The 140,299-nt window shown below is 41.2% G+C and overlaps 11 protein-coding genes and 1 pseudogene across 19 annotated transcripts in view; 10 read left to right on the top strand and 2 right to left on the bottom strand.

Moving 5' to 3' along the window:
- The window catches only part of LOC146570799 (protein phosphatase PTC7 homolog), a 9,125-nt gene extending 2,857 nt beyond the window's left edge, over positions 1-6,268 (top strand). The window contains exons 3-6 of the mRNA XM_085279472.1: positions 933-1,131; positions 2,247-2,370; positions 2,460-2,589; positions 3,758-6,268. Coding sequence (XP_085135598.1) covers positions 933-1,131; positions 2,247-2,370; positions 2,460-2,589; positions 3,758-3,816 — 512 coding nt within the window. The 3' untranslated portion in view covers positions 3,817-6,268. The remainder of the gene's footprint in view (positions 1-932; positions 1,132-2,246; positions 2,371-2,459; positions 2,590-3,757) is intronic.
- A 1,767-nt stretch (positions 6,269-8,035) lies between these two features.
- LOC146570798 (TBC1 domain family member 10A-like) lies at positions 8,036-23,079 on the top strand. Its single transcript, XM_085279470.1, has 9 exons — positions 8,036-8,612; positions 14,639-14,738; positions 14,835-14,942; positions 16,186-16,292; positions 16,394-16,508; positions 16,708-16,773; positions 17,850-18,039; positions 20,073-20,227; positions 20,405-23,079. Exons 1-9 carry the CDS (start codon positions 8,431-8,433, stop codon positions 20,807-20,809), a joined length of 1,428 nt encoding a protein of 475 aa, XP_085135596.1. The 5' UTR covers positions 8,036-8,430; the 3' UTR covers positions 20,810-23,079.
- Positions 23,080-37,264: 14,185 nt separating this feature from the next.
- Positions 37,265-40,377, top strand: LOC146570797 (apelin receptor B-like). 2 transcript variants are annotated; one of them, XM_085279468.1, is made up of 3 exons: positions 37,265-37,298; positions 37,525-37,601; positions 38,387-40,377. In XM_085279468.1, the coding sequence occupies exon 3, from the start codon at positions 38,412-38,414 to the stop codon at positions 39,474-39,476; it is 1,065 nt and encodes a 354-aa protein (XP_085135594.1). In that variant the 5' UTR covers positions 37,265-37,298; positions 37,525-37,601; positions 38,387-38,411; the 3' UTR covers positions 39,477-40,377. The 2 variants fall into 2 exon arrangements, with proteins under 2 accessions (XP_085135594.1, XP_085135595.1); XM_085279469.1 differs by lacking the exon at positions 37,265-37,298 and having other exon boundaries at positions 37,511-37,601.
- A 10,667-nt stretch (positions 40,378-51,044) lies between these two features.
- On the top strand, positions 51,045-53,510 carry nfkbil1 (nuclear factor of kappa light polypeptide gene enhancer in B-cells inhibitor-like 1). Its single transcript, XM_085281230.1, has 4 exons — positions 51,045-51,377; positions 51,473-51,585; positions 52,266-52,377; positions 52,457-53,510. Exons 1-4 carry the CDS (start codon positions 51,104-51,106, stop codon positions 53,044-53,046), a joined length of 1,089 nt encoding a protein of 362 aa, XP_085137356.1. The 5' UTR covers positions 51,045-51,103; the 3' UTR covers positions 53,047-53,510.
- Positions 53,511-54,995: 1,485 nt separating this feature from the next.
- On the top strand, positions 54,996-68,245 carry atp6v0a2a (ATPase H+ transporting V0 subunit a2a). The gene is made up of 20 exons (XM_085279467.1): positions 54,996-55,941; positions 56,235-56,313; positions 56,509-56,606; positions 58,747-58,884; positions 59,237-59,334; positions 59,455-59,581; positions 59,716-59,798; positions 59,883-59,976; positions 60,047-60,259; positions 60,722-60,872; positions 60,986-61,125; positions 61,211-61,368; positions 61,461-61,551; positions 61,636-61,754; positions 63,393-63,603; positions 63,699-63,818; positions 63,902-64,024; positions 64,281-64,398; positions 64,538-64,709; positions 67,190-68,245. The coding sequence occupies exons 1-20, from the start codon at positions 55,831-55,833 to the stop codon at positions 67,290-67,292; spliced, it is 2,547 nt and encodes an 848-aa protein (XP_085135593.1). The 5' UTR covers positions 54,996-55,830; the 3' UTR covers positions 67,293-68,245.
- Positions 68,246-69,937: 1,692 nt separating this feature from the next.
- On the top strand, positions 69,938-83,962 carry osbp2a (oxysterol binding protein 2a). Its single transcript, XM_085279466.1, has 14 exons — positions 69,938-70,368; positions 71,308-71,513; positions 75,564-75,814; positions 75,951-76,119; positions 76,849-76,969; positions 77,060-77,126; positions 77,209-77,346; positions 77,446-77,691; positions 77,825-77,945; positions 78,076-78,179; positions 78,742-78,837; positions 80,411-80,595; positions 80,706-80,923; positions 81,259-83,962. The coding sequence occupies exons 1-14, from the start codon at positions 70,208-70,210 to the stop codon at positions 81,396-81,398; spliced, it is 2,223 nt and encodes a 740-aa protein (XP_085135592.1). The 5' UTR covers positions 69,938-70,207; the 3' UTR covers positions 81,399-83,962.
- Positions 83,963-85,546: 1,584 nt separating this feature from the next.
- On the top strand, positions 85,547-92,875 carry slc35e4 (solute carrier family 35 member E4). 4 transcript variants are annotated; one of them, XM_085279463.1, is made up of 3 exons: positions 85,547-85,684; positions 86,591-87,207; positions 89,981-92,875. In XM_085279463.1, the coding sequence occupies exons 2-3, from the start codon at positions 86,610-86,612 to the stop codon at positions 90,517-90,519; spliced, it is 1,137 nt and encodes a 378-aa protein (XP_085135589.1). In that variant the 5' UTR covers positions 85,547-85,684; positions 86,591-86,609; the 3' UTR covers positions 90,520-92,875. The 4 variants fall into 4 exon arrangements, with proteins under 4 accessions (XP_085135589.1, XP_085135590.1, XP_085135591.1 ...); XM_085279464.1 differs by lacking the exon at positions 85,547-85,684 and adding an exon at positions 86,422-86,485; XM_085279465.1 differs by lacking the exon at positions 85,547-85,684 and adding an exon at positions 86,431-86,481.
- A 3,798-nt stretch (positions 92,876-96,673) lies between these two features.
- On the top strand, positions 96,674-103,375 carry smtna (smoothelin a). Of its 2 annotated transcripts, none has more exons than XM_085279460.1 (8): positions 96,674-96,881; positions 97,410-97,508; positions 98,967-99,042; positions 99,158-99,286; positions 99,377-99,434; positions 99,617-99,722; positions 99,849-100,000; positions 100,128-103,375. In XM_085279460.1, exons 2-8 carry the CDS (start codon positions 97,425-97,427, stop codon positions 100,273-100,275), a joined length of 753 nt encoding a protein of 250 aa, XP_085135586.1. In that variant the 5' UTR covers positions 96,674-96,881; positions 97,410-97,424; the 3' UTR covers positions 100,276-103,375. The 2 variants fall into 2 exon arrangements, with proteins under 2 accessions (XP_085135586.1, XP_085135585.1); XM_085279459.1 differs by having other exon boundaries at positions 96,678-96,881; positions 97,406-97,508.
- On the top strand, positions 103,282-119,291 carry inpp5ja (inositol polyphosphate-5-phosphatase Ja). 3 transcript variants are annotated; one of them, XM_085279458.1, is made up of 13 exons: positions 103,282-103,419; positions 105,342-106,016; positions 112,787-112,894; positions 113,064-113,172; positions 113,279-113,395; positions 113,819-113,994; positions 114,333-114,444; positions 114,636-114,745; positions 115,727-115,937; positions 116,049-116,186; positions 116,258-116,323; positions 116,399-116,503; positions 118,075-119,291. In XM_085279458.1, the coding sequence occupies exons 1-13, from the start codon at positions 103,412-103,414 to the stop codon at positions 118,558-118,560; spliced, it is 2,421 nt and encodes an 806-aa protein (XP_085135584.1). In that variant the 5' UTR covers positions 103,282-103,411; the 3' UTR covers positions 118,561-119,291. The 3 variants fall into 3 exon arrangements, with proteins under 3 accessions (XP_085135584.1, XP_085135582.1, XP_085135583.1); XM_085279456.1 differs by having other exon boundaries at positions 116,258-116,503; XM_085279457.1 differs by having other exon boundaries at positions 103,329-103,467; positions 116,258-116,503.
- A 758-nt stretch (positions 119,292-120,049) lies between these two features.
- LOC146570790 (serine protease FAM111A-like) lies at positions 120,050-121,483 on the bottom strand (annotated as a pseudogene).
- Positions 121,484-127,188: 5,705 nt separating this feature from the next.
- On the top strand, positions 127,189-136,428 carry mat2aa (methionine adenosyltransferase 2Aa). Of its 2 annotated transcripts, none has more exons than XM_085279453.1 (9): positions 127,189-127,522; positions 129,237-129,314; positions 129,656-129,778; positions 130,154-130,266; positions 130,388-130,531; positions 131,813-132,031; positions 132,142-132,324; positions 132,983-133,116; positions 133,688-136,428. In XM_085279453.1, the coding sequence occupies exons 1-9, from the start codon at positions 127,423-127,425 to the stop codon at positions 133,788-133,790; spliced, it is 1,197 nt and encodes a 398-aa protein (XP_085135579.1). In that variant the 5' UTR covers positions 127,189-127,422; the 3' UTR covers positions 133,791-136,428. The 2 variants fall into 2 exon arrangements, with proteins under 2 accessions (XP_085135579.1, XP_085135580.1); XM_085279454.1 differs by lacking the exon at positions 127,189-127,522 and adding an exon at positions 128,736-128,960.
- A 187-nt stretch (positions 136,429-136,615) lies between these two features.
- The window catches only part of sftpba (surfactant protein Ba), a 5,995-nt gene continuing 2,311 nt past the window's right edge, over positions 136,616-140,299 (bottom strand). Inside the window, exons 4-10 of the mRNA XM_085279455.1 lie at positions 138,312-138,434; positions 138,109-138,219; positions 137,934-138,014; positions 137,602-137,785; positions 137,198-137,256; positions 137,045-137,110; positions 136,616-136,962 (exon numbers count right to left, since the gene is read on the bottom strand). Of these exons, the coding sequence (XP_085135581.1) occupies positions 137,054-137,110; positions 137,198-137,256; positions 137,602-137,785; positions 137,934-138,014; positions 138,109-138,219; positions 138,312-138,434 (615 nt within the window). The 3' untranslated portion in view covers positions 136,616-136,962; positions 137,045-137,053. The remainder of the gene's footprint in view (positions 136,963-137,044; positions 137,111-137,197; positions 137,257-137,601; positions 137,786-137,933; positions 138,015-138,108; positions 138,220-138,311; positions 138,435-140,299) is intronic.

Raw genomic sequence — 140,299 nt, 5'->3', positions numbered from 1 at the left:
TGAGTACATAGAGATGATCCACCTGGTTACAAACACAGCAAGTGGTGGAGCGAGCTCAGCCGTGCTGAGAGAAATAAATAACATAGCTGCAGTATGAGTCACACTGTGAGTATTGGCCCTGCTCACCGAGCACAGAACACAAGCTCTGTCCTGAGTTATACTATCTGTTTAATATGGAATCTCTTCTTCTACCTTGGCAATTACTAATATACAGCCTTAAAGTGTGTAATCAGTTCATCAAGAGGGAACCAAATTTTGCTTCAACGATTGTGTTAGTTGGCGAGGTATATATATTATGTGACTTTTGTTTGACACAAACCTTTGTCCCACCGAGTGATTTAAAACCAGAGAGGTAACTATCTTTGATCGGGCAGTGATTTCTTATGCTAACACTTGGCAGTTGAAATTCAGTGATCTTGTGACTCCCCACAATTTACCCTATTACGCAGGCCAAACACTTTGCCCCCTGCCAGAGCTTCAAAAGGTCATGAGTCTGTCTGTAACTGATACTACAGGAGGGTCAGTGAGATTTTAAAAGTAGGTTAACACCAAGCACGTGATCAAGGTTTCATATCTTGGCTCAGTGTCCCTGGCCAAGAGTTAGTGCAGACGCAGGTTAGCTGTCGTTAAATTTAGTTGGCATACTTTTATTTTGGAAAGTCATGGCAAGGTCAGCTCTTGACCTTCTCTGCTCAAGGTTACCTGAATTGTTGCTAGTAGCTGTCACTGGGAATGCAATCTTTTTGGTTGTTTTTTTTTTTCGTCTGTATTATATTTCTTCCACTCTCCATGGATATATTAGATTCACAATGAGGACACTCACAAAGACTACTTTGTACTGGTTGGGCAACATAACTCTTTTCTTTTGCCCTGATCAAATTATCTGTTTGTATACATAACCTTAGTGTTGTTTTACTCCGCTTTATTTTCAGGAAGCAGCACGGCCTGCATCGTAGTTCTGGATCGGCAGAGTCACAGGCTACATACGTGTAACCTTGGCGACTCTGGCTTTTTAGTGGTACGTGGTGGAGAGGTGGTTCATCGCTCGGACGAGCAACAGCACTATTTCAATACACCCTTCCAGCTGTCCATCGCTCCTCCGGGAGCCGAGGGAGTTGTGCTCAGTGACAGGTCAGTTGCTCAGTGTTAGATATATCTTTGTAAATAAATAAAACTCTATATTAGATAGATGCTGGGCTGGTAGTTGTACAGCACTGTACATGTCCTGCTTACAGCAGGCTCGGATAAAATGGTAAAGGCATATCATTCCATTCTGAGCATCCCTACTTGCAGTCATTGGGTTTGCGTGCCACTTTGTAATGCAAAGCAGGATTTAAAATAGAAGTGCAGGTCATGATCTCTGTCATTTTGACTGCCAAGCTAATTTGTGGACAGCTTAATTAGCCCAACTTATCAAAAACATGACTCATCTCTCATGTGGGAAGCAAATATCATAGCATAAAGGCCTTTATGTTGTTGTTTGCCATGTAAACAGAACCTGCTTTTCACCTCACACACTAAAGTGTGTGCAGGCCTTCACAGGTTTGCTGGCCAAACCAATTTACATCTGTTATGACTGGCATCAACTAATAAAGCTTTTGTAACATGATCTGTTTTTATGTCTGAATTGCCAGATGATGTCAGTGATTACCTGGATTTGGCTAGAGTTGGTAGCAACAACAAAAAGTGTCCTTCTTTAGAAGTTTTCCTTAGTGCTTTCAGCTCTCTGCAGACATCAGGAATGTTACTTTCAAATTGCCCGTTCCTCCATGAACACAGGCTTTCAGTACTAGCAAGCCATGGCAATGGCAACTGATAAACAAGAGGGAAACTCTGTAATCCATTTGGAGCAGTCTAGATGTTTTGTTTGACTTTTCTCACTGGTTTGGCAGGTTTAATGGGTTAACGTTCCCATTAAAGTACATTTATAGACCTGTTTAAATGTCATCATAAATTAAGACCAAGCAGAAATATAAGGCTCCCAGGTGATAAAACCTCAGTCTGAGACTTGTGTATGGTGGTAGGAAGTGACAGGCCATGCCGGCATTCGGCACGGACGGAGAAGTAAACGGAGAAGTCAGGTTTTACGTCAGCTGTCACATTAAACGCTCACACTCCATCTTCAAAATTTAGCAGAGTGGCTTCTGACCTGCTTAATTCCACACTTAAAACTGTTGCCAGCAGCTCAGGTGCTTCGCGCTCTAGTTTCACTTCATGATCTTCCCGTGCTTCCTTGTTTCCTGTAGTCCCGAAGCGGCTGACAGCTCCTCTTTCGACGTGCAGCTTGGTGACATCATCTTAACCGCAACAGACGGTCTCTTTGACAACATGCCAGACTACATGATTCTTCAGGAGCTCAAAAAACTCAAGGTATCACTTCAACATGTCAGCTTATGCTTATATGTGTTGGAAACAAATTCAAATTTTAATGCTTTTTTTATTATTGCATCTCGTTTCAGACTACCAACTATGACAGCATCCTGCAGACTGCACAGAGCATTGCAAAGCAAGCTCATGATCTTGCCTACGACCCTAATTATATGTCCCCTTTTGCACAGTTTGCCTGTGACAATGGCCTGAATGTAAGAGGTAAGGTTACTGTTAGCTCCCTTTAAAAGCACCATACACATAACTGCAGTATAATGTTTTTACAGCACGCCCCTTTTCCTGATTAATATTAATAATAAGTTTTGGTTGTACAAATTTTGGAGATGGCACTATTATTTATCATGTTTTGAATAATTAATTAATAAACATTGAAATAAACATAATTTGTGTGTTATTAGATGCATAATGAGGAGCATACAAACATACATACTCCAAAGTACTTTTGATGTCCTTAATAAAACTGTACACTGTTAATATTAGTAGTTGGCCACAAAAGACACAAGTTAAGGATGTCTCGCTGGGGCTTTATACTTCAGCAGTAAATCTACACTGTAACTATGTCGTAACCGCAAACCCATCTGAAACTCTACATCGCAACCTGATGTGAATCTCCATAGAAACCTAACTACACACGGCACAAAACTGTTGCCGGTTCACTACAGTCGATACCTCCTGTGCATTTCCAGCTGCGTTTTTGAATTTGTCAGTGAGAGAATAACACTCATCACCTCAATCTAAGAAATAACAATCATAACATGAATTGAAATTCTCACAAATGTCAGCAAATCTTTGGAGGGAGATTGCTGAAACTATCTGAAGGGATGTATGTCATAGGCTCTACAAAGATTGCTCACAGAAGTCCAAATCAGGCCTTAAACCACTCAGACTTTTAAATGTGATTCTCCTTGTGTTGACTAAAAGTTGCTTTACACAATAAGATTTCAGCAGTTATACTTTATATTTGAAGCCACATTACATGACACGTTTGTAATAAGCTTGGTTAAAGCATTTTTTCAATCAGTTTATCTAGACCTATTGAGGCTCTGACGTCTGCAGTTCCTCCGCTGTGTCCTTGGCGTGGTCATGATAACACACATGAGACGAAACTCCTGCTGGCACAACCAGTTTTTCTTCTCTGTAGGAATCCCAAGCATTTAGTTTTTGCAAGTTTAACCTTGATGATGGCTGACCACCGCTTTACAGCTAATACGAAACAAATCACTACAATTATTGTTATATGCGGCTTTAACACTATTATGAAATAGAAAAGTCTTCTCCTATATATTCAGGAGGTCTTATAATTAAAAAGTACTTTGCATGAACTAGTTCTTACATTTCCTCACTTTATCTTTGTTTTCTTGTCCTGCAGGAGGGAAGCCAGATGACATCACGGTGCTGCTCTCTATCGTGGCTGAATACACAGACTAAAATGTGTGTGTGCGTGCGTGTGTTTGAGTGCGCGTCTGGGGCTGTTCCTTCTTCGCCGCCTGCCTGAGTCTTCCACCTGCGGCCCTCCCGAAATGCACTGCATCCTGTGGAGCTGACAGGGGAGGCCCGCCAACACCACGGCACACACTCCTTACAGCACGGCCCGTGTTAACATTTAGTTTTCTTCCGCTGGTTTTGTTTTGGTGCTTGAGCGGCTGAGGGAAGGCAGGCAGCTAGAACATTTTGTTTTTTTCTTTCATGTTGATCGTGATGCAGGAGGAGCAGAGAGAGAGAGAGATGGGCGGGAAGATGCCTTTCATTCTTCAACGTCTCATCCTGTAGCATCAAAATCTTTTTCAATGATGTGACAGCCCAGGACAGATGGACGGCCTGTAGGCTTTAAAATCTAAAATAAAAATGTGATTAAGGAGTAAGCCATGGGTTTGGATTCTTTAGAGCGTAGTAACAGATTTAGCAGGCGAAACCTGGCTATTGGTCTCTGTTGTTAATCTGTTCCATGTGGTAAATGTGTTTGAACAAAGCATGTAGACTAGACTGAGGAAGCTGCTGCTGGGATGTTGTTTGAGTATGAAATGTACGAGTTGGGATTAAGTGTCTTTTCTCAGATCAAAACTCTGTAATGAGAAACTGTAACACTTATTAAAGCTTTCACATGAAGGTTAATCAGGTTTTGTCGCTTGGCCGAGGGAACCGCATCTCCTGATGAGTTGTAAATATTTTTGTTTTTTGAGAAACTTGTTCTGGCCTTTCTGTTGTCTTTGAATTGGTTGTTAAAGCGAAGAGCTGTTTCGTTACTTTATGGAAGATCTACACATGCTCTCGTATACTTTCTTGTACAGATACTAATCTCCAGGTGATTTTCATCAATACCACACTTCCGTTTGAAAGTTGAAAGTCGCTTCCTGAGATTGATCTCTGAAGCAGTCGTGTTGCCGAAAGGCCGCTAAAACATATGACTGGTTTGTGTGGCATATTTGAGAAGCTGTTGTATGTAATGTTTATATTTGTTATAAAGCTCAAGTTAGCATCTGGGAATGCTTACAATTGCAGTGATAGGTCAGGAACAAATTCAAAGGAGAAAGATGTATTTTTTAAACCTTATTTTGTTTTAAAAGCTACAGACTGAAGCATATGCAGATGTGACAAACGTCCCGTGGATGACTAAAAGATCCAGGTATCTTAAAAAAAAGAAGAAGAAATGTGCATTGTGTGAGTCTGCTTCAAATGTTTTGTTTCTCTGTCCCTCATTTTCCTGTTTCATTTGTTTGCTGCTGCTTTTGTTAGTCACGTATGACTTGATTTGCATAAACGCTGTGACCGTGATTGCGACGAGTGCGTAAACGTGCGCTCTGGATTTCACCAAACTACACGAATCAAAGACACTGATGATACCGTTCTGCTTATGAGGGTCTAACACTTCACCTAAGTGTTGTGGATAAACTCTTTACAATTTAAAAGCATGTGCACCAAAGACACATTTTCTTTGTGTATCTCATTATGCTCTTTTTTTTTTTTCGACACAAACATCATACAGCAATACTCTAATTTTCTTGTTCTATGTGTGTGTGATGGCCAGAGGTCTGTGTGGAAATGTTCAGAATTACATTAAAGTGTATTTTCTATTCCTAAAGTTGTATCATATTCCTGGTTTTAAGTTATATGTAACTGGTTATCTGTAAGTAACTATAAAGACAGGTTTTTAAAAGAAAAACCAAAGAAGGGAAGCCATAGTTCACAATTAGGGCACTGCTCTGGAAGCACCACTGTAATGGTAACAGTCACTGTGGTGCTTATCTAACAATCACGGTAGAAGTTGTACTGTTGCTGCCATACTTGAATCCACTGATCCACCATGCATTTTATTACTAGAGAGCAGTTCATATGTGCAATTTGGCAGCAGTTTGTGCTACAATGATTGCATTTCACATCAAATTGGGCAGGTTTTTCTTCCTCATAAACATAATGGGGGTAATGATTTGCATATCTGTCCTGCTGTCATCGTTGTTTTTGTTTTTTATGTAGTTTCTATTTTAGTTACCCCCCCCCCCCCCCCAAAAAAAAATGTAATGACAGAGAGACGTAAACCTTATGCAGGAGGGGGTGTGAACTTGCAGTATGAGGGTGAGCACAGTTTCAGCCTTAACCAATAGCTTGACCTGTAATCAAGAGGCCTTTCCTGTCATTGCAAGCTTGTGTCGTCCCTGCCGTGTTGCCCGGTGTTTGATGTAAATGAAATGTGGACATGTCTTTTTCTCTTATAAAGCCGTTCTCAAAGGTGCTTCTGCAGTCTGTATGGTATGATTGTCCTGTTCCCAGCAAGCGTATGAAAGATAAACTTATGTCTACAGTGAAACAATGCAGGTCTAATTTATGTAAATATGTTTTAAAATATGTACAATATTTAAATAAAGAACCTAGTATTTATACTAAACTTGTTTAGGTGTCTTCTTTATGCATATCATGTTTGAAGTAGTAACTTAACTCAAGGGATGAACAGGATAAGTCAATTACAATAACCTACCTATGTCCCCAAGAGGGACAAAAACAGAATTTCCCAGAGGAACCCACCTGAGGGATAAATAAAGTTTCATCTAATCTAATATAACTTAACCTGAAACCCAAATACCTGATCGGCCAGTCACGTGGCAGCAAGTTAATGGAAGTAGACATGGTCAAGACGTTCATACTGAGCACCAGAATGGGAAGGAGATTTGATTTACTTTAAATGTAGCATAAATACACATAAAATACAGTTCTGCAAAAAAAAAAGATACTGCATGTCAACAAGTGTATTATGTATGAGAACACATATGAATGTATAACACATTGTGCAGGGGGGTATTTTAGTGACACACTTTGGGCTCCTTAGTACCAACTGAGCGTCATTTGAATGCCACAGCTTATCTGTTTGTGACTTATAGGTGTCCTTTGTGTGTTTTTCTAGCCAGGTATGATTTTACTGCATTGGTGGTGTGATTGATCCACTATGGTACAGCCTGGTGGATAAAAATCTGATGGTTATTAATTCCATCGATTCTGACTGACTGAAATTCAGTCCCAAACCTATAGACAGTCACCTCCCACATACACACTGACAGTGACCTGTTGCTACAGATTCAGTCCAGTTCTTGTGTAATATGGCATACCTTCCCCTTTCTCTGTTTCTCTTCTTAAGAATTGGCTTCTTGACAGTCATCCTTCCACTGAGACCATTTCCGAAGAGGCTTCAGTGAACAGCAGATGGCTCAACTAAGGGCTCAGATGCATTTCTCAGGTCCTATGTCAGGTCTTTGCTGGATTTCTTTCCTGTTTTTTAAGGATATTAATTTCATCTTTCATCTTCATCTTTTACTATTCATCTGCTGTAGATAGTTTTTAGGCCTGACGCATCTTTGTTTTTGCCCCTATTGTTTAAGAACACTTTAAGCACCATGCCATGTTTTCAACTAATATCGCTTCAGGAATCACCTTGTCGATCCCAAAATACTGTTTTATGCCTGTCACACTGTGTTATTTCTTTCATTTTTCATAAATTCATCTCTAGAAATTGGAACAAATTACATTTTCCTAATAACAAAGTAGATAAGTATACAATTTAAAAAAAATTTATATTGTCTTATCCTGTTCATCCCTTGAGTTAAATTCCTTTCTATGTGCAAACATAAAATACACACCTAACTCTTTTATTCTTGAAATATTCATAGGTTACAGTAAAGTGGTTTGACAAACAAACAAACGTTTTCACTCTGGAATTGAATCAAAAAGGAGCCGCTATCTTTGGAAGACTTTCAGAAAGCCCAGAGAACTATTGCTCAAGTCTGACTCCTTGAAAGCAAAATATGAAGAAATGAGGGATGACTCATGACTTTTGCAGAAGTGAATGATTAAAGATGTGAATGCAGGGCGTTTTTGCATGTCGGCTATTTTACTCCGTATTCTGCATCAACTAAGATTTTGCTGCTTCAGTGCAATGCAGTTATTACAATACAAGTTCTGTCTGAACTATTTGAAAGACAATGTCACCTCACTTGTAATTAAGATCAGATATAACGATTTAATGGAGCACTCTTATGCTGGTTGCAGAAAAATAACTTCCTGTGGTAATTGTCAGTGAAGTGAAATTGCTAACCGTACCTGCATGTGTGATTTCCAGCATTAGGTGGCAACAGGGAGTCACAAGATTCCATGGATGTTTTGTTTACTACGCTCTTCGGGGCAAGACAGCTTTTCTCTTCCTTGTAGCCAGCAGCTAACTCACATTCCTGCTGACAGCACAGAAACTAGGTGTGTGTCAGCTGACAGTTGTGTGATGCTAGCACAGTAACTTTGGGCGATTAGCAAACAGATACTTTGCTGCTAATTAAGCGGTCATCGAGGTGCGATTTAGAGTGTGAGTGGAGCGTTAATTATGTGGAGGAGAGGGGGATGTACATAAAAAAAAAAAAACTCAAGTGGCTGTTGTAGCGTTAGCGAGCTAGCAGCTATCTCAGTAGCAACCGTAGCTAGCAGGCGGCTCCCATGGACGGCATTAAAGTGGCAGCTTTTCTTCTGAAGACCCTGTAGGCGGCTTACGCTAAGATAAATGTTGGCTCAATGGCCAGAACGGAGCTGAGCAATGGACTTAATTTGCGAGACAACCCAGAGAAGCTGACAGAAAATGGAACGGGCTCCTCGCACGGATTAGACCCAGAGGTAAACGGCAATGTCGTCCCCGGAGAGACCCAGGTGGACAAGTACGGATTCACAGGAGGAGCCCAGCAATACGCTGGAGACTCGTAAGTGTCGTTTAACATAACTGATATTTTATTTAGCCCTCGAAATCAATGGAGTAATTCATAAAGGTTTCCTTGTCCCTTTTCTTCTTTGACTGAGATGGATAAACGCGAATAAAACTCAGTCTTCTCTGCGGCTCAGATGGCTTCTTTCCCCCACTGACGCTGTAATATTTATCAATAATGAGTTTGTTTATAGTCAAAAGAAGAAAAGTTAAGGTTGGATGGCTTCAAACTGTACACGGTAAACACATTGCTTTACAGTTTAACCCAACCCCACCTGGTTTAATGGTTCACTGCTTTTTATTGTTACTGTTGTTTGCCTCAAAGTGAACCAGAGTGCGCTGATGATCCCTTGACCTTATGACTTGTGCATCAGGGTGAAAGTTTTTTAGTAAAAAAAGTGTATTTAATTATTCGTTGCAAAAGGATATTATACCATTGTAATCTTTTGAGATGCACCGTGATAAGACTGGATTTGGTTTCAGTGCATTGTTACATGCTCTTCAGCATCAGCACAGCTGCTGTATCATCTCTATTTCACACCACGGCGTAGAAACAGCAGAAATAAAGCCCGTATGTGCAATAGTGTACACTGCCCTGAGTTTGACGTCACTGTTTTGTAATGCATCACTGTCAGGAAAAAAATGGCCGCATTGTTAAAAAGGAGGGTTACGATTCAGTGGATTGGTCAGTTTGTTTCTGATGGAACTGGCTCTCCATTCATCCAACCCATCCATCCATCCATCTTCATCCGCTTTGTCCGGGGCCGGGTCGCGGGGGCAGCAGCCTAAGCAAAGAGGCCCAGACCTCCCTCTCCCCAGCCACCTCCTCCAGCTTATCCGGGGGAATACCAAGGCGTTCCCAGGCCAGCCGAGAGATATAATCTCTCCAGCGTGTCCTGGGTCTGCCCCGGGGCCTCCTCCCGGTGGGACATGCCTGGAACACCTCACCCAGGAGGCGCCCAGGGGGCATCCTTGTCAGATGCCCGAACCACCTCAGCTGGCTCCTTTCGATGTGGAGCAGCAGCTGCTCTACTCTGAGCCCCTCCCGGATGGCCGAACTTCTCACCCTATCTCTAAGGGAGAGGCCAGCCACCCTTCGGAGGAAGCTCATTTCTGCCGCTTGTATCCGCGATCTCGTTCTTTCGGTCACTACCCACAGCTCGTGGCCATAGGTGAGGGTAGGGACGTAGATCGACCGGTAAATTGAGAGCTTCGCTTTTACACTCAGCTCCCTCTTCACCACGACGGACCGGTGCAGCATCCGCATTACTGCAGCTGCAGCCCCAATCCGTCTGTCGATCTCCAGCTCCCTTCTCCCATCACTCGCGAACAAGACCCCGAGATACTTGAACTCCTCCACTTGGGGCAGGAACTCATCCCCGACCCGGAGTGGGCACTCCACCCTTTTCCGGCTGAGAACCATGGCCTCAGATTTGGAGGTGCTGATCCTCATTCCCGCTGCTTCACACTCGGCTGCGAACCGTTCCAGTGCGAGCTGGAGGCCCTCACCCGATGAAGCCAACAGAACCACATCATCTGCAAAAATCAGAGATGAGATTCTGAGGCCACCAAAGCGAAAGCCCTCCGCCACTTGGCTGCGCCTAGAAATCCTGTCCATAAAAATTATGAACAGAACCGGAGACAAAGGGCAGCCCTGGCGGAGCCCATCACCCACCGGGAACGAGTCCGACTTATTGCCAGCAATGCGAACCAAGCTCTTGCAACGGTTGTATAGGGATCGAATGGCCCGTAGCAATGGGCCAGACACCCCATATTCCCGCAACACCTCCCACAGGACACCCCGAGGGACATGGTCGAATGCCTTCTCCAAGTCCACAAAACACATGTAGACTGGTTGGGCAAACTCCCATGCACCCTCAAGTATCCTGGAGAGGATAAAGAGCTGGTCCAGTGTTCCGCGACCAGGATGAAAACCGCATTGTTCCTCCTGTATCCGAGGTTCGACTAACGGACGAACTCTCCTTTCCAGCACCCTGGCATAGACTTTCCCAGGGAGGCTGAGGAATGTGATCCCCCTGTAGTTGGAACACACCCTCCGGTCCCCTTTCTTAAAGATGGGGACCACCACCCCGGTCTGCCAGTCCACAGGTACTGCCCCTGATCTCCACGCAACATTGCAGAGGCGTGTCAACCAGGACAGCCCTACAACGTCCAGAGCCTTCAGGAACTCGGGGCGGACCTCATCAACACCAGGGGCTCTGCCACCAAGGAGTTGTTTAACTGCCTCAGTGACCTTGCCCCCGGAAATTGGCGGGTCATTCCCCTCATCCCCAGACTCTGCTTCCTCCTCGGAAGACATGTCAGTGGGATTAAGGAGGTCCTCGAAGTATTCCTTCCACCGCCTGACAATTTTCTCAGTCGACGTCAGCAGCGCTCCACCAGCACTATACACAGTGCAGGTAGAGCACCGCTTTCCCCTCCTGAGACGTCTGACGGTTTGCCAGAATCTCTTCGAGGCAGTCCGAATGTCTTTTTCCATGGCCTCTCCGAACTCATCCCACACCCGAGTTTTTGCTTCAGCCACTGCCCGAGCCGCATTCCGCTTGGCCTGTCGATACCTGTCGGCTGCCTCCGGAGTCCCACAGGCTAACCAAGCCCGATAGGACTCCTTCTTCAGCCTAGTGGCTCCCTTCACCTCTGGTGTCCACCATTTGGTTCGGGGATTACCACCACGGCAGGCACCAACCACCTTGCGGCCGCAGCTCAATGCAGCAGCTTCGGCAATGGAGACGCTGAACATGGTCCATTCGGACTCAATGTCCCCAGTCTCCCTCGGAATGCTGTTGAAGCTCTGCCGGAGGTGTGCGTTGAAGATCTCGCGGACTGGGGCCTCTGCTCTCCATTAGGGCTGCCACAAACGATTATTTTGATAGTCGACTAGTCACCGATTATTTTTGCGATTAGTCGACTAATCAGATCATCATCCATTGGACGTAAAACTACAGCTTATTGCACCAGCAGCATCTGCTCTTATATAACTATCATTAGCTTACAGCTTTAAGTGTTTAAGGTCTGTGCTAACTAAAAATAAAGACAAGATGATAGTTTATTAAATTTTAATGAAATTTGCAGATTGTTTCGGTGAAGTTTAATAAACTCCTTGCTATCTAAAATATAACAGGACACTGGAGTATATTCTGGAGCATCTCACACTTCTGATAATCAGCTGTCTGCTTGACGTTTATTCAGCTGTGTAAAAACTATAACTTTAATCTCAGACAAACTGATTTACTCAGGAACAAATAAAATACTAAAAAAAAAGCCAAACAATAACATTTTAAGTTATCTAAGTGACTCATATATATTTAACCTGAGTAGCGAAAGACGGCGGTGGGTTTGAAAACGATTTGCGGGGAGTCCGGTGTTCTCGCGGCGCTAGTGAGCCTAGCCCCCGGCTCTCTATCGAGCTAGTGGGTAACAGATGTCTCCGAAAACGTCGGAGCGCTTTTGAAAATATGTGGTGTCCTGATAAACTGAGCAGATATTTGAGGTTTACACAGTTACATTCTCGGCTGAAAATATGTTAAACGTTTATTTTGTGACCCAGAAAGAATAATAAGAGTAACATTAAAACTAACTAGCTGCCGCCATTGTTGGAAACTGCGCTGGGCCGCGCTATGAATTCTGGGACACAGCTGCTTCTTCTTCGGGGTTTAACGGTAGCTGACATCCTTGTACATGCAATGCTGCCATCTTCTGTTTCAGTCCGTTATTACACTCTTAAATCCTACTACTTATTCCTGCGTCTTTTGTGATCTTACAAAGCTTCAAACGACGCGTCGACTATTAAATCAGTCGTCGACGATTTTGATAGTCGACGTAATCGTGACTAGTCGACAAATCGTGGCAGCCCTACTCTCCATTCATCCCAAGCTATTTGTGTTAGTCTGTATTCTGTGTTCCTACTTTTCTTGCTCAACAGCTCTCTGGCACCAAAGTGAGAGAGACCGGATTCCTTCTTTGTTGTATTTTTCTCACTGGCATTAATATTCAGTAACTTGGCACTGTCACTTCACAGGAAGACATTTCTTGGTTCAAAGTTTCCATGTTCTGTCTGCAGCTGGGTGGGTTCACTCTACTCTGGCTTCCTCCCAGAGTCAAGACATGCCTGTTAGGTTAATTGGCCATAGGTGTATCACACATTTCATCCCATTATGGCTCTGGGAAATGACCCTGAATTAGATAAGGGTCATTTCATGTGAACGGACCAAGTTCCTTCAGCCTAACCACCTTTCCATGGGGGAGCAGCGGGATCTTGGGTAATGATATCTATACTTCTTAGTAGAAGAACTCCCAGATTACTGTTGTTTTTCAATAAGTAAACTAACATATTGTGATGAAGATGGGTTTCTGTGGAGCCATTTTTAAACGGGTATACCTAGGGAGCTGCTTAAATTATGTCAATCACATTTTTTAGGCCAAATATCTGCTACTATGATTTAATGAATGTGGAATTTCAAAAATGTAGCTGAAGTTCAACATCAAATTCTTGCATTTGCTTGAAAATCTGATAGTACAGCCTGCACTAGTGTTTTAGAAACCCTGTAGACAGAACAGTTTTAAAGAGGGGGTTGAAATTTGTTACACAGATTCCCATATATGAGGTGTGCTCTATACCATCAATTTACCCAAATGACATGAATGGTATTAAAAATATTAAGGCTTGAAAATGGGGAAACAAATGTATTCTAGTGAATAATATTTGAGATATTCCAAAAGAAATGACATCAGACAGGAATTTCAATTGTGAATTGTTTGGTAATAACAAGTGGGAGTGGGAGAAAAGTTTCTTCCACTGCTAAATTTGCTCTCTATACCTTCACCATCCATCCCTGTGGAGCCAAAGGAGCCACATTTCCATCATCCACAGTTCAAAATCATTATATTTCTCTTATACTGGGACTTGGTGCAGCCCCTCAATTCAACCTCAAAAGAAGTCATGGTAGCTCCTCTCTTTTTAAGGACACACAGTTCTTTTAAGACAAGTTTCTTCTGATTGGTTGACCCTTGTAAACAGAAGGTAGGAATAGGAGGTAGCTTTTTTGTTTTTTTCCCTTTGTCACACTCACCTTTGTGTGGTCATCATACAGACCTAAGAGTAAAAAAAGGGTCTGAAAAAGTGTGTTTGGTGCAATATAAATCCTGACATTTTGGATCACAAGGATTGCTTGCACATATGCTGACCTTGTTAGCTGACATACAAATATCTACCTTTGTTACTGTACATGTTTGTGTATAATGCTGTAAGTCCCCTTTAATAAAGCCCTCCTCAAAAGCTAGCTTTCACTTCTGGGTCTGCACACCATCCTGGTTTGTCTATCTTCCTTGCTCTTAAAGCTAGTCTTGGACTTTGCCTTGAACATAGGCAAAGTTTGGCAGAAAGTTTGTTTGTTTGCTTTAATTAATTCATTTAATTTAATTTTCCTTATAAACCAAGTAATATGACTCATTTTTCAAATAAATGAAGAAAAACAGATTCAGCCAAGCAGGCTGACCTGTCAACAACAAAATGTTTAGTGTTTTTTACTGTTTTGAAGACACAATGCAGTCTGTCCTTATCTTGTTCTTTGGGGTTATTAGATAACATTGGTGTAAGTGGCATTGTTTGAGCTTGCTTTAATAACGGCACTGCAGTAAGTTGTAAAGTTAATCATATAAATAAATAGACCAGGTTTCTTTGGTTGTTTTTGTGTGTGTCAAATGTGACAGCTCAGGTCTTCAGCAGCTCTGCAGTGAGGTGAGAGATTAGTAAATGTTTTGAGTAGTAAGCTGAACAAAGGGAAAGTTCTCCCACAGCTTCCTGTTTTCCATCCACTTCTTTGCTGATTGCCAGTGTTTAACTGCTTAGCCTGAGGTTAGGTTTCCTACACGTACAAGGAAGAGATTCCTGCCCTCTATGATGACAGGATTACTGGACATGGCACAGAAGAGTGAAACCATTGTCAGTCAGGGCTGAGAATAATTTGTTTGCCTCTATCAGTTTAATTGTTTCCTCCTCCACAGTGCTGAAGAGGTCCCACCTGAGGTGTTGAGACAGCGAGAGGCAAAATGGTTGGAGATGCTCAACAGCTGGGACAAGTGGATGGCCAAAAGACACAAGAAGGTCCGCTTTATAAGCTGTAAATGACATCAGATGTATTAATTATGTCCAGTTGTTATATACAGCTTCTTCTTGAACTGTCCATGTGTTGTATAACAGGTGAAAGAGCGCTGTCAGAAGGGGATCCCTCCATCCCTGAGAGGCCGAGCTTGGCTCTACCTTTCTGGAGGCAAAGTGAAAAGGGAGCTAAACCAGGGCAAGTTCCAGGTCAGTCATAGGAAGTTGTTTAAAAAGTGGACTTTTTTTTTTTTAATTCTCAAATAAATAAAACATAATATGACAATATTAGATGACGTATTACAAAAAGACAATTACACATTAAACATAGGAAGAGACAAACAGAAATATTACAAAAAGAAGGTGATGAGATGTGTCGCACGTACCAATCATGGTAGGCAGTCTTAGCATGTGTTCAGAGTATATGCTAGGTATGATGAGAAGAACATAAGCTCTGTAACATAAGAATGGAGATGGGTTTTTCCACTTTGGATCAATTTTTCTTTAAATTCACCCTGAATTGTTTTCCTAGAGTAATTATATAGTTATCTATTTGGGGAAAAAAGTGCACTCTTTTCAGGCCTGGGACAAGATATATGATGCAAAATCATTTGTAAAATAAGTTAGGGAGTCTGTCTTCCTGTATTTGGTAAATGGCGCTTTTCTAGTCCCTAAGGACCCCAAAGCGCTTTACACAACCTGTCATCCACCCATTCACACACACACATTCACACACTGGTGATGGCAAGCTACACTGTAGCCACAGCCACCCTGGGGCGCACTGACAGAGGCGAGGCTGCCGGACACTGGCGCCACCGGGCCCTCTGACCACCACCAGTAGGCAACGGGTGAAGTGTCTTGCCCAAGGACACAACGACCGAGACTGTCCAAGCCAGGGCTCGAACCGGCAACCTTCCGATTACAAGGCGAACTCCCAACTCTTGAGCCACGATCGCCCCACGAACTTTTTGACAGAAAAAGTTTCAGCTGTACATTTTTTACCATATTTGTGACAATTTTAGATGTGAAACTGTCGTTAATGATCGACTAAATAAATCCTTAAAGCAAGAATGCAGTTAAAGGAAGAGTTTTAGTTTTAGCTCTGGCTAAAATATCTTTGGGTGGAACTGTGCAGGAAGAGTCCTGATACGTACACATCACTGACAGCATGCCAGGATATTGTCTATTGTTTCAGTTTTAACAATAGCACGCCAGTAAACATCCAAACACGGTACACACTTAAAGTTTTAGTTACAATATTTTTATCTGTGCTGTTGCACTTTGCATCGAAAAGCATTGTTAAGATCAGCAACCAAAACTACACTGCTATAGTTTAGCAAAGACTAAATTGCAAACAGATGTTGCTATTTGGAATAGAAGGCTTGTAGCTATACTTAGAATGTTTTACAAAACAACATAATGTTAAAAATGCCAACCAAATTGTGTTATTTAGAAACTGGACGAGGAGCAAGGAGATCCCAAATGGGTTGATATCATTGAGCGGGACCTTCATCGACAGTTCCCTTTCCATGAAATGTTTGCAGCGAGAGGAGGTCACGGGTATGCGTTTCCATTCCTCGCTTCCAGAATCCTTTTATGTGTCCCACTTTTCGCCTAATGAGGCCAAACGTTGTTTCTAAACCAGCTGTTTTGATGTATAGGCAGCAGGACCTGTTTCGTGTGCTGAAGGCTTACACTCTGTATCGGCCTGATGAGGGTTACTGCCAGGCTCAGGCTCCCGTCGCTGCTGTACTTCTGATGCATATGCCAGCTGAGGTGAATATTTAATACTTTTTCTAATCTAAAATACTGGATGCCATCTGTTCTAATCGAAAATGTTAATTTCTAAGTTTGTTTTTCAAATGTATATTTTTCTATCAACGGCATCATCATTTTACTTTATGTAAAAAGTACTTTTTTTATTACTTTAATTTGTGATTCCTCTAATTCTCTCTCCCTCTTTCTTTGGTCCTAGGATGCTTTCTGGGTTCTTGTTCAGATTTGTGAAAAATACCTTCCTGGATACTACAGTGCAGGGCTGGTATGTTGCTGTCAGTGTCATTGTTCCGCCTGTTATTCATCTACCTGTAATCTGTACACTCACCAGCCACTAAATATCTAATCACACGCTGTTCCTGTCACCTAAGAACAGGAAATTTCTTAGGTGGATATTTTCTTGGCATAATTTGTCTCTTAGACAAACTGGGCATGTTTAAATGCCACAGCATGTCAGAACATTGTTGCTGACCTTGTCTATGTCTGTGTACCCATGTTTGGTGGCCGCTTCCAGCAGAAGAAAGTGCCATGTCATAAAGCCCATGTCATCTTACACTGGGGTTTTTGTGTTATTTGAGTTCACTGTACTCAAATAGCTTCCACACTCAGCAGATCACAATCTAATAAGCACCCTTGGAATGTGGCTGTACCGGAGGTTCACATCATGGATGTGAAGCCGACAAACCTGTAGAAACTGTGCAGTGGTGTCATTTTAATATACACCAAAATCTCTGAAGAATGTTTCCACCACCTTTTTGATTTTGTGATGAAAAGATTTAATATGGGCTGAGACGAAAGGGGGCTAACCTGGTAATAACAAGGTGTCAGTGAAAGTTGTAACAAGTTAATACTAAATAAAGTGGTTGGTGAGTGTATATCTATGTACACAAAATGAACATGTGTTTTGTACCAACAAGTAAATAAATGAGTCATTTAAGGACTCCAAACACACCCCATAATGGGCAAAAATCATTTTGTTTTACAGTTTTGATATTTATGGATATTTTTCCCAGGAATTAAGGTGACTTTTACCCGTAGAAAAACAAATTCAGCTTCAAGATTTGAAGTCATTCAAAGTTTAGTTTGATATTTACAGCTTGTCTGTTGGCCTAATTTTCTAAAGCCAGAACTTCGCTTTTTCAGCTCGATGGTACGTGTGGCTGCTCTAGTGTTACAGCTCTTTAGGCCGTTGTCTCTGTCACTCATGCTGATATGCTAACAGCCTAATTACCTGAGGTGGTGACCAGGCTAGAAGGATAAGATAATCAGACAATCAGATTAAGCAAAGACAAAGCAGTCTGTTCTTTCTCTGCTGACTGTTTTTGCATGTTGTCTCCACAGGAGGCGATCCAGCTCGACGGGGAGATTCTGTACGCTCTGCTGCAGCAGGTTTCCTCTGTGGCCTACCGTCACTTAAAGAAGCAGAAGCTGGAGCCCACCCTGTGCATGACCGAGTGGTTCATGTGCATCTTCTCTCGCACTCTGCCGTGGGCCTCGGTGCTGCGCGTCTGGGACATGTTCCTGTGTGAAGGTGAAGTGCCCCACACTGATAGATTTTCTTCTTTTTTATAATTGCATTGCATTGACTTGCTACTCTTACAGAGATGATGGGATAGATACGATAGTGTATTCAAATGCTATTAAACAGAAGTGTTTTACTTTAAGCTCACAGATGGAAGATTTGTTTGATGTGGCTTGTGGTTGATTTTTGTTTGACTGAGTGGAGAGTTCACAGTGCAGTAGTGGAAAATGCCACACTTGAGTTTGAGGGCACACCTAAGAAGAACTTCCTGTCTTTGCATTGAGTTAGTTGGTGCAGACAAATAAGAGAAGTGTTGAGATAGACAGGATGAAGTATTAGTGGCCTGGCTGAAAGTTGTGTGCTTTTTGGTTTTTCATTTAAACGTATCCCTCCGTTGCTTAAGTTATCAGTCTCTAGACAGCAATTAAATGAATACAAAATGGTAGCATTTAACGGTCCGCCAATACCCATCATGTGACCATCATCCTCCTCTTTGATTTTACTTTAATGTCAGGAATCAGTAACAGTTTAAGGTAGATAACTGTAACAAAACCAAGTAGAAAGTACAAAACCTGAAGAGCTGGGTCTGATGGTTCCAGAGAGGGAGGCGGTTTTTCAGCCATTGAAAGGTCGGTGGTTCGATTCAGGCTTCTTCCAGTCTGCACATCAGTGCTCTTGGGCAAGATGCTGAACCCCCAAACCTTCCTTTATTTTTGTGCGTGAATCTAAGTGGGTTGATAAAACTAGAAAAGCACTATATAAATACATTTACTATTTACATGCACAGGACACTTTGCTAGGAACTCTTTTTTTAATGACTGGCTGTCTTAAATTGTTGTTGCACAAAGTCAACAGGGTGCTGATAACATGATAGCATCACAGACTCATGCACATCCATGATGGCAACCTCCCGTTCTACAACATACCTAAGGTGCTCTTGAGCTCTGGTGACTGTGTTTTGAGCACAGTGAACTCATTGTCATGTCATCTCATGATTGAGATGATTCTAGCTTTGTGACGTTGTGGTTATAAAGGGTTGGTCAGTAATAATACTCAGGTAGAGAGTGGTATTTAAATGATGGTCAGTTGGCACAAAGGGGCACTCTGCTTTGTTGTGCCAAACACAACTTGTTTTCCAAGAGGAGCACTATGGACTCTGTAGGCTCCTCTTGTTAATCTTTTTTATTTTGTTGTTTATCTTATTTATATTATTATCACCTGAAAGACAAAACAAAGGGAGGTACACAAAAATTTTTTTTTGCTGTGTGTGAGGGAGAGCAAGAGAGTGAGAATCTGCAGCAGAAGTCAAGACTAACCAGATTAAGCAACATTTTTCAAATCTTTAGATGTCTACTTGTTGTGAAGCCTTATAAATTGTAGCCTCAGTTTCCTGTTCTTAGCTGACAGGAGTGGCTCCTGCTGTGGTTTTCTGCCACTCTGCTTTAAGGTTTATTGTGTTGTGCATTCAGAGATGCTTTTCTGCATACCTTGCATACCTGACCATTTTCTGTCAACCTTTGAGATGATTGTTCAGAAAAATCGCACCCATTTGTGAAATACTCACATCAGCCCATCTGCCACATTCAAAGTCACTGAAGTCACCTTTTCTTCTGAGTTTAACTTAAAGCATGTCATCTTAGCCATGTCTACAGGCCTAATTGCATTTATGTGCCGTGTAATTGGTTGTTTATGTGTTTGTGTTAATGAACAGTTTAACAGATGTGTCTAATGAAGTGGCTGGCAAGTGTATATGCGCTGATGGAGGGTTTCTCTGGTACTAATCGGGGTAAAACGGAGATAAAGAGTGATCAGTGAGCTGTGATCAGAATATCCAAGTAACAACCCACAGACTAAAAACATGAAGCCTCCCTGTTGTTTTATTTTGAAATAATACAAATGTGTCACCGCACTGAATCATTGTGTCACCCAACCCAACTCAAAGTACTTCTCATGGTTATTATGGAGAAATGAATTACTAATATAAAATGTGAAAGTTAGTTGATCTGGCCTCATGTTGTCTTGTGTGACGTGTATGTTCTCAGGAGTGAAGATCCTCTTCAAAGTGGGCCTGGTCCTCCTCAAATGCACGTTGGGATCCCAGCAGAAACTGAAGGACTGCCAAAGTCTCTATGAGACAATGGAGCTGCTCCGAGCAATAAATCCAGAGTACATGCAAGAAAGTTTCCTGGTGCATGAGGTACACCTACACAGACCATTAAGTCTTTGCAATCCATTTTCTTATTTTGACCCTGCAAACCCTTCTGAGACTTTAACTGCTGAGATTGTGAAAACACCAATAATGGAAATGCTTTAACTAAAAGCTCAGACATTAAATCACGTGTGGCTCACACTCCTGTATTTATGTGTGTTTCAGATTATCGAGTTAACGATATCCGAGACAAAGATTGAGAAGGAGCACAATGCTCAGCTCCGGCGCTGGAAGGAGAGTCACGGAGATCTGCACTGTAAATCCCCTCCCAGGATGCACGGGGCTAAAGCCATCATGACCTCTGAGCCACACAGCAAACAACACCTGAAACAAAGACCTGCCATCACCGTGGAGTCTCCCTTGGCACCCAAGACGGATGTGAATGAAGAAAATGCAGCCACAAGAAGTAGAAAGACTAAGGATGAAGATGAGATGAAGACAGCATTCCCTTCACAGGAGCTGATTAATCCTTACGCTCCTTCCTCTGACCCCTCACCTCTCTTCGAACATATAACCCTAAAAGGGTCCAAAGAGAGTCTGAGCAGTGTAGAGCAAGACACCTACCTGTAGCAGGAGAAGATTTATCACAGTTTACAAACAGCAGTAAGTCCATACAGGCCTAACCAAGCAGTGACATGACGACACCTTTCAGTGTGTCTGGGGCAAAAATAAAACTGAGACGTTTGTGAATTTTTACATAAGTTTGTAAAACTGAACGCCAGCTAAGCAGCTAGGCTAAGCAGCTGCTGAAGTCATTTCACTCACACAGGTTGCTATGCTTTTTAACTACATCCTACAGCCACATTTGTAAAGTGGAACTCAGAGGTGTCATTTCCAGGGACCAGCAGCAGATGACGACAATGTGTGACGCCGATAAATTAGGTTTTATTCCTGCAGGCAGGCGTTTGAACTTGGGGCTATTTTGCCCATCTCCATTGGGCTTTAACAACAAAAAAAGATGAACCTCATAATCACTCATGTAAACACATAAATGTCTAGTCCTGATTCCCCCAAGTTTAATTCAAACTCTAAAAGATAAACAATGAAGAAGAAAAAAGAATTAGTGAGTGCATGATCAAATTCGCCTGCTTTCACCTCTAATGCCACCAGTATGCTTGAGCCACTACTGGAGTTCTGTGAGTGTAATCACAATGCAACGTTAAAGTACTAAATAATTAGAAATAGCCCACTGGAGAATAGTCACATGTGGCAAAAGATTTTAATGACACCCGTCGGTAATGTTGACAGGGTCACTAATGCTTATTACGCTGTGCACCTTCTTGAAAAGAGAAGAACGTATTCTTTATATATAAAGTATATGTTCTCTTATTTATCACAGAGTTGGGAAGTTCCATAAGTAGAAAACTATAAAGCTCAAATAGGTTTTGTTGCTCCATACATTTGCATACAGAATTGCTTCAGAGCAGCTCTCTTGATGGTAAAGGCTGCTGATCTCTCCCTTTTGGAGAAAAAAAGCTTGTAGCTAACTGTTAACACCTCCTGCTAGTTACCTCTTAAAAGCAGCACTCTGATTATCTCCCATCTTTTAAAACATTGAGTCTTAATTATTGAGTTTTTTGCCAGGAGCTCTTTGCTTTTTTCCCCAGACTTCCTTTTTGCCTACAGTCACTACGTTGCCATCGGATAGATTTGTATCGTTAGTCTTAGTTATTCGCACTAAATCGCAGACGCACAGTTTTTACGCGTGCACTCTGCAGAGTCTGTGGTGCTGCCTCAGTGAGTCAGTCTCTGCTGTCACTGAACACTAGAGGGCGTCCTGAGATTATCTCTCAGCCTCCGTCAGTGAGCAGCAGCCTTTGTCTTACAGGGGAAAAAGGAGAGGAAAAAACCGACGCAAGCTGTTTGACACTCAAATGAAGGACGATAGTTCAGGGACATTTTGTGCCACTAAGCCAAAGATTTGTAAAGTTTATTTTTTAAGATGTATTCGTGGAAGTAATTCAGTTGTGTCTGACAGTATTGTCAGTTTGGGAGTGCGTGGAGTTTTTATTTATGTTGTAAATGAAACAGTATAAGCTGTTTTTGTACAATTACACTTTAAAGGTTTCATCTGCTTTAAATTTGTATAATTATTACAATAAAAGAAAAGGAGCGCACTAGAGGGTTGTTCTCTGCGGCTAAAGCCGATGGAGCTGTAAACCTTTGACGGTGACGTGTAAATACTTGTATAAAACCGAGATGCTGCAAGTGAAGAAAAATTCGAAATGAACTGGAAAAACAGGCAACGTTTAACATTACCAGCAAAAGATGTGGCTTTATTTGGAGTTACCACCATACCTTTGGAGATTATTTTCAGTCGATGATTTCTATAATGGAAAATGGTTGTGGGTATGTGTTGACTTTTAAACACTCCAATGTTGTAAAGCATATGCTACGGGTTCATTTTAAAAAATTTGTTCTGAGGCACTGTTTACTTGTGATGCCCTGTGGAGCTTTTTAAAGTCACATTGGAGATTTTAAAACTTTGATTTTTGTGGGGTTTTTTGTTTTTGTTTTGTTTTTTAACCAATACTTCAACGGTTTCTGCAAAAAGCTGTCCTGAAGAGTTAATTTTGGTCCAGGGAAGGAATTTGAATAAGTTAACCGGTCGTTTTAAAGAGTAAGAACGTTTAGTTTGCTTTCCATCCACTGGAAAATGCACACTCCACTAAGTTGATAAGATGCTGCTTATTATTAATCGTTGCAACAGTTATATTTTGAAACAACAGAGCATTTATTTTGATAGGGGCATGTAGATTTCTGATATTTTGCCTCATTTGATTTAAAATGTGTATTTTTTTTCCACCAAATTCCATTTAAATCAATAAAACTTGAACATGCATTTCCTGGGTTTTTTGTTTTATGATAACTTTCTCTTACGTCTGCATTTACTGTCAAACACAAGGGGATAAAGTGCCACACAGACGGGACCAAAGTTACGAGCAGTATTTGAATGCCTCCTGTGTTATCGTTCAACGCCCTCACACCCACCCGTCCGCCCGCCCGCCCTCACCCACGCAGCAGCACACTTCCTTGGACACCTGTTTCTCCGGCTCTTTCAGCTCTTGGAGGAATTTGCATGTCAAATAGGGCGAATTCCCACACCACCATCCAAAGTGCCTCACACAGCCATTTGCCTTTGGTCTCTGAATGGAGTCTTCTGCGTGCACACAGGCCTTCTTTTTCTTCTTCTCATTCCCTCAGTAAGATTCAGCTGCAGTCCAAGAACATGACAGCCAAGAATCTCTCCTGCTACATTTTAATTTACTAAACTGGTGAGAAGCCAAAACTGCATTAAAAAGTAAAAGATGGTTGTATGGTCTCAGTTTTTCTTATTTTCTGTCATTTGATAGTACACTTCTTGAATTAGAGGAGATACTAGGATTTAATTTGGCACGCCCAGCTTCCTCATGTCACATTCTGCACAGGAAGCCTTCACAGTGGCTTCTTTTATTTATGTGAAGGATTTTGTGCGTGTTTTTGTCAAGGGGATGCCTGTCATTAGAGCATTTTTGTGTATGTCTCCGCTAGCTGTAACAATGCAGGCTGAACTGCCTATTTCCAATCCAGCGACACCCTTCACCTCAATCTAACCCCACCCTGCCCCCCAGCCGTCCACCTGTGGACCTTCTCCCTCTGCTAGTGCTCAGTGACACTGGTTAGACCTGATCGTAGACCAGAGAGGGTGTAATGGGAGACTTTGTGTTTATGGCTAATCTGCAGAGGAGGAGATGTGACCCAGACGTGATCCCATAACCACGCTCTGTAAAGTGCAGATGAGAATTTTGAGCTTTAGCAGTGTAATCGCCTGTTGCTGGGCCTCGGTTGCATGCAAGGACATCACTATACTTTGTTTAGCTTTTAAAATGTTTCACCCCTACTCCTGAGTGCTTTAAAAGTAGAGTGACCTGAACAAGTCTTTTAATAACAGTGAAATCATCTTCAGAAAATAAGTGCTCTAAATTGGAAATGCTATTTCTCCCAGTGGTGAAGCTTTTTGCAGGCTAATAGCGGTGTGTGTGCGCACACTGAGAAGAAAAGATGATCCGGGAAAGTGAAACAATCATGTATTTTGTTACACTGGAAGCAACAACAATCACCTTCTATCCACAGTGTTCTTGCACAGTTTTCTTGGCTACTGCATTTTGCACCATGCCCCTGCTAAAGGTCCCCAGTGTATATGAAGCACAATGTCCTGGTTTAAATAGTGCCCATAATTCAGACGTGTTCAATTTAATTTCTATCACAACATTTAATTTAAGTCAACCCATGAAGATACCCAACCCAATACAGAGAGCATAGATGCTGATGAGCTGGACACCAGAAATTGTTCTGATATTTTGAAACTTAATCTCGCTAACATTTGCAACTTTATAAATACAGGGCCAGCGCTTTCTTATGCACTTTTATGTTATGTGGCTCATTTTATATGTTAAAATATGTACAAAAACCAGTATAACAACATTTCTTCAAAAGGGAGCATCCCAGAGGTGGATAAGGATGAAATCCACAATATTTACTCACAGTCATTTAACCATTTTCCTTTCAGCAGATTCACATCAACAGCATGCACATACAATATGTGTATGTAAGCAGATATCTCTCATGTGATGTCTGTTTATACACTGTAGCTGTTTATGGGGGGGTGAGCAGAGTGAGGTGGATGATCTCACGATGCCATATGTGTGAAGCGTCTGGGAGATTATAGTCTGCCTTCGTGAGCTCTAAAGCTCTTGTAAAGCTTTTTGGTAACAAGGACTGAGGGTCTGAAGCTTTATCCCCACCTGCCACCCCCCATCCCTGCCCAATGGGCAAATTAGAAGGGGTGACTTTAAAAAAACAAACAAAAATGAAATGCAGCCTTAAGTAAACTGAACATTTGTGGAACGTTCTGAAAAAAACCTGCTTTACAGTGGCTAACTATGATAGAGCAATTGCTTAAATGAAATTCCTGCAACAGAGAAAGCTTGCAGGATTTAAAACACTCAGCAGAGTCTGCTGGTGTGGCCTTCAAAGCACAACTGTTACCGTCAAGTCTTGAACTTTGAGCACCAACAGGAGTTTCTGAGAGGCCTGCTGTACTTATAAGGGGATCAGTAGCTTACTGATATGTGCAGGAACCCATCTTAAATTTCACAGAAGGCGAGTGTCCCAAAGCCAGCACCAAAGTGATAACAGAAAGTCACTCTTTGGACTAACTGTAGAAACGACATCGCATCTTGGCTTAAAAAAAAGAAAAAAAGTTAAGTGTGTTACAGCTGTCAATACCCAATGAGATAAAACAGAGTGTGATGTGTTCAAGCTGTTGGAAGGATGGTTTACCAAAGTGAAAATACCAGGATGTGGGGGGAAATATGTAGTTTCTGCAAGTCGATGATTCATAAGTCAATGGACTCGTGTGCTCTTGAAGTCAGACAAATTATTATTTGTTTAATTATTCCTGATTACATTTGGGATGAGGTTATGATATCACTACACTGAAATATGTGAGATCCCTGCAACAGTTTGCAAAGTTGCGCGCGCGCACACACACACACACACACACACACACACACACACACACACACACAACTGAGTATCATCAGCATAGCAATGACAATAAACACAGCCCAGCTGGTTGATAAAAATCCCTGAAGGGAACATGTGAGGACAAGATACAACAAGAGTGTATCTCTGAGAACTGTGCATAGTGGGCATTTTAGCAGGTAGGTCATCTCATCTGGACTCTTATCCAGGCAGATACTGGTTATCTGCCGCTCGATGTTCTCTCGCCTGTCCAGCTCCATGATGACTGGCACCACCCACTCCACAAGGTCCTGGTAGAATTCCTCAGCAGGGTAGTGGTATTATTATTTATCTTCATCTCTCAGGGCAAACTCTTCTGGGGCTTTCACCTCGCCGTACGTCATCTCCTCACACACGCTTGCGTCAATCTCATTAAGAGCCTTCCACTGCTCTTGTGGGTCCATTATGATTTGCTGATATGATTTTTCTGAAGTCTGCATTTGCGTGCAAAACCAAATTATTGCTGGACAGTGCCAGACAAAACAGCTGCTCTTGTAAAACTAATCCAACCCAGTACTCCTTTAGGAAGGCTGACTTTTTATGGGAGAAACATGCATTTAGGAAATTATCCATCTTAGTTGTCTGAGACCTTGTGGACATTCCAGTTGGTAACCCCTCTGTATTTGGGGGGCTTTGATGAGAAGTTTCAAGTAGCAGAGCAGCACGTGTGGGACAGGAAGAGGAGTGGAAGGTGTCAGGGGGGCAGACAGATGCTCATTGAATGGACAGTGAACAGGAAGTGTGTGTGTTCCCTTTATCACTCTCCCTCAGGATAACAGTAGTTGGGAATGTAACTCTGATGATCTCAGCTCCATCAGCTTTTTCTGACACTCTGTGATTTGTAATAGGAAATGATAGCACACACCTGTTTGGTTTAAGCCCGGGGTTCCCCCCAGTCTCTTTTATAGAAAAGTTACAACTAAGCAAGCAATCACCGAAAGAATGATTTCCTCTCTTTGTAGCCTGTACTGCAGAGCATGAAGTGCAGGATAGCAAAGCCTTGAGGTTCTAGGACCACAGATTCTCTTCATACAAAAGATCCAAGAAGATGCAAAGAAATCGCTGCCCTTTATAGACTAAATATAATTAAAATTTATTGGGTCATGTCAAGTTTTATACATTAACAGAAAAAAAGACGTCATACAGTGAAATGATAATATTCTTTGGTTACTGCAGCTCTGTGCACCAGCATTGACAGTTAATTTGCCAATTTTCCACCAGATTTCAGTATGTTTGAAGTTGGCTAGGCTCTTGGTTACACAATAAACAGCCTCTACTCCTATCAGGTTTTCTGTTTTAGTAACCTCCATGTGACCTCTGACCTGCTGAACCTCCCACTCTGTTTCAAGTTGTTTTCGTTTCATCGCAGTCACAATCTCCTGATTAGCCTTTGTGTTTCAATTTGCACGTTTTCTTTTTGGGATGTCACTCAAACACTAGCGCCGTGCAGTACTTGTATCAATCTGATACCAAGTGAATACAAGGCCAGTATTGCCAATACCTATACTGACACTTTTAGGCAGCTTATGCAGGAGAGAGCAGTGTGCCATGATTTATGACATGAATCATCATCAACTTGCAAATTCTGGACACATTTTAATGACGACTAAATCACTGTGATGTAAACTTTCTGCAATAATCAATATCTATCCCACCACACTAGTGTCTTTCCAATACCAAGGTTGGTATCGATATCATAGATATTTGGCTCTACCCACCTACCTATATCAAACACTGTATGACAATATACAGTGGGGCAAAAAAGTATTTAGTCAGCCACCAATTGTGCAAGTTCCCCCACTTAAAATGATGACAGAGGTCAGTAATTTGCACCAGAGGCACACTTCAACTGTGAGAGACAGAATGTGAAAAAAAAATCCATGAATCCACATGGTAGGATTTGTAAAGAATTTATTCATAAATTAGGGTGGAAAATAAGTATTTGGTCACCTCAAACAAGGAAAATCTCTGGCTCTCACAGACCTGTAACATCTTCTGTAAGAAGCTTTTCTGTCCCCCACTCGTTACCTGTATGAATGGCACCTGTTTGAACTCATCATCTGTATAAAAGACACCTGTCCACAGCCTCAAACAGTCAGACTCCAAACTCTGCCATGGCCAAGACCAAAGAGCTTTCGAAGGACACCAGGAAAAGTATTGTAGACCTGCACCAGACTGGGAAGAGTGAATCTACAATAGGCAAGCAGCTTGGTGTGAAAAAATCAACTGTGGGAGCAATCATCAGAAAATGGAAGACATACAAGACCACTGATAATCTCCCTCGATCTGGGGCTCCACGCAAGATCTCATCCCGTGGGGTCAAAATGATCATGAGAACGGTGAGCAAAGATCCCAGAACCACACGGGGGGACCTGGTGAATGACCTGCAGAGAGCTGGGACCAAAGTAACAAAGGTCACCATCAGTAACACACTACAACGGCAGGGAATCAAATCCCGCAGTGCCAGACGTGTTCCGCTGCTGAAGCCAGTGCATGTCCAGGCCCGTCTGAAGTTTGCCAGAGAGCACATGGATGATACAGCAGAGGATTGGGAGAATGTCATGTGGTCAGATGAAACCAAAATAGAACTTTTTGGTATAAACTCAACTCGTCGTGTTTGGAGGAAGAAGAATACTGAGTTGCATCCCAAGAACACCATACCTACCGTGAAGCATGGGGGTGGAAACATCATGCTATGGGGCTGTTTTTCTGCCAAGGGGACAGGACGACTGATCCGTGTTAAGGACAGAATGAATGGGGCCATGTATCGTGAGATTTTGAGCCAAAACCTCCTTCCATCAGTGAGAACTTTGAAGATGAAACGAGGCTGGGTCTGCCAACATGACAATGATCCAAAACACACCGCCCGGGCAACAAAGGAGTGGCTCCGTAAGAAGCATTTGAAAGTCCTGGAGTGGCCTAGCCAGTCTCCAGACCTCAACCCCATAGAAAATCTGTGGCGGGAGTTGAAAGTCCGTGTTGCTCGGCGACAGCCCCAAAACATCACTGCTCTCGAGAAGATCTGCATGGAGGAATGGGCCAAAATACCAGCTACTGTGTGTGCAAACCTGGTAAAGACCTATAGTAACCGTTTGACCTCTGTTATTGCCAACAAAGGTTATGTTACAAAGTATTGAGTTGTATTTTTGTTATTGACCAAATACTTATTTTCCACCCTGATTTACGAATAAATTCTTTACAAATCCTACCATGTGTCATGGTCCTGGGTCGGTGACCCAGCGCTTTTAGTTATCATTTTCTAGTTTATGATGATGATGATTATTATTGTTTGAGTTCTGTGTGTTATATTCGGTCTGCCTCTGAGTCTGCGTCTGTATCTCTGTCTGTCTATGGTGTCACCCCATCTGTTTGTGAATCTGTCTGTTTAGTTCAATGTCTTGCCTGGTTCCATGTGTCTGAGTTTCCTGTTTTATTGTGAAGGTTTGTGTCATATGTGAGTGTGCTCAGTTACGTTTCCCCTGTCTCGTCAGCTGTGATTTCTCCCAGGTGTGTTCCCCTTCTGTCTCTCATCCCTTGATTACTGCCGTCTGTGTATTTAAGCCCTGTGTTTCTCTGTGTCAGTGTCGCGTCGTACCCTCAACTAGCTGTGTGTTCTGCTTCTATGTTCCTAGTGTTTGGTCTCCTGCTCCAGTTTAGTGTTTCTTTCCAGTGTTTCAGTCCTTGGTTCCGCTGTTCTGACTTTTGGTTTTCTTTTGGTGAGTTTAGTTGTACGAGGTTTTTCCCAGCAATAAAGCTGCGCCTTAAGTTTCACTTCCGTGTCTGAGTTCTGCATTTTGGGTCCACCACTCCTGCTTGCCTGCCACACAGCGATTCATGACACCATGTGAATTCATGGATTTTTTTTTTTCACATTCTGTCTCTCACAGTTGAAGTGTACCTCTGGTGCAAATTACTGACCTCTGTCATCATTTTAGGTGGGGGAACTTGCACAATCGGTGGCTGACTAAATACTTTTTTGCCCCACTGTACATTTAAGCTGATGGAAGCCTGCAGGCTGGACTGCTCAGCATGTTTATTACATTCATTGCAACTGAAGCTGTCAGAGGATGATTATACTTTATCTATTTGCATATTTAAAACATAGAGGAATGCATCATAACTTAAAAATGCCTACAGCTCTAATTCACTGTGGTTAAACCATTCCAATTTTAACATATGATTATTATAATTAGCTAAAGTCATCCAGCGCTGCTTGTAATCTATAACGGGTGCTAACATGCAACAACTACTCATTTTTTTTTGTTTTGTTTTTTGTAAATCAAAAGCCAGTGACAATGAAAATGTCGTAGCTCATGAGTGAAGTTTCAGCAGCTAATTTTGTATTATGTAGGAGATGTTCTGCTGATTTATGGTGTAAAATATCCTATAACAAGACCCATCCCATGTGAAGAGTTTTTGGCACTGTTCGTGTGGCGTGTTTATCTCTTCACCGGGGGATGTTTGTTGACTCCGCTCTGCTGCGTTGATGATGTTTTCCACTAATCTGTATTGATCTAAAGCCACTTCCTGCCATTGTTTTTTCACATCCCCACTGTCTGCTCTCTTCCTGTCCATCTAGTCCTCTTTTCCCCCGGCAAGGAAACCGGGGGCTTGAAGAGGATACACAAAGAAGGGGATGGGGGGGGGGGGGGGGGGGGGTAGTGCCGTAGGCGAGTGTTTAAGCATTACTGATGTTTTAGGGCCATTAATCTGTTTACAGGCACGTGAGGGGGACAAAAAGAACAATAATAAGAAAAAATTCCAAGGGCTGTGATTCAAAAAATTAAGATGAAGCTGTGTTAATTATATGAAGGTCAAACCTTGGGATATGTTAGTTGTGGCGTGCATGTGTCTGTGTGTGAGGGACAGAGTCTGCTCTGACCCTGATAACGTAGCCACTGGTGAGCAGAAGCACTTGCCAGCATTTGATAACACCAACAGAAACATCAGCCGGATCCTTACATCAACAAAGACATGCAGAAGTGTAAAAAATATTGAGGTTAGTGAGTTAGGCCTGCCTTCAGAATAACTCAGAGATACAGAGAATCAAAGTTCCTATCAGAAGTGTATATCATTCGATTTATTATAGTGGATCTTGTTTTACTGGGTTTCCTGGGTTACAGCTGGGTTTGTGACCCTAAACTGGATAAGCAGTTATAATATTTTTAAATGACTGCATGAATAGATGGATCTTATTTTCAGACACAAAGCAGTATTCTGGCTCAGCTTCAGTGCAGTATACTTGTTGTAGCTGTACTTGTACACAGTTTTTATATGCAATTAGCACCCTCCCAGAAAGTAACACAGCAGTACAAGCTTCTACAAAAACAGCATGCTAATACAAAGCTAAGAACCCAGCAGTCACACTTGTGGGATTGTACCCTCCATTTCTATTTGTACCTTCTTTTGTAGTAGTACAGTAGCTACAGTGGCTACAGGATTTTCCGTGAAGTGTTCTTTGTGTTGTTTTAAAACTTTAAAGCAGCTTTGAGTTAATGCTTAGAAACCAAATAATAGGTGTTCTATGTGTCCTCATTGGCGCAGAGATTGTGGCCAGTATGAGCGACTGTAGCCCAACATTTATACTCTTAATTATGTGATGTGTTTTCTGTTGGACAATGGTTGCATTTTCACCCATTTTCAGTCCAGTCCTTGTACTTAACCAGTTTCAGAGGATTTCTTGTTTCTTTTTCAATTTAAGTTCACTACTTTCTGCACTCGCAGGCTGTCACAAAAGCACATCATCAAGAGTTTTGCACAGTACTGTACAAAAGGAAGCTAATAAGTAATGTAATGCTTTATGTAACACACTTTTCTAAAATGACAAGTAATATGTAAGACATCGCCTAAAAAAGTAGCAACCCCAAGCAGTTACCATCTTTATTTTCAATATAGTGTAACAAATGTCTGTGCACATATATATATGTTATTATTTTTATATAAATGTGGAGAGATTTAAGTCACTTACAATATGTATAGTTTCAAAAATAATCTTCAGGCTTCTGTAGCTTCAAATGTGGTGCAGATCGTCTGTCAGTGTTTCAGAAACAGAAATAATTAGAAATATCAGGTGGATAATTATGCAACTGTAGTACGTCCAAGTAGGGTCTGAAATCTACAAACAGCTGTCTGCACATGTTCCCCACTATGTAGCAAACACTAGTGGATGAGTGAGCGAACAAGTGGACAATTTGACCACAGCGTAAGAAGAGGATACATCATCAACCAGTAGTTAGCTAAGGAGCATTGATTTTACATTTTCATTTTATGTGTATAAAAGTGTCAGACAGCTAAATGCTGTGGTTATCATTTCTCTCACAATGTTTTGGGGCCACAGTAATCTGTAGAAATTCATGCTACACAAGTAAGTGCATTGTGCACATAGGATACAGTGGTGGGGAACTAATGGGAGCGACCTTCAAATACTGAAATTCTCAATAAAAGTCAAAAATAAACTAATAACAGGCACTAAGAGAGACTATATTCTTTTCTTAATATTTGCTTTGTGTGTGTATACGTGTGTCCACTCAAGAGAGAGAGAGAGAGAGAGAGAGCAAGGGTTGTACGTGTTAACACACAGCAGCAAGTGACCTCATTTTATAATTTTGAACTAATGGCAAAAGCACATGTCCATCAAGACCTCTGGTTTGAGGTTACAATAGCTTATTGTATTGCATCCAGTGCAGTCATGGGTGTTATTTTATGAACATGCAGGATTTTGTGTGTGTGTGTGTGTGTGTGTGTGTGTGTGTGTGTGTGTGTGTGTGTGTGTGTGTGTGTGTGTGTGTCCATTTCTCAACCTTGAAACTAAACCAGAGGCTTGTGTTTCAAAAACTCTGTGAAGTTTGGACAGCCATAAAAATCTATAAAAATGTTCATGTTACATGTGAGGGATAAAAGACTCAAACACTTACTAAACCCTTGAGGTGCATTTGGAATAGTTCACACAGTTGTTAGGCTACCTAGTGCTCTTGCAGACAACATTGGTCTTCCAACGAGAAGACGAAGAAGAAGAAAAAGAAGGCAAAGGAATGCAGACGATAAAGTTTTCCTGCCTGCTGGATGATCCCTGCAGGAAGAAGGATGTGTTACTGTGGGTTTTACTGCAGGGAACCACTGGTCCTATCTCTATTGTTCCCAAACGGTTAGGATCGTCAAATCGGCATGCATCCTCTCCCTCAACACATAACATTCACACGCATAACTGCCAGTTAATGACACAGCTACAGATTCAGTTGCCACTAAGTCTGCTATCAGTAAATCCACTATGTTTTTCTTTTTCTGCACGCCCAACACAAGTGGAAGACGGGTTCTTTAAATTATCTGACATGTCTAACATTGCCTATGTCCAGAAGGCAAGCCCATTAGCTATTTTTTTATTCACTGAGACCACAATGGTAGCGCCAAAATGAATAATCTTGGGTGATGTTGATAAGAAACAACTTTGAGAATTTTTAAGTATTTTTAAGATTGGTGAGACAAAGACTTTTTGTTCACAGTGACAAGAGGTATCTTTACAGGAGTAAAGGTGAGGCTTTCAAACTTAAGAACAGATGTGTGCTATACAATCATTCTACCCTGGAAAAAGGAACATTACAAGAAATTAATAAACTGTAAAATTACCATTCACAATTTCCATTGACATTCGTGCCAATGATGATTGCATGAAAACTTCTGTACATTGCACCTCCTAGATGAACTACAGCCTTGTATACAACAAGTATAGCTGTATGTACACTTGTTGTATACATACAGCTTGCACCTGCCGCTAACTAATATCAGTTACTTCATCTTTCATCACTCCTGTATTGTTACTATTTGAGCACTGCATATTCAATAACTGCAGTTGTAATCTGTAATTCCTATCTACGTGATCCCTTAAAAACTTTCAGAAGGAGTCCAGTCCCCCATGTCCTCACCCATCCCCCCCCATATTAGTAACAAACCCCTGAGCAGGCTAAATCCCGCAGCGTGCATAATACAGCTCCAGTCTGTAGCTTCAAATGGCTGCAACACTCAAACCAATACTGAGTAATAAACATACGTCACGTTCACATCTTCTAAACAGAGTCAACTCTATTAAATAAATAAATAAATAAATAAATAGTCTGAGCAAAGCAGGTTTGCTCTCCAAGGCTGTGACCTGAAGACGACACAGTCGCATCTCATACTGCTGTGACTTTGTAAACAAGGGCGGTACGAGTTACTGTACATCTCTCACTATTATATGCTGTATCTGTTTCCTACCATCACCAAACAAACAAACCTCCTTATAGGTCATTATCCTGCAGCAGACAGGAAATGAAAACATACTGATACAGCGCTCTGTGGCTGTAAACAAGCCGCTGTTGCCATGCAACAGTGCTTCTATAAATCATGAATTAGCTCATCACATTTTGTTTATTATCAAAACTCAACTCAGCTTAAGAGACAAGGAGTCGCTCTCTGTAAATATTCTATTTTCACGAATGATCCGGAGTCCAAGCCTGAGTTATTTATAAAAACAAAAATATTCAGGATTTTCCTGTCTTGTCCTCGGATTTGTATTTGATAAATATTTCTGTCTTGGCTCAGAAGACAGCAACACTTTGGAAAGCAGGAAGATTTCTATCAACAGACTGTCCTGGCCAGATGACCTACAAACAGAAAACACTAACAAGTCTGCAGTGGGTTGACCTGTTGTTGAGCTTAGCTGCTGTTCTTCTTGATATCTGAATGACACGCAGTGCAGTGGGGTCATCAGGTCAAAAGTGCACAAAGAAAAAAATTATCTGACCTCTTGCACGTATGCTGCAAGGAAACAAGAAAGTGCAGTATTAGTATTTACACTGCTCGGTTGCTGCGGCATGGCTATTTCCTGATCCTTTGTGACCTTTGTTCTCGAAGTACTATACGCCATTTATTTATTATGGCTGTGAAAGTGAAACACAACTGAAACAGTGCTAAATGTGAGGAGGACAAAGAGAAAATAAGGAAATCTATGTATTCAGTACTCATAGCTTTTGTGCCATCTTGCTGTTAACTGTTAACTGCTGCTCTTTTTAAAAACAAAAAAACAAAAAACAAAAATATAACAATAACTTAAAGTAGAGCTATCCAAAACTCAAGTGAAACATCCCAAATAAAAGAGTATGATCGTTTTACTCTGTATCATCTGCAAGAGAAAAGCTACAGATGAAAACTTTTTTCCCCACCCACAGTCTGGCAGGGCAACTGGGCACCAGCTGCCACAAGTCTATGCAAGGTAATCACTTCTTAAAAGATGAGCTCAACGCTGGTTCAGCCAAACAAATGTAAAGCTGTAAAGCTCAGTAGTCACTGCGGAAATATTTATGCATAAACTTCCACCCTGTTGGTAACAACTTGGTGTCAATCACCCCAGCGTCTCTGCTTAAAAGACCAGAATGACACCCAAATGGTCTCGCTCTCCAGGAGCAACTCAAGTGTTAGCTTTAATGAGTTTCTCATAATTAAAAGTGGATATCAGGCTGTAATTGAATTGCTAATATCACCTGTGCTGATCAGTATCTCCTCGAGGGTTATTTTACCATCGGCAACATCATAACTTTTCCACACGAGTCTGACTCAGAGTTCGTCAGAACACAAATAAAACCTTTGCGGAGACAGTTGCCTTGGTAAAGTGGGGGAGGGCGGGGGTGCTGGTGTGCATGTGGTCTGACAACTTAACACACATCAAACAACTGTCAGACCCCCACCAGCTCTCACACACACCTAAACAGAGAGAACACACACCTCATGCTCCTCTAGCGCTATAAGTATCACTGAAAGAGGTCCATAAACACACAAACACACGAGGCTGCGATAAAAGATCAGAGAGGCGTTCTGCAGCCCTGCAGACACACTTCCACTGTAGCGTGTGTTTATGTCTTTGTGACGGATGACAGCTGAGCGAAGGGCTGGGATTAAGAGTGAAATGCCTTAAAGTGCTTGAAGAAAAGGCAAAACACAAGGAGCATCTTTGTGCATTCATGGCATGTGGTTTACAGCACTAGGCCACACATGAGAGTGGACTACAACAACAAACAGTATGACACACACAGGTGGCCAATTAAAGAGGAAAAACAAGAGCTGAACATTGTGGAAACAGGCTCTGGTCTGATTAAGTGAAGCAGTTGATGGTCTGCAAGGAGTTACCAGCTCAGTTTCCAGCCTTCAAGAATAAAAATAGAAGGAAAAAATACTTATTTTGTGGTCTCAAGAAATGCATCACACAAGATTCACAGATTCTGTCTTGATTTGTTTTAAAGGAGACTTTTTGTTAATTTTCTTCTTCCCAAAACTCCTCTACAAAACATAACAAGGGTTTTATTTTTGGGAAAAGTGAGTGGGTGGCAGGCTGATTATCAAGGTCTGGTGTTTTATTCAACTATATGTTCACATTTCTGTCAACACACAGCTAAAAACAGACTTCAGTCCCACCAGAGTACGAGAAGGAAGCTTGCTTTGATTCACTTTGCTTTGGGGTTTTCCTGTTCTGCCCAATGAACTCAGAGCTGGATGGACAATCAAGGCTCACAATGTGGAGGCAACACAAATGCAGTCACATCAATGTGATTACCGAGTACCGCAGGCTAACAACACATCACAATAATTGGCAACAACAAGCAGCTCTGTGACAGTAAATGATGTTGGTGAAAGGACAGGAGATGGGAATATATCCTCATCTTCATAATCAGAGGGAGAGGGGGATGACTAAGGAGGGGACAGGAGAAACATGGTGGAGTGGTGGAGGAAGGGATCAGTGGAGGAAGATTGTTGAGTGATACAGTAGTTGTGTCTAAAGGTCTGTGCCCTGGCGCCACTGCTGCCACTGTGCTGAGAGACGGAGCCGGCTGAAGACTGAGATGTTCCACCTGGACCAACAAAACAGCAAAGAAGAGATGAAGGCTTTAATTTGCTTTTAGAGCCCCCCCTTTGTTTCCCTTTCAGTGGTTAGAAATGTGTGATTTTGCACTTTAAGACAGCAGCAAGCTTCTGTGTCAGCTTGTTACATCTCTCTGTTCGCGCAAAGCTCTTTGGAAGTTTGTTTTCTTGCATAAATCTGCAACATAGGCACTCACATATGCAGCAATTTTCTGGCTGCATTTCTACTGAAACCCAAAGACAGAGCAGCAGCTGAAGTAACCATGAAATCACAGAGAATACTGTGAATATATATAAAGACTTTCAAATGAGAGCTTTTTTATCGTTCTTAATGTAAAGTTGGCAAAAAGTTTCATTTAAAAATGTCATTTGACTGCTTCCCCATATAAACGTGTCCCACTTTGTCCCACACAAACACTGTTTGTCCCACATTGGGATGTGGTCACCCTATAAAAATATATATCCAAGTTCAGACATGAAACTGTAGGTAAACCCAGGTGTTACTAATGGTGTTGATTAAAGCTCTGCACCTAACAGGACTTTGATTAATGTCATTAGCAGCACCTGTAACACCTACGGTGGCTACTGTGTCTTTTGTGTCACACTGGTTGTAAGTTTTGCTGCTTACAGAGGCACTTTTTAGCATTTATTTTTAAAATAGATGATTATTATTACCATTGTGTTTATGTTTTTCATATATAAATATAGATCTCCAACAAAATAAAAATTCATCTCAAACAAATTGCAGAATGTATCTTTAGTTTGTCTTCAAAGCTAATATTTGTAATGGAAATCTTTGCCTGTTTTAATGGTTTTTGTGTCCTTTAATTCAACAGACCAAAACCAATTTGTGGCTCCACATGTCTGAACATGTACTGGCAAGATAAAAACAAAACAAAACAAAAAAATCCAGGTAAAAAAACCTTCATTTTCTTATTCGGGTTTCGGGTAATCAGGATCGTCCACTACCAGAACGACTCTATTGATATGAAAATTGGCCACTTTAAGGAACTTGCTGTGCCCAGGCGTAACTCTGAGCTGCTGTCCAAACATGTCTGTTTCTTTAATGAACTTTCATCAATAATCTGTATCTGTTATATTTGTAAGTTAGATTTTAGGATTATTTTTTTAGTTTTTACAAACTAAATATGGGAAATTAAATGGTTTTTTTTTTTTTTTTAGAAAAAAAAGACGCACAAAAAACACAAACAGCTAATGTTACAAGTTTTTTTGTTTGTCTTTGTTTTTCGTTGCTCATAGTTACTTCATTTTTAATTCCTGTATAGAATTTTCTAAGACATTTTTTGCACTTTTAAACTACAGGGGGAGTCAAATTTGTAGTTTTCTGGTGGTTTTGTTTGCAGCTTCTCTGAGAGTCTGTACAGTTTATGTTTGCCTCCAGAATTTTGTTCATGTTGCAAATATTTTGTGCATAAAAGTCAGAAATTGCTTGTAAATATATTAAAACTTTGACAGGCTTTAATGAAGTTACTTCACAGTGCATTATCTAGTGTGGCAGTCAGTGGAAAGAAGGGGGTGTATGCAGAGGAGGAGGGCAGTGGGAGGGTGCGAGTTGGGTGGGGGTATATAAATGGAAGCAGAATTCACATACAGCAACAGACTTGAGAGTGCTGTCAGCTGCTGTGAACCAAGTCTTTTGTTTTTTTCACCCCGCTCTCAAATTTTTTTTAACATAAGGATAAGAAAAGAGGAAAGGGTGAATATGGAGACAACTGTGGGCTACGAGTACTACGAGGACTACGAGGAGCCAGACAACTCCTCAATGTGTGACTACTCAGAGTGGACGCCATCGTACTCTGTCATCCCAGTACTCTACATGCTCATTTTCATCCTCGGCCTCTCTGGAAATGGAGTGGTCATCTTCACCGTGTGGAGATCACAAGGCAAACGGCGAGCTGCCGACGTCTACATCGGAAATCTGGCCCTGGCCGACCTCACCTTTGTAGTCTCGCTACCTCTCTGGGCTGTTTACACAGCCATGGGTTACCACTGGCCCTTCGGAGTGGCTCTGTGCAAGATAAGCAGCTACGTGGTGCTGCTCAACATGTACGCCAGCGTCTTCTGCCTCACCTGCATGAGCTTTGATCGCTACCTAGCCATCGTCCACTCCTTATCCAGCAACCAGCTGCGCAGCCGGGCTCAGATGCAAGGCTCCCTGATAGCCATCTGGCTGTTGTCTGTTATACTGGCCGCTCCGACTCTCGTCTTCCGCACCACCAAGTACGATGCAGAAACCAACCGCACATCCTGTGCCATGGACTTCAGTTTGGTGACACAGAAACAGGAGAACCTGTGGATTGCCGGCCTCAGCATCTCCTCCTCCGCTCTGGGCTTTCTTCTACCTTTCATGGCAATGATGGTGTGCTACGGCTTCATCGGCTGCACGATCAACCGCCACTTCAACACCCTGCGCAAAGAAGACCAGCGCAAGAGACGCCTGCTGAAGATCATCACCACACTGGTAGTGGTGTTTGCTGCCTGCTGGATGCCCTTCCACATCCTGAAGAGCGCTGACGCACTCTCCTACCTGGACTTGTTTCCCGCCACTTGTGATTTCCTGCGTTTCCTCCTGCTGGCTCATCCCTACGCCACCTGCCTCGCTTATGTCAACAGCTGCCTCAACCCCTTCCTTTACGCCTTCTTTGACCTGCGCTTCAGATCCCAGTGCTTGTGCCTACTTAATCTGAAGAAGTTCCTGCATGCGAGCCCGGCCAGCTCCCTGTCCTTGCAGAAGACAGAGATTCAGTCTCTACCCACAAAGGTGTGACTATGGATTAACACCCAGAGGCACGCTGGGGTCAAAATGAACACTGCAGAACAATGTAGGTGAATCAAAAGTTTCCAGTACTGAGTGCTTGTTTATGGTTCAGCAGCAGCCAGTTTCGGGGTGTAACCTTTGCTTTTCACTCTGGACTATTGACTGAAGACTTATGGTTTTGGTGTCTGACAGCACCAAAACCCCAGACTTTTTTTTTTTCAGCAGGCACTGAAACTGAGCTACATAAGGAAACATAAGAGAGACTCATTTAAAAATAAGGGGAATGTACTTTTATTAAGACTGATATACTCATCAGTTCGTCTTCTCCTGTGGACTTTCTGCAAAAGTACTGAGCTATGAAGTCTGAAATCATGTCCTCAAGTCATGGGAAACTATTAGGTTGATTATGATCATGCAATTTCCCTCTCTCATTACTGTTTTTTATTAATAAACTCTTGAGGTGGAGGTGTGACATATTAGAAACTGTGCTCTTGAGATCTGTCTTGACTGATCAGTATCTGCACCACAGCCAGCAGGACTACGTCTGTGTGTGTGTGAGAAGGGTGTAAGTTAGTCAGTAAGAGGTGTTTGAGTCTGATAAGAGTAGCGTAAGAGGTGTGTGTGTGTGTGTGTGTGTGTGTGTGTGTGTGTGTGTGTGTGTGTGTGGGTGGGTTGGGGGGGTGGACAGACCAGACAGACAGATGGCAGCTGACAAATGTTTTCTAGCTGCGGAAAGCCCCAATTAAAAGGTGACTGTATCGACAGCCTCTGATGTTTCTGCCTTTGAATATGAATGAATTTGTTCCCTGGTAACAACATGAAACCCATTTTTCTGAATATACACTATTTTTTGAATTCATGTCTATGATTTGTAATTAAAAGCCGGTGTTTTGAAGAGGAAAAAAACCCAGTCTCTCTCGATCTCTCTCACATTGTTATACCCTGCTGTGATATCTTGTGGAATGTATTTTCTCCAATCCAGTGAATACGCGTCTTCCTGTTTGGTGAGTTGCTCAGAGGAGGCAGCCTTCCCTCCTATTGTGTTTCGGGGGGCCGAAATCAAAGCGTACAGTATGTCTGGAGGAAATGCACGTTGGACTTCTGTTTCCCTCTTCAGGCGTGTTTGTTTCTTCTCTTACAGTTCCCCCCAAATTAATCAGTGAGCACAAACGGGATCAACCACACAGAATTCGGCTTTGTCCCAGACAGAGTCGTAAGTGTTAATTACCAAAACTTCACTTGTAATCCGCGCTACTGTGTATCCCAAATGCATCTGAATTATTTTGGTAGATATCAATATTAATGTGATAGCACACCGAGCTTTAATTCAGATAACCAATTCGGACTCTAATGAGCTTTTTACAGGATAAATTCAGTGACAGCGGGGAGACTTGGGGATTGGATTAATCCTGGGTTACTAATTTGCAGTGGACTTGCCATCTCTTTGTAAAACCTTAGATGAAGCAGAGCTTTGTCTAAATCAGTTAAGACTGAACACCACATTTAAAGGTGACACTGTTGGAAATTATAGTAAAAACTGGGAGCAGGATTTCCTTTAGCCTTGAGCTCTTACTTCAAAATATACCTACTATACTCTTCTATATAGCACAGAAACCCATACAGTACAGCACAGTACAACCTTTGTAGTGATATTTCTCTCATATATAACTGCATGAACCCCAAACTCAGTTTCTTGCCTTTTTAAAAATCTTTACTATGGTAATATATCAGCTTTGTTGCAGCAAAACCTTTGGAGAGGAACTGAGACAGATCTTAATTGCTATATTAGTTGCAGATGCATTCACACCAGTCAATATCTAAACATTAAATAATAAAATACAGCTACAAAACCACTAAATTAATGATTTTAACTTAAACATTTACATTCCCATGAGTTTTGGCACTCATCACAAGTAAAATACCATATTACACTGTAAAAATTCTCCGGTCACAAACATGTGACTGTTTTTTTTTTTGGCTAAATGTGACCAAATTGAATTTCTTGTAGGAGGAAAACTTCAGCTTTGAATTCAGTTTGGGAAAGTCGAAAAAGTCTTTGTTATGAAAAAGAAGGAACTTAAACAGCTGCAGCCACACTCGCTCTGCCTTCTCAGTCACAGTCTCAGTTCTCTTTAATCTCTTCTGAGCCACGACACACACACACACACACACACACAGACATGCAAGAAAAATCTTTATCCGAATTTAGTCTAGAGGACATAAACATCTTGAACTTTTTGTCAATTTTCAGTTTTCACATTTTCAAACTGGGACAAACATTCAGGTGCAAATTAAATAAGGACAAACTATGTACTCGAGCCAGTGCAGCTAAATGTTTCTAAGTGAAACGGCGTACAATTTCAAAATCCCATGCAATGGCTATTTCTTTTTTTTTTTTTTAACAAGATGGCCAGTCACATTATCCTCCACAGCATCAAAGTGAAACATAATCTGCTCAGATTATTTTCATGGGTTTCCAGGATTTATGAAGCTCACATGTTCATGTTACAGATTTGCTAAACTACACCAGAGAAAAGAGAATTACTCCCTTTGATTGGGTGACTGACATGACTATTCAGGACTTACACCAATGTTTTCATTCTCCTGTAATTACAATGAGTGTGAGTTAAGCATGTCTAGACTGGAAGCAGGCTTGCCGCAGGGAATCCCAAGAGCAGAAACAGCCTTCAGTTCCCACTCAAATGAATCATATACAACTAGGACAGTATGTTCTAGGATAAACACAAACATGGAGTTATTTGGGGGGTTTTAAAGAGAAAACCTGACAATTAGCACGGCTTTCTGTTGGTAACTTCTGCAGCTGAAAGGTGCAGTCAAGCCTGCGCAAAGATGGACAGTAGCTGTCCTATCTGGGAAAAAAACAATCAAAGCTGTGGTGTATAAAATAAATTACCACTAATTATGTATGTCCATAACCATACATGCCTATGTGCTACCAAGAAGATGAAAACCAGCCAATGAGTCATTCAGCGGTTTTAATGAGAAGAATTTCTTTGCCCTTAAGTCCTGAAAGCAGTCTGAATTTAGTTTAGTTTCACTTCAGACTATATCATCAGACAAATCATCAGACATGTAATGACCTAAATATTTAATTGGAGTACACACTTTAAGAGAGAATTCAGGAATGGCTCAATTCTGGTCCTCCTTACTTTTGTCAATAAAAATATTCCTCTTCTTGCCATTATAATGAATATCAAACTCTAGACCACATTCATAGCATGCCCTCAATAATTGTTGAAGGCCAGCACTATACGGTATTACCAACTACACAACCTGTTACACAGTCATCTAACAGCTTTCACAAATCACCCATATAAACATTAAACAAGAGAGTAGGCAGAATACTCCCCTGTCTAAGCCCGTTCCTCACATAAAAGGGGGCAGACACACAGTAACCCCATTTTATGTGCATGGACTGATGGGCATACCAGAAGGACAGAATTCTTACCAAAGATTTAGGAACCCCTCTGTTGTATAACTTATAAAATTGCTTTCCATGACTTTATTACGCACACCCCGCTTTGCAGTTATTATTTGTAAAAATGTTTGGAATCATGTATGATTTTCGTTCCACTTCTCACGTGTGCACCACTTTGTGTTGGTCTTTCACGTGGAATTCCAATAAAATTGATTCACGTTTGTGGCTGTAATGTGACAAAATGTGGAAAAGTTCAAGGAGGCCGAATACTTTTGCAAGCCACTGTATGTGTAGCTATTATCAGGCAAAAATACTTTCCTAGAGAGAATCAAGCCAGTATCCAAGCAGCACTGCAGTAAATGATTTGCAAATTAAGATCTATCATCAGACATCTGCATTCAATGGATACACAAGTGGAGTCAATGTCCTGAATGAAAGACATTCAGGACATAGGACAGTCTATTAGGACACCTAACCTCATTCTGGGGACACTCATAGGGCACATATACATTAAGAATAGTAAACTTTCTATCTCGGCCAATAATCTCAATTCCTATAGCCCAATCAAATTTCACCAGCTGATCATACATCTTGTATGGCATAGAGATACCCTGGAGCTCAGATCAGCGGTAGATTCACCAACGCCATGAAAGTCTTTGTGCAAACAATTCGTTTTTTCCAGATCTTGCTTAGATAGAAACGTTTCCTGGGCACACAATCTATTACAGGACGCTAAGAGTTTATCCATTAAAAGAGACAATATTAATACTCATTTATCTCACCGTGTCATGTGCACCCCACTGAAAGCTGCCGCCCTGTGCTGCTTCAGAATCAGTGTTTGACTCAGTGCGCTGCCGCTGCACCCCAATCCTCCCTGTGGCAGTGACTCCGCTGCCTCTGCTCTTCTTAGGCCTACGAGCCTCAAAATAGCGGCGGACATAAATACATATCCTTTACGTCATCACATTCAGCAGTAACATGAAATGATGCTAATCATTTGTGGGTTGTGTCAATTTTCCGACATGTCACGGACTTACCTAGCTTCTCAGTCAGATAGGAGCGCAGAGTTTCAGCGTCGAGATCGGGGGAAAGCCATATTGCAAACACACAGTTTGGTTTTAACCACAACGATCTTGTCATAACTGGGGTCATGCAGTGACAATCATGTTGTTGCACGTTTTTTTAACGGATATTACGGTACGAAATATTAGCAATTCATACATTTAGAATTCTTTCACTACACATTGAAAATAAAAATAAAAATGACAAATTCTGTAAGAGTTGACAATATATTTCTGAAGCATTGTCTTCTCACTATCCTGTACATTTCTATTCAACCTGACCTTATCCCCAACTAAAAGAAAATTGCAGTACTGCATTTCTGATATTGTGTATTTTTAAAATGTTATTACAGGAAACTGTTAGAGGCGACACAAATATTTCACTGGATTCTTACTCTAGATCACCCTCACTCTTCCTCTTCCGGCTCACAGCTCTCTGAACTGTAAGGTTTCACAGAAAATTATACATAGAGAGATAGACAGATACTGTACTGATCCTGTCACATAATGAAGTTATTATACACTTTTACAGAGAGAACCATAGAAAGGTTTCTCTAAGTGTTCTTCGTGGTTGAATCAGTTAGAGGGAGAAGGAGCTCTGCTGCTTCACAAAGGTGGATTGGAGCAGGTGTGACGGGTTGTCCATGATGGAGAGCAGTTTGTTCAGTGACCTCTGACCCTCACTCACTCAGACGCCTCCAAATTCTCACCAGTGCTTCTTCTAACCTTGCAGATTAATTTGTTCTTCTTTTTGGCACTGATGCTGCTCCTGCTTACTTTAGAGCTTGTGCACAGCATCACTGCTGGTCCTCCAGTCTAATCTGTCATTCAGGTGAACTCTGATTTCCACCCACAGTACCTTACTTCAGTTGGGATCAGTGGATGGAGGGAATCAGTACTGCATCAGTACAAATTGTTCGACCCTATAAACCTGAAATCTGTGTGGAACAGCTGATCTGTACGGTATGCAGAAGAAGACAAAACATTATTTACCGTCCCAGTTACTATGTTACTGCTCCTTGTGGATGAGTGTGTGCATCACTTAGTTTTAATAGCACACTGCAACACTCAGGCATCAGTCTAACACAGTAACACTTTTACTTGTTACAACTTCAGCAGAAAGAAGTTGCTCATCGTATGCACTGCTGAGAAAAAGAAGCTCATTTTATTCATTTCTGCTGTTTTATGAAAACAGTGTTATTGAGGAACAATAAGTGGGGTTCGCTCTAAACACTCCACGTAAAGACTCAGTCAAGCGTTTTATGACAGAGCCAAAGTTTTAGCACTGCGCAACAGCTTTGAGCCACCCATGCAAAGTGCTGATTACACACTCGTTCTGATATCATCTCCCCACTTCTAAAAATACACTCTCCTAGCAGCAGCTATCACAACCACATTAGGCATGAACACAGGATTTTGTGTGCATCTTTAAATATTCTTCCCCTGAAAGTGGAAGTTAAAGACTGTTAAAAACTGTTAAAAACTGCCAGTCACAAAACAGACGCTGTTCCTCTTTATCAACTTAAGTAGCGTTTTTAATGTTGAAAGAAGGCTTGCAGCTGCTGACGTTAGTAGATCTGGTCCTAAATGTCCCTCCTCCTTTAAAATGCCAGCCTTTGTTATGATTATATTTTTTAAAGGCTGCTTTTGTTTATAAGACCTCCATACAACTATACTGTCAACACGTTTTGGCAGGTTTTGTAGTCCATGTTCTGCATATTTTAGTTTCAACATGGAAAGCATCCGGCTTCATGTTGTTAAGGAGAGACTAGAGTATGGCTGTTCCAATTCTTAGCACACGGCTCTTCTCTTTTCCTAAGTCCTTAGCAATTCTCCTACTCACTTTTCCTTTTCTTTACAATGGCATTTTCATTGAGGTTAAGGAAATGAGGTTAGGAATAAGAGGTAGGCGGTACTTTTGGTACTTGGTCAAGACAACCAAGCATCAAAATGGGGACTAAAGATGATTTCAGTACTTTGAATGAGGCATAGTTCTTGGTGTCAGATAGGCTGGTCTGAGTATTTCAGAAACTGCTGATGTACTGGGAATTTCCCCACACAGCTATTTCTAGGGTTTACTGAAAATGGTCCAAAAAAAAAGAGAAATTATCCAGTAAACGGCAATTCTCTGATTGAAAATACTTGGGTGAGGTCAGACATCAGAGGAGAGCTACAATGCGGATAGGAAGTCAACAGTAACTCAAATAACTGTACATTATAACCAAGGTATGCAGAAGAGCATCTCTAAACACACAGCATCTCAAACTATGAAGTACAAGACCACACCGGGTGTCACTCCTGTCACCTAAGAACAGGAAAGTGAGGTTACAGTTTGCAGTGTGTCACCAAAAGTGGACAACAAAAGGTTAGAAAAATGTTGCCTGGCCTCATGAACCTCAATTTGTGCTACAATATTCGAATGATAAGCAAAATTTTGCATAAATAAAATTAAAGCATGGATCCATCGTGTCTTGCACCCATCTTGGGATGTCTGCTTCCAGCTGGGTAACATTCCATGTTACAAAGTTCTAATAATCTCAAATTAGCTTCTTGAACATGACGATGATTTTACTCTACTCAAATGGCCTCCACAGTCACCGGATCTCAATCCAAATGAGAACCTGTGGAATGATATTGAACTGGAGATTCCCATCATGGATCTGCAGCGGACAAATTTGCAGGAACTGTGCGATCCTGTCATGTCAGTGTTGACCAAAATCTATCAGGGTATGTTTCCATCACCTTGTTGAATCTGTGCCATGAAGAATTAAATCAGTTTTGTTACTAAAAAGGGCTCCAAGCTGTTATTAGCAAGGTGTATCTTATATAGTGTCCGCGTGTACAATTTATAATTATTATAAACACTTTTTTTTCACAATAGTTCAAATATTCACTTCACGGTTTTTTCTTTCTTCCTTACCATCATTGACCTTAGAGGCGACCTCTAAATGCAGAGAAAACACAACCCTGTGAAAATATCCAACCCCGGTCCATCAGCACACTGGGTCAGCTCTTTATCAAGTAAATGCAAATTGCTTCCTTAATGGAAAAGTAAGAAGATTTTCAACCGATTCATTGTCATATAAATGGGTGACAAACAGCTATTGTGTTGCTTTAAAAATCAGACAGTCTGTGTGCTACAAACACGTGTCCAAGTGTCATAAATCAGAACCCAATAATTCAGGTCAAGCAGAAAATAGTCAAAGGAAGTGTGCACACATTTCTCCTTGAGCCTAACAATAGCATCTTAGCAGCCCAGCCACTAAACCGGACCTTGAGCCTGGTCTTGCCATAGTGTGGTAGGATGAGATGCTGACCCCTGGAGAGTCTTGGAAGACCCTCAGCTTCCTGCCACCCGGTATTCCAGATCTCCTCCCTGTACTGTCCCGAGAGATTAACAGACCCCATGGACAGGATAGGAGTCAGCAGGCCTAGCAGGAAGAGTAAAGGGAGGGTAGGCAAGGTAGGAGTTCCTGCACTGGGATATCCTGTCATTCAGAAGCATCTCTCTGCATTCAGTGCCCAGTGCAAGACCTGAAAGCTCCACCTGAGGCCTGCCTGCTTTACACACTCTCCTGCAGTTTATTTTTAAGGAAGCAGACACATAATGTGAAAAGTTACTTTCTCTGATAGCATGTGTGACAATAAAGCAGTACTACATTGAAGGCAACATAGTTTACAATAGAGTAAGCTGCAGATGTGAGACTTGAAGTGGCAAATCTGACGTGTCCCTCTTCTCTGTCTCTCCTGAGATGGCATTTCAAAAGCATTCACACAAGACAGCTATCGCTAGTGGAGACACGTCTTTTCCGAAAGAGCGGAAGTGCCCAAGCTTTGGGAGACTCCGGATCTTGGGTTATGTGAGTCTCAGAGGAGATCATCCTCTTCAACGAGCACAAAGTGTCCCTTCATTCTCTCCTCTATCCTCTCCATTGTGCATCCTTCCCTCTCTCGGGCCTAAATGGAGGCACTGTCGCCCACAGTGCAGCACTGAGCCAGTTCAGAGGCTCAGCTGCACTGACTTGAGCATTACAAGCGCTACAGGTAACGGTTGATGAGCATCAAATCGAAAAAGAACTTACATCAGAGCAACATCCAGAGAGGCTATGTGCTGCAGCTTTAATTTGTTTCATTAATGAGGTGAAGATCACAAACCTTTAATACTCCCAACAAATTCATTTGTAGAGCGAAAACAAAATCAGAGTTTCCAGCTGTCGCATGTTGTTGTAGCCACACACTGGAGCGACTCTTTCCCAACAATCCACTACCACACACAGTATGTTTGTGCTTCTGTGTGTTCTGACTCATTTTACATGTTGTGTGGACATAAATCTGTTTATACAAACAGGTTTTTGTTTACGCAGTCACACTGACGCGACCCTGCTTCCTTTTGGAGACAAAAAAAGCCAGTCGATTATTGTAAATCATTCGATTTTAGGTTGAAGACTTGGTTTAAGGTTAAGCTAAGGCTTAAAATAAGTTAAGGGCTGATTCTGGGGTGCAGACATGTCTTAAGGCTAAAATAAATACTCTACTTTGAGTAATATTGAGTGAACATTGTGATTTTTGTGTGTTTTTAACAGAAGATTCCACACAGCACTTTTACATTGAACCACCTTCTTTCATATCCAGTTGTTGAGCTTAAATTTAAGGTGAGCACAGTGAAACTTTCTCCTTTCAGATGAATTGCTGGGTTAAATTCTGCACATGCATCATTTTGCCCGGCAAGGCTTAAACATCTGAGGTCAAAGGTCAAAGCTCCAGCGACACTTATAGTATAAAGAACAGTTTTGTTACTTCTTTATACTCTTTATACTACAAGTGTTACTGGAGCTTCAACCTCTTCAGACCTTGTTTGTCTCCATGCAGTTTGGATATGGTAAATGGTAAATGGTAAATGGCCTGTATTTATATAGCGCTTTACTAGTCCCTAAGGACCCCAAAGCGCTTTACATATCCAGTCATCCACCCATTCACACACACATTCACACACTGGTGATGGCAAGCTACATTGTAGCCACAGCCACCCTGGGGCGCACTGACAGAGGCGATAGTAGGTGAAGTTTGCCAGAAGTCTCTGTTCTGTCTTTAAAAAGGCACTTCTGACTTAACTATGCAGCAACTTAGTAATACGTTTCAAAGTGTGATGACCCCTTAGGCACTGGGTGTCTCTGGGTTGTTGTTCTGCAGGGGCTCACTGAGGAGCCCACACCAGATTTTGGCTCGGACCAGCTTGGCTACAACGTGATTTCTCGGATATCCTTTGCTCTCTGCACACTCCCACACTTCCATGCGTGCTTTACTCTAATGACCTACTGACAAACATGTTCTCTTTATTTAATTATGTTTTGTAAATAAATGATCATTTCCTGTGTTACAAGTTTCCCTCATTTCATCACACTCTATGAGTCAAGCTGTGATTCTGTGATAAGCGATTGATATGAGCATAAAGGGCCTCTGCATCTAGTCTGTGGACAAGCATCAAATTGCATCAACCCCTGATGTTCTTAGTGTTTAATTGATCTGCTGCTACTTCTGTTTTAATTTAAATTGTTAGTGTGATGGCGGCTTCATTAGCAAAAAGTCAATTTTGATTTGTGTCTTCATAAATTTGGCTGAGATAACCTGAATCAGAGACGTTATGAGAGAGGAAAATGAAGATATGGCCCTGAGTTTAAATCTGCTGCAGAAAGTATAATTTGGGGGGTGGGGGGTATAACATCAAAATAACTACAAAAATAAGTGCCCACAGGCATTTCCCATTGTCTGCCAGTTGCAGATGCTTTCTTTTGGAAAGATTGCAACTAAGATTTGATAAAAACAACTTAAGATGTTACACTGAATGAAATAAGGGTGATAAAGACGATTGTTCCACATATATTTGGGGTTTTTTTTGCATTGGTTCTTCAGTTCGCTGCCTGTGAGGTCATTTTATGCAAGAGCAGATATGAAGTTGGCCTGTGAGGCTGCTATTAGTGACTTATAATTCTTTCATTTTTGGAAAAGGAAGGAATGTTAGTGCTATAGGTTGACAGTTTTGTTTCTTATGAACTTCATTTCATGAGTTGTGCAAACTTACAACTGTACATTTTGAGGAAGATTTCTTCTGCTTAGCTCAATTCACTTTGAAATCTGTGTACTTAAGGCAAACTAGAAAAGATTATTGACGTCAGCCAAACTGTGAGTGATTTCTTTTTACAGTGTAGTCTCTCAGTAAAATGACTTCCCTGTGATCCTGTCTGCAGCTGACAAACTGAAGTGGTGCTTCTGAATAAAGAATCTTCATTCATGCTTCAGGCCCTGCTCTACAGCGAGATACAGTCGGGCAGCTTTCAGGCAGCTGGAACAGTTGTTTCTCTGTTCAAGGTTTAGTCATAGTTATGGACATAAAATCAAACTTCAAAACAACGTGCAAAGTCATGTGGCAAAGCTTTTATCAGGGCACAGTGGAGTTTGAGCGCTGTACCTCCGGACAGGTGCCATGATGAAAGCAGGCTGAGGCACAGAAACCCAAAGAGAAGGGGGATGAATCTTGATATAACCTGCAACGTGGTTCCTGAAAGTGACTCCTGAGATTTGTTTTTCGCATTTTTTAAAAGGCAGTAATTGGGGTGACCTCCTTATGTGTCACGTGAGACTGTCTGGTTCCTATTCAACACAAGTGCAAAGAGGATTGTGGCAGACAGACTAGCAGATAATGGAAAAGGAGAGAAATGTATGAAGGCCAATGCATGACAATGCTCATTATTTGCCTTGTGAAGAAGCTGGAAACATTGCACTGAAATACAATACAATATATCTGTCTTCACATGATGAGGGGCAGACCTGTAACCTGCTTAGTTTATTTATTTTTATCTGCATGTTACACTACGTTACCTTAATCCCAGACAAACATATTCTCGATCCGACCTTCTTAGCAGCAATGCAAGTTATAATAAATATAATTTAAAAATAATCCCATTAAATGGCAGGCATTCCCTTTCATAGTTAATGCTGCCATCTTGTGGTAACACAGGACATTATCTGTCCCCGGAACCTGTGTCTGTGCTCTTGCTTTCTACGGACCTATTAAAAAGACGGACCGAATCCTGTTAGCGAAAGCTAAGCATTAGCTTCGCCTTTGTTTGTGTGTAGTAATGGTGTCCCGCAAACAGACGCGGGTGTGGAAGTACGTGAACGACGGCAGTTTGATGAAACTGAAATCATACCTACGGAAACACACGGATCTGGACGTGAACTTTTCCCAGGGTAAGAGGCAGAGGAGCCCGCTGCACCTGGCCTGCTGTCAGGGGGACGATGCTGTTCTGCGGCTTCTGCTGAAACACGGAGCCGATGTTCTCCAGAGGGACCGCAAAGGGGACACGGCACTACACGTCGCGGCCAATAGAGCTCTTAAACACGGAAAAACGGGTGAGGAGGACCTGGAGAATTAACATTAATAATTAAATAAATAGCTTTATCCGCTGCTAATTGTTAACTTTGTGTTTTTTGGGGGGCTCTTTCAGCGTTTGATGACCTGGTGGTGCCTCTGAGAAAGCGCTGCCCTGAAGCCCTAAACGTCCAAAACAGAGCCGGAGTCACACCGCAAGACCTGCTGAACTGGATGAAACATCCAGAGGTAAAAGTGAGCTGAAACTATGACTGAAACTTGTCTATCACTGCGTCTTTGAATCTATTAACTGAAACCGGAATAACCAAATCCCATCAAACTAAACATGGGACACAGAGGTGGGACAGCAAAGATATGAAGCATGTAACATGCAAGGAGGACAGGTGGTGAAAGTGGATGAGTTTAAATATCTGTGTTTAAACATCCAAAGCTTGACAGAGTGGAGGATGTGAAGGCTTTTACTGAGAGTAACCAGTGTCGACATGAAACATCATAGGGACAGCTCAGGTTGAGCTATTTGGAGACAAAGTTAGAGAAGCGTGGCTGTTTTGGACATGTTCAGAGGAGAGATGGTGGATACACTGGACTAAAGATGTTGAGTATGGAGCTGCCATGCAGGAGGAAAAGAAGATCACAGAGGAGGTGTTGTCATGGAATTTGTTTGAGTCATGGGATTATAAATAGCTCAAAGCTACATGGTTCATAACATTACCCTAAGATTAGATTTGAGGAAATGCAGGGTGAGTGTGTGAGGGTTTCTGGCTCAGCACAGCCAGACCTCATTACTGATGAATTGGTGATGAGTTGGAATAAACTGAGCTCAGCTCTGCTGTGTTGGATTACCCATGTCACATTGATTTCCTGCGTCTTCAGTAATATTTACACTTTTCCCCTGACATTTATCGCAGGCTGAAGAAAACATGAGCCATCCACGTGAAGCAGACCCTGAGAAGGAATTCCTGGAGAAGCTGTTTGACGAATGCGAGGATGAATTTTATGAAACCTTTGGAGTATATGATGGTAAATCCTAAACATCACAGATGAATCTGAGTTTAACTCTCTCTCTCTGCTTGATAACACTGCTGTATTTGTTTCACAGCTGATGACTTTCTTCCCGTTGATGATGACGAGGAAGACTTTGGGGACTGGGCTGATCGCATCCGGAAGGAATACTATGATAAAAAACACACCCAGGCCCAGAGACTCGCGGCCTCATCTTCTGGGTGGAAAAGAAGCAAGAGTAAACGAGAGATGGAGGAAGAAGAGCGAAGCCGCAAGGAGCTGCACAAAAGGCTGCAGAAGGAGCACGAAGAATATCTGGCTCGTGCAGCTCGCAAAGAGGAGGAGACTCAGCGTGGCAAGAAGCGGCAGTACGATGAGAGGTGCGCGGCGACCTTTCAGGGTGGCGCCTCGGCAGGCAGCACGAAGCTGAACTTCGGTGACATCCCCTGGCCGGCTCCGAGAGGTACGGTCCAGGAGATGATCGAGGTCATGCTGCATGGTGTGGACCGAAAGGACGTACCGGCGTTTCGCAAAGCGCTTCGAAAGCAGCAAGCGCTGTGGCACCCCGATAAATTCGCGCAGCGATGTGAAGCTCGATTGGAGGAGAAGGACAAACAGAAGATCCTGGATACAGTCACCACTCTGTCACAGGAGCTCAACAGACTGGCTCAGAGTTTGAAGACTTGAAAATCACACCATGAACGTTATATGTGCTCTTCTTGAAATCCTGTATGTGTGAAAAGAACCACTGTCACCTATTTGTGTAGTACTAACACTACCAAACAGAGGACGCAAGCACCAGCTTTTATCTTGCAGGTGAATGAGCTCTGCTGAAAACAAGCAAAACTGCTGTGAGCTCATATCTGCATTTACAAACATTCAGAAGAGCCATTTATTCATATTGACTGATGCAACAATCCTATATGGAAAATGGAGCTCTAAAAAAATACAGTAGTTGTAAATTGTATGTGTATCTAAAGACTAAGTTACCAGTTTTCAGTTTTCCATACAACATAACTCCAGGACTCAGGAGACACCTGTCCATAAGACTCTGAGGAGATCAAAAGATGCACAGTCATGACATGTTGGTTGGTTTGTTTTTCTGCCCATTTGATCAAAGAATAAACTTAATATATTGTTTTACTGTACAATAGAGTGCCTTAGTAGACACACATGGACACACTCGGCCACGTAATGTTTAGCACGTTTTCCTGGATCTTGTTTATTGTCTTTCTGCCTCCCCCACTGATGAGAACATGTCATATGGGTCATCAGAGCCAAGCAGCTTGTCTTTTCTTTTCCATAAATCTGACCTAGGGTCTGATTTCACAAATACTCTTCTGGAAGAATGGTCAAAAGTTCCTATAAACACACTCCTAAACCTTGTTGAAAGCCTTCCAAGAGAGCTGAAGCTGTTATAGCTGCAGAGGATGGACCGACACAATCTACTTTACAAAACACTCCACACCTTGTTACGACACCACCGCGTTCTCTGTTTTGTAAGCAGTGGCTCCGCTCAACCGGATGAACTGTGTTATGACAGCTTTTGTATTGTATTATATCTGTATTATAGTGGTTATTTGTGAACGTCCCTGGTTTGTCACTAACAGGAGACACAAATCCAACCTTAGCTGCTCCCAGTTACAAGCTTAGCGCCCGGATCCATCCGCTATGGTGATCTTTTGGGTTTAAGGGAGCAGCCAAAACCACCTTTCTTCTCACTATCTGACAGCTATCTGTCAAATTACTGGAAACGGCTTGTCTCGCCATCTATGAGGATTTCTGAGATTTTGAGTGCGATGCTGAAAGTTCTAATGGATGAATCTCTGACCTCTGGTTTATAAAGTGGTTGTATGAGAATGTGCAAAAACAAAGACATGTAAATGTAATATGTGAGTCCCTGCTTGCAAGATGATAACTCCATGATTTCTTACTTCTTATAAAACATCACACAGGTGACATTAGTGTTGAGTCACGTTGTGCGTGTCTCATCGATTATGTGCTGCAGCAGGTGATTGGCTGCATTCAAATCCTCTGGAAAAAGTTATCAAAACTAAAACTCTATTTTTAAAAACGTTCAAATCACCGCCCGAAAACAGCCCAAAGAAAGACTTTCACATACAAAGAAAAGCATATGGTCGGTCGGTTTTCAGCGGTGGAACCGAATAAGAAGATGCGCTGGTTGCCAGGTTTGTGAGCTAACCCCCTTTTTAAAAAAAAACAAAAAAAAAACAGTTGCCATTCAAGAGACAAAAGAATGAAGGGGTTTGTTTGTTTATATATATATATATATATATATATATATATATATATATATATATATATATATATATATATATATATAATCGTTAATTGTGATGGGGGTGTTCACAATCACCACAGATAAAATGACCGAGTAATATTCCTTCATATTTCACATTCATACAAATCAGACACAGAGCATGATTTCCCCACTGTTAGTTTACAGTCACTATACAGCAAATAATTAGCTTAATTAATTTGCTTATTCGTTTTAATACATCAGGACATTACATATATTCAAAACGATCAATAAATATTATATATAGTAATTATTTTTCTGTTTCCTTCTGCTACGTGTATGCTGTGTCACTCCTTCCTGGTTTAAGCAAAAGAGAAGAGGAGGAGACTTTTTTTTTAATTTAAAGCTTATTTTCATGATTATGTATTTTTGATATTAGGTTTTTTTTTTAAATCATACCTGTGCCTGGTAAACTACTGCAGTGGGTATGTAGTGAGGTCACCCGGCTGCTACTGAGCTCCGAGGTAGCTTTTTTTTAAAGATAAACTGAGAAAGACGGGTTATTTCAGAGGATGCGACCGTACCTGGCAACCCGGGGGACGCAATCTGTGTCAATTGCCGGGCGACGTAGCGCGAATAAAGGCCGTAGCCTATTTCTGACTGTGGCTTATTTTTAACCGGCGAGGCCGCCTTTAGCCCCGTTTGTCTGCGTGACGGGTTGATAATTTATCCTCTAGCTTGCCTGTTGCTCGTTTCCATTTGTGTTGTGTCGTTTTTCGGGTTTCTTCTTTGTCTTTCTGTGTTTTTGCGCTGTGATGATGACAGGTGTCAGAGGTAAAGATTCCTCAGGATGACGCCTTTCTCCGCGATCGCTCCGCGTAAAAGGTGCATCGGGGAGCTTTCTTCCTTTGTTTTGCTGCTCTTTATTCAGTAGATACCCGGCGACCCTCCCGCTGAAAAACAAACCGGCGCAGTATGAGGACAGTCCCACCCCCCCTCTTGTCGTAATTATTCGTAATTATTAATATGGATGCATTAATTAATCCCGGGGGCGAGGTAATTGGCTGAGGGGCTCATTTCGCTGATTTGTTGCGATGTCGTGTTTTCGCTTGTAGTGAACGGCTCGTCGTCCGCGTTCAGTAGGCTACCGTGGGGGGCAGGGGGGAGATTACGAGGCAGCGGAGGAGGATCTGTCTGTGTGGCAGATAAAGATGGTGTTCAGGAGTGAGGAGATGTGCTTGGCGCAATTGTTTCTGCAGTCCGGCTCTGAATATGACTGCATTAGTGAGCTCGGAGAGCTGGGGCTGGTCGAGTTCCGAGATGTAAGTAGACAAAACACTTCACTGCGTGAATGGAAGATGTGTGTCACCAGTTTAAAGAGTATTTGCATTTTGTCAACCGATTTAATTGATTATGCATGCATATTTAAGGGAGGGGAGCAAGACGGGGTATCTATCTAGATGATATACAGTGTCTATACCTGGCCAGCAAGAGGAGGATAGAGTTTTAATAATATAAAAAAAACCACATCACTTTGCTGAACCTCACCATGATGTTATTATGCATCATGCACTAATCTGCATCCGTCTGACTTGTGATGCTCCTCTTGTTTCAGCTCAACCCGAGTGTCAGCTCATTCCAGCGGCGCTTCGTCAGCGAAATCAAGAGATGCGAGGAGATGGAGAGGATTCTGGGTAAGAACGGAGAGCACCTGGGATGCGTGCTCCAAACCCTGAGCACGCACCTGTACAGTTAATTTAGCAAGAAAGTCGTGGTTGACTGTGCTTTGTAAAAAGTTTGCCCTCAGAGATTTAGGCTTCACCGCTTCCTCTGATGGCTAAGTAGTAATTAATATGAAAAACAAACAATCAGCAAATCTGTGTGCACAGGCTACCTCCTGAGGGAGATCCAGAAGGCTAAAATAGCCATTCCACAGGAGGATGAGAGTCCACTTGCTCCACCCCCAAGACAGGTCCTGGAGATCATGGTGAGTATATGCCAATATATTGGGAAGTGGGGGTAATGCAGGATTTACATTCATTTTAATACCCTACTCAGTGATTTTCCAGAACTTGACCCTCTAGTGCATTTAGACATTTGTTTTTTTAATCAGAGGCTTTGATTGGGTTGTAACTTTCTGCCTCTAAACGCTACATTGTGATGTTTTGTTGTGAACAGTGGCTAACAGAGCTGCAGAAAACTTGAGGTGATGATGAAAATAGCTCAGGTGACGGTGAGGAGCCAGAATTCCTCTTGTTTTTTGATTGAAAACTATTATTAATTAATTACACTGGAATACCTGTTGTATATAAAGGAAACTGTATAGGTATGACAAGCACATATAGAGTCATGGACAAACAGTATTCCTGTATCTTCTTACTATAATATCTATTCTCTAACTCCTCGTAGATGCCCTAATCAACCTGGATGAGACTTGCTATATAAAATAGCTAGAGTAACGGGATTATCAAGCTCTAAATAGCATTTAGAACAAATTATAAATGATAAAACAAACAGTGATGTTACCTGTACGTTGTTGTTTGTAAATACATTTTTCTAAACAATTTTTAGTTTAGTGATTGCAATGTGTGACACTAAAAGTATCTGGAAGTAATTACTTTCTCTCATACGATGAAAACTGAGCTTGTAAAAAAAGAAAAATAATTAATACATGTACTTATTGTTCATTTTTTTCTATCTTACTGTATGCATTGATATGATGAAGATAAAATTAACACACATGCCTATGGGGTTTTTTTTGTATGTGATCCAGAGCTTCAGGCCTGGCATGAACTACTCATAGGATTATCACAAATGACCCCATTGGCCCATTTTAGCCTCATGAGAGGGTTAAAGAAATAAAACATTCATATCTCTGTTTAAAAGATCCTACTGTAGTAAAGCAATTTGTTTTTACTCGTCGCTTATCAATTGCTGGATAAACGATTTGTTCATCTCATCATGATGTAGATATATTTCAGACATATTTAAGCTAGTCTATAAAGTTTGTCTGCACCGCACGAGTTTGTCTCAGCGATCCCACCAATAGAAGTGAATAGAATTCACTTCTTGAACTTAACTGCAGCTGATGACAAACGTGTTTTCATTTATTTTCAGCCTGTAGCCCATTATGACATCGTTTGTTGTTGGGTTTTGTGTTATACATAACTCAAGTGAAGGTTGCGTCTGCATACACGGCGGCGAAATGGTAGAAAATTGGTCCCAATATTCCAGTTTAGGCTCTCCATTTACCAAAACCAGTTAAAAATTTATTTCTTGTTTTTAATAGTCTCAGTGGTTTAAACTTTTGAAACCCTACAATCCTGCCAGAGCACAGAGGTGTACGAGCCAGCTCCTCTTAGAGCCAGGCTTTGAAAGCAGAGGCGATCGAGTCTTTTCAGTGTTGGCACAACCTGCCTTTTTGCAGTGAGCTGCCCAGTTTCTCAGTCATTTTAAAACGCTTTTGAAAACCTACTTTTCTCATTTTCCTTTCGGGTCCAGTCGAGCAGAGTACCCTTTCTTTTATTATGCAAATGCAGTCTTAGAAATAAACTTTGACTTGAATCTGCTGGTTCACCAACTTAACTGAACAGGTTTTTCAGCTGATGAACTGAGACCTAAAGGTTCACTCACCCAAAAAGCAAATATTCTCCACATAGATAAACTAGAAACTAGGTAGCATTGGCTTTGTGGTGCACAACGTGACAAAATTGATCATAATATTTTTTAAAAAGCAGCAATGTGCCATTTCACAAATCATGACCCGGTTACTTGGAAATCCACAAGGGTTGTGAGCAGTTTCATGTGAGAACCGCTTCTTTTGCTACTAAAATGCTGTCAAGGCTTGCAGCCTTTAATCGAATCCTCCTGCCTCAGCAGCAGACCGAGCCTGCTGTTGATTGTTGCAGTTGGGAGCGAATCACAGCTGACCCATATCTGATTGTCTAAAATGACAGACAGTCAAATATGGGTCACTCTTTCACGGCGTCACAAGCACAAGCCTCTCATCGCTGCTGCACGCATGCTTCCTGCACACTGGCGTGGTTGCCTGAATGAAATAAAATACTGTGAGTAGATTTATTCATTTATTTTTTATTGATTTTTGGCGTGTTCCTTGTCATGTTCAGGAGCAGCTTCAAAGGCTGGAGATGGAGCTGAGCGAGGTGGCGAAGAACAAAGAGAAGCTTCAGAGGAACCTCCTCGAGCTCACCGAATACACGCACATGCTGAAGATCACGCGGACCTTCATCCACAGCCGCTCCAGAGTGAGTGCGTTTCCGTCTCTTTGATCTTTTCTCGCATCAGTTTCTTGCTCCTTGCTCCTTCGGCGAGGCGCCTACCCTCGCCTCCCCGGCAGCATCTTGTTTTCTTGTCGCTGACATGTTTTATTTCCCTCAGTGACAGAGCTGGAACTAATGCTGACTTTAATTAATAACACGGTCACAGTGCAGCTGTTACCAGCGCCACCTGACTCACCCGGGCTGTGAGACAGTCAGCTGTGAGAGTAAACATTACAGTCCAGCGTGTGAACATTACATCAGCTTTGTGTGCTAGAAGTGTGCGAGGAGCACTCGATGGAAGCCGTCATAAATGAAACATGTTCCTTTTTATAATTAGCACGAGGCTCTTGGTAACCAGTATGAAGAGTTCCCCACCATGGAGACAGACTCGGTCACAGGATCCACTGGCATGCAGAGGCTCGGCGCCAAGCTCGGGTGAGCTCCGTATTATTTATGTATTCACAGCCACTCGACCAGATGTCGTAAAGTTCCTCCACGGACATTTTTAAAAAGAAAAACAAAAGCAAAACCTTACCTGATCTGTCCTGGGTGTAGGTTTGTTTCGGGTCTGATCCAGCGGGTGAAGGTGGAGGCCTTTGAGCGGATGTTGTGGAGAGTGTGTAAGGGTTACACCATCCTCAGCTATGCAGAAGTGGACGAAAACCTGGCCGATCTTGACACTGTAAGTCGTTTGAATGTCGTCTTAATGTTGTGAGGAAATCTAATAATTACACTGCAGGTAAGAATTAGCTGACGTGTTCTGTTAGCGTGAGCTCAGCACTTTAGTGTCAACGGGTCTGAACTGTGCTGTTTCAGGGTGAGATAAGCAAAAGTGTGGTGTTTCTCATCTCGTTCTGGGGAGACCAAATTGGACAGAAAGTGCAAAAAATCTGCGATTGGTAAGAATTAGCCAGCTTTACCCTTTAATAGTCACTATATTCTCCATCATTATCAGCCTGGACATCTGCCTTTGTTTCCCTCAGTTACCACTGCCACCTTTATCCACACCCTGAGAATGATGAGGAGCGAGCCGATGTGTTGGACAGCTTAAGGACGCGCATCCAAGACCTTAACAATGTAGGACTGAAGCCCTTTTTAATCATCGCAAGTTCAGAGCTGGCTTGTAGTTAACTGCTGTTTCCTGCAGGTGCTTCATCGCACTGAAGACTACTTGAGGCAGGTTCTGCAGAAGGCCTCAGAATCTGTCTATACCTGGGTGGTGCAGGTGAAAAAGATGAAAGCCATCTATCACATCCTCAACCTCTGCAGCTTCGATGTCACCAACAAGTGTCTGATTGCCGAGGTGTGGTGTCCCGTCAGTGACCTCGCAAACCTGAGGGGGGCGCTAGAAGAAGGCTCAGTGAGTACAACGTTCTGAGTTTAAACGCTGAATATTTATTGCTATTATTCAAGCAAAATAATTTTAATGCTCCCCAAATTGTAAGATTTTACAATTTTATCCTTAGTCTGGCATTTAAATTAATAAGTTAGAATTGTTTGAATCACACTAATGTTTTCCCCGAGGACTCTGCGTACTGTACTGTAAAACAAAATGTTTCTTGTTTTTTTCTCTTGGCATTATTATCTGCAGCATTTGTTTTTCCAGGTTTTTGCTTCAGTAGGCACTTTTTTCTCTTCTTGTACCATTCCTCCTGCTTTATTCAGCTTATTTGGTTGCTTTAATATAAAATCTCTCACCTAGAAAAGAACAAATGTTCCTGTGATTACCTGACTATAATAATGAAGTTAAGGGCCAGAAAGGTTTAGAATATCACAGGTCTATAAAATGCCCCTGTTGATGTTGTACGTCTTTTATCATCAGAGAAAAGGTGACGCCACCGTACCGTCTTTTGTAAATCGCATCCCGAGCACTGACACTCCGCCCACCCTCTTAAGATCCAACAAGTTTACTGCTGGTTTTCAGAGCATTGTGGAGGCCTATGGGGTGGGGGACTATCGCGAGGTAAGCCCAGGTAAGAAGAAGTAGTCATACTGTGTTTTTGTGAATAGCAGCAAAAGCATCTCTTTGTTTTCTTTCGAAAGGAGCTCAGAATAAATAAGCTGATCATGTTTCCATCATCAACAGCTCCCTACACCATCATCACATTCCCGTTTCTGTTTGCTGTGATGTTTGGTGACCTCGGCCACGGGATGGTGATGAGCCTCTTCGCCTTGTGGATGGTGCTGATGGAAAAAAAGCAGAAGAAGAAACGCTCCAGTAATGAGGTGGGAATGACCTGTTATGATCATCTATAATGCAGAGCTGGAGTATCGTAAATCCGCTTAGGCTTATCATTTTCATTGCTCTCAGATATGGGCTACGTTTTTCAGCGGTCGCTACATCATCCTGATGATGGGGCTTTTTTCCATCTACACCGGCCTCATTTACAACGACTGTTTCTCCAAGTCTCTTAATATATTTGGCTCTGGCTGGAGCGTCAAGGCTATGTTCACTCATAGTCAGTGGACGTGAGTTATCAGTGCAAACGCACACTTAAACATATCAGTGCACGAAGTCCTTTTACTTGTTTCTAATTTATTTTCGTCTTTTTACTCTGTAGAAACAAAACGCTCCAAACAAATGCTTTGCTCACATTAGACCCTAATGTCAGTGGTGTTTTTAATGGACCGTACCCATTTGGCATCGATCCTGTGAGTAACTGCACTTAGGCATCATACTCAAAATACAACCTCCTTCTGTCATTTTCACTGAAATGCTTTTTAATACACCATCAGATATGGAACCTGGCAGTGAACCGTCTGTCCTTCCTCAACTCTTACAAGATGAAGATGTCAGTTGTCATCGGAGTCATTCACATGAGCTTCGGTGTGGTTCTGAGTGTCTTCAACCATTTGTAAGTGACTCAGAAAATTGTTTTTACTTCATATATCTCCCTCTTTGGCTCTCGCATCTTTCCCCTCTCCCTCCCTTATCTTGCCTGCTGCTGCTTCTATGTGTTTGTCTAGTCTCGTCTAACTCTAACCCTCAAAGAGTTTCTCAGTCTTGTTCTCTAAAACCTAAAGAATTATGGATTTGATCAACTGGTCCCGTAATGGAATTGACACCCTGCTGGGCTTGGGAGAGCCCGATTGTCCTGCGGAGACGTTTGCTGCCGGATACTCGATGGTCGGTTGCGTCGTGTGTCTGGTGACACTCCCGATGGAGGACAATAAACGACACCTACCAATTTGGAACCATGATTGCAGAGTTCGGGCTAATTGGAGCTGGCTTGGACCTGGCTTATCGAAGAACAAGAAGCGTCTACAGCTGTTCAAAATCCCATAAGGCTGGCCGACATGATAGACGATTGGGCTGTGAGTACTCAGACTGTTTTGAACGCAATATGGATAAGATCTTGGAGAAGAACAAGGGGAATTGAGAGAACTGGTGACCAGTGATGGACACTAGACCAACTGTAAAAATTGGATGCAGTTGTTCGCACGAAACCCAAACATTCACCATCTTCACTCATGCGGCCCCCCTGGTGCCAGCTGAAGTCCTGCCAAGGTTGAAGCTGACTGGAACAACAAATTCTTCCCATGATAACAGGATTGTTGTCAGAACTCTTTGTACCTCCTTCAAGGCCACCTGAGTCCACTGGAGACTGTTGACTGACGCTTAACCGGGCGTGGTGACACTTTCTCTCAGCTGAACACAGGATACACACACACACACAGACACACATGTACACGCACGAAACGCATACACTGATACGCCCTCACTATCACCCTCCATACCCCGAATCCAGCGCCTCCTCCCATGCTTACCTCCCATCCAATGTGGACACCGGATCAGCTGGAGGCGCAATCGAAGATTGCAGCGGTCCCAGATCAGCTGTACACACTGGAACACTTTCCCATGTTGCTTGTCTGTGTTTATTGTGCTATGGTGTGTTGATATCTGTGCATTCCTGTATTATCCTTTTGTGTTACACATTTCAATGTTTTTTTTCCCCCTAGCCTGACCTGTCTCCCCAATGTGATGTTTGTGTATTGTATGTACGGTTGGCAAGGTCTGTCATCTCGGTTGTGGGCAACTGCAACTGAAAAATAAAGGCTATCTCATCATCATCATCATCATCATCTGCTACCAGGCTATGTTGACAAAGAAGTAATGAAGTTTGGTGATCACAGTTCTGCTGGAAGATGATGGCTAGGAATCATACCTGGAATTCTTTTCTTTCAGTGCCTCCTGGGATGTGAATCTGAGTAGATTCACATCCCAGGAGGCACTGAAAGAAAAGAATTCCAGTGACGATCTTTGAGATTTAAAGTGGTGGCAACTCAGAAACCAAAGAATATTACTAAGCTGTAGAATACAATAAAAAGCTGCAGTATTGCCGTTTTGCATTACATCAGCACACGTGTGCAGGCAGTGACACACACATAGCATTCCTGCTATGGTCTTATTACTCACAAACTACTTTATTTTTTTGTTTACATTAAGTCATAACACTTTTTCTTTTATCCCTGTACACTTTTTCTCCCTTCAGGCACTTCCGACAGAAGTTCAACGTCTACCTGCTGTTTCTTCCTGAGCTGCTCTTCCTGCTGTGTCTCTTTGGCTATTTGGTTTTCATGATTTTATACAAGTGGTTGATGTTTGATGCACGTTACTCCAGCCAGGCGCCCAGCATCCTCATCCACTTCATCAACATGTTTGTCATGCAGGGGAAGGATATCGCTCGTCTATACCCAGGGCAGGTATGTGTCCTGGTAATAATAATCTGTCGATCGGCTTCTATTCGGGTGGATACTCATTATAGCATGAGTTTAAGCATGCCGCCTTGCTTCCACAGATTGGCCTGCAAATCTTCCTACTTGTCATAGCGATGCTGTCAGTTCCTGTGCTGCTGTTCGGAAAACCTCTCTACTTGTATTGGCTCTACCGTGGAGGCAAAGGGCTGCGCAGACGCAGAGTGAGTCTAGTCCAAAATACCGCAGTCTGTTATTTTGGATCTTTATTCAGTACCTAAAAATAGTATTTGTTACCACACCTCAGGGTTATGAGAGGGTGAGGCGCGTAAGCGAGGATGACGGCTCCACAGCACCATCCTATGATGATGATGATGATGAAGAGGAGGGACTTGATGAAGTGACCAACAGAGAAGCTCTTCCCAAAGAGGTCAGAGAAAAATGATCTCTTACATTAAGGAATCTGTCAGTTTAAGTGTGATTCAGTGTGTCTTCATTTTTCTATCCACCTTGCTAATTGTACCTGTGGTATTCAGCATTAGACAAGACAAAGTAGGGCAGCAGAACAGGGCCACCAGTGGAGCTAATTCAGTACCAGCATTACAGCATACGTTAATAAATCCTAACCTTTTTTAACAGTAGGAATTAGGCTTAATATTTTATACATAATCTGAACTGTTTTGCAGTTTGACTTTGCAGATGTGCTGCTGCACCAGGTCATTCACACCATAGAGTACTGCCTGGGCTGCATTTCCAACACTGCGTCCTACCTGCGTCTCTGGGCACTCAGCCTGGCTCATGCCCGTAAGCGCATTCAGGTCAAGCCGTCTTCCCACGAGCTGCCTGTGCCTCTTTCTTTCTGCTTACTATGCAATTCTCGACATTTGGTACGCCTTCATTTTTGTAAATCTCGTTTGTTGTGCGCTGTTTCTGTCGGCTTCAGAGCTGTCGGAGGTGCTGTGGGACATGGTAATGCGCCTGGGTTTCAGGATCACCACAAAAGTCGGTGTAGTGCTTTTGGTCCCTGTGTTCGGCCTCTTCGCCACGCTTACGGTGTCTATCCTGCTCGTCATGGAAGGCTTATCAGCGTTCCTCCACGCTCTCCGACTTCACTGGTGAGGCTGTGTGCTCCTCTTTATTGCACTGGCTAATCTGTATGTGAGTTTTCTTCATACAGACAGATAAACTATATAAACAAAAGTGGACCATACTTCTTAACCTTTGAATTTAGATGTTTTTTGTCGCACTGCCACAGGTGTATAAATTCATGTCCCATGATCATGCAGTCTGTTTTTGCAAACGTGTGAAAGAATGGGTCGTTCTACAGAGCTCGCTGAATTTCACGATCAACTGAAAGATGTGTTACTTCACAGTGGAACGGTGGAACCACCGACACTCTCTGACTCAGTAACTGCAGAGTTCCAAACTTCGTCTGATATTAACATCAGCACAAAAACTGTGCACTGGGAGCTTCATGGCATGCGCAACTGAGCAGCTCCTGTAGGTGTAATGTGTAGGTTGGCCCCTACTTATGTTGATGAACCTAGCATGAGCAACACCACAAACCAAAGCATTGATGGGATATTTATACATAATATAGCTACATTTCAGTGCCAGTCCCTAGAGCTGCAGTGTCAAACATAAGGCCCTGGGGCCAGAATTGGCCTGAAAGACTCCAACCTCACTCAAAGCGATGTTTTAAAAATTTTGACCCTTCACATTTTCCAAAACCTCTCAGTGAGCCTGACAAAGTCTTCCCCTATGTCCATTTATGCTACACCAAAGTAATGAAGTATAGATAAACAATTTAATTACCAATAAGCTACCAGAACTTTTTTTTATAACTTAACACATTTATTTCTAATTTATATCCCAAAGAGTTCTGCTGACAGATGTCTTTCATTTACTACATGAACATTTGTTATCATGTAGAAAAAACAGTGATAGACTGTAAAAATTGCACTTCTTTTTCATATATCAAGATATCTGAGCAATCCAATATGTAGTTAAACTTCCTCACACTGACAGAAAGGGGAGTTTCATTGGTCTGACCCACTTAAGATCAATGTGGTCTGCAATGTTAAATGAGATTGGCACTCCTGCCCTAAAGCCTAGGCGTTTAAAATACTTAAATATTAACACAATTAGCAAAAACAGTACAAGCTTAAAGTCATAAATCAACAGAAAAGGCTGTTTTCCCAAATGAGTTTAAATATCTCGTATAAGAGCGCAGAGGTAGTGGTACTGTTTGTTTGTGTTCTTGAGCTAAAAACTCATATAAGCCTGATTATGTAAGGAAGTAAAAAATTCTATTTATGTAGCACCTATCAAGACAAATATCACAAAGTGCTTCACAGCAAAAAATGATGAACAACAAAAACGTACAAAAATAAAAAGTTACCAGGCAAGTTTTAAAAGACGCATTTTTATCTGCATTTTTAAAGAAAGTACAGAGTCCACAGATTTCAGATTAGAGAAAGTTCCAGTCTGTGGGCCTCTGTGGCAAAAGCTCAGTAACTGTAGCTTCGTGATGAGTTTATGATCAACAATCTTTTGAAATAATGATTGTCTAACATTTTTAATCTCCTTTTCATTTGTGAATCATTATAAGAGGCTTGGTTGATGTAGCTTTTGGTTTTGAACAAGAGCTGAAACATTAACTTACACGTGAAGATGTCAGGAAACTTTTTCCGGCATGAAATAACCTCTAAGAAGTCTTAATGCAGGGACTTTTTTAAATTGTTGTTGTTGTTGTTTTTTGTTTTGTTTTGTTGAGTCATTGAGCCTTAAAGAAGAGGCAAACTTACAGTTTCCTTAATGTTGAGTGTAAGATTGAGTTTACTATGATGCTGTAGACTGTAACTGTCATCCTTTCATTTTTGGTCCCAAATACAAACTAAAAACACAATTTAAAATAAGTACAAGCCATAAACTAAACAGCAAAAAGCCAAAAATCAGCTGTGAATCGAGATAGTTCTGGAGTCAAAAGGCTCACAGGAGGAAAATCCAGTGAAAATAATAAGGAAGACAGGGCTGAGTGTACACAGAGGATTAATTTGGGATGGTAAACAAGAGAAATGAGACACCAATGAAAGCAATTACACACAGCTGAAGACAGTTAGGGCAGATAATCATGAAGCAGGAAGTTAAACTAGTGCAAGAGGTGAAAGAAAGCTTCAGACAGGAAATAAACAAAAGAAAACATTGGAGACAAGACTAGCCCTAAACGTAATAACATAGAGCATACAAACAAGACAGGGAGACAGTGGGAAGACTACAAATATAATAATATCAAACCAGTAATCAATGCTATGACTGCTAGAAACACATGTGAATGTATTCACCTGTTTACCCATGAAAACATGCAAATATTATTTTCTTCAGTTCTTTTATTTTCATGTAGCTAAACTGGAAGCTCACGTGTCTTCACTATTAAAGCAGCAGATAAGTTGAATGATATAATCATGCCTGTTATTTAGCTATAAAGTAAAAGCATCAGTTATGATAATACTGAGTTGAAAATCAAGTGTGCCTTCATCGTTAATTAGTCCACCTTTGTTAAAGTGATCTCTCTCACTTTTCTGTTTGATCTCAGGGTGGAGTTTCAGAACAAATTCTACCACGGGACCGGTGTCAAGTTTGTGCCCTTCGACTTCTCCCTGCTGCCCTCCGTTTTTGAGCAAGACGGCTTGCTTTGAAACCTCTGAATTACCGGATATGACTGGAAACAGACTTTACAGTTCGGAAGGTTACTGGAAGTTGGAACAATTCGCACTGTGATAAACAAACCTTCAAGACAATTGATTTAAAAGTCATTCTTGTAGCAGTGTTTTTCACCACGACAGTTTTTAAATGTTATCGGCTGTGCTGACTGCCTTACTACTGCACCCAGCAGACGTCTGAGTATACAGAGGCTCGCGGTCCTTGTTCTGCTATTTGGGTTTTGTAGGTGAAACATTGCTCAGCACTACTCATCGCACCAGTTGGGTTTGATTTAAATATTTCATTTACACTGTGCTGTGTAAACTGGTTTTTGCATTACTTACAACATGGTATTTAAACAGTTAATACAGTGCAACGTAAAGTTTCAGATGTTACAGCAGCGTCTAAAAACCATATCAAGCATCCTGATGTAGTGCCATAGAGATTTTTTTTTTGTTGTTGTTGTTTTTTTATGACGATATCTAATAATGGGTTTGTTTGTTTTTTAAATTTCTTCTCCTTGTGATGAAAGAAATACTTTTAGGCAGTAAATTTAAAGACAAATTAAACCATTGCAACCCTTTTTTGTGAGGCTGTCACAACGCACTTTGCAGAAATGATTGTACAAATTGAAAGTTTTCACAGATAACTGCGATGATGCCAAATGAAAATAATCAACTTTGCTGTTTGCTTATTTACTTATTAATGCATTTATTTAAATGTAACCTCCCCTATAATCTATAGAAGAAGAAAAAACACTGAAATACTACAGAAAAAAAAGACAAAAAGTCTTAGGTCTTTCTTTCTTTGATGATACCGCTTATTGCATTTGTTAATGATAATTAATCATGGTATTTATTTAAATTATCGTCTGTACAATAATAGTTGAATATTTTACCATTTTGACGTGTTAAATAAAGGTTCCAAGAAATGCAAGCAAAAATAAAAATGTTTGTTGTGATTTCACTGGCTCTGTGATGCACACATTTTACTGGAATTTTTTAAAATGTCAGTTTAATTACACTAAAAACCTGCTTCAGGTCATTTTTAGTCAAAATCTGAAGTGATTAATAAGCTTATGAAAAATAAAGCTATAAATCAAAATAATTAATTAATGTTTAATGAAATATTTTGCATATATGCAAATATGTGCATCTATTTGTGTATAATATGTCACTTTGGTGGTATATTATAGTAATACTAATAATACAAACAAAGGACTAGCTTTAAACGTACACTCACCTTTTCAACAGACAATAATCTAACCAATCAAATTTCAGCAAACTATTCCATTTAGGGGTGTAGACCACACTGCATTTGCATTTATTTTTTTGGGTTGTGGGATTTTGTCAAACAACCATCTCCAGGGTATACAGGACTGAAAAACAGAAAACACCCATTCTCTGAATGAAAATGCCTTTTTTAATGTCAGAGGAGAATGTCCAGACTGCTTCAGACTAACAGGAAAACACTTGTAACCACTTATTACAGTCAGGGTATGCACAAGAGCACTTTTGGATGTACAGCATATTGAACCTTGAAGCAGATGGACGACAGCAGAAGACCACACTGGATGCGACTTCAGATAAAAACTGCATCAAAACTGAGCAACAAATCTGCAGCAACATGTCAACATGGATCGAAATCTGTGTGGGATGTTTCCAGCAACGTGTTGAATCTATTCTGTGAAGAATTAAGGCAGTTCTAATGCTGCTGAGTATGTATTTAATTAGAAGGCAAATGCAAAAAATTAATACCTTCATCTTAAAAATAATTTTCATGCATTTATCATTTTAGTAGAATTTACTTAGTATTTAAATAAGAGGGTCTGTTATTCTGTAAGCGTTGCGGGAGCAAGAGCACCCACTTATTGTTCTAAGACAGAATAAGAGTCCAAAAATCCAGAAGTTTAATCAAAAACAGGCAGTGGTTACATACAGGGAATCAGACACCATCAACAAACAATCCAAATGAGGAGCAAGCAACATGTAAATGCTATGAAACATCCAGAAGCACAGAAGGAATATAAAGAACACTGGACTACAAAAAGCAGACGATGATCTGCGAATAAAGGAAGTTTATGATTATATTCAATATAGGTGGCATGAAAGTAGACAGGACAAATCACAAAGAAGGCAACATAAGACAGAAAGTGACAACAGAAGAGAAGAAGAAAACAAAAACTGCTACTTGACATACTCAATATAAAATAAGAGGACTGCATATAAGCTTGAATATCTGTTAAAGCAGTCCCACCCCATTTAATAAACTCTGGAAACGCCCCTGACAGGCACGTAAAGAACCAACGGTGTCCTCTTTCGGCGTCACGCTCGCAGTGCACCTGAGGGCCCATAGAGGAAGTAATCTTTTAACTCTGAATTATAAAACTTCTGCCTCCGGAGTGTGTTTCAGCTCACAACCCCGACAACAATTTCTAAATTAAGACTTCTGTAAATGTGATTCGGTGGTTTTGCAATGATTTTCTGCAGCGATGTAGAAATATGCCATATGCCACACGCGCACGCGCGCACACACAAACCCGCATCCTTATGCTACAACCCTGCGAGAAGGACGTCATCACTCCCCCCCCCCCTCCTTCACATCCTCTGCCTCTGTCCCTGCACGCAGTCAAAGTGCAACCTCTGAGTAGTTTCGTATGCTCTGTTGTTCCGCCCTGGCTCCTGAAACAGCCGACATTTTCAAAGTGTCTCCGGGTGGAGGGGCACACTGCCTCATCACCACACAGCTGCAAGCAGGCAGTAGCTTAAGCGAAGGGTACAGTGTTGCAGTGCAATAATCTGGCTCACTCGCAGCTAGCTTATCGGTACAGCTGTTGACTGGCAGCAAGTCCACTGAAACTGCACCGACTCTCCTCCGTCCATCCCGCCGGAGCACCGGCCGACAGGGGCAAATGAACGAGCTGGTGAAGAGTTTACCCTCCCCGACTCTGCCCGGGCTGCACCTCCCGTCCGTGGATACCCACAAAGGCTGGCTCTTTAAATGGACCAACTACCTGAAGGGCTACCAGAGGCGGTGGTTCGTGCTCAGTAACGGCCTGCTGTCCTACTACAGGTGACGGTGATTTACTCAGTTAATAATATCAGAAATAATAATGGAAGCTGTTAGCAGCATGTCAGAAATTAGTTTTATTTAAAAGGAAATTAAACTTTTTTGCATACCTTATCTGGAGGAAGAGGTTTAGTAACAGCAGCCTAAATAAATAAATAAATGAAAATCACATGAGTCATAACTACAATGAGATGACCCGTGAACGATGTTAAAAACTATATAAGTTTAAACATGGTGTCTAATAGCACTTATTACGTCTATCTATCTATAAATAGATAGATGCTGCCTGTCTCTAAGAATAACTTTATTGATCCCAACAGGAAATTCATATTTCTTGAAATATCATATCATAAAAGTCTTCTATAGTATTATATTCTATAATAGAGTGCTAGATATATTAATTATTACATTATTATATATAATAAGGTAATAAATATCTATCTAGTGAACAGCAATCTAGTCTTTCTAGAGGGACTGGCCCTAGCATAATACAACTAATAATATATAACATAGTATTCATATAATTTTATACGTAGTCTCTATGTAGATAGATAGGCAGACAGACAGAGAGGATAGATAGATAGATAGATAGATAGATAGATAGATAGATAGATAGATAGATAGATAGATAGATAGATAGATAGATAGATAGATAGACGAACGGGCGGACGAATGGACAGAAATTTAGCCTTGTAAGTCATGCAAGGCAAAGCTGTCATTGTTAACCTACAGTACATATTGTCCAGAGTTGTCTCCTGAGGGAAACTTAAACTTGTTTGGTATGACACTTATTGCGACTCTTTTAAAACTGAAATAAGTCAAAAATGGAGCTGCTCCATTTTGTAAATGGGGCACATCAGCATGGAGCTGAGCAGAGAGGCTGGTGTATTCTTGCCTTTTTTTTTTTGTTCTGCTGTTACACGCTGCTGTTATTCCCCTCAGGACTCAGGCAGAGATGGCACACACTTGTCGGGGAACAATTCCCCTGGCGACGGCGCACATCGAGGTGGGCGACACCTGCCACTTGGTGTTAACCAGCGGAGGCCGGAGTTACCACCTGAAGGCCACCTCCGAGGGAGAGTGCCAGAAATGGGTGTCAGCACTGCAACAGGCCAAAGCCAACGCCACTCTCCTCATGCATCACTCAGGTGAGACAGGCATTTTATACTCTTTGTGATTCGTGTTTTTGGACAGTAAATTTTAGTGTAGTGTTAGTGTTACTGTTCTGTCATGTACCTTTATTTTATGGGTTTCTTTTGTTGTTGTTTTGGGGTTTGGGTTTTTTGGGGGAGATTTAAACAAAAACACCCACACCAGAATTTGCACTTTAAAGGAACAGCATGGTTCAGCCGAGAAGCTCTGAAGCAGTCAAACTAATTTTAGCTGTAACATGAATGCAGGCTGACACAACCAAGACCCATTTTCCTAAATGCATATTAGATTTCTACACATTCTCTGTGCTGACTTTATAGTTATGTAAACAGAAGGACACAAGGTGGCAGTGTTATTCAGTATGTCCTTATGAGAACAGTCCGTTGGGGGCAAGGGGTGTGATTAAAGGTAAAAAGAGGAAGCTGTATTTAATCTTGTCATATTAAATTACACCTCACCTTCAGCTATGATCATTCTAATACTCCCTTTTTTTTTTACCTTCAGACAAATAGAGCATCTTTCTGTCTTACACAAATGCAGAATCACACATGCAGCTACCGCCACCTACCCTCCCCACCACGCTGTCTCCTTTCTCCCTCCCCGTCTCCTTCACTATGACGACAGTGAGTGCTGAATGAAATGACCTTCCTGTAGACTCCTCCTCCCCTTTCTGAAAGCAGGAGGGGTAAGAGAAAAAAAAAAGAGAGAGCAGGAGGGTGTGAGCATTTTCATTGAAAATATTTTTCCACTATACACTCTGTGGACAATAGGAAGACACGAGGGCAGCCTTTTTCAGTGACTGTGTCACCTTGTAAGTAGCCTGCTCATTATATTACCAGTGGCAGGATTAGAAGTGAGACAGTCGCCGTGCATTTGCTTGCATGCTTTTTTTGCATCCATGTATGCATTAGTAATCATAGCTTTATGTTTATGGAGTTCAGTAAGTTGGGCAGTCCCTTTAATTTACTGCACATGCACAGCAGAGCCGTCGTCAACCGTCTCTGTGTACGTTGCCTAGTTCGATTTGATGTCTGCAACACCCAAAAATGTTGTGTAAAATGTTCGAACTCGGATGTGTGAGATGTACATGAAATACTGGTTCAAATATAGAGCTTAGCCCATTTACACTGTTTTATGCATTTTAAGACTTCCAGAAATGGTCTTAAAGTGCTGCTGCTCCATGTTTTTGGGTAATTATTTTCATCATAGGTTTATGTTCCATATATTATGTGTCGTTCACACAGCTGTGGCTGATGTGCTTGTGTGCATGTGTAAGAAGAGACAGTGCCTTGTGTTTTTTGGTGTGATGTGATTATAGATTATCATCGAGTGAGCTTTTTCATCTGGGCTCATTAGCGGGACAAATTAATTGGCTAAAAGTCGATTCGAACAGCATCTGTCTGTCTTATAATAGCTATTACTAAAATCTTTAGGCTCCTCTGAAATATGTATAAATAGGTGTGTTGTGAAAAAATAATGTTTCCCGCTGGTGTTGAAGACAAGATGAAAGCGTGAGGATGAATCCAAACAGCCTGTCCTGGAGCCGGCTTTCAGCACACACAGTCAGACTTTAAATGGTTTTTCCATGCTGAGGAAGCTTACAGTGCATCCCCTGATTTTTAACTCTCTCCTCCCACACTGTGTCCATATTGATGCTCCCGCTATCACCTGTGGGTGTTTTCTTTTTTCTTTTTTAAATGATTCAACGATGAGTCACCAATTGAACTCTCCAAAGTCCTGTGTGGAAAATAACCAGTCAGTGCACAGACTAGACCAGTATCCCTCTGCCCTACATGTATACTGTTATTCTATGTCCGAGCACTTCCATATAAAAACATCGGATGGCAGATGGCCTCAGATCGCAGATTCATAGCGTCTTAACACCTTGAGCTCCACCAGCAGAGTGCGATTATTCTCTCTCTATATATATGTGGGTCATGAAACCATTACAGATGCCTGAAGGATTTTTCACCCTCTCATTTTTAATCTTCTCCTCCAGAGACGTTCTTAATCCACTTTGCCCTGATTGTTTTCATTTCTTTGCCCCTTTAGATTGAAGTAGTTTATGTCCCGTACATAGGCAAGGCTTTCTTTCAAGCACAGCAGGACCTAGAAAAGTTTCATTGCATAGGATGGAAGCAGTTACATGAACTTAAAGCTGGGTTGTTTGTTTTGGCATTTATTGCTCGCTATAGATATGGGTCTGTTTTTATACTGCATAAGAAGTTTTAATAGAGCACAGAATTGTGAGCAGGTGCATCATTCAATCTTCAAAGTGCTTATGCAAAGAAAATGAATATATATATATATGGGGCGGTTTATCCTTCAAGCTTGGGTCCTCTACCAGAGGCCTGGGAGCTTGAGGGTCCTGCGCAGTATCTTAGCTGTTCCCAGGACTGCGCTCTTCTGGACAGAGATCTCCGATGTTGTTCCCGGGATCTGCTGGAGCCACTCGCCTAGCTTGGGAGTCACCGCACCTAGTGCTCCGATTACCACGGGGACCACCGTTACCTTCACCCTCCACATCCTCTCGAGCTCTTCTCTGAGCCCTTGGTATTTCTCCAGCTTCTCGTGTTCCTTCTTCCTGATATTGCTGTCATTCGGAACCGCTACATCGATCACTACGGCCGTCTTCTTCTGTTTGTCTACCACCACTATGTCCGGTTGGTTAGCCACCACCATTTTGTGCGTCTGTATCTGGAAGTCCCACAGGATCTTAGCTCGGTCATTCTCCACCACCCTTGGGGGCATCTCCCATTTTGACCTCGGGACTTCCAGGTTATACTCGGCACAGATGTTCCTGTACACTATGCCGGCCACTTGGTTATGGCGTTCCATGTATGCCTTGCCTGCTAGCATCTTGCACCCTGCTGTTATGTGCTGGATTGTCTCTGGGGCATCTTTACACAGCCTGCACCTGGGGTCTTGCCTGGTGTGATAGACCCCAGCCTCTATGGATCTTGTACTCAGAGCTTGTTCTTGTGCTGCCATGATTAGTGCCTCTGTGCTGTCTTTCAGTCCAGCTTTGTCCAGCCACTGGTAGGATTTCTGGATATCAGCCACCTCCTCTATCTGCCGGTGGTACATACCGTGCAGGGGCCTGTCCTTCCATGATGGTTCCTCGTCTCCCTCCTCTTTCTTGGGTTTCTGCTGTCTGAGGTATTCACTGAGCACTCGGTCAGTTGGGGCCATCTTCCCAATGTATTCTTGGATGTTCCTTGTCTCATCCTGGGACGAGACAATGATATATATATATATATATACTGTATATATATATATATATATATATATATATATATATATATATATAGATATATATATATAGATATATATATATATAGATATATATATATATATATATATATGTGTGTGTGTGTGTGTGTGTGTGTGTGTGTGTGTGTGTGTGTGTGTGTGTGTGTGTGTGTGTGTACATAAATAAGCAAAGTGAGGTACAAAAAACTGTTACGCCTAACTTTCCATAAGTGAAAATGGGACTGTAAATGAGATACTTTCAGGTAAAAGCATTGTCATAAATCTCTCCATGATGCTTTGTAATCAGCCCAGTCTCTTTACACTCCTCCATTAAAGCTTCAGACTGATGGTTTGGCTCACTCCAGCAAACGGGTACAGAGAGAGATAGTGAGGGGGAGACAGAGGAGAAAAGGGTAGTGCGTCATCTTTTTTTTTTCTCCTTCTTCCTCTAAAAATAGCCTTGCCTCCTGATTGCACAGACCTACGTTTCCAGGGCAACAGTGTTCATTCACAGCTTTCCAGTGTTGTAGAGAGGAAGATTTGTGGTGGATCAGGGTGTGAAGTGTTAATATCTTCTTCTAGCCAGTCCCCATTAATGCTCTCTCAGCTTGTCTCGATCTAAATTTTAAATGCATTTCTCAATCTGCCATTACATCCCAGTGCGCTGTTTACTACACCATCACAAACACCCACTCTGTTTACATGTAATAACCTCTAATGATGCTATTTTAGTAAATGAATAAAATTCTGTCCTGGCTCTATTTTTTTTTTTTTTTGTGCATGTGTGTTTGAAGATGACTCGGGGGATGAAGTCCCAGTACCTCAGGAGGATCGTACTCTAACCCAAGGGGTGCTTAAGACTCTGGCCAGCAAGCTAGATGACCTGAGCACCTGTAATGAGCTGATAGGAAAGCATGGTGCTGCCCTCCAGCGCTCCCTCAGTGAACTCGAGGACCTGCGTGGATCCACTGACAGCACAGACAAAGTGAAAGCCGTTAATGAGCGAGCCACCCTCTTTCGCATCACCTCCAATGCTATGATCAATGTGAGCCATTCAGTTCTCCCCCAGTATGTAGCCACTCTAATGGGAGGCTAGCAGAAATGCTTTTTTTTAACAAAGGGGGAATAGAGCTTGAGGGTGCCGCCCGCATTCTTTGATGTGTTTTGTGTTCACACCTCAGGCTTGTCGTGACTTTGTGGACGTGGCAGAATCTCACAGTCGGAGGTGGCAAAAGGCCCTGCAGCATGAGAGAGAACAGCGTCACCATCTGGAGGAGACCATCGAACAGTTAGCCAAACAGCATAACAGCTTAGAAAGAGCCTGGAGGGAGAATCCCACCTCATATACAGGTGAGACTCTGTCTGTCTCCCAGACATCCTGTGTCACCGAAGAGCAAATGGGCCTCTTCAACGGGTGGTGCACAGACAGGTTACTTGAGTTAGACTTTAACCTTTTTTTAAGCATATTTATCTACAATCTGCATAAGAAACTACAGTAAACAAATAAACTATTATTTTAGTGATTTTTGTTTTTTCTGATGTAGTTTGTTATGTTTTACTGTTTTTGTGATCAATGTTAGTCTTTGGGAGCACATTTTTTCTGTTTGGTATAACTAATGCTAACAGGTTAATGGTTACAACCTGAGCTTTGCGCACAAAAGTAACAAAGCGGCCAATGTTGATGTTGAAGTGTAGCTTCAGTGTTTGTTAATCGTCCCTGGGCTTGTGCGTATGTGTCTCTGAGCATGGAAGGCCTTTTTGCAGTGCACAGAGTGTGAACACAGAACACCTACAATCATTAACTGCTGTAAATAACATTTATAAAGGTAAATAAGACCTTTATATGTTAGTTATGTGAAATGCCTCATGTCAATTAAAAGCAACCTGCAAAGCAAACATTACGAAGCTACTAATAGTTAAACAACTTCTTCATACCGCTTTGAGGCAAGTATTAATGAAAGTTCTATTACCTGAAGCAAACATACAAGTCTTTTTAGTCTCCATTATTTGCTACTTCCTGTGTGGATGTAGAGGATGTGCAGGACTCTCAGCTGACCTGTCCTGTGCTTGCTGCCGTAGGCGTGGAGCGATCCCAGGAGGGAGATGCGAGCGACGAGAATGACGAGGCAGAGTTCTTCGATGCCATGGAGGACTCACCTGCGTTCATAACTGTGACTGCTACTGGTAACATAGAGCACAAGTGAGAGGCATCATCTCTACACAGTTACTGTATGTCTAACCCGCTGAGCTATTTTTGCGAATGTTTTTAATATTTGTTTTTTTCACTTAGGCGCTCAGGAAGTAATCAGAGTATGATGAGTGGAGGCGTGCCCAATGACTGGACTCACAATGAGAATGTACGTCACAAGAATACGGATATTAATGAAAAACACTTTACTGAGTAGCCCTATTCATCTTAGCTTGTCCTTTTCTCTACAGGACACCTCAGGCGCAAACCACATGCAGCTACGAAGAACAAGGCGCAGCCGTATTCCTGACAAACCAAATTACTCCCTTAACCTGTGGAGCATCATGAAAAATTGCATTGGGAAAGATCTATCGAAGATACCCATGCCTGTAAATAGTGGACAAATCTGCATTCTCCACTAATGAGCTCTAGTCAAAGCTTAATGTGGCGGGAACTTAATTAGATGTGTATGAAATGTGCAATTGCAGGTAAACTTCAACGAGCCGCTGTCGATGCTCCAGCGTCTGACTGAGGATCTGGAGTACAGTGAGCTTCTGGACCGGGCCGCTCGCTGCGACTCGTCCCTGGAGCAGATGTGCCTGGTGGCTGCCTTTTCTGTCTCTTCCTACTCCACCACAGTCCATCGCACAGCCAAGCCTTTCAACCCTCTGCTGGGGGAGACTTATGAGCTGGATCGGCTGGATGAGTATGGTTATCGCTCCATCTGTGAGCAGGCAAGGAATCACTTAATTACTGCGTTTATGCGTCTTTGATCACATTTTATAAACAATGGAGAGGAGAGCAAACACCCAACATATTGTGCTTATATTGGCTCTACTGACACCAGCTGATACAATTCACTTTCAGGTTAGTCATCACCCACCAGCTGCTGCCCACCATGTGACGTCACAGCGAGGATGGACCCTGTGGCAGCATATCACTATAGACAGCAAATTTCGTGGGAAATATATTTCAGTGGTGCCGTTAGGTAAGAAGCAGTCAGTGTTCACGATGACAGTCACTTTATATGAGCACAAATGCTACTACATCTGAGATCTGATTTATAAATACACTGAAATGTCTGTGTGATGTTTTGTATGCATTTTTTTTTACCATAGGAAACATTCACCTGCAGTTCCACTCGAGTGGAAACCACTATGTGTGGAGCAAAGTGACTTCCACAGTGCACAATATTATTGTAGGGAAGCTCTGGATTGATCAGGTGTGTTCCTCTTGGACAGCAGTTCGCAAAGCTTTCTGAAGGTCCTTTACATTTTTTCTTTATGTATTAGATTCTTTGTCATTCATTTGTGGACTAGTCTTTGTAGCTTATCATGTTCAGAGGAATATTTTTTATGCTTGTTTGTTTATTCCGTTAAAATGGGCCTATGAATTACTCCAGGATAAAAAAACAACCTGAATGAAGGGATTTAAATTGCATCTCTATGTACTCCATTTCTTTTTGCTAAATCTCTTTAGTCAAATATATTAAAAAATATATAGATAACACAGTTCGACAGGCAGAAAATAATAATTTTGGACCAACAGTGACAATATTAGCTGAAACTTGGCATATCCTTAAAAAAATCTGGGGAAACTGAACAAGTGGTAAGCCTAAACAGGATCCACAGCAACTGATTTGAAAGTAATTTCCTTAAGAAATAAGGAAAGCATCCAGCAAACAAAAGCAAAATTTCTTCTTTCTTTTTTTTCCAAGCATAAAGGAAAGTAATTTTAGTCACTGTACACTTTTAAGTCACATCTGTTTTTTTTCTTGTTGGCAGTCTGGGGACATTGACATTGTAAACACCACAACCAAGGACACCTGTCGTCTTAAATTCTCCCCCTACAGCTACTTTTCCAGGGAAGTCCCACGCAAAGTAAGTTTCTGATGAACTAATAGACAACTACAACATTAACTCAGTCTTACATTTGCCGAATGTCTACTGCTACACAAGCCCTTTAGAGAGAATCTGTAATGCTGTTTTAACAGATACAACTTTCTCCTAATATTGACTAATATTGAATATTGAAAAAAATGGATAACCTACTTAAAACAAGGATTACCAACCTTACAGCTGGAGAAATAAGAAAAAGGAGGGCACAAAGTGTCAAACTAACAGAACAAGAACCTCTCTTTGAGGGCTATGATGTGTTGAAGCACTAAAGATCATAAAGGCAGCAAAATTCAGGAGGGGTGGCAAAAAATGTGTGATAAATTAAATACATTTAAAGCACATTTTAAGTACGTTGAACCAAACAACAGCTTAAAAAAAAGATGAAAGAAATATCAAAAGTAAAAGATTGCAATATTTCTATTAATATTCTCAGCAAGAGCCAACAGCCAGAGAGCTGGGAAGAGATTAAAGTAAAATATAGTCTTACAGTCGGCCTGTAGGCCTTTTCTTCTAACCCAAGAGGTTACATAGAGCCAAAACACATGGCTGAAAACTCCATCTAGCAGCATATCTCCCTTTGGAACGCCAAATTGCCTTTCACGGTTCTTTTTCCATGAGTTATTTTTCTATTTCTGCCAGCCTTAAAACCAGTAACACGCAGCGAAAATCCCCCTTAATGGAGAAAAGCAGCAGTGTTCAGCAGCAACAGCTCTACTAATTTCCAGTGCTGATTTGTGTCTTCACTTTATGTTGTGGAAATTACATCTCAGTAGACTGAGCTGTCAGGTTTAACCAGAGCTGATGCATCAGAGGGAAACGACTGCTTGCACAAAGAGAGAAACCAGCTTCATCCTTGTTATGACAACTTCTTTCTATTCCTAAAAAAAATTCCTGAATCACTCCCGAAAGAAAATATCTTCAACTGTCACTCTAGGCTGTCTACCCTTCGGTAGGGCGTTGATATCCCCAGACACCCCGAACCATCACAAATATGAAAAACACAGTCATACACAAAACAGATGATTAAACATATTTAATTAAAACACTTAAGTGAATAAGGTTATATAACCTGCTTATCAGTATTCTCTCACACGGCATAATAGAACATAGAACAAGTAACTAACACGAATAGGAAAACAGGATCATTAAAAGAAGAAGAAATAAAAGAGGATCAGCTGGGTCAGACTCGGGCAGACCCCATCTGAAAAGCTGGCTGTCCACCTGTTTTTCACATGATTTCGGAGCTCATCTAAGGTACTGGCAGGATGTAAGGGCATGGGTAAAATAAATTCTTATCACAGGCAATGATATTAATTAGGTATATTTTATAAATCCCAGTAATGCTGTTTCTGTGGTATGCAACCACGCTCTCATTCTCATATGGCTTCCCAGTCGCATGTCATTAGCTAGTGCACATGCAGTTTCATAGTCGGACATTTTCAAACAGCAAAAACTGAAACTAAAATGGATTTTAAAAAAAGAAAGTAAATAAAAACCTAAAGACCCCGATGAGGGCTGATCTCTTCTTGTGTGCTATGTTCTTTGTTATTTTTAGGTGACAGGAGTGGTAGAGGACCGAGAGGGCACAGCTCATTACATCCTGTCCGGAACCTGGGATGACAAAATCGAAAGTGCCAAGATAGTGGATAGCAGCCAAGGATGCGGAGGCTCCGAAGGGAAACAAAAGACGGTTTATCAGACTCTTCCGCCCAAACTGCTGTGGAAGAAATATCCCCTTCCGTATGTAATACATTTTGTGCTCTATCTTAATGATTGAGTGTGTCGGTGTGCTATTTCTCCTTCTCGGTCTGCATCTTTTGTCACACTGAGTTCTCTAATCCGTCCTCCAGAGAAAATGCAGAGAACATGCACTTTTTCTCCTCTCTGGCACTGACCTTAAATGAGCCAGAAGAGGGCGTCGCACCCACTGACAGTCGCTTGCGGCCAGACCAGCGGCTGATGGAGGCTGGTCTGTGGGATGAAGCCAACAGTCAGAAGCAACGTCTAGAGGAACGACAGAGACTGGAGAGGAAAAGAAGGGCGCAAGCTAACCAGGCCCTGGAGGAGGGTGAGTGCAAGGAAATGAACAAGAACAGTGATGACAAAGACTTTTCTGGCTTTTGCATCATTTGTGCCAACCTTCAGCACATATCGAGCAGCTGTTCAGAGCTTTATTTTGCAGTGAGCTCATAGCAATAACAGATTTTTCCTTATTTAGAAACAAAGAGCACAGATGAAAGCTCTGTTGTTATAAAATGAGTGACTATTGATCTTTAGCTTTGGTCAACAGCTGACAAAACCTGACAAAAACTTGCAGTAATTGGCAAATTTTACAATATTTAGAGTCTATGAAGAAAGAACTTTGCAATATCCTGAAAATGAGCACATATGTTCTGTCTTTAGGGCAAGATATTGAGGGTTACCAGCCACTGTGGTTTGAGAAGAGGACAGACGAGACAGGCGATAACATTTTTATCTACAAAGGCGGCTACTGGGAGGCCAAAGAAAGACAAGACTGGAGCCAGTGTCCTCAGATCTTTTAGGACAACATGCCTCTTGCTCCACAGCATCAGCCAGGCTGAGCATTTCCTCGTGGTTTAAGGATACTCTGAAGGATGGAGAGTTGTGTGTATGAGTTTGGATGTACATGTGTGAGTGAGTGAGACAGCTAATCTCTCCAGGGATTTTCAAGCACAAAAACATCTGGTTCCTAATTTACTTGCTCTTGCTCTGTTATATCTGCATTTCAAAAAAATGCATGGCCTCAGTATAAGAGAGTTAAGAGCTGCGAATAATATGTACACTAAAGGGAGTTTAGTGTACACGTGATCAGGTGTGTGGGGATAATTCTAGGCTGAAGACCGATGTCTTATTTTCTTCAAAACTGGCACAACTTGCTGAGATCTCCCAGTGATGCTGGGTTTCAAAAGAAATTTAGCAGGACAAAGCCTTCTTCTGTGCTAGAAGACTTCAAGACCAATCCCTATGATTTCTTGGTGTTCTTTATTAATCTGTTTCTCAAAACTGCACAAACTGCAGTTTGAAAGGATTAACAGTTATTGTCTGACTGGCCTCTAAAGAACAGTCACTCCACCAAATCTTTTTACAGATAATTGCTTTGTCTCCCATAATCTTGAAATTACAGTATGTCCACCTCCGTCACTGTTACATTTAAGTCAGTAGCAGAGAGCAGCACACACCCACTGAAAGCACTTGAATAATGTCTTCACTGACCCTGGAGGAGCCTGAGTGTGAGAAAATGACTAAAACAACATATTTGTGTAATCTCAGCTTGGACTCTATATAAAACTCTATATTCAAAAAAGTCTGCTTAAGCTGAAAGGTTTTTGCCTCATATCAGACAAAACTGCCAGCTCATTAGATTGCATGATATTATTTTCATTGCCACCAGGGGCTTCCCTCATCAATTGCTAACACTTGTAAACAGCTTGAAAGGAGTGTTAGTCCCACTCGCACTCATTCTTCCACAGCAGTCATCTGGACAGGTTTAACTTTTTCTTCCAGAGAAACTGCTGTTTCACATCAAAATGCCTAATGAGTCAACTGCAATGGACTGATTTTAAGGTCTGGATCCAGCAGCAAACGTTTACCAGGTAGGGGAAAATCGAGTTGCAGTGTAGGATCCAGGATTTTTGGAGCTCCGCCATTACCAAGAACTAAAATTTAGGATGTTGCTGCATCAGTTTAACTTTTTAAATGATGATTAAAGGTTAAATAGCTGCAGGTGAATGTGAGTGTTGGTTATCTGTTTCCATGTGTTAGCCCTGCAACAGACCGGCAACCAGCCCAGGGCACCTAGAGTACCCCTTCAAATATCTTTAAACAAAACCGTAAGTATAAATATGCTAATCTTGGGATTTTCCTCAGCAGGAGATATTATTGCTGCTGGTGGCAATTTTAGCCTTAATTATGTAACAGAATAGCAACTCCCCAGTAACCCCCTCATTGAAACAAAAAAGATTTTGTACAGATTAAAACGGTTCTGCAGGTATACCTCCAGGTAAATTCAACTGAGTAATTGTTTTTAAAATTAAATTTACCCATTATCAGGGTTTACCATTGTGGCAAGTACCAATGAACCTGTTCCCTTGCTTAAAATGGTTGCAAATGACTCTATTAGTTATTTGTATGTTAAAAATTGTTCATTTGCATTATGTTAGCAATAAGAAATCCTGCACAGTCACTTGTGATTTAAAAAAAAACAAAACACTCCCCAATCAGGGAATTGTTTTATTCAGCCCAAATATTAAGTTGTATTAACATTATTTCATCATATCACTCAAAAACATTACACTTGCTCACGTTTTTGTGCGGAGGCAAGCACTTGTGTAAATTGGTAGTAAATACACTCTATAACCTGTTTATTTATAGTTTACTGTGTATTATTACAGCGGGGCATGATGCACAAATATGGCTGCCTGTTTGGTTTTGGCCTGTAAATAGCTAGAATATACTAGAAATAAAATCGTAGTATCATTTGAAGAAGATATACAGTGCTTTAACATCCATGTTGTCATATATTAATCTCTATTATGTATACATAACAAGTCATGATTGTATACCAGCTAAGGAGATGTTGGGTAAATTAAATAATGAATCTTATGTTTATAAGCGTACATAAATGATGCAATGAAATGTTGATCAAATAAAGCACAATGTCATGTTTACCTGACAGGACATGCTCTATAATTTAAAGTCCACAGCAAAGTATAGCTATGCATGGTTTTAGACTGCTTGTGCACTAGGCCTCTTCACCTAGCTAGCTGTTTGTGGATTGTTACTGAAACACCTTTTGTGCCCGACTGCCTCAGAAATTTTACATTTTTGAACTCAAATAAAGACTTAAAGCTGCCAGTGTGCAACCGTTTACTGTCACACCAGTGGTTATAATCTTCTGTCAAACAAAGCACAGGTAATAAAGAAGAAAACAGAGTTTGTCACAATGCTTTAAAGTGGGTATTTCTGTCTGGAGCTTTTCTTGAGTCCAAAGCAACTGTCCTGATCTACAAAAACATGTAAAAAATGTATTAGTTGTTTAACTAATGTTGTTTACTCAAAAAGAATAAATAAAAAGTAAATAACTGAATTTCCTCATGTGCTCAGCCGTCACTCGTACATGAACTACATGGATTTACGAGGTTTACCCTACAAACTGAAAGCATTATTTCTAAACTCCACCTTCTTTAGAAAAAAAATATTAAACATGCAAGTGTGATTGTTTTGTTGTACCAATGCTATGGTGACGATGAGTCATGGAAAAGACATTTGCATATTTTACAAGTGCACATGCAAACTAACCCTTAACTCATTCAGCAGCACCTGAAGTAATGCACAGGTGTAAAAACATGCTTCCAAGTACATCCTGAAGACTTACCCAAGATCCAAGATTTTTAGAATAAAACTGAACCCATAAGCCCCAGTGAAAGATGCTCTCTTACAAATTTGGCAGATAACATAAATTTGTATTTTGATTTCAGTTATTTTTCTCATTTCATCAGCAATCCTTTACAAACCAGATGATGGGCAGCCTGTGATTGACAGATGCAACAGTGTTCAACATTTTTCCATGCTCACTGTATCTACTATCATGCAATTGCATGTGCATTAAAGTTTAAAGCCCCTGGCAGCAGTTCAATGCATGTATGGTCAAGATGACACGGTGAAGAATCAGAATGGGGAAGAAAGACATTTTAAGTGACTCTGAATGTGGCTGGTTGTTGGTCTGAGCTGATCTGAGTGTTTGAGAAACTGCTGATCTACTGGGACTTTCCCACACAGCCATCTCTGGGGTTTACAGAAAATGGTCTGATAAATATAAAGTTAGCAGCAGTTCTCTGGGTGAAAATGCCTTTTAAATTCCAGAGGTCAGAGGGGAATGGCTAGGCTGTTTCAAAGGGAAAGGAAGGCTGCAGTAAGTCAAATGACCACTTGCTGCACCCAAGGGCATTTCTGAATGTACAACATGTTAGAGCAGATGGGCTACAGAAGCAAAAAGAGCACACAAGGTGGCACTCCTGTTAGCCAGGAAAATAAAGCTACAGTTTATACAGGATCACCAAACTTTACAGTAGAGCTCTGAAAAAATTTCGTTAGGTATTGATTTCTGCTGCAACATTGAGATGGTGGCATCAGATTTTTGAGGCGTAAGGTCAGAATTTGTAGTTATTTATTAATTAACTTATCCTGTCCGGCACCTTCAGCAAGCACAATCATTGTCTGAATGCACTGCTGTGCCAAACACATTTGCTTTTCAAACAGGAACTCTATTCAATTTTATCCTTTGTACTTTATATATATGCATATATAGCGAGAGTAATAACTCAAAAAGAACTGATACCCATCTATCAAGGTATCAGAGAGTGAGAGAGGTGTGAGAATCATTCCTACTGTTCTCTATAAAACTGTACAACAACTCTTCTTTCTGTGACTGGTGAGCACTCCTGTCAGGCATAAGATTACACAATTATTTTTGTTATACACCTTCAGCCGGTTTTTAAGATTGGTATAGTTAAAGTACATATTACTTATTATTGCACTACTGTCGTGCACAGGTTTTTTTTTTAATCCTAGGCTGTACTATTTTTATTCAATTACTCAGTTCTTAACCAATCTGACCCATTTAGGATTAAGCTGGCTGGGCTAGACGGAGCTCGTGAACTAAAAATGAGCGTGACACTCCCGGTCTATGACATACTACACAAACACAGTTAAAAACAGTAGCATTGCCCTTTAAGTGAACCGTCCAATGACACAAACCTGACAGTTTGGTGACCGAGTGACGGAGATTTGGGGATGCTGTCAGAACAAGGTAAAAGCGGCGAAGCTCCTATTCTAATCAAGTATCTCTGAGGTGTATCTAATTGGTTTCTAACTCGTCGCAAAGCCTGTAGGATAAACGGGTGTTTCCTTTTTTCCTTAATATTCTTGTAGCTAACAACCTGCTGTTAGCTAACACTGAGTCACTAGCTAGCGTTAGCATGAGCATAATGGCATTTAGCCGTCTGGTGTCAAGTGCCAGTCCACAGTAGAGGTCAGATAACTTCAGACACATTACTGTTAAACTGTGTGAGGCTGTCGACCCCTCTGTTTTGGCTAAAACTGTTAAATTTAAAGCGCTCAGGGCCATGAATGAAATGTTGTCAGAGTGCGCTGCACTTAGCGTTATATGTCGCTTCTGATGTCAGGTTCTCGCTCTGCTTCTCCAGAGCTGGGAAAAAGATGCTATTTGTAGCCTGCATAAACGGGAAAAACATAATTCCCCTGATTTCATGTGTAGATTAATACTTATTGGCTTTAAATGACAGGCACACGGCATGCCTCATCGTGTTTACAGCTCACTGGCTCGTCACTTGCGGTCCTTTTGCTACACGTCGGGATAATAATAACCAATCCAGTCATTCCCCGTCGTGTGTTGGAAGGCGCGGACGGTTTTCCAGCCCGCCCCGAGCTCCTCTCCTCCGGCTGTCTTACTGTTGGATAATGTCATATTGCCAACGCAGGGGTGTGTTACACAATCAGGCCGTCATGTAAAACAGAAACACGTGTCTATAGGCGGTGCTGAAAAACGCACTTCTGTTTTTTACTGGGAAACATTGACACCGCAGAGTGGGTAAAAAGAGCTGCCTCTCGGTTATTTTCGCAGCTTTCAGCCGGTTTTATCATCCATTTGTGATTGAGATGAGAGGTGCGAGCTGAACATGTGTTTTCCTTGCAGAGAGGACAATGATAAGAACATGATCAGCGCCGATGGCTTCTCAAAATGCGAGGCGACCCTGCAAGAGACAGGGAGGAGGAGGAGGCGGCCACCCGCAGAGATGCTCCATCTGCTGTCAGCTGTCATTGTTTGGCTGGTGACCGGCACCACCATCTCCAGTCTCAACAAATGGATATTTGCCGTTTACAACTTCAGGTACCCTCTGCTGCTGTCAGCTCTGCACATGCTGACAGCCATAGTGGTGGATTACGGCCTGATCAAGCTGCAGGTGATCCGCCACAGAGGGGTCGGAGAGCAGGACCTGACCCCCAGCGCAAAATGTAAGGTGTTCCTGTTGAGCCTGACGTTTTGTGCCAGCATCGCCTTTGGAAACATGGGTCTGAACTATGTCCAGCTGTCATTTGCACAAATGATATACACTACCACCCCGCTTTTTACCCTGGCCATCTCCACACTGATCCTAGGCAAGCAGCATCACATCATCAAATACACAGCCATGATGCCCATCTGCCTGGGAGCCTCTTTCAGCATTATGGGAGAGGTCCAGTTCGATCAGACTGGCTGCTTCTTTGTGTTCGCAGCAACCATGCTGAGAGGAGTCAAGTCCATCCAGCAGAGTGAGTACCACTTTCTCTGCATCACTGTCCCGTTTTGCCATGCTGGGAAGCTGACATGTTGTTTTGTCCCGTTGCTAAAGAAAACAATAACCCAATTGACATCAGGGAGCATTTTAGACACTGCAGCCGTCTGCGGTCCTGGAACTTCTTAGAAATTTGGTGATTCACTTCTCCGTTCATAAACGCACCCTAGCATTAAGGCGGAATGGCACATTGGCTGGTTTTTCAGTTGCTAGGGGAACGTGATAAATAAACACATATGTTTTTGTGGTATGCCCCAGTGGCTGGCTGATCTGTTGTATGTTTATTTTGGTTTCTAATATAAACTTTAATTTCATTATGAAGATGATTTTATCTTCTTTACATTTGCTGCTCAGGTTTCGATTTACTGAATAAGCTTTTTGTACACTCAACATTTCAGAAAATCCACCACAAACTGAGAAGTTTTTGAATTGCAAATCAGTCAGGTTCTTCTCTGCAGTCCTGTGTGTCCCTCACTCTCTAACTTTCCTATCTAGCTATAAAGACCTAAAATGCCCCCAAAATAATAATAAAGGCCAGATTGTTGCTTGACTTTGTTAAATCTTAAATGATTCTTAAGAGACCTTTAAAGTTCGTGATTGGATTATCTAAATGAGGTAAAAATGAATGGCTTTCAGTTGAAAAAAAACATGCGAGAGATTCCTTTCTTAGATTGATGTCATGTGGACTAACTTTTGCCCTCGCTGCATTTGTCCGGTGTACTCATTCACCTAATGTTCTGAGCTCTCACTGGAGCTTTCATTACATAAATTGCTTTAAAGCTGCAAACCGATTGCGCCACAGATCGGTAGCTTAGCTTCCGCAACGTCATCAGTCTTCATAAGAATGTGGTTGTCAGAGAGGGACAAAAAGAGTCTCTAAACACACGTATAAAGAGAGGCCCTGTCTTTAGTCTGTTGCAGAAGCAGACATGCAGGTTGCTCAGAGGAATGTAATGCTGCACACTGTTCCTGGTGGAGCAGAGGTACAGGCACGCTCATAACCTCAGGGGTCATCACTTTAAATCCCTTCTTAACAAATTGCAGATGTTTTTTGCTTGTTGCTTTGTTTAAATGTTGGAAGGAAAATGTAGGTCCTGCTTTTGCTTTTGGGATGTAATATGTAAACGATGTCCTGAACATTTTATTTTTAATCATGGCTAAAATTTTATGCCCTCAGATGTTGTCTCATGTTTCAAGAAGCTATTTTAAGCCTCTTACGCGTGTTGTTGCAGCAGTTTATTTTTGTACTCTGACACACTTTGTTAGGGCATTTTTTTTAAAAAACATTCAGCATTTATAGTTTTGTTGTTTAACAGTAATGTGTTTGATTTTCCATGACATCATGGCATATTACACAAATTTCCCAAAAAGGAGATTTGCATAATGACCTCTGACGTGCTTTTCGCTCTCCTTTTGATGGACACACACGCACATAAAATCACACGGACCTGCTGTTATGAAAGTACTCCCTGTGTTTTTGCTAGGAAATATGTCTGAATCGATTGGTAGCAAAAGTATCTTTTGTAATGGGGAATGTTACAGTAATACAGATTTTTTTTTTTTTTTTTTTTTTTTTTTTGCCTGTTGCAGCTGCTCTCACACATCATGGTAACTACATAGACTGTATATAAAGGCTGGACATAACTACCGCACTGGACTCATTTTAAAGGCTCTAGGTTAGCATTTGGCCCCTGTCACGTGAGCCAGACCTGACCAAATATGGACGAGAGAGTGGAGCATTAACCTGTCAGTTAGTGCTAGCAGGCTCTGTTAGCATGCTATGTCCATACAGCATTCTGCTGCAACACACTGATAGAGATATTTGCTAATTAGACTAATAAAGCACTAATTAATTACCACAGCTGATGCACAAGCTTCTGGGATGCTCTGCACCTCATAGCAAACCAAAACATTAGTAGACTTTTAAACATGTTCCAAAAAGTAGGAACAGCACAAGCATGGTGTAAAAGCTCCGGCTCAGTGAGGCACAGCAGATAATCATCACCTGTCTGCGATTTTATGAAAATAAAAACTATGAAATGTATCTGGTTATATCAGGCTGTAAACATGTGGTTTAGTGTTGTAATTTTCAGCAACTTTTGGCATGAGAGTCTATTGGAATGTACTGCTTTAAGTGGTCGTTAAAGGAACTTCACTTCAGTGTTGACTTCCTTTTCCAGCTTGCCTAAAACACACATTATTACATTTTGACAGACTGAAGGGTAATAGCCATTTGAAGTGTGTGTGCGTGTGCATGTGCGTGTCATTGCTGTTACAACAGATGTAGCTGTCACAGAGAGATTACAGATGTAAATATAAAGTAAACCAGATAAACTAATTCTCCCTAAATGAGTACAGATCAGGACATTGATGTGACTAGATAAGCTTGAAGTGTTTCCTCTTTCTATTGCAAAGCCTCTGCGTACTTTCATTTGTATACATGTCTTTTCTGTATACGAAACTCTTTATGTGCTGGGGTGGGGGTTTGTCGTCCCCAGTCTCATCAGACCGTTGATGCACCTGCAGCTCCACGTTGGTGTTATTGTGCAGCATCTCCAGCACTTACAGCATGTGTGGGACTATTAAATTGAAAGAACTGCTGTCATGTTTTTTAGCTTGTGACACCGCTAGCTGTGCCTCAGTATCTTTACTTTGACACAGCTGGGCAGTGCTTAGTTTTCTGTTTTCTGTATGGGAATAAGTAGTGTGTTCTGTTTGTAACTGCTGTGTACATTTGTCTGTTTTTATAGGTATTTTACTTCAGGAGGAAAAGATCAACTCCGTGTTCCTGCTGTACCTGATGTCCATTCCCAGTTTTTGCATCTTGGCCATAGCTGCTCTCGCCTTGGAAAACTGGGCTATGCTTGAGTCGCCGCTTCATTACGACCGCCACCTGTGGGTCTTCATCTTGCTCAGCTGCCTGGGCTCGGTCATGTACAACTTGGCCAGCTGCTGCGTCATCACGCTCACCTCGGCGGTCACTCTGCACATCCTCGGCAACCTTAGCGTGGTGGGAAACCTGCTGTTGTCTCAACTGCTCTTCGGCAGCGAACTGTCGGCCCTGAGCTGTGCCGGCGCAGTGCTCACGTTGTCTGGCATGCTCATCTATCAGAACTCAGAATTTATCGTTAGCTACCTGGATGCACGCAGGGCCAAAGCAAAAGGCTCCGTACGAGTGGATTTTCACAGTGCACGTGGAGAAGACTCGGTTAAAGCTAGTGCGTCTGATAAAACATATCATCCCCATCATCAGGGCACAGACAGAAAACAGGAAGACAAAATGGACTGAAAAGAAAAGAGGAGTCGTACCCTAGTGTGTGACTTTGTACAGCTATAGTGTCGCCAACAGTGACAGATGTTTTTTAAAATTTTTTTTGACTTCCTCACTGTGCCACTTTATTTATCTCCAATTCACACAGAACTGGAGTCTGCAGAGAGGAAAAGTTGCCTTTTTGCATTAGTAGTACTATTATTATTATTATTTATTTATATTTCTTTGGTTTACAATGAAGGTAACTTTTTTGCCCTTATCCGTGTCACATATAGCCTATAGCGGTATATGCATGCATGAGCACACTGAACTCATTGATACCTCATCAGGTATTCACACTGTCACTCTTACTACTCCACTGTGAAAATGTTCTCATATCCAGAGGGCTTTAATCAACGTTTTGGGTGTCTGTTGTGGATATTATCCGCTACAGTAAAGCCTCATAGATTGGGGGGGGGGGCCTCAGATCTGAGCGGGCACAATTTGTAATAAAAAGCTATATTTATGGTACTGTTACCTGACACTCTCCCGGCCCTATTGTGGTAAGGGACTGGGTGTTTTTGGCAGCTTTTTTATGTAGACATGTAATGTGGGTAGCTTGTTAAATAAAGGCAAAGGCACTGCTGTTGTGAGTGTTGGTAAGTTACGAGTATGGATAGAGCTGACACTTCTGTGCAATGCCACATAACATTTCCTCTCCTGAAGCACATTTTTAATAAGAGGCTGTGTTTCGTCCTACTATAGGAATGTCAGTGTGGCTTTCCACTTCAGGCCTAAATTTTGTTCTCGCTCCAACCTGGAAAGACGGTCTCTGTAGAGCTAGTCCAATTATTTCCAACTTTTACAACGGCGCACTGATAATTAGGTTCACAAGGTCTCTAAGGAGTGTCACTCAACCTTAGCTGGCTTTTCCCTCTGGAAGACCTGAGGAGGAGAAAAAAAAAAAAGACTTGAGATGTACTTTAAGGTCGCTTCTTAAATCCTAACCTTTGTTAAGCCAGCACGTCTTAGAGAAACTGACTTCTTTTAAAAAGTGTTCCGTTTTCACTCTCAGTATTTAAAAAGCATCTTATTATGACATATTTTAGCCCCCCTCTGATATTTATATGAAAGAAAATATTTATTTTTTAGGGCCTTAGCAATAATCAGAGGGGGTTTAATGCTGTGGAATTTGGTCCTCAAGTGTCTTGCAGCTGTGTACATGTAAAGTCTGAGTGTGTTAAAGCAGACGCTTGCATGCTTTTGCTCCAGAAAGCATCCAAAATGTCCTCGGATGCTTTTTGCACACCTTCCTACATGCACGGTATGCCAAATGTTTACTTTAAAGCTTTTTTTGTCTGGTTTTTTTCTTTTTTTTTTTGTCTTGTGAAACCTGTTCTGTCAGTGACCAGATACGACCAATGCTCACGTACAGTGTGAGCTCTCAAAAGATGAAAACAACAAAGCCCTGCGTGGAAAAAGGCTCAGTATGACACACCAGTTTTTTCAGCATGTTTCACCGTAAGAATAACAGCAAACAACGCCGCATGTTGATTCAGCTGAATAACATTTCAAGGATGTCATTCATGAAAATTACTCAAAACGTGTAAGATGCTTTTATAATTCCATGATTAGTTGAAAATGGTTGCATTTAATTTCTTTTGCAGTGTGTATGGTTTTACTGGTTTTATATTTCTTAATAACACCACTCACATTTAAAAGTGATGTTCAACAGATCATTTCACTGGTTTTAGGCTACTGTACTGAATACCTCAACTCTTAAACAGGACTTATGCCCCCTTGCGTTCATAGGACTGAGATCAAGCAGCTTTTCAATAGTCATAAAGAAACCACAGCGAGGGAGATCGCTCACAGATAAAATAGTTCATATATACATTTTGACAATTTAATAATCGGTAAGCTGTAGTTGGTTTGCAGGTTTATGATCTAATTTCACAGTCTCAGCTCTGTTTGGCAGGTTTGGCTACTTGTTCTTGTCATGTTTGAGAAGATTATGAGTCTGGAGAAGATAAAAAAAAAACAAAGCAATTGTTGCATTGACACGGTACGAAGACGCCGCTTAAAAAAAAGCCTACAGTTCCTGTGTGCATACTGTGTTTGATTGTTTGCAAAGTTAGTTGGATGTAAATAGTTATTTTATTTTGTTATGTATTTTATAGTCATATGACTGGTTGAAACTATACTGGTTCAGGAATGAAATGTCTGCCTCATGCCTTAATTGGACATACTGTAGATGAGAATGCAGTTTTGATGAATGCTGTAGGTGTTTTTCTTGTTTACGGGCAAAGATACGGCTCATCCATGTACACGTGACCTGCAAATGTATGAAAAGAAAAAAATGGACTGGTATAATAAAATAACAAAACCAAACACCTCATTTCTGAATTGCCTTGTTCTTGAAACTGCATTCATATCTGAAATGAATTCAACACCACCTTCCTGTTATGGGGTTAGAGAGACCAACCACATCCTTTGTAATTGATGTAATTATATGCTTAGGTTGGGTCACTGAGTTTAACCCTCCTGCCATCCTTTAAAAAACTCACACCCATTACCCTAGGGACCATTCTCAGCCACGCCCAAAAACGCCATAAAAAGACCATATATCCATATTTTATTCCACTTTAAATTAGCCAACCTTGTAAAACTACTTCTCCCTGAAATATTCATGTAAAGTTTTAATTATATTGTCGTTGTTTTAACCCTTCAAATCCCAGTGTTATTACATGAGCGCCCTGTGTTATAAGCCCCAAAAAACAAAAAACGAAACTAAATATTTCCACAAAAAACCAGTTGAAGTAATATGTGATTGTCATTATAAGTAGGCCTTTAGATGGACCAAAGATTGGCACCAACATACATTTTGACCTGCCATTATTTTTTTGCATTTTTTTTGCAATTTAAAAATTAAAACTTCAAGGCCCTGAGTCTTCATTGACATCCAAGAAAAGAAGAAAAAATAAAATCATATAATGATAATTTGGGGATGAAAAATAGCGTTTATAATGGAAGTCAATGGGCAGAAAATGGTCCCCAGGGTGATGGGTGTGGGGATTTCTGCTGCTCAGCCATTTTAGGCTGATTTAAGGAATTCACACTGGAATATTAACATTGACAGGTAAAAACTGTCCTGTGGCAAGTTTGGTTATATTCCACTGAACACAGTGGAAATGGCAGCCATTTAACACATAGCAGTGGCACAAAAAGGTCCCAAGAAGGCAGGAAGGTTAAACTGAATTCTTAACACACATCTTAGAAGACATTAGCATTTTTAACTATTGTAAATACATTTATTGGATACTTTATTAGCCACACCTTGCTAGTACTGTGTTAGACTCCCTTTTCCTTTCAGAACTGCATTAATTCTTCATGATATAGATTCAACAAGGTGCTGTAAACATTCCTCTGAGATTTTAGTTCCTATCGATATGACAGTCAACAGAGTTACTGCAGGTTTGTCATCTAAACATCCATGATGTGAATGAGGGGATGGCCGTGATCAGCCATACACAGGTAGGCTGTGTTGTTGGTGCGAAGTGGCTCAAAATGTGCCAAGAAAATGTTATACCGGTAGCAGCAGCAGCCTGAACCATTAAAACAAGTCAGGATAGATCTATGCTTTCATGTTGTTTACACAAAACCACGACTCATCAGACCAGGCAACGCTTTCCATATTTGCTGTTGTCCATGTTTGACGAGGCCGTGGCATCAGTATCCTGTTCTTAGCTCACAGTAGTAGCAGCCTGTTTGGTCTTCTGCTGTTGTAGCCCATCTGATAAAAGATCTGATATGTCATGTGTAGTCACAGGTGCCTTGCTGCATACCTTGGCTGTAACAAGTGGTTATTTTTGTTACAGTTGCCTTCTTATCAGCTCAAACAGTCTGCCCATTCTCCCTCCTCCTCTGGCACCCACAAGGCATTTTTGCCCAAGAACAGCCACTCGCTGGATATTTTCTACTTTTTTTGGACTGTTCTCTGTAAACCCTAGAGATGGATTTATGGGAAAATCCCAGCAGATCAGCAGTTTCTGAAATACTCAGACTAGTCTGTCTGCCACCAACAATGTTCTTATATCAACTTTTATCGCCTTTCTTCCTGATTCTGAAGCTCGGTTTGAACTTCAGCAGGTCGTCTTCATCATGTCTAAAGACACTGGACTGCTATCACGTGATTGGCTGATTAGATATTTGCATTGATAAGCAGCTAAAGAGGTGCACCTAACAAAGTGGGGGGTGAGTATCATTAAGGTCCTCAGAAACTTTCACATATGTGCAGTTCATAGAATAGAGTCTGTGAAGGTTCTCAGTCATCCAGGTCATCGTAGTCTAAGGAGCTTGGAAAGAAAAGCGTCTGGACTTCTTTGAGTTGCTTGAAGACGTTTCACCTCTCATCCGAGAAGCTTCTTCAGTTCTAAGGGTCAATGGTGGAGAGTCCCAGATTTAAGCCCAGTGGGAGTAACCCCCCAAAGAGGGACAAAGGACCCCCTGATGATCCTCTACCTAATCACATGAGCCAAGGTGTGTAAGCGGGTGTGGGTCCCAGTCAGCCAGGGTTTCGGGTGAGCTCATTGTGAAACCTGGTCCCACCCTATCATGTGATTTCCTGAGGTCAGATGGCCCAGGATGTGAGTGGGCGTTAAGGCGTCTGGGAAGGGATCGCAAAACTGGGTTATAGATGGCAGACAGTTGGTGTCGTAAACCACCGCCTCTGTTCAAAGATGGTCGCTCACAGTGGACGTAAATGGCTTCTTTCACTCCTCTTTCAAACCATCTGTCCTCTCTGTCCAAAATGTGAACGTTGGCATCCTCGAAAGAGTGACCTTGTGTGTGTGGGCTTCCGGTAAACTTCGATGTTGAGGTTGCCATTCTCTTCAATGTGCACAGCGCAGTCCAGGAAAGGCAAACAATTGTCCTTTGTGTCTTCCCTGGTGAACTTGATGTTTTTATCCACAGCGTTAATGTGAGCAGTGAAGGATTCCACTTCTTGTGTCTTGATTTTGACCCAGGTGTCGTCCACATATCTGTACCAGTGGCTGGGTACTCTCCCTTTAAAAGAGCCAAGAGCCTTTCTTTCCACTTCCTCCATGTAAAGGTTGGCTACAATAGGTGACAGCCATGTTTTTGTCTGTAGAAACCCTCGTTGTATTTGAAATATGTAGTGGTGAGGCAGAGGTCTAACAGTGTGCAAATCTGATCGGGTGTGAAGTTGGTCCTGTCTTCCAAGGAGCTGGAGAAAGAGAAGACAAATGGTAAACGGTAAACTTCAACCTCAGTTTACCGGAAGCCCACACACACGGACCAGTACCTCCTTGGCTCATGGCTCATGTGATTAGGTAGAGGATCATCAGGGGGTCCTTTGTCCCTCTTTGGGGGGAAACTCCCACTGGGTTTAAATCTGGGACTCTCCACCATTTGACCCTTAGAACTGAAGAAGCTTCTCGGATGAGAGGTGAAACGTCTTCAAGCAACTCAAAGAAGTCCAGACGCTTTTCTTTCCAAGCTCTTTAGATAGAATAGAGTTGGAACTAATTTTCATTTCTGATTCAAGATCCACTGATTATAAGATTTGAAAACTTTGAATCAGTTTGTATAACTTTAGCAATTCCCAGCTTTTCCTGCAGCTTGAAAAATCTCTGCTGGGGAAATAAGGCCTGAGCCACCTCATGTTGGTGCTTTCTCACTTCGAGGACATTTTGAAGCAGTTATGCATGCTCACCACTGGATGGAGCACTTTGTGTGCTTTGTGATTTAATGGCACCATATCTTAGGCTCTAAAACTTTTCAAACACTTAACAGAGTCACAGCTGAAGTTGAGCATATTTTTTTAAGCTGTTTTCTCCCAGACGCTTGTTTGTATCCGTCTCTGTGTGTCTGCACTCCGTCCTCCTTTAAAGACATTCTGACTTCTGTAAACAAAGTCCAGTGGTCATACTTTTGCCTCAATAAGGCAATGCTCCTCACTTTTTTTTTGCCACTGTTAACTCCTTATTTTCCACCCCGATGATTCGTCTGGAGCACTCCAGTAGAGCCACGGTCAAAGTTTATATGAGGTTATGCGCCATAAATTTTCACATGGCATCATCCAGAATCCACTAACAAGAGGAGGAGGGACTCTTCTGAAGGTGACAGAGATGGATGAACCAGGACCTGATGTGTTTCTTTCTTCTTCTCCTCCTCCTCCTCTTTCATCCCTTTTTGGGTGGTTCGTGTAAGCAATCTGCACTCTCTCTCCAAACATGCATCCTTACGAAGCGCTGCAGTGTGAGGTGTGATGCAGGGCTGAGCTCCCACAGCTCCCCAGAGAACTTTAAAGGAGGAGCAGGGAGAGGAGCAAGGCGTGCTGACTCCTAAAGATCACCACAAAACGCACCCTGAAACAGGTGAGTCACACCAAACCTCAGCAGCTGCCAACCCCTAATCTGAGTCTAATTTTCACAGTCTTGTTTCTTTGTGCTTCCCATGTTGTGTCAATGAGTACTAGATTTTTCCAGTGTCTCAGCACATAGTTGCACGCTGTTATCAGATTCTTTTAGTAATGCTTGCTACATTACTATATTTGTACGTGTTTTTCCCACCTCTGTGCCGTAGTCAGGCATCTGCTGCGATAAACTGAGACGTCCTTCTGTGTCGGCAAAGGCTCACAGAGTAGTTTGTATTAAAATTACTGACTGCATGCAGACGAATTCTTCAGATCTATCTGTAAAACCTGTGCTTTAATTTTACTGTAAACAGTGAGAACTATCTGGCCTGGTTGGTCAGAAATAATTCAAGTATTTTTAATCCTGTGTCAGTGATTAACTTTGGATTATTAAGGCGAAGTTGTTGCTAAAAAAACAACAACTAAAAAACCCAGAAAGTCAAGAATTATGTCAGTATGTGTTAGGACAGCTCTGTTATCATACAGCCAGGTTCACCTGTCAGACATGGAGTCAAAAACTGATGGCAAATCATCGCTAACCAGCGAAGAACTGGCTGCTATTGAGGATGAAGATGTTCTCAACAAGATGGTGAGTGAGTTATAGGTGGCTTCAGCCAATCAAATTATCCATATCACATCTATGCAAAGAAAAAGCAGTGAGATAATTGTTGTTTCGTTTCCATTTTGCCATCCTGTGTGTTCTAAACTGTGTAATTTCTGACATTTAAATTCAGTTTTATTGATACAGCACCAAATCACAACAACAGTCACCTCGAGATGCTTTATATTATAAGATAAATGTCTTACAGTATCAAAGAGACATGACCAGCTGGGTGTTGAAAGGAAAGGAAAGGAAAGGGAGACAGGACAAAACACAAACTATGGGAACGAGAAGGTCAATTTTAATGACATAAAGCAGCGGCGAATAAACACAAGGAGAATGAAAACGGGTGAGCGGAAAAGAAACGCTCAGTGCTCATCATGGGAAGTCAACATCCTGAGGCTATAGCAGCATAACTATGACATAATTAAGGATCACCTGATCCAGCTTGCCATTATAAGCTTGTTGTGATCCTCATCTTAAAACTAGAAAAGGTGTCTGTCTCCTGAATCCAAACTGGGAGCTGGTTCCACAGGCGAGGGGCCTGATAGCTGAAGTCTCTGCCTTCCACTCTACTTTTAGAAACTCTACACTGTATTTGATGTAATGCAATGTTTTAAATGATTCTCACTCAGTTTTCTGCTTTAGTTTAGTAAATTTTGGGGGGATTTCTATCAACTTTCAATTCAAGTTGAAATTAAAACCTGTTTCGTTAACTTATTTCTTTTTTTTTTTTTTTTTTTTTTTTTTGTTAAGTGACAATGCTAAGTTTCACTTATTGTATAACTTAAACTTAAACTGTAACTTAAATCTGTTGGGTTGATCTGAGTTGTTAACTTAATTTAATTAAATCACATGTTACCAGTTGACATAACAATGATCTTTTTTGGGAACCACAAAAACACTTATATGTGCGGAGAATGGTTTTAAATTCAGTTCAATAATTCTTTTAGTAGTTCTTTTATTTCTAGTTTAAATCTGGGCCAATGATGAGAAGCTAATATGGGCAAAATATTAAATATGATCTCCCTCTCTCTCCTGAGAGAATAACTGCAACACTTTGGATTAATTGAAGGCTTTTTAAGGAGCTTTCAAAACAGTCTGATAATAATGAATCACAGTAGTCCAGCTGAGAGGTAACAAATGTGTGGGCTAGTTTTTCAGCATCGCTCTGGATTATTGCACAGATGACAAAAAGCAGTCCTACATATTTGTTTAATGTGCGCGCTGAATACATATCCTGGTCAGAAAAACGACTCCAAGATTCCTCACAGTGTTACTGGAAGCCAAAGTAATGACATTACTTAGGACCAAGTAACCTCAGTTTTGCCTAGATTTACAAGACATGCCTGCAGTCATATAAAAATATTCTGAAAGACCGGATTACAAGGTGGTTTATAATATTTTTTCTTTATATTGTTTCTGTACCTGTAATTATCTTTTTAGCTCGACAACACCTCAGATTTTGAAGAGAGACGGATGATCCGTTCTGCATTAAGGGATCTCCTGAAGAAAAAAAGAGGTGAAATCTCAGGAAAACTTTGACAGCTCTGTCAAATAGTGAGGGGAAGTGCTATAATCATGACTCATTTGGTCCTTTGCTTTCCTTTTTCTTTCTTTAAATTGCCTATCATCAGAAAAACGGGAGCAGGAGCGAGGGTTAAGGCAGCAAAACCTAAGACAGCAAGGTCTGAGCAAAGCGGGAACGACAGGCGGGACCGTTAGCATAGGAAGGGCATCCATGAACCAGCAGCCGCCAATAAACAGTAACTGTGAACCCCCTAATGTCTGTTAATGCATCATCCTGCACTTCAGTTTTAATAATTTTGACACTTTAATTCTCTTCATCATTTTAGAACCAAGCAGCCAGCCATCTCCATCAGCAGCTACTCCCTTTAACAGGACAGGAGGCAGGTGAGTCACATGCGAGGCGGTGTAGATGAACATTTTTGCAAAAAGGGGATTAAAGAACAATCATCTGCTTCTTTGATATAGACATTATGCTTCAGCTCAATGAGCGGGAAAATGCTCAAAGCATTTGCCATGTGAAAAGATGAGGTGACCCATACTTTTGTGTCTTTGTTTCCTCTCCTCAGCAAGGCCAGTTCTGCTGCTGCTGCTCCTCCTGCTGCGGCACCCAACGCTAAGAATGTCAAACAGATGCTTCTGGACTGGTGCAGGGCCAAAACAGAGCCATATGAGGTAAATATGCCCTACCTCACTCTGTCTATGAATTATTGCCCCGTGGAGCTACACATAGCCCTGACTCTTATGTCCCTCTTGCTGCCACTTTTCCCTCTAAACTTATCCCGCTCTGGTATGAAACAGGGGGTGGACATTCAGAACTTCTCCTCCAGCTGGAAAGACGGCATTGCCTTTTGCGCCCTGGTGCACCGCTTCTTCCCTGACGCTTTCGAGTACTCCATCCTCAACCCCAACAAGCCCAAGGAAAACTTCCAGCTGGCTTTCAACACTGCGGAGTGAGCTCTCCTTCCTTATATGTCCTATCTGCAAAAACTCGAGCTTTGAATTATAAATAACAAAGTAACTTTACACTTACATTGTTTCTCTCAAGTCATTTTTCACTGACATTTGCACTTTCTGCAGGAGGTTGGCAGGCTGCCCCCCTCTGCTGGATGCCGATGACTTAGTCCGGATGAACGAGCCCGACTGGAAATGCGTGTACACATATATCCAGGAGTTTTACCGCTGTCTGGTGGAAAAAGGCCTGGTTAAAACCAAGAAGCGGCCATAGACTCAGAAACTTCGGGAGTTGCTGTGATTACAGTTTTTACAAATATTACACACATTACAGAAAGCTGATGTCAAAAGGGACAATGTTGTGTGCTTTTTTTCAACTAAATATTTACATCTCGCCTCCGATCACATCTGGCTCATGTATCACTTGAATGTGCCAAATGTGTAGTATTCATATTGGTTTGTGTGTGTTAGCAGGGGCTTGTGGGTGTCTGTGCTCTCAGTGGACAGCTGGCGCTTTGGATCAGTACATTCCAGTGAGATTACACATGTGTATTAATCCCACAGTCACAGGGAGATTCTGGGAACAACTTTTATGATGATGCTGTTAAGGGCCAGAGAGTGTAAGCACTACAGATCCATTTAATAAATATTAGTTCCATTATATGCGTTGTACCCCCTACTGTTATATTGATAAAAATGGTACTAAAGCATTTCCCTGATGCCATTTTCTCCAGCAGCTGGTGGTGTGCTGGATACTTTAATGAACAGTTTACAATTTGCCTTGACATGGGGCGTGGAGTTTAAAAGACGTGGGCTGTCTGCAACTCTGACTATCTCACCTTTAAAATTTGTGATCAGAACTTAATATATATACTTTAGGGCCATGAAAGGGAATGATTGTACAGCCTACATCTTTACAAACTTCAAAAAACAGAATTGGGTACACAAGTTTGAATTTATTCTGGATTGTCCCTAAGCCACAAATGATCAACAATGTCTTTAAACTTGACAAGTCCAAGGCCTGTTAATTTCTCATTAGTGATCATGATTGACTACGACTGGTAGTTTGTCTGGCAGCATAAAGGATTTATTTGATAGGATCAATACTCAGAATATTGAGAAAGTCTAAAGATGGAGAATTGCCAATTTGCACAAGTTAGGAAGGTTTTTCTGAGCCATTTCTAAGCAACTGCAGGTTCCAAGATCATCAGTTCAAACAACTGTATACAAATACGAGTTATTCTGATATGTCACCACTTTGCATAGATCTGGAAGAAGATGAGAGGAAGTTGGTCAGCATTTTCAGGAACAATCCAGGAACCTCTGAGGCTCAGCCTGCCTGCCAAGCCATAAACTGGAAACTGCTGAGAAAACCAGCATCACTATCCACACTGAAGGGTGTTTTACATCGCCATGGAGATAGAGGATGCTGACCAAGACAGAAGCCCCTGCTCCAAAATCAACACCTTCAAGCTTGACTGAAGTCTGCAGATCCCCACATGGACAAGGCAAATGCCTTATGAAGAAGAAAATGTATTATCAGACAAGACCGAGATAGAGCTATTTGACTACAGTGACAACGGGTGTGTTTGGAGTAAAGGTAAAGCTTCCACACTTACCAGCTTTTAAGCATGGTGGTGTTAGCATAATGCTCTGAGGCTGTTCTGCTGCCAGTCGTACTGGTACGTTGCACAAAGTGGATGGAATATTGAAGGAGAAGAACAACCTCCAAATTTTTCACCTTCACCTCAAATCAGCAGGTGGATCATTGAACAGTTGATGGTTCCAACAGCACAGTGATCCCAAACACATCAAAACAGGTTTTTGAATGGATAACGCAGGCTTATACTAAGCTTCTGGAGCGGCTTTCCCACAGCCCTGATCTCAACCCTATTGAAAATTTGTTGACTATGCTTAAAAGCCGGGTCCAGTCAAGGAAACCAACTAATGTAAATGAACTCTACCAGTTCTGCCAAGAAGAGTGATGAAATATCCAGCCAGAACTGTGGCAGAAGCTTGTTAAGCTTAAGCTTAGCAGCTTGCTGAGAATCCCTGTACGAAATATTAGTGGGGTATATATTTAAATCTGTGTGGATCAGAAAAAATATAAAATTAAGTCAAACTTGTGCACCCAATTCTTGATTTTTAGAGTCTTTTTCCATCCAGGAAAAAGAACAGTACAAAGAAATCATTAAAAGCCCCAAATTACCATGACATTCATGCTCATGCTGCGTGGATGTAAACTCCTGATCACAAATGTTCCCTTTTTCTTGCTGTTATGTTTCTTATGATGCCTCACACTTTATTTTCTGGAATCTCTTGTATGTTCACAAGAGTTTTTCTGATGTGCATTTAAATGCAGTCCAGCAAAATCTATAGAGTAATTTTCATACCTTGCAAAGAATCAAAATTAAAGGCTTTATTAAATGCTCTTTTAGAGAAAATGTTGTATGTAGTCAGTTTGGTTTGAATGCATTGTCACTGTATAGACTGGCCCTACTACTGGCCCAAACAGTAATAACAGTACTTTTGAGGTAATATGTTTTCTGTTGAGACACGGTTGCTTTTTGCAGTTGTTTACTGCGCAAGCTTGTGTGTATTAAGGAATATAATACAAACGTTAAAAAAAATGCAAAGTCACAAACATTATACATCAAAATTCTGTTTCTTGATAGGCTCGACAAAAAAGCTCGGCATAAACACCATCAGTTGCTATTAACGCTTATTATTTTGTTCGTTTAATGGATTGTTGTGATGTACATAATATTACCAGCTGCCAGTGCCCAAAGTGAAATTTAAATATTGACATATGGATCAATTCGTGCTATCAGTGACGCACTAATGTCAGATTAATGCGTCAGTGATAGGACAGATGCTCAGTTATTTCTGGCCGGCTGCACTTTGGCAGCTGAATTTTGTTTTGCCTGTCCTGCTCTGCCCACCCCCTGGTGTTCATGCTTTTATCTAGGGTGTATGTGTGATGGAGAGAGAGAAGGAGAGGTTGTGTGCTGGGAAGACAGAGAGGGAAAGAGAGGCGCTGGGTCGGTGTAAGACTGCTGTGCAGGAGGTGCAGGCGGGATGCTGACTACAAAGTGCACAGCTGCACCGGCGAACTGCGCGAGGTAGCCAGAGGCAGCGATAGTAAGTAGGATGAGGTATAATCAACTGCTGTATAACGGCACAGGCATCAACATGCAAGAGTCCGGGCGCATCAACCGTGACCGTTTTCTGTCCTGACAGCCCGGCGGCGGCGCAGGCTGCACCGTGACAAGACGATCCACAGTACCGACGGGTCGCATCAGCCCTGCAGACCGGACGAGACTGTCTCCGGACATCATCGATTTTACTCTGTGACAGCCAGCTCACGTTCATAAGTGTGCGAGAAAAAGAAAAGAAGAAGAAGAGGACTGATGAATGTGTGAGCTCACCTTTTCGTTCACCTTGGAAATATAACAACGCATGAAAGGTAATTTTCTCCCCTCACAGCGTCAGTGTGAGGGGAGAAACAGCCGCTGTCTTTGTGTTTGTCTTGGTTGCACCTGTAAAACTGCGTTTTTTGTTGTTGTTGTTTTCTATAAGTCTCTTACCTTTGTTTAAAACGGAGCTGTCATTCAGACTTGCAGCCTCATGGGGGGGTGCATATGTGAAAGGCCCACCGGCACCGGGTTTTAAGCTCCAAAAGTTTCCTCTTGACTTCAAACCTGTGTGATCGCTATTACTCACAGCTCTGTTTCACGGGTTATTGCTGTGATCACGTGAATTTCTCAGTTACAAAGATGTCCTCATTTGAACGTCATTCATTATTAACAGAGGTGTATAATTTATGAGTGGAAGGACTTTAAACAAAATGGAGGGAGGCACCTGTCCTTCTTATGTCAGGCATCCTCTTTCATGTAACCACAGGTGTAGATTTTAGGGTTGAACACATTTGACTCCATAAATAAAATCAGAGAAAATGCTTCTAAAATCTTTTTTTTTTTCAGCAATGCTTCATTCTTTTACTCTGGAAATATTATTTATCCCTGCAATATCCAAAGCTCACAACACTGGATCTTTTCTCCTAAATGTAATTAATCCCACTAAGCCCACGAACACACACCCTGTTTTGATGTCAGTCAGAAGCTGCAAAGCTTGACTTCTGATAATTTGCCGGAGCACAGAAAGAAATGATGAGGATGAGGTTTAATGTTAGGACATTAAAAATGTTGTTAGTTTATTAAATAACCTTAAGTTTGTGTCATTTGTTATTTTCGGTAAGTCTCAATAACATAGCCAAGAAAAAAACGATTGTATAAAATGTGCAGGAAGTTTTGAATGTGGATTTATTAGTGAATCTGTGAAAAAATAAGAGGTGTGCATTTACTTTACTCCAAAGAAAAGGCACAAACTGTCAACTTGTTAAGCATCAACATCCAGGCAGAAACAAAGGAGTGGAGTGCAGGAGAGTAAATCAGCCTATATGTGTCCACTCACCAGAGATGAGCTCATATCTATCTATGCATATATATATATATGAATATATATATATATATATATATATATATATATATATATATATATATATATATATATATGTATACAAAATTGAGACAAAAAGCCTGAAAGACTCACTGCATTATATTCCAGGAGGCTGTTGTAAATTGTTATTTGTGGGGTTAGTTTTGACATTTCTAAACAGAAAGAAACAAATTGGAGCATTAAAATTACCAGAATGCAGGAAATGAAGTGTACAATGCTTCAAATTTCCTAGGGGACTAACACGTACCCCAGGTTAATGTGTCTCCTCCTGAATATTCAAGCGGAACTGACACCTACGCTTGTGACCCACAGCATCTGTTGACATTGCCTGATGTGCTTCATTATCTGCAGCTGTGTCCGATCCCCTTTGCTTCCCTTCTGACTGAACTCAAATGTTAAAGTGAGAGATTACAAAAAGCAGTGTGCTCTAAAAGCACATTACAGCCCTATTCCTTATCTAAATAACTACTAACAATCTTTTCTTTTGCTTTGTAAGAGGGTCAGGGGCTAATTAACTGTGCTTAGCAGCTAGGGTGTAATCCAGGACGCAGCAGGCCTAAAGTTAGTTCCTTAGCCCAGTTGCCTAGTCATGATAACATCATCAGTGATGCCAAGGGAGGATGATGTGGACAGGTACTCAAAATAATGTAATACTCTTTCTCATTTTCCACTCACTGCAGGCACTTCTTTTGCTCTTCCAATTGTGTGCTGACAAGCAATGTTGCAATTTTGTGCCTTTTTTACATTCTGCAAGTAGAATCACTGTGATTTCTTTTTCCTTTAAACACCATTAAGAAAAATGTCATAAACACGATGTTACAGGTTGATGGATCGCCTGCCGCAGAAACAAGTTGGCACGGACCCTTGTGGCCATAAAGTACAGCCTGGAAACTGTTCATTAATTGGAGCTGGTCTGGATTTACCTCCACAACTCCAAACACAGGAAGCACCTCTAAGCAGCCAGTCGGAAAAGCTCAAGAAAACGTCTGGATTGAATCCCATGCAGGTGGTCGTTATGCCAAAAAGGGGGACTGAGCAGATGCAGTCAGGGCAGACGAAGCCTGCGTCCACTCCAGTAACACTGGCATGCATAAGCCGACCAAGGCCAACTGCTCTTGGAAATAAACCAAGGCAAACCAGAATTTCAGTGGAGCCATCCAACGAGATAGATTTGATCCCTATTTGCATCCCAGGACCTCAGAGTACAAACATACTCCTACACTCCCCAACAGATTCTTCATTGCCTCCTCACAGTCCTCATTCTCCCCATTGCCCCCAGCCTTACCTGAACCCCACCCCCTGCCTTCCTCCACCACCACCACCACCATCCCCTCCTCCCCCTCCCCCCCCTCCTCGCCAGCCATCACCTCACCTGCCCTCCAGCCTAAGCTTCAAGCCCAGCCTCAGCCCTCAGCCCCAGAAGACCCCCTCACCTGGAAGCTCAGCACAGAGCCAGCTTCAGTCTGAGAAGCCAGGAGGAGAGAACAATGACTTCAGGTGAGAGAAACAATGTGTGTGGCTGTTTGCCCATTTTGTGTTGAAGCACAGCTACAGATGCTGTCCTTCAGTCAGGGCTGATAAGAGAGCTGATGTGTGCCAGACCACATCACATAAATCACAGCAGCAAATTTCACTAAAAGCTTTTTGAACTGACAGAGTGACACGGCCACATTGTGTTGGTAGATTTCCCAGAGGCACTTCTGTTGTGTTTATTTATTTATTTAACCTTTATTTAATTAGAAGGTCCCTTGAGATTAATACATCTTTTTCAACAAGGAGACCTGGCTGAGGAGGCACACCATTATAAAATTAGAAATTATAAAATCAATGCTTACATGTTATACAAAGTAAAGCAAGTCAAAGTCAATAAGTAACGCAATACAAAATATCAAGTTCAGTTTATGAATAGCAGTTGCAGTCTTTGGTTACAGAAGAACATATATGAGTGCTCTGAAGTCTCCCAGGGAGATAAAAGCTTTCAGCTTAATTGTCCTCTGAAGGTTATTCCAAGACCAAGGTGCAAAACGGGATACTGTTGTATCCTATACTGTTCTACCAAGTTCAGAAAAATCCTGAGTACCCTAAAAAGGAGCCACTAAGAGAAACGCAAATCATAGCAGCTGTTTAAAGGGGTTAGGAGTTTACACAGATAAGAAGGGAATTTACCCAGTATGGCTTTGTACATAAATTATGGTTGTCTCCTTTGGGTTAACGAAGGCCAGGGAAGCAGATTATAAAGTACACAGTGATGTGTACCAGACAATAAAGTGTAAATACTACACATCATGTAAAAAATGAAGTGCAGAGGTGGCAGCATGCATGTAAATAATGTCACCATAACCAAGTACATTTAAGAGTGTAGCCTATGCAAATGTTTTCTTAATTGATCAATTAATACAGGCCCTATTTCAATAATAAAAACCAAGCCTGACTTTCAGCTTTTTCGCCAAGTGCTTAATATTCAGCACTAAAGGAAAGTTGGCATCCAACCAAATACTTCTCTCCTATGGTTGAAAGACCGACATTGTCTAAGATTTGAAAGCGATTTCTAGAAACCAACATGAGCTCAGTTTTTTTAGGCATGTGAATGAATTATAACCTTTCAGTGATGCCCGCAATTCCTAAAAGTCATCACTTGTTTGAAACTCACAAACAGCCTAAATCACCGTAATGACTAAAGAGGAAATGATGGTGTCATCTGCATAAAGGTTCACGTTAGCTCTTTAGCTTGAGGCATATTCTTCCCAATGTTCTCAATTAAAAATAGAAAATAAAACAGGACCCAAAACTAAACCTTGGGGTATTCTGTTCTTTAGGAAACTTGGTTTGGCACTGTGTTCTATATAAAGTGAAGCCCTGTAACTCAAACCAGTATCACTGAATCTGCCTAACAGCAACTCATTGTAAGCAGAACCTAATGCATTTGAAAGATCAGAAAAAAACATAGCAGCACAATGCTCTGTCCTACTTAGGGAATTAATAATATCATTTGTTACCAAAACACTGGCTATTATGGTACTAAAACCCAATTTGAGAACAGACCTAGTTTGACTTAGGACTTAAGTCAGACAAATATTGTTTCAGGTGAGTGTTTATTTCAGACTCTTGAAATTTGGCAGGGTATAAAGTTTATATATCACTGGCAATAATTGGTGCCCAGTCTTATATAAGAGGAGAACACAGGCTGCTTTCCATATTTTAGTAACAACATTAGTCTACAGACTCAGATTGGAAAAATGTAATTAATAAGCTCAGGATTAAAATCAGCTGCAAGCTTTACAAGATAAGCATCCATACCGTCAGGTGTGGTTGACACTTTTGGGGGGGTGAATGGATTTCAAAGCTTTACAGATTACAGCAGCAGAATTGGTTCTATAAACAAATGGATCCATTGATAATAATAATAATAATAATAATAATAATAATAATGGACAGAAGGTGACCTAGAGTGCTTTAGAGAAAGCCACAATTACATTCCAGGTCAAAAAAATCCAAACAGTTTCAAAATACATGAAATGCTGAAAACACTGTTTTGATGTGTTAACTCATTATTGTGAAAAAAAAATCACAATGATTTAGTTTTCATTAAAATGTGTTTAGAATTTATGGGTTGATGATAATTTATATTATAAATGAGGACACACTGATCTCCCTACTTAAGCTACCCTTACAAGTCAAAAGTATCAGGACTGGTATCTGCAATACTGCACCTGTATTTTTCTGGAATTCAATTCAATTCAATTCAATTTTATTTATATAGCGCCAAATCACAACAAAAGTCGCCTCAAGGCGCTTCATAGATACAGAGAAAAACCCAACAATCATATGACCCCCTATGAGCAAGCACTTTGGCGACAGTGGGAAGGAAAAACTCCCTTTTAACAGGAAGAAACCTCCGGCAGAACCAGGCTCAGGGAGGGGCGGCCATCTGCTGCGACCGGTTGGGGTGAGAGAAGGAAGACAGGATAAAGACATGCTGTGGAAGAGAGACAGAGGTTAATAACAGATATGATTCAATGCAGAGAGGTCTATTAATACATAGTGAGTGAGAAAGGTGACTGGAAAGGAAAAACTCAATGCATCATGGGAATCCCCCGGCAGCCTACATCTATTGCAGCATAACAAAGGGAGGATTCAGGGTCACCTGGTCCAGCCCTAACTATATGCTTTAGAAAAAAGGAAAGTTTTAAGCCTAATCTTAAAAGTAGAGATAGTGTCTGTCTCCCGAATCCAAACTGGAAGCTGGTTCCACAGAAGAGGGGCCTGAAAACTGAAGGCTCTCCCTCCCATTCTACTTTTAAATACTCTAGGAACAACAAGTAGGCCTGCAGAGCGAGAGCGGAGCGCTCTAATAGGGTGATATGGTACTACAAGGTCATTAAGATAAGATGGGGCCTGATTATTTAAGACCTTGTATGTGAGGAGCAGGATTTTGAATTCAATTCTGGATTTAACAGGAAGCCAATGAAGGGAAGCCAAAACAGGAGAAATATGCTCTCTCTTTCTAGTCCCTGTCAGGACTCTTGCTGCAGCATTTTGGATTAGCTGAAGGCTTTTCAGTGAGTTTTTTGGACATCCTGATAATAATGAATTACAGTAGTCCAGCCTGGAAGTAATAAATGCATGAACTAGTTTTTCAGCGTCACTCTGAGACAGGATATTTCTAATTTTAGAGATGTTGCGCAAATGGAAGAAAGCAGTCTTACATATTTGTTTAATATGTGCGTTGAAGGACATGTCCTGGTCAAAAATGACTCCAAGGTTCCTCACCGCGTTACTGGAGGCCAAGGTAATGCCATCCAGAGTAAGAATCTGATTAGATACCATATTTCTAAGATTTTCAGGGCCGAGTACAATAACCTCAGTTTTATCTGAATTAAGAAGCAGAAAGTTAGCGGCCATCCAGGTCTTTATGTCTTTAAGACATTCCTGCAGTTTAACTAATTGGTGTGTGTTATCTGGCTTCATGGACAGATAGAGCTGGGTGTCATCTGCATAGCAGTGAAAATGTATGCTATGTCTTCTAATGATACTGCCTAAGGGAAGCATGTATAATGTAAACAGAATTGGTCCTAGCACTGAACCCTGTGGAACTCCATAATTAACCTCAGTGTGTGAAGAGGACTCTCCATTTACATGCACGAATTGGAGTCTATTAGATAGATATGATACAAACCACTGCAGCGCAGTACTTGTAATACCTACAGCATGTTCTAATCGCTCTAATAGGATATTATGATCAACAGTATCGAACGCTGCACTGAGGTCTAGCAGGACAAGCACAGAGATGAGTCCACTGTCAGAGGCCATAAGAAGATCATTTGTAACCTTCACTAAAGCTGTTTCTGTGCTGTGCTGAGCTCTGAAACCTGACTGAAACTCTTCAAATAAACCATTCCTCTGCAGATGATCTGTTAGCTGTTTGACAACTACTCTTTCAAGGATTTTTGATATGAAAGGAAGGTTGGAGATTGGCCTATAATTAGCTAAGACTGCTGGGTCTAGAGATGGCTTTTTGAGTAAAGGTTTAACTACAGCCAGCTTGAAGGCCTGTGGTACATAGCCGATTATTAGAGATAGGTTGATCATATTTAAGATCGAAGAATTAATTAATGGCAGGACTTCTTTGAGCAGTTTTGTAGGAATGGGGTCTAAAAGACACGTTGATGGTTTGGAGGAAGTAATTATTGAAGTTAACTCAGAAAGATCAATTGGAGAAAAAGAGTCTAACTTAATATCAATGGTACTAAGAGTAGCTGTAGATGATATTACATCTGTGGGATGATTATTGGTAATTTTTTCTCTAATGATAAAAATTTTATTTGTGAAGAAGTTCATGAAGTCATTACTAGTTAACGTTAAAGGGATGGTTGGCTCAAAAGAGCTCTGACTTTTTGTCAGCCTGGCTACAGTGCTGAAGAGAAACCTAGGGTTGTTCTTATTTTCTTCAATCAGTGATGAATAGTAAGATGTTCTGGCTTTGCGGAGGGCTTTCTTATAAAGCAGCAAACTATTTCTCCAGGCTAAATGATGATCCTCTAGATTTGTGACACGCCATTTCCTCTCCAGATTACGAGTCATCTGCTTTAGGGTACGTGTTTCAGAATTATACCACGGAGTCAGGTACTTCTGATTAGAGACCTTAGTTTTCACAGGAGCTACAGTATCCAGAGTCGTACGTAGTGAGGAGGTGAAATTATTAACAAGATAATCGACCTCTGTTGGGGTAGCGTTCAGATAGCTGCTTTGCTCTGTGTTGGTACAGGGCATTGGAGATGATAACAGTGGGTGGATTATATTCTTAAACTTAGTTACAGTGCTTTCAGAAAGACATCTACTTTGATAAAGTCTACTCTTCACCGCTGTGTAATCAATTATTGTAAAAGTAAATGTTATCAGGAAATGATCAGACAGGAGAGGGTTTTCAGGAAACACTGTTAAATGTTCAGGTTCGATGCCATATGTTAAAACAAGATCTAGAGTGTGATTAAAGTGGTGGGTGGGTTCTTTTACATTTTGAGAGAAACCAATTGAGTCTAATAACAGATTAAATGCCATGTTGAGGCTGTCATTTTTAGCATCTACATGGATGTTAAAATCACCCACAATAATTATTTTATCTGAGCTCAGAACTAAATTAGATATAAAGTCTGAGAAATCAGACAGAAACTCTGTGTAAGGCCCAGGTGGACGATAGATGATAACAAGTAAGACTGGTTTCTGAGTTTCACAGCTGGGGTGGACAATGTTAAGCATCAGGCTTTCAAATGAATTAAAAGTCTGTCTTGGTCTTTCATTAATTAATAGGCTGGTGTGAAAAATTGCTGCCACACCGCCCCCTCGGCCTGTGCTTCGAGATTTCTGGTAGTTAGAATGACTCGGGGGTGTTGATTCATTTAAACTAACATAATCATCCTGCTGCAACCAGGTTTCTGTAAGGCAGAGTAAATCAATTTGTTGATCAATTATTAAGTCATGTACTAACAGAGACTTGGAGGAGAGAGACCTAATATTTAATAATCCACATTTCACTGTTTTACTCTTTGGTTCAGATGTGGATACTGTATTGTTCTTTCTTTGTGATTGTTTATGTTTAAGTTAAGTCAGATCGATGTCAAAATTTGCATTATCGCACAGCACTATTGTACATGTAAAACTAAAGGTTGTGCTTCAGATGTCTTAAAACGCCTTTTAAAAACATAATGCAGTTTGAGCTTGGGTGATTTTAAGTTTCTTAAACAAGCAATGGCACGTTATAATTACAAAATTCTGCAACAGATGAATATTTGTTAATATTTGTTGGGCACATTTGTAAGAAAAAGGTCTAATAATGTTGAGATATTTGGATCTTTTGGACTGAATGAAAAAATGATGTCAAAGGCTGTTTAGATGACACCAAGTTTAACAGCTCTCAAATTCATCCAAAGGCACTTTTTTTCCCTGTTTTTTTTTTTTTTTTTTTTTTTGGTGTAATGTAGCTCACAACAAATCATATCTGCACACTTTAAATTATGAATAAATGGCTATCGGCAGAGCAGAATATTAACTCTAATGATGTGCTTTTATTTCTGTAAATAAGCACTGTAACTAACAACAGGATGTCTATTTACATAAATTATTTGACCCCGAACGTGTGTCTGTGCTAATAAAACCATTTTGTCAGTGCAGAAATTGCATATCCAAATAATGACAAGCAAAATGTAAATGTGTAAAGCTGATTCACTGAGTCCATTTAACCTCAAATATTTTTTTTTCTGGGGAAAAAATGCCAAATACTTGCTGGTTCCAGCGGTTCGAAAAACAGGATGTGTTTCTTTTTCTTGATCTCACGTTAAAGCAAAGTGAATCAGTGGTTCTCACTGTTTCTGTTAACCGAGGAAAATCACAAACCAAAGAAACTGATGGTTAGATGGAGTCTTAATTAATTATTTTGGATATTTCAGCACAAAATAATCAAACTGGTAATTCAAAGGATGATTAGCTCCATACTTTCTTTTTATCTTTGCCATAACTCATCCACAATCACACATGCACACACACACACACACACACACACACACACACACACACACACAGACACACAGGCAGGCAGAATACTTAGTCATCATCAAGGGATGCAGAGGTGCTTAATTGTGCTTATCTTTTTTTCTGTACACAGAAACCCTGATGAAAGCTCTTTCTCTGAGGATTACAGCATGGATTACGTCCTTGTTTACCTTAAACTATAGAACTCATGCAATTTTTCCACTGTTTCTGTCCTTTCAAAGGGTGTACATCATCACATGGAACGTGGGATCAGCTGTGCCGCCAGATGACATCACTTCTCTCTTTGGACCAAATGTCTCCGATGGGAACATTGACATGTTTATCATCGGGTAAGCAAGTAATTCTGCACCGCTCAGCGGTGCCAAAGAGACAGCCGTGAATGCCCACTCAGTCATCTGTGTTCATTTTGATTCTTCCCCTCCTGTTACCCATCACTGTCCTTTTTTTTAGTATTATTATTTTCATTTTGACATTTCTCTACTTTCTGGCACCATCCAGACTCCAAGAAGTCAACTCCATGATAAACAAAAGACTGAAGGATGTTCTTTTCTCAGACCAGTGGAGTGAGCTTTGCATGGACACACTCAGCCCTTTTGGATATGTTTTGGTCAGTAAGGAGTGAAATCTGTTGTCCTTCATAACCTTTAGTGCCATTAGAATTGAAGTTTCTTTTGCTATGGATATATTATTTTTCATCCATCTCATGTGTTCAGGTGGCGTCCCAGCGAATGCAGGGAGTGCTGCTGCTGGTTTTCTCTAAATTCTGCCACCTTCCATTTCTCAGAGGTGTGCAGACACAGAGTACACGCACAGGACTTGGGGGATACTGGGTACGTGCTACACATTACAGAGTGCTGCTTTGAAACCAGCTGAGATTCATGATGTTGCAAAAGTTGAAGTGGGCTCATGTCACTGGGGGTAGCAAGGGAAGATATAGTGTGTGTGTGCTCCCTCCTGCCAGCAGGTGCATGCATGCCTGGGTGCATATGTCAGTGTGTGACCTTCCTGTGCATGTTGATGTCAGCATCACCCCTGGCTGCTGCTGGTGCAGTCTCCTTCTCTTTGAGGTCAGTGCAGCAGCAGCAGACTGTCTGGCTTTCTGGTGTTGTGAGTGTTGGGGAAAAAAAACAACACGACCTTGTTCCCGAGCACAGATCTGGTTGATATACGCTGATGTTTGTTTAATTTTAAATCTTGTCTGCATAAGAGGTCCTTTTGACGCTGCATGCTTCGCCCTTTCCTGTCATTTTAAGGGGAATAAAGGCGGCGTCAGTGCAAGGATGACCATGTTCGGCCACCCCGTGTGCTTCCTCAACTGTCACCTGCCAGCTCACATGAGGAACCTGGAACAGAGGATGGAAGACTTTGAAAGCATCCTGCAGCAGCAGCAGTTTGAAGGAGGGGCTGCTACTGGTGTACTAGACCATGAGTGGGTGACTTTTCTTTTTTTTCTTTTTCTTTTTTTTAATAAAAGGTCTAATTAACTGAAAAAAGCTTTGCACACCCATACAAAGTGATGTTATTATTAAGTTATAACAATGAACAAATCCCACACATATATTTGTTAAAAAATGTTTCCTGCTTTGATCGAACCTCTTGAACCCTTAGCATGCACGCTTAATTTAGCTAATAATGATATGTATTTATGTTAATTTTTTTAAAATTGAATCTACATAGGCACAGTGCACTACAGTGGTAAATTGACTGTTTTATTCTTTGTATCTGTGCTCTCTTCCTGAAGTAAAGGCCTCTTTATTCTGTTCCCAGTGTCGTGTTTTGGTTTGGGGATTTAAATTTCCGTATTGAAGACTATGATATCCATGTGGTGAAATGTGCCATTGACAGCAATAAGCTGCCTCTTCTGTGGGAGCGGGATCAGGTGAGGCACCTTCAGCATTTTAATAAAGCATTCACACATTCACAGAGACAGATGGATTTTTCTGGAAGGCTTCATGCCACCTGTTTAATCAGACACTACAACCAACAGAGGGAGCTGTAGCACAAAAACCTGTGTTTAAATAATAATTATTTCTAATATTATAATTCTGGAATGTTTGCCCTACTCTGTAGCTCAACATGGCTAAAAACACAGAGCTCATCCTGGAAGGCTTCATGGAGGGACAACTTAAATTCCCACCTACTTATAAGTTTGATGTAGGCACTCATACCTACGATACCAGGTTGGTTCAGTCATCTCTATCTAGACCCTGTTTACACTTGGTTTTAAAATGCATCTTGGGCAATCAGATCCCAAGTGGAGACACACTATGATCCTAAATTTTAATATGTCAGGATGTTTCTCTGATAAGGACATAACACAAAGTGTCATCAGTGTAGTCGTCTTTGACTTTGAAGGACATCCACTCAGTCTCATCAGGTGGAATAGCACGGACACATATTATGAATCAGTCACACCAGAATAGAAATAGGATTGTAACCTTCTTGTGACTATAGGAAAAATTGGTGGTTGCCTGGTAATTGCATTATTATTGTTCCATCTGGTAAATGATTGCCATTTGATTGTCCAAAGATTGAATACGCAACACTTTTAACCTCTGGACAACAGTTTCAATTGCAAGGTGATAACACAAATCAGCTGATCAGAGGCAACCTGCCTCCAAACTGTCACGGTCAACCAGTCAGACCGGCTCATACAGATTGATGGAGGGTTTCAAATACTTGTCACCAGATTGACAACACAACAGAATCAAACTGAATCAGTCTGATCTCTTTGCAATGGGGGACTGGACTCAACTGGTTGTATTCTGGTTAGACTTCTATATAACAGTAAGGTAGCTGAGCGTATGTATCATTTTGCAGTAAAGTTGCTGTCCTGCAGAAATTATGTAACTATTTATGGAATTTCTGTTTCAAATGGGAACAACAGCATTTATTCTTGAAACAGATCTGAACATTTTTGTAACTATTGTGTGTGATAACTGAGGGGCTCTTTCAACTTCAGCTTATCAACCTTGGCCGTAAACAGAAGTGAGCATTAGGGTTGGAGTAGCAAGTATAAATGATGATGAATTATCAGCTCTCCAGTTGGTGTTCAGATGTCTGAAATGCATTTTAAAACCAAGTGTAAACAGGGTTGTTGATTTTATTGTCTAAAAGCAAAGTTTCCACCGCTTATAACCGTGTGTCTGTTTCTCTGTCAGTGCTAAAAAGAGGAAACCTGCCTGGACAGATCGCATCCTATGGCGTCTTCGCCGCACTGGTTCACCAGTTCCTACCCACAATGCAGCACTGCAGCGTGGCCTGACCTCGTGGTTGGGGGGGGCAACTAAAGTGACACAGCATGCGTATCGCAGTCACATGAGTTTCACCATCAGTGACCACAAACCTGTTTCTGCCCTGTTTTCACTACATGTGAGACAATGATTATCATATGACCTCAGATGAAGCATGCCATAATTACATCTCTGTGTTGTTACATTGCTAGGTTGTGCTTTATCTAACTATCTATAACTTATCTCCTAGTTCCCATTCAGGGTGGATATGCCTCTGGTGGAACTGCAGGTAAACAAGGAATGGTGCAAAGCCTCAGATGCTACAGTCAGATTCACTGTTGCATCAACTTATCAGCGCAGCTCATGGGACTGGGTGGCAATATACAAGGTAAGTCTTAAGTTTATAAATTATTACACATATTTCCCACAGTGTCAGCACCTGCAATTATCTTCCTGCAGGTTGGATTCAGACATCACAAAGATTATCAGGCGTATGTGTGGGCCAAAGCGGAGCATGCAACGCAGGTGAGCCTTAGCCCAAATTCACAAATATGTTTTGAGCTGAACTCAGAGATACTCTGTCTGGTTTTCTCTCCACAGGTGACATTCTCAGAGGAGGATTTGCCGAGAGATGACTGTGAATATATCCTGGGTTACTACAGTCATAACATGAACAGCATTGTTGGATTGTCATCACCAATTCAGGTAACACGAATTATAGAACAACGTGAAGCAAATGCATTCCTGTTAGTCAAGAACAGATCCAGGTACACAGGTACAATCATCAGCCACTTCATTAGGTATGTCTTCCTAGCACCAGGGTTAGGGCAAGGTGCTGCAAAACATTCCTCTGAAATCTGGGTACATATTGACATTATAGGATCACACAGTTAATCACACAGTTGCTGAAGATTGATGAAACATAGCCGTAGTTTCCTGTTCTTAGCTGACAGGAGTGGCACCCAGGGTGGTGTTCTGCTGCCATAGCCCATCTGCTTCAAGGTTTGACATATTGTGCACATGTGAGTGAAGTTGCCCCCCCCCCACCTTCTAAAAATCCAACAAAAGTGGTATCAAACGTTTGTGCTACATTTGTGCTGGTTTGTGCTGCAAAAATTTGGTTTCTGCTGCAAAGATTTTCGTTTGTGCTGCTATCATTTTAAAGATATTCAAGAAATTTTCTGTGTTGACCTTTTGACCTTTACATTTTCGTTAATATCTTTAAAACGGAAGCAGCACAAACGACAATTTCAGCAGCACAAACCAGCACAAACATAGCACAGTTGAATGATACCAGTTTTGTTTGATTCCATTAATGTGGGGGGGCTGGTTGACCTCTGACGACCTCTAGAAATTTTTATTAATATCTTTAAAATGATAGCAGCACGAACCAGCACGAACGTTTGATACCACTTTTGTTGGATTTGAAGAAGGGGGGGGCAACTTCACTCACATTATTGATATGTGATCATCTTTTACATGCATTGGTCATAACCAGAGGATATTTGGATTATTGTTGCTCTCCTATGGATATTTTCTCTTTTTCAGTCCATACTGGCTGTGTGGGATAATCCCAATAGATCAGCAGTTTCAGAAATACTGAAACGAGCATGTTCAAACCAACTTTAATCACCTTTCCTCCTAGTTCAGATGTTCAGTTTGAACTTCAGCAGGTCATCTTGACCATATCTATACGTCTATATGCACTGAGCTGCTACCATATGATTGACTAGTTGGATATTTGCATCAATAAGCAGTTGAACAGGTATAAATGGCATGGCTAGTGTATACTGTATATATAAGTAAACTGTATATTATATTTGCCATTTAAATGCAAATATAATAGCAAAAAAATCCGATTCTATCCACTAAATGTGAATATTTCCAGGATCTGTTTGTCCTCTGTGAGAGTGAAGTAATATCTGACAAATTTCCAACTGTTTGACTGACAAAACAGGACGCATGAATAAGGCAGCTGGGCTTATCAAAGAGAAAAACATGAATATTTTATCATAAAACTTCTTAATATGTCCGCTACTTTTCATTTATCTGAGTCAAAATATGGAGATTAAACTGCTACCACTGTGCAAGCAGTGAAATTACCCCCACTTTACCTGGCCACAACATTAAAAATCTGCTCGAAAATGCAGATTGTCAAAAGACACGAAGTGCCTGATATCTTTAAGTTAATTATTATTTTTAATTCACTTGCACTTATTGTACTTACTTGTAAAGCATATTGACCGTTGTGCCGACATACGTCTTGTCCTCAACAGATCAACATGCCAGTTCACAGTCCCACCGTGTGTCGCTCCGAGAGCTCCGATGTCAGCTCTGAAGATGACAGCACTCTTGTTCTGCTGGCTCCAAACTCCCGCAGCCCGAGCCCTAAAGCGGGCAAACACCACCACCGTCACCGGCGCAGTCGCAGCCCTGCACTTCCTGCTCTTTCATCTAATCCCCTCCCTTCTCTGCAGAGCCTCAGCCTCGGGCCTCGCTCCAAAGAGAGCCAGACACGAAGCCGCTCTCCCTGCTCTAAAAAGGAGCGGCTGATGTCCCCCGACGCCGTGCCATCTCCCACCATCAGCCCGCTCAGTCCTCGCAGCCCTGTGTCTCCAGGTAGTGTGGTGACTGCACCAGAGGCCCTGGTTGCTGCTATCCTAGGTGAACCCAGACCAGCTCAGGTTAGCCCCACAGGGGTGAAACGGATAGGAAAGACAGGGGAAACAGACACTGCAAAGAAAATGAAGATCAAGAGTTAAAATGAGACTGTGTATGAGCGGGAAAAAAAGCAATATCCATCAAATCAGAGTCTGATCTGACCCCCGTGTCACTGTGCTCATAGTGTCACAGGGCATTTATTGACTCCTAATGTAGTTTGCAAACATTCCTTTGCTTTCCCAGTGCTTTTATAGACTCATAAGCTATATCATTATGTAAACAAGCATACAGAATATGAGGCTAAAGTTGGAGCAAACCTGTGACCGATATGAACAGATGTTATTGACAGCAATATGGATCCATGTTTACATGGATCCATATTGCTGTCAATATGTCAGTTCTGCATCAGAGTAAGGACCTTGGATCACAAGTATTGATGGTATCACAGTTAACAGCAGAGTGTGTGTGTGTGTGTGTGTGTGTGTGTGTGTGTGTGTGTGTGTGTGTGTGTGTGTGGTTTTGTGTAGACCTTTGTGCTAAACCATAAATATGTCAAACTTTCATTTTGGAACACATGATGGTTTAAATGTTTAACTCTATAGGTCTTGGTCTGTATTCATAAAACAAATCCAATGCATCCAAATCATTCCAAATCTGAAATCTACATGTGACTGTGAAAACTTGAACATCGCTTTTTGTGGATACAGCCCCTGTTCTATAGGGCACCTTGAGTGACTGTTTAGGCTAATAATGTGTTTCTTTGGCTCCCAGGAAACTGTGTTGTGTCATCTATGCGATTGTGCAAATAAAAGAGCAAATGCAAACTAACAAATGCAGATTATTGGATGACATTATGCTGTCAAGAAAAAGCATACGTTTGTACATTCGTGTGAACTCACTTAACCCTCAGTTCAGATATATCTTAATTGCATTCCTGCTTTAAGTGAACAACAACTCATGACTCCACTTGGACTTCAATATTTTGATTCAGAGAGACTTTGAAAGACCAAAGGTCAAAATTAGCATTCGTCTTCAATCCCCTGGCAAATGTTAACAGCCAAACATGTTACTAAAGTCACGGGGTCACAGGAAAGGTGTGTTTGATACGTCATTTACAAACTATTATGGATCATAGGAAAGGGAGATGCAATACAAGTTGCCACTTAACTTGGGGGTTTAAATTTGGCGATTAATTGGATTCAGTTCAGTTCTATATATAAAACACCACTTCACAAGAAGTCATTTCCAGATGCTTTATATTGTAAGGTAAAGATCTTACAATACAGATGGAGAAGCCCAATGATCCAATAATCACCTATCTCGCACTTGGCGAGAGTGGGGAAGAAGAACGCATGTAGAGACTTTCGGGTGTAGTCTCTATGTAGGGGCAAAACAAATTGTCCTTGTTTTTTCTAAAAATGGTAACATTTATCGACCAACAGTGAAAATGGTTGTCAAGAGCCCCATACCCTTTGTCGTAATAATAATGATAACGAGTGAAAACTAAGAATTTGTAAATTCGTAATTTGTAAATTTGTAAAAAAGAGTTCGACACTTGTCTGTACAAAACAGGCAAACAAACTACTGCGATCATTCTGTCTCTACACAGCCATCACTGATCTCCTCAGAATCTGTTTTACTTTCAACTTCCTGCAACAATGCGTCAGGTTTGCCTTTCTTTGACCCCACAACAGAGGCTATAATGTTTTCTAGGTGAGGATTTCCCTTTGCCTCCTCCTCAACTCTTTCCAACACCTCCACATACTCGTCTTTCTTCAGATTGTCCACATAGTTTTCAAATATAGTGAGCAGAGGAAAGGCGTACGCAATCACATTCTCACTAAGATTCGGAAACCCATAGAAAAACCCGCCACTGTGCAGACCAAACACTCGTCCGTCGGCATCGAAAACCGGGGAGCCGGAAGAGCCGTGGTAGCTACATGAGAGTGTTGTAGGTGACATAGATATTTCCATACGGGTCATTTTTGATCTGCTGATTGATTTCACAAAGACTGCAAAATTCCTCGCAGTCTTCTACATTTTCATTATTCTCAGCGTTCTCTCGCCTCTCTGACGACGCACGTAGGACTCTTTTTTTTTTCACTCCTCCTCCTGGGCGTCCGACGACACAGGCCTCGCCGCCTGAAGGCACATGTCCAAATCTCTTAAGGAGCCCTGGCGGCACTTTCTCTGTTTCCAGCTTAAGTATGACATAATCTAACTTATCGTTGCCGATGAACACCTTAGCGCTGAGGTTGTTCCTGTCTGATTCTTGGTCTTCAAAGTTAAAGACCACAGTAACGTTTAAAAATTCACACCAGTTAGGTGTGTTTGATTTAACCCAGTAGTCGAATAAGTGGGCGTTGGTCAAGACAAAGTTGTCAAATAGCACAAAGCCTGTGCCTTGCTTTATGAAGGAACCAGTTATGAGACAAACTGAGTTCGAGCAGCAACATAACACTGCGAATTTCAGTAAAAGACTGTCGGCTCTTTCCAAAGGTCTCCTTCCTGTATTTCAGTGCTTCCAGAAAAGAATTTTTAGGGAATCTACTCTCCATCCATCGTTTCAGATGCGGATACTGCTGGCAAAGTAGATCGTAAACCTCCTTACGGTCAATGCTGCTGCCCATTTCTGCTGTGCTACATCTAAGACTGATGTCATTCCACTGCTGCGCTTTGCATTATTTGATGCGTGTGGAGGTTTCTGCTGCCCTGGGATGGCTACATCTTTTATTTCCGTATCTGCTCCCTGTGGAAAACATATCTAGAATTTCTTATTGTCCAGACAATCGATTATGTCTGTGCACTCAGTCTTACGTTCGTTAACCAGCTCAAAGTAGCCCAGGTCATCGACCGTCTCTTTTCAGAGCCTCGGCCGCAGTTATTCCCTTCTCCCCGTAAACACAAAGATACTTGAACTGTTGTAAAGCGTCATTTAAAAAAAAAACTTTTGTCTTTTTTGGCATTTAGTCCTCCCTTTGTACCGATGTAAAAGACAGAATAGCAATCTCTCGCCTTAACCATCTTCTTATATTTACTGAAAGGCCTCCGTGCAAGCTTGAACATGTTGCGTGTGCCGTCTGAACTGGATTTCAGTCTGAACTGATGTCCGTGTGGGTCCTACAGAGAATCAGAGTTGGAAAAGTTGTTAATGTAGCAAAAAACAAAATGTATTGCATTTTGTTCATAATCTCTTTAAAGTCATGATCGTTTTTTTTTTTACCGCTTTCACTGGAGTGGGTAAATGAGTCTGCAAAGTTAAAAAAACTGATTTACATTTCTTGTTTATTACTTTTATCGGACATCATCCGATCTCATTTATACACATTTAAGATATAAAGTAGAAAATATCCTTTTGTTTGCATTTGGAGACTCGGTATTTGACCATCCCAAATATCTGGACCAGGGAACCAACTCCTCAAACCGGTAAAAAGGTCAATTACACAGTTACACGATCGCTAAACTAACCTGTTTTTGAATAAAAGAAAACCATACAAGCATGAGCCCTGGAATCTCGGTTGTAAAAAAAAAAAAAAAAAAAAGAAGCACTACACATTACTTTTCTTATGTTTAGCATACAGGAGTTGCTGCTCACACCCTGAGTTGCACTAATGTGTCTGTCAGATGCCCCAAATGGAATGTCAGGCCGCATGCGCACTCATACCGGACACCTCCTGACCTTATTTCCACGAGCCCTTGACTCAGCTGCAAAGTGCTTACGGGGTCAGTTTCCTTTTCATCAGAATTATCTGCCGTCATTCAGACATAAGTTGAGCAATGGTTTAACCAATTTTCCATCAAAGGGATGTTGGAATTAAACAGAGGATGTAAGTTAAGGAAATATAAGTCTGACTATGGAGCACATCTCCTTCAGTGTTAACAATAATGGATTGCATTTCTCTCAGTCAACTGACTGTTTAGGGGGGAAAGCAGCTAATAGTTAGTGGGCTCTGTGTTTGTGGTTGTTGTATGTTAATCACACTAGGAGTGAACAAAAGCAGAAAAAAACCCTGTAAAGATGCAGACTGTGAAAGTCTGGTTTATACCATAAATCTTACCAGCTGTAACTGGGTTTTTTGTATTTTAAGTTATAAGCACGTGTCAAGACTTCTGTCTCCCATTGCTGATGTGATCCTCCTTTTTTGTTCCCTATTAATGATCTACGGTAATTTGTGATTTCAGAAGAATGGTCACATAAATTTCATTACAAATTTTTTGCCTTTGCTTGAATGTGTCTTTAAATCCTTTCTTGTTCAAATAGTTTATTCACATAGTAAAGAAGTAGCTAGGGAACTCAGTAAGTAGGAACAGCGATAGTTTAAAGGCATTTTCTACAATACAGAGGATTTCATCATCCGTAGTTTGTGAAAACTGCAGTTTAAAAAACAAATCAGTAAATTCCCAAATGACGGACTCTTTTCAGAGGTACGCTTCATGTACTGATTAACATACAGTTCAAAGATGTACATTAGGGTGCACACTGGTTATGTGGATTTGCTATATGAATATGCTCAAGACTCTGTTTGAGCTAAAAAAAACTTGAAATATATATATCTGTATATTTTAACATAGATAAAATGTTTTTGGATAACAAACGAGTCACAATTTAAACACTGTTTGAATAATCAAAGAGATATTTATAAAGGGCAGGCTACAACAGACATGCTTACAGGGAGCTGTATTGTCTCTTTTGCATAAGCCACACCAGAAACGCTCTGTGCGGATAGCAAAGTCTGCGCTGTGGGAGTGTCTGGACCCTCCACGCCAGGATCTGCCGCACAACCTCGCACTGGTCCCCAGGGCCACGGCAAACTTGTAAGCCCTAGTTCGGCTCCCGAAAGAAAGATGCTCGAGTTGTTCTTGTGTCCGACAAAAATTAGTTCTAATATGTTTTATTTTTAATGTTACTGCGTTGAAGTTAGCACAATTTAAATTCAAAAAATTATTAGTCTCTTAAATGAACGGCATCTTGACGGGGACTCGGTGAAGGGCTTAAAAAACGAATACATTGTTTTACATCTTGTGCACTTGGATACACTTCAATGAAACTCGAAAAGTGGGACACACAATATGGAAATGATGACTTGACATTTGTTTGGGAGGAGTGTAAGTATAGAGAGGAGGAATTCCTACTTCCCATTCATGTACTCTGCAATGTGCATTGTGTCCTTGTGACATGTTTACTTTTTTTCAAAATAAATAGCTGTGAAAAAACCCATCAAAGTTGAGGTAAGTATTCACCACAGTATCGTGTTTTTTTTTTTATTAGGGTCAAATTTCTCTTTGGGTAAAAATTAAGCCAACATCCAAGTGTCAAAGGTCGGTTCTAAAAAACAAGTCAGTCCCTGAAGCTTATTTGTGCCACAGATGCTAATTCAGTGCCTGCGGGGGTGTGTAAGGAATGTTTTGGGAACTGTCTGATCTTAAAAAACTAACTTTGTTGTTACATTACAGCAATATTGAGGAAAGATTTAACGGCTGATCATGGAGCAGGATGAAGGTCAAAGGGAAAGTCCCTGCCACGCTTCCGGTTATACTTCCATCTGGCGTAGTCATCTGGGTTATTTTGCACGTACAAGGAGTTGGGGCCTTTATGAAATTCTTTTCTTGGCTGGAGGCATTAAGAAATACTAATAACGATTAGAGGGGTTGTTGACTCCTCCTTGATGTGCGTAAAACAAGAACTTTTTCTTTTAGAGTTTCTGTCTGTCGAGAGTTTCTGCTAATGAGAAAACCTGTCGGAAAAGTCACTCTAAAACAAAGAAAAGTCTTTCCCGCACAATACCTCATCCGAGGGTGTTTTAATAAAATTATTTGGCGCCGATTTCTGAGTACGGGCGCTGCGCTTTTTTCATGAGGGTTATTTATGGTTTTTTTACACATACGAGGTGGGCAGCCTGTAGGTTACAAGCAGATAGAAAGTCCTTCTTTTGTCATTACAAGCGCTTACCTCCACCCAGGCACTGGATATATATGTATATATATATATATAAATAAAATGCAATCCGTTACTAGTCAGATAATCTTAAAGGTTTTTATTTTATTGTGCCTGTAATATAAGAAAGTAAAATACATCCACTATTGAAAAAAAGAAATAGTTCTTTTCTGAGAAAAAGGATATCAAGATCACATTGTCATAATATTTAAACAGAATTCAAACTATGAGTTTGTCTGTGGACTGCACTGACTCAACAGAAATCTGCTGCGTCACCCCCCTGAACCCTCCCTCTCTGATCCCCCCAGGAACCACCCCTCCTTTTTTCCTCCACCGGATGCGATTAGTCACACATATGGAATCGATAAGACACTTCCGGAGTACTTCCGGTAGGGTCAAAAGGTCAAGGCTGGGGCCATCAATCAAATTTTGACACAAGCAGGGTACCTATTTTTTCACGTAGTTGGCCATCCATCAGTCATGAACAGAAAACATAAGAGACGTGGACTCGACTTATATTTTTGCATGTATGTGTAGAGTGCATGCTGGACTTAAAAAGGTGTTTTCAAAAAGGTAAAAAGTCTTTCTTTTGAATGTCCAACAAGAAGTCAATGTTGAGTCAATGTTAAGAACTCTAACCAACAAGATCCAAAACCAAAGATGATGAAAAAGCATAAGAAAAAAGGAATCCTTATCTGAGCAAGTCACATGAAAAAGAAACTTTACCTGTGGTCATGTGAAAAAATAAGTACACACTTAATGCTTCCATAGTAAATAAGAGGGTAGGTATAAACCAGATGTTGCTGATCAAATGCACTTGATGGACTAACCATACAACGGTGAAACTGAAATAAATGGATAAATAAATAAGACAAATAAGAGTTGCATCTCAGATCCTGAATCAGTTAGCGTGTTAAATGTTCATGGCTGTATTGTTAGAAAACAGGACTCTAATTCCAATTCACTTTACCATTGGAGAAGATATATTTCCATTATATACTTATGTGGTTCTGCCTAAATGAAGGTGAGATGCCCTCATGTGGCTGTACCATTTTGGAGCTATTTGGTGTCCCTTAATAATTCATTAATTAATCTAATGGATTATGACACTAATTCTAGTTCTTCTATCTATCCCAGAACACAAATAACGTTTTTTAAAGTTGGGATTACAAAAACATGGAGTGTGATCTCATTACATTAACATTACTTTTGAATTTCTTCAGCATCAAATAATAAATGTGGCACCTTATTGAAAAAATAGATGCAAAGCTTTGACTTCCAAAAGTACAGTAGATCTTTGGTCAATGACATATCTCTTGTAGTTTTGCCTATGTACACCAACATGGTGGATTTAAAAGTGGATCAAGATGTGACTGGAGTGCAGTTTGTGGGTTTAACAATAGTATTACATAATATGATTAAGAATTACAGAAATCAGGCGACTGCGTCACCACTGAAGACATTTCTTTATCTTGTGAAACTCTTGGGTCGCTTTGAGTCATCAGTTTTGCAGCATATGGCTGAACATGCGTAGCGAGTATAGCCTTGTACACTTCACAGTTCATGCTGTTACTTCTATCAGCGGTCACATTATCAATAAATGCTAGTGACCCAGTTTCACTGGTACCCATACATGCCCATGCAATAACATTGACTCCAACATGTTTGACAGATAATGTGATATGCTTCAGATCATTAGCTGTTTCTCTCCTTCTCCACGATCATTATGGTGCAAATTTGTTTTGGTTTCATCTGTATAATGTTTTTTCCAGAACTGTGCTCTCTTTTGGATGTTTTCTGGCAAAGTCTAATCTGACTTTCCTATTTTTGGGTGTAACCAGTGGTTTGCATCTTGTTCTAAAACCCATTTGTATTTACATTCCTCCTTCTTCACTATGTTAGATGTTTTGTTATCTGTTTTTCTTGACCATGGAAACAATTCTGTCATCATCCACTTAAGCTGTTTCCTGTCATGTTTTAGGCCTTTTGGTGGTGCTGAGCTGCTCACTGAATTTCTTCCTAAAGTTGTTGCTGTTTCTCTGGTTTTTCAGTCTTCATTTGCACATTCTTCCCTTTGGACCTCTTATTGAGTGTTCCAGTGGAAAGCTACCAAAGGTTGGATGCTTAGAATCAACTTATCTGCTTAATTTTTTTGTGAATTATCGGGGGAAAGACATCACATGGCCATGAAACTGCTTGTCAGTCAATTGCTCAGTTGCATTTGAGCCTCTGAAAGTGGCTGTACTTTCTAAACAGTTAATGCAATACATTTGCTAAACCCCTTTAATTAAATCTGAAAGTCTCTACTTGAATCACATGTTAATTGTTTGATTTAAATCCATTGTGCTGGTGTGCAGAGGGTATTACAAAAATTGTAATTTTCCCAAAAAACTGTTTGACATCTTCCTATTCTCTTTGCACATCTCATAATGTTTTCAGTACAAATATAAAAAAAAAATGAAAACACTTTGCACACAGTACAGTGGAAATTTATCCTTTACGTATTTACAATCGCGCTATAAATTAATCCCTCTCATGGCACATATTTTAATAGTGCAATCATGGTTTATTAGGGTTCTTATTTTTGTATTTCCACATTCTAGACCATAACATCTTGTCACAAACGTTGGAAACTGCTTTCCAAATACTAAACACAACGAAACACAGCGTGCAGCAGATCTCAGGGTTCACTTGAGTCACTTGAGCAATTTGTCTTCAGCGCCATTTGGCGTTTAGCTCTTGGTATGAACACGCCCATGAGCACCACATGGTCTGTGCTCAACAATAACATTGGCTGCAGAGCAATGATTTGAGGGGTCTGAGGAAATTTGTGCAGACCATAAATTCAGCTGTCTGGTCCGTCCTGTTTTCCCTGAACTTTAACTGTGGTTGTCGCTTTGTGTGTGCGTGTGTATGTGTGAGAGAAGCAGGTGACCCTAGTGAAGGTGTAAAACGTGTCTCCCGGTTTTCTATTAAAGCTGTGTAGTGGGTATATAGTCGGCTAGCTTGTAAGCTAAGAGTGGCTAAAATGAACTACCAGATGAACGGTTTCATTAACAACAGCAGCTCGGTTTACGATGAAGACTGCTTCCTCTTCTCTTCTGAGTCAGTTGGAGAAGGACACCCCGGTAAGTTTTAACGTGCCATTCCCTGTCTGTGAGGTAGTTTCCTCCCTCCTCCTCCTTGACCATAATAATTAGCTTAGCATCCTGTTAGCCTGTCAAACAAGGTTGGGTACCGCTGCTAGCTTGGCATGTCTGAGTGGAGTTTATGGAAAAGCTAGAAATAATAATTTCAGTGGCTTGTTTAATTTACTTTTGAACAGTAAAGTCAGGGAATATTAAGTAAAAGGGGCACAAAGAAGAGGACACGACGTGATTTAAGTGAATGTAAAGGTTGTTTTAAAAGGGAAAGGGCTAAAAGTTACACTGGCTGGAGCAGTCTAATTTCGGCTAAACTCTAAAGCTGAATAAAACTGATATTTAGAACGTTTTAACTCAAAAAACATGAATGAAAGAATGGCCTGCTCGGCTTCTGTTTTGTGGACTGTTAAACAGTTTATACAAAATGTAAAGTTTCCCACATACCTTACAGACTCTACCTGTAATCATTTATACTCCTTAGAAGTTAAGGGAATAGTTTATTTGAAAGCTCAAAGTCACTGTTGCATGCTAGCTGCATGGCGGCTAGCTGGTATGCTAACACCACGTTATCCCGGACTGTTGGTGCTTGTCAATCACATCCACCCCATCTCTCCGTCAGCAGTCAGATGTTTTATCCCGTTGGGGGTGTTGGCAATACACGCAAATTTGTGTTTATTTAGGACCCTTGGCTACCTTTTAGCACTGCATCATATCATAAGTTCAGACAGATAATAATGCTTAATTTGTCGGAGATGTTTAAGAGTTGATTTGTCCTGCTTTATCGCCACTTTTCAAGTCGCACACTGACACCTCTCCTAAACAGCTCAAACAAAAACCTAACTTAATAAGCTTAATGAGGCTCGTGCCTGTGGCAGGACTGCTTTTGTGTTGGCTAATTCACTGTAAGGGCTTACTAGAGCACTTAAGCCATCATTAAAAACGCTGTGACAAGACTAGTTAAATCTTTTCAGTGAAAAGACTTACAAGAAGCCAAAACTGAGGTCTTGCATGCTTTAATTGAAGAATTATTGAGCAGCTTGGGACACAGTGTGCTGCAGTTCTCAGTCTCATACTGGGACAGCTCTGTTGCAACAGATAATAGGCTTACCAGTACTCCTAAATATAGGCACTGCAGGGGCTAGTGCTCAACTCTGAGGGCAAAGTAGTCCCGTTTACAGCCTTTGCAGTTAGAAGGGAAGAAAAACTGCTTCAACAACCTGAAAGCTGAATAGTCTGTTTGTAAATCCTGTCACACCGGTTCTAAAATTTGTTTTTTGGAAATGTTGAAGTTGAAGACCAACACACTATGGTTGGTCTTATACTATAGTTAAAGGCCTCCAAATATGTGGATATGGAGTTTAGGCTACGGGTTTCAATTTCTTTGCATTCAAGCAATCAAATGTGGAAACTACATCATGAAAGGGCAAGCACAAATATCTTTGCATCTGTTCTGTATTGAAATGATTTTTGCTTTTGTTACAATTGATTGAAAACTAGTCATTATCCAGTCTTAAGTGGCAAGAAGTGTAAAACCTTCTCTTAATGATCGTAATTATTAATTTGAGACTTGGCTTTTTATAATATGCATAATTTAATGTTTCATTCATTTAATTATAAAGTAAAATATCAGCTGTTATCGTCATTTTACCAACCAAACTAAGGAATCGCATTAAACTGTTGTGCTTATTTTGCTCCACAGATAAAATCTGTGACCAAATCAGCGATGCCGTGTTGGATGCACACCTCAGACAAGATCCTGATGCCAAAGTAGCATGTGGTAAGTCAAAGAGGCAGGGCCAACCATAAAGGCTTTTTTTTTTTTTCTTCTTTTTTTTTCTTTTTCTTTTTTTTTAAACTATGGCACATGATCCACTGTTGAACCATATCTATGCAAAATTGGGCATGTTACAAATCTCTGAAACAATACCAGTCTGAAAATGTACTTTCTTAAAATGTTGTTTTTAGGGGCTTGTATTCAAATGATCTATCATGTGCTTTCAGAGTTCTGCCCTAGGGTGGGGTTTAGGTGCAGACATGGCAACAGTTGTTAATGAACTGCATTTTCTTCAGGCCATTTTCATTGCTTTCACTGCATATTGTTTTGTTTTTTGTCCTCAGAAACTGTTGCCAAGACTGGGATGATCCTGTTGGCTGGGGAAATCACCTCCAGGGCTAATGTGGACTACCAGAAGGTTGTCAGGGACACAATTAAACATATTGGCTATAACGACTCTTCGAAAGGTAAGATCAGCTAGCTGTGAGTTTAGCTCCGGTTCAAATGTGTGCAGTTGTATCCAAAAGGCCAAAGAAAGAAAAGTAATGGTAACTCTCTTCTCTCTTGGAGAAAATTACAGTAAATCTTGAAGTCTGATTATTACCCTTTCATAAAAAGACTTGTGCCACCACTCTGGCTTAATGCCACTGATATCATGGACGTAGGCTGAAAGATTCTTGAACTTTTTTTTAAAATTATTATCAACTATAGTTGGTCTACAGATCTTGTTTGCACATAGTGACAAATTCAGTAGATGCAAAATTTGTCCTAATACTACTTTATTTTGACGTATAATGATAAGCTGAAACATTTTACTGAGGCTTATTTTGGGGGATTTATAGGCTTTGATTACAAGACTTGCAATGTGCTGGTGGCTTTGGAGCAGCAGTCCCCTGACATTGCCCAGGGCGTTCACCTGGATCGCAAAGAGGAGGATGTCGGAGCCGGTGATCAGGTCAGCTGATTCTTACATTTTGTCTAGAGCCAAGTAACTGAAGCCAGAAATGTAGCAGTAATGTACTTTAATGATTTGGTAAATCATTTAATGATTTGACACATGACTGCAACTGTGGCAGGGTCTGATGTTTGGGTATGCCACTGATGAGACAGAGGAGTGCATGCCGCTTACCATTGTCCTGGCTCACAAGCTCAATGCCAAGATGGCTGAATTGCGCAGAAATGGAGAGCTGCCCTGGCTCCGCCCCGATTCCAAGACTCAGGTATGTGGTCAAAGTATATTTACAGTTTGGAGCCAGTTCTTTAAGTTATAAGTGTAGGTGGAAGCTAAGTTTGTTTATTTCCTTCCTTTGTTCGGCTTTTGTTTTTCCTCCTCTTCAGTTTGTACACTTATGGTTAGTTGGTAATTGGCTGTAACCCTATTTCTGACTGTACTGAATAATTTAGACAGTATTTGCAGATTTAAGTGTGGTTTGAATGTTGAGTTCCTGCTTTGACATGCTGTAAAAGGGAAATCTTAATACTGTGTATAAATAATGAATGGTAATATTTTATATTCTGTGTTTAAAGTGCTTGGTGCCCTCTGTTCCTGTTTTGGTGCATTTGCTGTTGACTCTTGTACATTTTTGATGCAGTTTATAAAGTTTCACTCACACAGACGGTGTAAAAGTTGGATGGGTGGATGTAGCTACCATGATGCCACTCATTAGTTCTGGAAGTCCAGCTTTGAAGCCTCAAAATAATTTTTTTTTTTTTTTTTTTGTAAAACCTGATGTGAGGAGAGGGTTTGACTGTGAAACTGCACACTCATTGGCTAACAACTTGGTAGACAAGTCATGCCATGGATTATCCTCCTTTCTGATGGGATGTGTTAAGACAGTTTACAAAACTGACTTGTAAAGAGTACATTCTCACTTGAACATGTTGACTCTTAGTCTTTCCTGTGCACCAGTTTATCTTGCATAGTAAGCAGGTGACTGTGTTGAAAAGCTAAACGCAACAGCCCAAGTTCAACTCCAATCAAAGGTTCACTGCTGCATGTCTTTCCCCCTAATCCCTCATTTCCCCACTACTGTTATCTAAAGGAGAAAGACCAGAAAAGCAATGTGAAAAAAGAAAGCAGTCCTCCCATAGGCCAGCTGCAGGTATCTCCACCTGGTGGACCTTAAAAACATTGCAGATTTAAAGCTTTTGTGCACAGGTTTCACTTTTCAAACACAGAAGCTACATCATCTTTATACAATTTATATTTATAGTTCAGATAAAATTGGACAATACTGTCTGTCCTACATTTTGGGAGCTCTGCAAGAAATGAAGATTTGTGTTGTGGGTTTTTATGCTGTTTTTGGAAAGATACTGTTAGCTAAAAGACATCCTCACATTAACTATCAATGCTTTAGCCACAGGCAGTGAAAATATTTGTGGTAAATACAGATGCATGTCATTATTATTGCAGATGTAAGCAAAACAGTTTGCAGGAACGTTTGTTCAAGCCTGTGATCATACTAGCTGGAGCCATCACCTGTCTTTGTTTTCTCCCTCAGGTGACTGTTCTGTACAGGCAGGATAGAGGAGCCATGGTACCTCTGCGCGTCCACACAATTGTGATCTCTGTGCAACACGATGAGGCCGTAGGTTTGGATGAGATGCGTTGCTCTCTGAAGGAGCGGGTGGTGAAAGCCGTGGTTCCCAGCGGGTTTCTTGACGATGAGACAATCTACCACCTGCAGCCCAGTGGGCGCTTTGTCATTGGAGGACCACAGGTGAAACAAAAGCTGTAAACCTTTTGAAGGCAGCCATGCTGTCACACTAAGGTCATTAAACTTTCTAGTGAGATTTAATGGACTAATACCTCCACCTTTACTTCTGGCAGGGTGATGCTGGACTGACCGGGCGTAAGATTATTGTCGATACTTACGGGGGTTGGGGAGCCCATGGCGGTGGAGCTTTTTCTGGGAAGGACTACACAAAGGTAGACCGCTCTGCAGCCTACGCTGCCCGTTGGGTGGCCAAATCTCTAGTAAAAGCTGGGCTCTGCAAGCGTGTCTTGGTCCAGGTGAGTACACAGTATATCAGTTTTACTCAATCTAAAACCTGCATATAATGGGATTTAAAACTCAGCTGCCTCTAGAACTGAAGGTACTCAAATTCATGGTTTTACATCTCACAAAAAGCAGTGTTTACAGCTCCCCGTAGACAGTCATGCACCAGCTTGTCATCTATTGAATTCTGCTTGTTGGTTTAATCACCTTTTAATGTTTTCATATTTAATTTGTCTGCAAAAACCTGTTACCATTGTACATGCATCATTGCATCTTGCTCTGGATTTTCATTTGCTGGTATTGGATTCCTGTGCTTTCTAAGAGCATAGAAAATATTTTCTGTGACTGCCTAGACTTGAGTTGTTGATCAGTGTGTACAGTATGTGTTGTAAAATGTACTCTACAGTTAAAAAGTTCTCAATGCTGCTCTATTGGGAAAGCAAATCAAGTGGTGAGCAGTTCTAACTGGTCTCTGCAGCTTGTCCGTAAGCTCACTATTCCTGGGCTTAACTGCAGCAATGATCAGCTCTGTATCATCACACTCACAATTGAATTGGAGAAGCTTTTTGACTATAATCAGTGTACTAAAGCACATGTGGAGTGCTTTGGTGTTAAAATGTCTCTCCTGTCATTATTTTTGAATGATGTGTTTATGATTAACAATTGTTTTAGGTATCCTATGCCATTGGTGTTTCCCATCCCCTCTCTGTCTCAATCTTCCACTACGGGACCTCCCAGAAGAGTGAAAGGGAGCTGCTGGACATTGTGAACAAGAACTTTGACCTCCGTCCAGGAGTTATTGTCAGGTATTCTGTGACAGTATCAGGTCTTTGCTACCAAACCTGCACTTTAGTTCTGTTTTATTAGGATCGTTGTCATTTGGTTTTAAACAAGAGGCATAAAAAAGCTAGTCATGTAGTCTAAGCCCTTAGCTGTACAGGCCTAGAAACTGGTCTGAGCATCTGGCAGCCTACGGTTACTACGGAGAAAAATGTGGATTCCTTGACCAGCTGGCAAGTAGTTGGTAGGTGAAATTGGGCACAAAGTAGGTGGTTTTACTTCTCTATATTTCAGCAGTGAAACTGGCATTCACCCAATCAGACGTTATTCCCTCTCTCTTGGGGTCTGGGGCCTAAATGTCAGAAAACTCTCAAAATGGAACCTAGTCTGTTAATGAGGTAAAACATTGGCATGTGTATTTGAGTTATATGATATAACATTCCTCTACAATCTTGTGTTTTTAACATCTCTAAACAACAAGTTTCAGCTATTGTATGTTGTTAAAACCGTTCCTTTAACCAAACTGCATTTGTGATGCCGACTACCAAGAGCAGAAATGTTTAGCTGGCGAGTCACTCTATTTAATTCTTGTTTCAGGGATCTTGACCTGAAGAAGCCCATCTACCAGCACACAGCAGCTTACGGTCACTTTGGTCGTGACGTCTTTTCATGGGAGGTGCCAAAGAAGCTGATGTACTGAACACCCCCCTCCTGTTTAATGGGCCTTGTATCTGTCATCCTTCTTCCAGTCTTCTCCCTTTTTAAAATTCGTCCTCTCACAAACAGCCACACTTTGACAGCCTTTGCTACATACAAAATGCCCTTTATCCACATGTTGGTACACATCCCTGCAGAGAAAAAAAATGGCTATTTCAGTTCAGTTGCCAAGACCAGAGTTTAAGCGCTGCGGCCAGATTCAAATAATTTCTGGTGCATTTCTTTTTCTTTTGCATAATTAATGGCGATCATGTTTCCTGGCACACCTATGGAAAGAGTGCACCGATTTGTATGTCAGCAAATCTGGTATTATTGACACCTCCATATTAAAACCATACTTGCATACAGTAATGAAAACACTTCTAGTATTCCACAACCTTCAAATTCAGAATCTCACTGCAGTGTAGTTTTAGAAGTGATCAGTGGAAATGTTTTGTCTAACTTGACGGTAACTACACAGTACAGAAACGTCTTCTATTCCACTTGCACTCCTTTTTAAAAAAAAAAAAAAAAAAAATGTATATTTTTTTTATAAACCTCTTGATGGCAAAGATGGGTCAAACGCTACAGTTTTCTATTTATTTCTATTTTTGTTTGTGCTGTCCCTTCAGGCCAGTGTTTTCTGACGTTTTACAGAGAAGTCAGAAGCTGCTATGATCTCGTGGTTATGTTGGGCTGTACCTCGATTTATTTTGTAGGCTTTAAAACCATGTGAATGTTACAAATGATGTTAAATGTGTCAACGTTCTGCTGACCAAGATGAAGGCACAGTACTTGGCATTACCGAGACGGAGTCTGGGTGTATTACAGAGAAACCTGGGCTCCGTCACCTCTAAGCAGGGGCTGCCTTTATCTCATGGAAACACCGTACTTAAATATTTTATGATGGTGTTTGAATGTGGGACCTAAGTTTGACTAGCAAGGAGGGACAACTGAATGTTTGTCAAGTCGATTTTATTTTTTAAATTCTGAAAACTTTTCCCAATCTTGTTGCCTATCCTGGTTTGTCCCTCCTGAACTCAATGGGAAAGTGGAACATGAAGAGTAAAGCTACATCACAAAGATGTGAGCACCGCACAGCTTCAGTTAGTAGTTTTAAGGTTACCTAAAACGCATATTGCATGTACAGATGCTGTTAATCGAATGCAGAAGTTGTAAAAGAAGCTTTTCTTTTAAAATATTTGTTTTTAAAGCGATGTATTCATATTTAATGCCATACATTGTGGGCTATGATTGTGACAAATCAAATGTTTCCATGAGAAACTGTTCTGAGATAACTGCTGTTCTTTTAAAGAGACTGATACACTTTTTTGCTAAAACTCTAGATTGTTCATGTATGTGTGATTGTCAGACCCTGGCTAGATTCAAACCTGAGGCTTTTATGGAGTTTTTGCCTTTAAATGCTTTTCCTGTTGCACTTCTCACCTAAATGCTGATTCAACTCAGGCTTGCAGCATTTGGATGTTCCTGTGTTGGTTATTGGCAGGTTTAAAATATGCCTGCATCATGCAGCTAGATGGTGCTGTGTTCCCCAAAATTATAGTGAAGTAGGTTTTTAGTCTGACTCCTGTAGCACCACCTTGTGGCTCGTTGCATGTACTACAGATTTAAATTGCTCCTACAAATCTGGCAAACATGTCTGAAAGAGGGTTAATGTTCCCCTCACCTTTGTTCAGACACTCCCACAATAGTTACGGTCATCCTGCAGGCTTTATATCTGGCATTTGTGCAAAAGACTACTTGCGCTTATTGACATCTGCACCCTCACACACAACCTCTGACAGAGGGAGGGAGAGATCAGTTGTAGACGACTGTTTTAATCTTGCCGCCGAGTGGAAGAGTTGGTGGGATAACTTGCCATGTCCAGTGTATTTATTTCTAGGTTGCTGTCTTGTGAGTTGAGCAACCCACAGAGATGCAGGTGTCGCATTTATGTGACTGCGTTCATTCAGACTTGGCGCATGCTTAAAGTGATATATTAATGTTGCAGTGTTTGGTAAGATTTTATTTTTTCATCGTGCTCCTTCAGGCATGCAGCAAACGCATCAGGATGCAATCACAATAACAGGATGCTGTGGCTGACGGGCTAATGTCACACTGGTTATTTAAATTAAGGAACCTACTTTTTAAACTTTGTCTCCTCTCGCTCATCCACAGATGGAGAAAATGGTAGTTGGTGTTGTACAGAGAAACCAGCCTGTTTACATGTCTCCTGTGGACGATGTGTTTGAGGAGCACTCCCTCCCTTGTTCAGTTTTTGTTTTTTAAAATCATTTAAGTCTGCCAGCAGTTGCTAAACATGGGGGGGTAAAAAAAAAAAAAAGTGCCTTTTCTCCTCTTGCAAATTTCCTCTTCCCCTACCTCAAAGTACACAACTTACCATTTTGACCCTGACAACCCCAAGGCTAGTTTCCGTCTTTGGCGTTTCCGAGTGTGATTTGTTGTTGACTTTCTCTTAAACTGTTGAAATAAAATGCACCCTTGCTTTGTGCTTACAGGCTGTGCTTGTTTTATGTGAAGGGCTAACTTCAGCATCTTTAAACTGTGCTGCTGTAGATGACACTTTCATGTTTTTAAATAAAGCAGAAGTGATCCTGTCTGCGAGGTGGTAAAGACGAACACTTCCGGTCTCTATTTGTGCTTTATTACTTCTTCCAAACTGCTGACTTGAAAGTAGGAAGATGACTAAAGACTAAAATATCTGCCCACCCTACATTCAGCAGTCGACTCAAACACTTTTACCTCATTTGACTTCTAAATCTCAAACATAAGTCTATTTAACAGCAAAGGATATGTTGTCAAGTCAGCTGGGAAACACTACAAAAACACTTTATTAAAGAAGAGACAGGAAACTTGAGAAATGGTTGGTATATTAAAAAAAAAAAAAAAAAGCACAAAGGCAATAAGTGAAATCTAACTCTGAGCCAGTAATATTTACTCTGCTACAAGCAGTAGCAGTAGCGGAGTAAAGATGACACTTAAACACAATGTTTTCTGCATTTCATAACTCTGTGCAGGCTGAATATATAATGCAAAAATTACAGTATGCAGTAAGAAATCAAATTGGGATGTGAAATGCTGTTAAAATGCTGCTGATGAAGATTTGGTGCTCGATGAAATATCTGCTGCGTCCACCACGCTGACTCTTATTGGATCTGCTTTGAAAAGAAGTTGTGTTATTGAGACTGCATGTTTTTTACTTTGATTACAGTTTGTGTGAAATCAATGTACACCCACCTTAATCCTTCAGATTGTGTTGTAGTTCAGAGGCTTCCAGGCAAATTTGTGGCAGTAGAACAGAGTCTGCACAAAGTGAGACATGCATCGCATGTAATACTGCAGTGTCTGAAAGCTGAACGGGTGAATTCATTGTAATAGAGGTTTACTTACTCCGCACTTGAGAGCAGTCTTGACGTCTCTGCATCTGTATGTTGTCAGAGTGCATGGATCTGCAGGTTTAAAGCAGGAGATAGAAGAAAGTTCACTTGCTAACTGAGAATTCTTTAAAGGGACGTTTTGTATACTTTGATTTGTGCTTTCAGATTAGACGGATGCATCAAATTTAAATCTCAGTTCCTGGGCCTAAAAAGTACTGTAATGCATGAATGATGCAGTTGTAACTAATGTATAATTATGCCATATTAGGTCTGCACTTAAACTTTTTTTTTAAATATAAAGCATGTACAAGACAAATTATTGGACATCCTGGTCTCTGGAGATTTTGTGTCCAACATATGACATATTAAGTAAACGATCACAATCACTGCAATAGAAGCAAGGGAGAACAAACTGACCCACAAGCAGAGATTCTTCCCCTTTACAGAAGTGCATGAGGTGACAGATGGCCTGCGGGGTCGCATAAGCCAGTATTGCATCCAGCACTGTCCTGCTGACCTTGTCGATCACAGTCTCACACTGGTTGCGGTAGGAGGCCGGCAGAATATGGCAGATCTCTTCCAGCAGCTTGACCACTGCTTCCTGTAGAAGAGGAGCAGAGTTTAAAAAAAAAAAAAAAAAAAAAAACACGGGCAGTGATTACTCTCAGCTGTGTGGTCTGATTGCTTTTAAGTGTCTGTGTGCAGCACAAGGAAGTACTGTTTTTATGTGCGGTATAACCGTGTTTCACCTCTGTTCTTTCTTTGGGAAGCAAACCCTCCAAAGTCTTGATGAGGAAGGTGCAGAAGGAGCATTCGGTTGAAGGCTTCACCTGATTGAGGCACATAAATGGCAAGAGTTCAGCACAATGTTTTTTGTTTTTTTTTTCTCCCCGCAATGTGTCTTTCTAAACTTCAGATACTCACATTATCACTTGTCACAGCAGCCTGAAGGGCCTCCTGGGCAAAATAGCTGAGCATCTGCTCTTTATCACAAGAGCTGCAGAGCCCGAGGATTTTGCACACCTCCGCTGGTTTCTGTGGAAGAGAGGAAAACATGTTTACTGACTTCTCAGTGTCAGAAATGCCATACTCAAGGATGCATCTGGTTTTGGACTTCTCAGACTTACCAAGATGGAAGTAACAAAATTGATGGCCAGTGGGAACATCTTCTCCACCTCTTGTTTGCAGAGATTGGCAGCTGGACCGTGCATGAGTGCACACACGCTTTCAATGCCATTCATGATCTTTTTCTGTGCAGAATAAAGCGGTGAGTCAGAATATTGACTTAAAGACTGGTAGCCCCATTTGTCTTCAGCTAAGTAAGCAGAGCAGGTGTGGCATTTTTTTTTTTCACATTACATAAATAAACTTGTTGATTTATTAAAATGCATTTAAATGGCCTGTATTTGTATAGTGCTTTTACTAGTCCCCCCTAGGGACCCCAAAGCGCTTGACACACCCAGTCATCCACCCATTCACACACTAGTGGAAGGCAAGGCAAGCTACAGTTGTAGCCACAGCTGCCCTGGGGCAGACTGACAGAAGCGAGGCTGCCATATCGCGCCACCGGCCCTTCTGGCCAACACCAGTGGGCGGTAGGTGAAGTGTCTTGCCCAAGGACACAACGACCGAGACTGTCTGAGCCGGGGCTCGAACTGGCAGCCTTCCAATTACAAGGCGAACTCCCAACTCTTGAGCCACGATCGCCCCGCTGGTTGCTCGTTTTCCTTTTGTTTTGCTTTGTTCATTTGTCTCTTTTAATTCTATTTTGTTGTACTTTTTCAACATGTTCAAAATAAAGATTCAATCAATCACGATCGCCCCCCTGTCTTCTGCCCCTTTAGCTTTCATCCAATCACAACATGTTCATTAACCACCTATTAATACTATGTGAGGCCCTAAACCAGAATCAGTGTTGTGGATATAAAGCTTCAGTACAAAATCTTAACAGTCACAGAGTTAACAAGTGAACTGAATGAATACTATTCCGTTTTCTATTTGTGCCTAACAGTAGCAGGGTTTTTTTTTCCCCAGACTTGTTTACTATGGTGTCATGTGGTAGTGGTTGAGAACAAGGCATATGTTACTTTTTATTTATGTTTTCATATTTTCCTCTATATAATACTATTTAAAAGTCTTGAGGAACCCTTTTCTTGTTAAGACACTTAATACTGACCTATGATGCATTCAAGCATCAAAACCCTAGTATTAGTAGTATTTTTGCACCAACCTAATCAAAGGTTGGCAGACAGGTGCAGCGTGTCCGTAAAAAGTTTCAGGAAACTGGACAAATAGAGGATAAGTGTTCATCATTGCCTAACAAGAGATTGAGTCTGAGTGGACAGGGTGGTTGTCAGGAAGCCACTCTTAAGGAAGGGAAATAACAAGAGAAGGTTGACCAAATTACACTGAAAATCAGTGGCAACAGGACTTATGGAGTGATGAATCATCATTTGAAAAATTTTGGGTTTAAGTCATTTTCAGAGGAGCTCAGTAAAGCGATCCAACAGTGAGTGTTTACAGCCATCTGGCATCTCCTGTTGTGTGGGGATGCATTTTATCCAGTAGTGTGCCTGCCTCTAATGGTAATGGATGGGCCTCTCAGAGCTCAGCATTATTGAAGCAGTGTGGGATCATCTTGACAGAGAGCAGAACAAAAGGCAGCCGACATCCAAAGAAGAGCTTTGAATGTCCTTCAAGAAGCCTGGAGAACTATTTCTGAAGACTAATAAGAATATTAAGAGATAACACGAAAACAGTTCAGGGTGTGTTGAAGAATAAAGGAGGTCATACCAAATACTGACTTTCAACCTCATTAGAATCAGACTCTGTTTTTGTCTCTTACGCTGTATTTCCATGTATGCTTACACATTGCAATGAACCACTGCACCTTTTCCCCAGCAAAACACAACAAAACGAGGGGTGGTTCAAGACTTTTGCACAGTATTGTGTAACAGTTTTGTTTGTTTTTTTTAAACAGATATTTGGTTCATTTTTGTTTTTTGAGATTAACAGTGTGCACTGATACAGTGACATGTGATTAAACGCTGGTATTTTTTAGGTGTTACTTCGTAGCGGCAGAACCGATTTAAAGGTGAAGCGTGGACACTGAGCA

The sequence above is a fragment of the Mchenga conophoros genome, linkage group LG7, assembly GCF_057382185.1.
Source record: "Mchenga conophoros isolate Kocher_MC1m ecotype Shallow Benthic linkage group LG7, M_conophoros_male_GT1.1, whole genome shotgun sequence".
In the NCBI taxonomy this organism is placed as follows: domain Eukaryota; kingdom Metazoa; phylum Chordata; class Actinopteri; order Cichliformes; family Cichlidae; genus Mchenga; species Mchenga conophoros.
This window is presented reverse-complemented; position numbering and strand designations above follow the sequence as displayed.

Excerpts from the sequence above, each read along its gene's own strand:
- LOC146570798 (XM_085279470.1), top strand. The coding sequence starts at position 8,431 with ATGGCCAGAACGGAGCTGAGCAATGGACTTAATTTGCGAGACAACCCA. Across the intron at positions 14,943-16,185 it reads TAAACCAGGGCAAGTTCCAG|AAACTGGACGAGGAGCAAGG; the intron begins GTCAGTCATAGG and ends TGTGTTATTTAG. Across the intron at positions 20,228-20,404 it reads AAAGTTTCCTGGTGCATGAG|ATTATCGAGTTAACGATATC; the intron begins GTACACCTACAC and ends TGTGTGTTTCAG.
- osbp2a (XM_085279466.1), top strand. The coding sequence starts at position 70,208 with ATGAACGAGCTGGTGAAGAGTTTACCCTCCCCGACTCTGCCCGGGCTG. Across the intron at positions 77,946-78,075 it reads TATTTCAGTGGTGCCGTTAG|GAAACATTCACCTGCAGTTC; the intron begins GTAAGAAGCAGT and ends TTTTTACCATAG. Across the intron at positions 80,924-81,258 it reads TAACCAGGCCCTGGAGGAGG|GGCAAGATATTGAGGGTTAC; the intron begins GTGAGTGCAAGG and ends TTCTGTCTTTAG.
- inpp5ja (XM_085279456.1), top strand. Across the intron at positions 113,173-113,278 it reads GCCCTTTTGGATATGTTTTG|GTGGCGTCCCAGCGAATGCA; the intron begins GTCAGTAAGGAG and ends TCATGTGTTCAG. Across the intron at positions 116,504-118,074 it reads GATTGTCATCACCAATTCAG|ATCAACATGCCAGTTCACAG; the intron begins GTAACACGAATT and ends TGTCCTCAACAG.
- mat2aa (XM_085279453.1), top strand. The coding sequence starts at position 127,423 with ATGAACTACCAGATGAACGGTTTCATTAACAACAGCAGCTCGGTTTAC. Across the intron at positions 127,523-129,236 it reads AGTTGGAGAAGGACACCCCG|ATAAAATCTGTGACCAAATC; the intron begins GTAAGTTTTAAC and ends TTTGCTCCACAG. Across the intron at positions 132,325-132,982 it reads GCAAGCGTGTCTTGGTCCAG|GTATCCTATGCCATTGGTGT; the intron begins GTGAGTACACAG and ends CAATTGTTTTAG.
- LOC146570797 (XM_085279468.1), top strand. The coding sequence starts at position 38,412 with ATGGAGACAACTGTGGGCTACGAGTACTACGAGGACTACGAGGAGCCA.
- slc35e4 (XM_085279462.1), top strand. The coding sequence starts at position 86,574 with ATGTGTTTTCCTTGCAGAGAGGACAATGATAAGAACATGATCAGCGCC. Across the intron at positions 87,208-89,980 it reads AGTCAAGTCCATCCAGCAGA|GTATTTTACTTCAGGAGGAA; the intron begins GTGAGTACCACT and ends CTGTTTTTATAG.
- atp6v0a2a (XM_085279467.1), top strand. The coding sequence starts at position 55,831 with ATGGTGTTCAGGAGTGAGGAGATGTGCTTGGCGCAATTGTTTCTGCAG. Across the intron at positions 59,977-60,046 it reads GCATCCAAGACCTTAACAAT|GTGCTTCATCGCACTGAAGA; the intron begins GTAGGACTGAAG and ends TGTTTCCTGCAG. Across the intron at positions 63,604-63,698 it reads CTCGTCTATACCCAGGGCAG|ATTGGCCTGCAAATCTTCCT; the intron begins GTATGTGTCCTG and ends TTGCTTCCACAG.
- smtna (XM_085279460.1), top strand. The coding sequence starts at position 97,425 with ATGGAGTCAAAAACTGATGGCAAATCATCGCTAACCAGCGAAGAACTG. Across the intron at positions 99,723-99,848 it reads CCAAAACAGAGCCATATGAG|GGGGTGGACATTCAGAACTT; the intron begins GTAAATATGCCC and ends GGTATGAAACAG. Across the intron at positions 100,001-100,127 it reads CTGGCTTTCAACACTGCGGA|GAGGTTGGCAGGCTGCCCCC; the intron begins GTGAGCTCTCCT and ends CACTTTCTGCAG.
- nfkbil1 (XM_085281230.1), top strand. The coding sequence starts at position 51,104 with ATGGTGTCCCGCAAACAGACGCGGGTGTGGAAGTACGTGAACGACGGC. Across the intron at positions 51,378-51,472 it reads TCTTAAACACGGAAAAACGG|CGTTTGATGACCTGGTGGTG; the intron begins GTGAGGAGGACC and ends GGGCTCTTTCAG. Across the intron at positions 51,586-52,265 it reads ACTGGATGAAACATCCAGAG|GCTGAAGAAAACATGAGCCA; the intron begins GTAAAAGTGAGC and ends CATTTATCGCAG.